Below are 115,195 nucleotides of genomic sequence, written 5' to 3'. Positions count from 1 at the left end.
TCTCCGGCCTATCACCCTCACCTTGACCTCCTTCCACCTATCGCATTCCCAACGCCCCTCCCCCTCAAGTCCCTCCTCCCTATCTTTTATCTTAGCCTGCTGGACACACATTCCTCATTCCTGAAGAAGGGCTTATGCCCGAAACGTCGATTCTCCTGTTCCTTGGATGCTTGCCTGACCTGCTGCGCTTTTCCAGCAACACATTTTCAGCTCTGATCTCCAGCATCTGCCGTCCTCACTTTCTCCTCGAGGCTGGTATAATGACAGTATCTGGATGGGGACGTGAATAGGAAGGGTTTAGGGGGATATGCGCCAAGTGCTGGCAAATGGGACTAGGTCAGATCAGGAAACTTGGACAGTGTGGATATGTTGGTCTGAAGGGTCTGTTTTTTTTTTGTTTTTTTTAATTTTTTTTCTGAAGGGTCTGTTTCTGTGCTGTATGAACCAGCAGTGTCGTTGACTGGAATATTGGGGGCGGGTTGGGGGGGGGGGGGGGGCAACAATTGCTGGCCTACTCAGCGACACCCAAAACGTACAAAACTGAAGTGGCGCCAGGCCATTCAGCCGGTCAAACCACCTCTGCTGTGCATTGAGATCATGGTTCACATTTGGCCAAACAGAGACGTATCTCGCCCAGATTTAAAATGAACGACTGATCCGGAGTGTGTATGAGAATTCCAACTCTGTGTGCAGGGATGTGTTTCCTAACATCGCCCCGGAACAGTCCAGCATGGGTCCTCAGACCCGAGCCCCCTCTTCCAATCCCCAACCAGTGAAATGGGAGCTGGAGGGGAAGTGACAGAGATAGGGAGGGGGTGTAGGGGGCTGGAGGGGGAGTGACAGAGATAGGGAGGGGGTGTAGGGGGCTGGAGGGGGAGTGACAGAGATAGGGAGGGGGTGTAGGGGGCTGGAGGGGGAGTGAAAGAGATAGGGAGGGGGTGTAGGGAGCTGGAGGGGGTGACAGAGATAGGGAGGGGGTGTAGGGGGCTGGAGGGGGTGACAGAGATAGGGAGGGGGTGTAGGGGGCTGGAGGGGGTGACAGAGATAGGGAGGGGGTGTAGGGGACTGGAGGGGGAGTGAAAGAGATAGGGACGGGGTGTAAGGGGCTGGACGGGAGTGACACAGATAGGGAGGGGGTGTAGGGACTGGAGGGGGTGAAAGAGATAGGGAGGGGGGGAGGGGGCTGGAGGGGGAGTGACAGAGATAGGGAGGGGGTGTAGGGGGCTGGAGGGGGAGTGACAGAGATAGGGAGGGGGTGTAGGGAGCTGGAGGGGGTGACAGAGATAGGGAGGGGGTGTAGGGGGCTGGAGGGGGTGACAGAGATAGGGAGAGGGTGTAGGGGGCTGGAGGGGAGTGACAGAGATAGGGAGGGGGTGTAGGGGCTGGAGGAGGTGACAGAGATAGGGAGGGGGCTTGGGGGTGGAGGGGGAGTGACAGAGATAGGGAGGGGGTGTAGGGGCTGGAGGGGGAGTGACAGAGATTGGGAGGGGGCGTAGGGCGCTGGAGGGGGAGGGACAGAGATAGGGAGGGGGTGTAGGGGCTGGAGGGGGAGTGACAGAGATAGGGAGGGGGTGTAGGGGCTGGAGGGGGAGTGACAGAGATAGGGAGGGGGTGTAGGGGGCTGGCGGGGGAGTGACAGAGATAGGGAGGGGGTGTAAGGGGCTGGAGGGGAGTGACAGAGATAGGGAGGGGGTGTAGGGGGCTGGCGGGGGAGTGACAGAGATAGGGAGGGGGTGTAAGGGGCTGGAGGGGGGAGTGAAAGAGATAGGGACGGGGTGTAGGGACTGGAGGGGAGTGACAGAGATAGGGAGGGAATGGAGGGGGCTGGAGGGGAGTGACACAGATAGGGAGGGGTGTAGGGACTGGAGGGGGTGAAAGAGATAGGGAGGGGGTGGAGGGGCTAGAGGAGGTGACAGAGATAGGGAGAGGGTGTAGGGGCTGGAGGGGAGTGACAGAGATAGGGAGGGGGTGTAAGGGGCTGGAGGGGGGAGTGAAAGAGATAGGGAGGGGTGTAGGGACTGGAGGGGGTGAAAGAGATAGGGAGGGGGTGGAGGGGCTAGAGGAGGTGACAGAGATAGGGAGGAAGTGTTGGGGGCTGGAGGGGGTGACAGAGATAGGGAGGGGGTGTAGGGGACTGGAGGGAAGGGTGACAGAAGTGGGGGAGCAAACTGGTAACGATGCTGGATACTACTCCAGGAGTCCAGGCCCGATCTGCAGATGAGACCTGTCGGAATCCCACCATGGCCTCTGGGTGGAGCTTAAATCCGACGAATAAAATCTGGAATCGGAGGCTGGACTCTGGGAACGGTGACCACGACCACTAAGTGGATGAAATGTCTCCATGGTGAGGGGAGTGGGGTCACTCAGGGAGTTAGGCCCCTCCCCTTACCTCGGGCCGGGCCTACACATGACCCCCGACCCCTGTCAACTCTTAACTGGCCTCGATTTGGTGCAAGTGAGATTCGGGTGGGTGGAGATGGGGGGGCATGAGGTGAATTTGTTGCCAGGGCTGACCACACCCCCAAAGGAGCAGTTAGGAGTGAGCGATGGGCAAGTTGGCAGAGCAGTGGCCGGGGGACTGGTCAGGCTTGAGGCCTAGTTGGTTGGCGTGGCTTTTTTTCAGCTGTGTGTTGGCGTTCCCGCCCACAGGCATCGTGGTGTACGGCCTAGCAAGGTGCTGCTCCTCTGCTGTCGACCCTTTCGGGCCCCGCAGGGAGGAGGTGGAGATCCACCTGCGCTTCGTGACTGACTCCATCCATCTCTACGTCCTGTTTGTCGTCAACCTTGTGGTCCTATCCACCTACCTCCCTCAGGAAGGGCTCAAACTCGTCCCGCTGCTGACCGCCTTCTTCGCTCTGGCCAGGTCAGTCTCCCTTGGTGATTACCCCCCCCCCCCACCCCCCCCCACCCCTTTCCCTTGCGCCACCTCCACCCACTGAACCTCCAAGTGGCTTACAATGTCTCACAATCCCACCAGGGAAGGTGTAGAGGAAGCTTTACTCTGTATCTAACTCCGTGCTGTCCCTGTCCTAGGAGTGTTTGATGGGGGACAGTGTAGAGGGAGCTTTACTCTGTATCTAACCCCATGCTGTCCCTGTCCTGGGAGTGTTTGATGGGGGACAGTGTAGAGAAAGCTTTACTCTGTATCTAACCCCGTGCTGTGCCTGTCCTGGGAGTGTGTGATGGAGGGGCCAGTGTAGAGGGAACTTTACTCTGTATCTAACTCTGTGTTGTCCCTGTCTTGGGAGTGTTTGATGGGGGGACAGTGTAGAGAAAGCTTTACTCTGTATCTAACCCTGTGCTGTCCCTGTCCTGGAGTGTTGGATGGGGGGACAGTGTAGAGAAAGCTTTACTCTGTATCTAACCCCGTGCTGTCCCTGTCCTGGGAGTGTTGGATGGGGGGACAGTGTAGAGGGAGCTTTACTCTGTATCTAACCCTGTGCTGTCCCTGTCCTGGAGTGTTGGATGGGGGGACAGTGTAGAGAAAGCTTTACTCTGTATCTAACCCCGTGCTGTGCCTGTCCTGGGAGTGTGTGATGGAGGGGCCAGTGTAGAGGGAACTTTACTCTGTATCTAACTCTGTGTTGTCCCTGTCTTGGGAGTGTTTGATGGGGGGACAGTGTAGAGAAAGCTTTACTCTGTATCTAACCCTGTGCTGTCCCTGTCCTGGAGTGTTGGATGGGGGGACAGTGTAGAGAAAGCTTTACTCTGTATCTAACCCCGTGCTGTCCCTGTCCTGGGAGTGTTGGATGGGGGGACAGTGTAGAGGGAGCTTTACTCTGTATCTAACCCTGTGCTGTCCCTGTCCTGGAGTGTTGGATGGGGGGACAGTGTAGAGAAAGCTTTACTCTGTATCTAACCCCGTGCTGTCCCTGTCCTGGGAGTGTTGGATGGGGGGACAGTGTAGAGGGAGCTTTACTCTGTATCTAACCCCGTGCTGTCCTGTCCCTGTCCCTGGGAGTGTGTGATGGGGGGACAGTGTAGAGAAAGCTTTACTCTGTATCTAACGCCGTGCTGTCCCTGTCCTGGGAGTGTTGGATGGGGGGACAGTGTAGAGGGAGCTTTACTCTGTATCTAACCCCGTGCTGTCCTGTCCCTGTCCCTGGGAGTGTGTGATGGGGGGACAGTGTAGAGGGAGCTTTAATCTGTATCTAATCCCGTGCCATCCCTCCCCTGGGAGTGTGTGATGGGGGTTTCATGTCGAGAGAGATTTACTCTGTCTATATCCCCCTGTCCCTCGGAGCGTTTGAGGGGGGTATGTGTAGAGAGAGGTTTACTCTGTCTCAAAAGCCCTGTATATGAGAATGTTTGATGGGTGGGAGAACAATATAGAATGAGCTTCCCTCTGTCTCTAACCCTGTGCTGTCCCTGTCCTGGGAGTGTTTGATGGGGGACAGTGTAGAGAAAGCTTTACTCTATATCTAACCCCGCGCTGTCCCTGTCCTGGGAGTGTTTGATGGGGGATAGTGTAGAAGGAACTTTACTCTGGATCTAACCTTGTGCTGTCCCTGTCCAGGGAGTGTTTGATGGGGGGACAGTGTAGAGGGAGCTTTACTCTGTATCTAACCTTAAGCTGTCCTTGCCTTGGGAGTATTTGATGGGGGGACAGTGTAGAGGGAGCTTTACTCTGTATCTAACCCCGTGCTGTCCCTATCTTGGGAGTGTTTGATGTGGGGACAATGTAGAGAGAGCTTTACTCAGTATCTAACCCTGTGATGGCCCTGTTGAGGGAGTGATGGGATTAGGTGAAATGTGTGATTCTGTGCCAGAATGAGGTATTAATCCCCCTACCCCTCTCCCTGTCTCTGTCTGTCTTGTCCCCTCCGTTCTCAGGCTGATTTACTGGCTGACGTTCGCCATTAGCAGCACATTCCGTGGATTCGGATACGGCCTGACCTTCTTCCCCATCCTGGGTCTCGTGGTGGTGAATCTGTGCTACATGTTTGTCCTGGCACCGGACAAACTCTTCGCTACGTCCCCCGGCGAGCTGGAAGAGAAGGATGTTGGCTCCAGGCCTCGCCAGAGGTTCTGGGGCTGAGGAGTAGGCCCGAGGCTCAGAGAAATGGACTCCTGTCGCCACGGTTACCGGCTTGCACTCACTCTGTCCTGCCCCATTCCTGACCTTCACTTTTGTAAAGAGATCTCCCTCGGTCCCCTCAGCATTCCCTGTCCTCCGTGTGAATATTAATTAATTTATAATCGTTTCTTGTTTGCTGCTGGGCCTAGGATTGGGCCCACGCAGACATTGTGGTGATTAAATCGAGTTGTGGTACCAAATCTCCGTGTGTTTATTAAACCTCCCCCCTCACCAAGGCATCCGACTCACCCCGGTTACTAGGGGAAGGCTGAAGTGCATTTGGGTAGCGGCTTTCCGTATCAAGGCAATCCTGCACAGTGGGTGCAGGAACACAGGAAGCTGCTAAGGATATCACGGTGGGAGCTGCTTCACTCAGTGCTCGGTAAAACAAGAAGGGATGAATGTTCATCAGCATGCTCACACTCCCTGGTATCCCTCATCGCCAACCTTCTGACAGTGTCCCCTCCCTCAGCACTGACTCTCCAACATTGCCTGCTCCCTTGTCGCTGACAATCCGAGAGTGCAGCATTCCCTTAGCGCTGGCTCTCTGACAGTGCCCACTCTCTCAGCACTGACCCCCTAACAGCACCCGCTCCCTCAGCCCTGACCCTCTGACAGCACCTGCTCTCTCAGCACTGACCCTCCGACAGTGCAGTGCTCCCTCAGTGCTGACCCTCTGACAGTATGGTGCTCCCTCAATACTGACCCTCTGAGGGTGCCCGCTACCTCAGTGCTGACCCTCCGACAGTGCGGTGCTCGCTCAGTGCTCATCCTCCAACACTGCCCACTCCCTCAGCACAGACCTTCTGACAGTGCGGTGCTCCCGCAGTACTGACCCACCAACAGTGCGGCGCTCCCTCAGTCCTGACCCTCTGAGAGTGCCCACTCCCTCAGCGCTGACCCTCCGACAGTGCCCACTCCCTCAGCACTGACTCTCTGACAGTGTCCACTCCCGCGGTGCTTACCCTCTGACTATGTGGTGCTCCCTCAGCGCTGACCCTCTGACAATGTAGTGCTCCCTCAGCACTGACCCTCTGAGAGTGCCACTCCCTCAGCACTGACCCTCCAACAGTGCACACACCCTCAGCGCTGACCCTTCGACAGTGTGGTGCTCCCTCAGTACTGACCCACCACCAGTGCGGCGCTCCCTCAATGCTGCAATGCTGACCCTCTGACAGTACTCACTCCCTCAGCACTGACCCTCTGACAGTGTGGTGCTCCCTCAGCCCTGACCCTCCAACAGTACCCACTCCCTCAGCACTGACCCTCCTACAGTGCCCCAATCCCTCAGCACTGACCTTCGCTCTCAGCACTAACCCTCTGACAGTGCCCACTCCCTCAGCACTGACCCTCTGATAGTGCCTGCTCCCTCAGCACTGACCCTCTGGCAGTATAGTGCTCCCTCAGTGCTGACCCTCTGAGAGTGCCCGCTCCCTCAGCACTGACCCTCTGACAGTGCCCACTCCCTCAGCACTGACCCTCTGACAGTGCCCACTCCCTCAGCTCTGACCCACCAACAGTGCCTGCTCCCTCAGCACTGACCCTCTGACAATGTGGTGCTCCCTCAGCACTGACCCTCCGACAGTGCCCATTCCCGCAGCGCTGATCCTCTGACAATGTGGTGCTCCCTCAGCACTGACCCTCTGACAGTGTGGTGCTCCCTCAGCACTAACCCTCTGAGAGTGCCCACTCCCTAAGCACTGACCCTCCGACAGTACCCACTCCCTCAGCACTGACCCTCTGACAGTGTGGTGCTCCCTCAGCCCTGACCCTCTGACAGTGTGGTGCTCCCTCAGTACTGACCCTCTGACAATGTAGTGCTCCCTCAGCACTGACCCTCTGAGAGTGCCCACTCCCTCAGCACTGACCCTCCGACAGTACCCACTCCCTCAGCACTGACCCTCTGACAGTGTGGTGCTCCCTCAGCACTGACTCTCTAACAGTACCCACTCCCTCAGCGGTGACCCTCCGACAGTGCCCCAATCCCTCAGCGCTGACCCTCCGGCAGTGTCCGCTCTCAGCACTGACTCCCTGACAGTGCCCACTCCCTCAGTGCTGACCCTCTGGCAGTGTGGTGCTCCCTCGGTGCTGACTTTCTGATAGTGCACACTCCCTCAGCGCTGACCCAACAACAGTGCCCACTCCCTCAGCGCTGACCCTCCAACAGTGCCCATTCCCGCAGCGCTGACCCTCTGACAATGTGGTGCTCCCTCAGCGCTGACCCTCTGACAGTGTGGTGCTCCCTCAGCGCTGACCCTCTGACAGTGCCCACTTCCTCAGCGCTGACCCTCTGACAATGTGGTGCTCCCTCAGCACTGACCCTCTGACAGTGTGGTGCTCCCTCAGTACTGACCCTCAGAGTGCCCACTCCCTCAATGCTGACCCTCTGACAGTACCCACTCCCTCAGCACTGACCCTCCGACAGTGCCCGCTCCCTCAGCACTGACCCTCTGACAGTACCCACTACCTCAGCACTGACCCTCCGACAGTACCCACTACCTCAGCACTGACCCTCCGACAGTACCCATTCCCTCAGCACTGACCCTCCGACAGTGCCCGCTCCCTCAGCACTGACCCTCTGACAGTACCCACTACCTCAGCACTGACCCTCCGACAGTACCACACTCCCTCAGCACTGACCCTCTGACAGTGCCCGCTCCCTCAGCACTGACCCTCTGACAGTGCCCGCTCCCTCAGAACTGACCCTATGACAGTGCCCACTCCCTCAGAACTGACCCTCTGACAGTGTAGTGCTCCCTCAGCACTGACCCTCTGATAAGCGCTGAGGAAGTGTGCACTGACCCTCCAACAATGCCCACTCCCTCAGCACTGACCCTCCGACAGTGCCTGCTCCCTCAGCACTGACCCTCCGACAGTGCCCATTCCCGCAGCGCTGACCCTCCGACAGTACCACACTCCCTCAGCACTGACCCTCTGACAGTACCCACTCCCTCAGCGCTGACCCTCTGACTGTGCCCCACTCCCTCAGCGCTGACCCTCCGACAGTACCACACTCCCTCAGCACTGACCCTCTGACAGTGCCCGCTCCCTCAGCACTGACCCTCTGACAGTGCCCACTCCCTCAGAACTGACCCTCTGACAGTGTGGTGCTCCCTCAGCACTGACCCTCTGATAAGCGCTGAGGAAGTGTGCACTGACCCTCCAACAATGCCCACTCCCTCAGCACTGACCCTCCGACAGTGCCTGCTCCCTCAGCGCTGACCCTCTGACAATGTGGTGCTCCCTCAGCACTGACCCTCCAACAGTGCCCATTCCCGCAACACTGACCCTCTGACAATGTGGTGCTCCCTCAGTACTGACCCTCCAACAGTGCCCATTCCCGCAACACTGACCCTCTGACAATGTGGTGCTCCCTCAGCACTGACCCTTTGAGAGTGTCCACTCGCTCAGCACTGACCCTCCGACAGTGCCCACTCCCTCAGTACTGATCCTCTGACAGTGCCCGCTCCCGCAACACTGACCCTCTGACAGTGTGGTGCTCCCTCAGCGCTGACCCTCCAACAGTGCCCACTCCCTCAGCACTGACCGTCTGACAGTGCCTGCTCCCTCAGTGCTGACCCTTTGACAGTGCCCACCCCCTCAGCACTGACCCTCTGACAGTGTGGTGCTCCCTCAGCACTGACCCCCTCCCCAACACTTCAAGAATTTCCAATACGAGGCGGTGAAGGTGAGAATGTGCCAAGTGTCTTAGACCGTGTGTGTGTGTTTGTGTGTGGGCAAGGTGCCCTAGTCACTCCCAGCCAGCAACAGCAGTACCAGACTGAAGACAGGGGCGGAGCGGGACGTGGGGCTGGGCTGAGATTCAGGAGCTGGGGAGGGTAAGTTCCCAGCCTTTGCCTCCGTCAAGGGGGGGAGGAGGAGGAGGAGGAGGAGGAGGAGGGGACAGCCCGGGAGCAAGGCGGAGCGAGAGGGAATGGCAGGCTCCGAGCGGATGCAAACCCGGAGGAAACAGTGCATTTTCAGGCTGGCCTTCCAGCACTGCCCCCTGAGAAAACTCACCAGGAAAGTACGAGGGAACAACACCTACAGTAAGTCAAAACATTGCCGGGGCTGCAACCCCTCCTCCTCCTCCTCTGAAACTGAAGGCAGGGGTTTTGGAGTTTCAGTGTTGATCAATTTCACTTCCTGCTGCACAAATCACAAACTTCTGCTGCAGTTGTTCCAACTGGAAATGGTTCTGCGCTGGTGTTCCTGACACATTTCTGTCTTGTTTTCCTGCCGCCTTTAAGGGAGTGAGAATCTCTGTTTCGGGAAGCAACGTTAATCAGCAGGAACCCCCCCACCCCCCACCCCCCACCCCCCAACCCCCCCACGGCCGGTGTGAATCGGGGGCTGGTGACGTTGACCTTGCCCCCCCCACTCGATCACCCCCCCTCGCTCACCCCCTCCACCGCCTCCCTGCCTCCATCACCCCCTACACACCCTCTGTCACCCCCTCCACCGCCCCCACGTCTCTGTCACCCCCTCCCTGCCTCTGCCACTCCCTCCACCCCACACCCCTTCCCTGCCTCCGCCACCCCCTCCCCCTACACTCCCACCCTGCCTCCGCCATCAACTCCAGCCCCCTACACCCCTTCCCTAACTCCGTCACCCCCTACAGCCCCCTCCACCCCCCCTCCCCTCCCCTCCACCCCCCTCCTAACTCCTTCACACCCTCCAGCCCCCTACACCCCCCTCATAACTCCGTCACCCCCTCCACCCCGTCCCTCCCCCCCAGTCCCTCCACCCCTCCCCAACTCCGTCGCCCCGTCCAGCCCCCTCCAGCCCCCTCCACCCCCTACACCCCCTACCCGACTCCGTCGCCCCCTCCAGCCCCCTACATCCCCTCCCCGACTCCGTCACCCCCTCCAGCCCCCTCCACCCCCTCCCTATGTCCGTCACCCCCTCCAGCCCCCTCCACCCCCTCCAGCCCCCCACACCCCTTCCCTATCTCCGTCACCCCCTCCAGCCCCCTACACCCCTTCCCTATCTCCGTCACCCCCTCCAGCCCCCTACACCCCCTCCCTATCTCCGTCACCCCCTCCAGCCCCCTACACCCCTTCCCTATCTCCGTCACCCCCTCCAGCCCCCTACACCCCTTCCCTATCTCCGTCACCCCCTCCAGCCCCCTACACCCCCTCCCTATCTCCGTCACCCCCTCCAGCCCCCTACACCCCCTCCCTATCTCCGTCACCCCCTCCAGCCCCCTACACCCCCTCCCTATCTCCGTCACCCCCTCCAGCCCCCTACACCCCCTCCCTATCTCCGTCACCCCCTCCAGCCCCCTACACCCCCTCCCTATCTCCGTCACCCCCTCCAGCCCCCTACACCCCCTCCCTATCTCCGTCACCCCCTCCAGCCCCCTACACCCCCTCCCTATCTCCGTCACCCCCTCCAGCCCCCTACACCCCCTCCCTATCTCCGTCACCCCCTCCAGCCCCCTACACCCCCTCCCTATCTCCGTCACCCCCTCCAGCCCCCTACACCCCCTCCCTATCTCCGTCACCCCCTCCAGCCCCCTACACCCCCTCCCTATCTCCGTCACCCCCTCCAGCCCCCTACACCCCCTCCCTATCTCCGTCACCCCCTCCAGCCCCCTACACCCCCTCCCTATCTCCGTCACCCCCTCCAGCCCCCTACACCCCCTCCCTATCTCCGTCACCCCCTCCAGCCCCCTACACCCCCTCCCTATCTCCGTCACCCCCTCCAGCCCCCTACACCCCCTCCCTATCTCCGTCACCCCCTCCAGCCCCCTACACCCCCTCCCTATCTCCGTCACCCCCTCCAGCCCCCTACACCCCCTCCCTATCTCCGTCACCCCCTCCAGCCCCCTACACCCCCTCCCTATCTCCGTCACCCCCTCCAGCCCCCTACACCCCCTCCCTATCTCCGTCACCCCCTCCAGCCCCCTACACCCCCTCCCTATCTCCGTCACCCCCTCCAGCCCCCTACACCCCCTCCCTATCTCCGTCACCCCCTCCAGCCCCCTACACCCCCTCCCTATCTCCGTCACCCCCTCCAGCCCCCTACACCCCCTCCCTATCTCCGTCACCCCCTCCAGCCCCCTACACCCCCTCCCTATCTCCGTCACCCCCTCCAGCCCCCTACACCCCCTCCCTATCTCCGTCACCCCCTCCAGCCCCCTACACCCCCTCCCTATCTCCGTCACCCCCTCCAGTCCCCTACACCCCCTCCCTATCTCCGTCACCCCCTCCAGCCCCCTACACCCCCTCCCTATCTCCGTCACCCCCTCCAGCCCCCTACGTCCCCTCCAGCCCCCTACGTCCCCTCCCTTTCTCCGTCACCCCCTCCAGCCCCTACACCCCCTCCCTGTCTCTGTCACCCTCCGCCAGCCCCGACACCCCCTCCCTATCTCTGTCACCCCCTCCAGCTCCCCTACACCCCCTCCAGCCCCCTAAACCCCCTCCCTATCTCTGTCACCCCCTCCAGCCCCCTACACCCCCTCCACCCCCTCCATCCCCTCCCTATCTCTGTCACCCCCTCCAGCCTCCTACACCTCCTCCCTATCTGTCACCCCCTCCAGCCTCCTACACCCCCTCCCTATCTGTCACCACCCTCCAGCCCCTACACCCCCTCCCTATCTGTCACCACCCTCCAGCCCCTACACCCCCTCCCTATCTGTCACCACCCTCCAGCCCCTACACCCCCTCCCTATCTGTCACCACCCTCCAGCCCCTACACCCCCTCCCTATCTGTCACCACCCTCCAGCCCCTACACCCCCTCCCTATCTGTCACCACCCTCCAGCCCCTACACCCCCTCCCTATCTCTGTCACCCCCTCCAGCCCCCTACACCCCTCCCTATCCCTGTCACCTCCTCCAGCCTCCTACACCCCCTCCCTATCCCTGTCACCTCCTCCAGCCTCCTACACCCCCTCCCTATCCCTGTCACCCCCCCAGCCCCCTACACCCCCTCCCTATCCCAGTCACCCCCTCAGAGATCTTTGCTCCCCTCCAATCCTGGCCTCTCCAGCATTCCCCGATTCCTGTGGCTCCTCCGATGACAGCCATACTGCCTCAGATCGGAGGAATCCCTTCACAAATCTCCTTCTCTCCCTCTATCTCTCTCTCTCATCCGCTCCCCCCCCCTCCCCCACTCTCTCCTGTCCCTCTCACTCACCTAGACTGCACGTCCCTGGGCACTATGGGTAATTCGGACCATAAGACACAGGAGCAGAAATTAGGCCATTCAGCCCATCGAGCCCGCTCCGCCATCCAATCACAGCTGAAAAGTTTCTTAACCCCATTCTCCCACACTCTCCCTGTGACCCTGGATCTCCTTGATAGTCAAGAACCTATTTAACTCCGTCTTAAATATACTCAATGACCAGGCCTCTACAACCTGCTGTGGTAATGAATTCTATAGATTCCCCACTCTCTGGCTGAAGAAGTTTCTCCTTATCTCTGTTATAGAGTCATAGAAATGTACAGCACGGAAACAGACCCTTCAGTCCAACCCGTCCATACCGACCACGTATCTCCACCCAATCTAGTCCCACCTACCAGCACCCGGCCCATATCCCTCCAAACCCTTCCTATTCATATACCCATCCAAATGTCTCTTAAATGTTGCAATTGTACCAGCCTCCACCACATCCTCTGGCAGCTCATTCCATACACGTACCACCCTCTGTGTGAAAAAGTTGCCCTTTAGGTCTCTTTTCCCTCACCCTAAACCATCTAGTTCTGGACTCCCCCACCCCAGGGAAAAGACTTTGCCTATTTACCCTATCTATGCCCCTCATAATTTTGTAAACCTCTATAAGGTCACCCCTCAGCCTCCAATGTTCCAGGGAAAACAGCCCCAGCCTGTTCAGCCTCTCCCTGTAGCTCAAATCCTCCAATCCTGGCAACATCCTTGTAAATCTTTTCTGAACCCTTTCAAGTTTCACAACATCTTTCCAATAGGAAGGAGACCAGAATTGCAAGCAATATTCCAATAGTGGCCTAACCAATGTCCTGTACAGCCGCAACATAACCTCCCAACTCCTGTACTCAATACTCTGACCAATAAAGGAAAGCATACCAAACGCTGCCTTCCCTATCCTATCCAACTGTGACTCCACTTTCAATGTCATCAACCCAAGTTAGCTAAAACGTGATTGAAGGATTTAGACAGTTACTTGTGCAACACAAACCTCTCATCCTTATATTGGCTAGAATGTGATTCTAGGAGAAAGTGAGGACTGCAGATGCTGGAGATCAGAGCTGAAAAATGTGTTGCTGGAAAAGCGCAGCAGGTCAGGCAGCATCCAAGGAGCAGGAGAAGGGCTTATGCCCGAAACGGCGATTATAATGTGATTCTAGTCCCGTTAGTGGAAATGATGCTGCTATTACGCGATTTTCCTTTCAACGAGGGAACGAAACTATCGTGTTATATCAGAACAGGCTGCACACAAAATATAGAATTCCGTCTCTCAAAATTACAGCCAGTCTCCGGAATGTTCTGTGCCTTCTCCCATTGTCAGGAACGCCCTTTTTTTGGGTCATTGGCATCGTTATTATGTGGATGGTGTTTTCTCTGACTGACAGAGTCAAATTCTCTCTCTCTCTGGGTTGGGGTCCAACTTCCCCCTTCTTTTATACACATGACGACATTTCAGTTTTTCCTCACAACAGGATTGGACCTATCTTGTCAAAACCATCAGATTTAAATTTAAGAGGTGGTTGGTATGTAAGTACCTGATCCAAATTGATTGGCTAAAGTCAAAAACATGTTAAGTTTCTTAAAACTGGAGCTAACCGTATGGATTTCCGATACAAAACGTTTCATTTCGGGCTCTGTGTGTACTTGCAAACTCAAGCTGCTGCTCATAGACATCCATTTTAATCTCTCAGCCCAGGGGACAAAAAAAAAAAGCACACGATCTTTTAAAGAGACCACACGCTGCTTCCACCCCCTCCCTCAGCATTTTACAGACGCCAAATTCCTGTCTCCCAATCTACACTGCCTCTTCCCCACCTTCATAACTGTAGTCATGATTTGGAGATGCTGGTGTTGGACTGGGGGTGGACAAAGTTAAAAATCACCCAACACCCAGGTTATAGTCCAACAGGTTTAATTGGAAGCACACTAGCTTTCGGAGCGATGCTCCTTCCTCAGGTCACTCCGAAAGCTAGTGTGCTTCCAATTAAACCTGTTGGACTATAACCTGGTGTTGTGTGATTTTTAACTTTACAACTGTAGCACTGGTTGTATTTTCGCTGCTTATTCTCAATCTACGTTCGAAACTCTTTGGCTGCTGATTGCGTGGGTGTGTACATTGACGATCGGACAATGTTCAGTTATTTCGGTGACTCCTCAGACACAGAAGCAGCTCACATCTAAGTCCAGCAAGACATGGACAATATCCAGGCTTGGGCTGACGAGTAATATTTGCCCCACCCAAACACCAGGGAATAACCATCTCCAACAAGGGAGAATCTAACCTATCAACATCCAGGGAGGTCACCATTGAGAAAGAGTGGGGGAGAGAAAGAGAGGAGGGAAGAGAGAAAGAGGGAGGGGGAGAAACAGCGCGAGACGGAGAGCGGGGTAAAGAGAAAGAGAAAGAGAGAGAAAGACAGCAAGAGAGAGAGAGAGAGAAAAAGAGGGCAGATCTATTCAATACCAACCACTATTGGTTGGTTTCCCATCAATAAACTATCCTGAGGGTTAACATTGCCCAGAAACTGACCTGGACCCAGCCACATAAACCCAATGGTTGCAAGAGCAGGTCAGAGGCTGGGAATCCTGCCGAGAGTAACTCCTGACTCCCATTCCCTCACATTCCTAACTGCTGCCTTGTTGATGGTGGGACAGGCTTTGGGGAATTGGGAAGAGGGAGGAATTAATTCACTTCCAATTCTGTTTCTCCAAAGGCTTTTAGAGACCTGCTGCCCATTTGTTTATAGCAGGAGATTTTTATCTGGACTCATCATCTGTTTGTCCTTCCTGCAACCTCTGGCCGCTAGCGTCCCCTCCTTCTGTCAAAGATTTCACCTTTGGGTGAAAGTAATCCTTATTTTCTGATTTCCTTCTGTATCCAACACATTCAAAATGCTCTTTCCATGGTTTGGCCTCATTTGGCTTGAGAAACTCCTGTTTTCCTGTATTACAGGCGTTACATAAATGTAAGTTTTGATGGTTGTGGCACCTACTGTTTGATAGACCGGTCACAGCACCACCCTGCTGGTGGGAGGTTATCATAGCAGCGTGACGTTTGCATTCAGAATTCTGCATGCAGAGACCTGTCACAGCGCCACTGTGCTGGTCGGAGTTCGTCATAGCTGCGTGACATGTTTACATACAAAATTTGCATGCAGCGACCTGTCACAGTGCCACCCTGCTGGTGGGAGGTCATCATAGCAGCGTAACATTTACACTAAAAATAACTGCATGTGGAGACCTGTCACAGCACCAGTTTCCTGGTAGGAGGTCACCATGACAAGTTAAAAATCCCAGATTTGCCTTCCGAGACCTGTCACAGCACCGCCCTGCTGGTGGGAGGTCAGCATGACAAGTTAAAAATCCTAGACTTGCCTTCAGAAACCTGTCACAGCGCCACCAGCCTCTTGGCAGGTCACCATGACAAGTTAAAAATCCCAACTGTGCCTTCAGACACTCGTCACAGCACCACCCTGCTGGTGGGAGGTCAGCATGGCAGCGTGACGTTTACATTTCAGATCTGCACTGGGAATATCGTGAACGAAACCAGGCGAGACGATTGTCGTGTTCGCCTCCATTTTGTCTCCCCTCCTCCGGTAACTGACTGCCGGCTTCTCTCCCCGTTTCCCCAGACATCCCGCCGGAGCCATCGGAACGTCCCCACGACCCCTGGCAGTCGTTTGCCACAGTCACCGGGAGCCTACCGCCCTGCGGGAGCAGCGTGCTTCCCCAGGCCTCAATCCAGACGCTGGCCCAGGGCCCCGTGGCTCCAGCGTTCCCCCCTCCACCACCAAATCGAGGCGGAGATGAACAGGGAGCCCCAGCCTATGGAGTATGGGTGAGTTACAAACCAGGATTTTCAGTCAGTGATGGTTGCAACTCCCACCTTTTCAAGATCCACAAAACTCAGAAGAGGTGGACAGAGATTTGTTTCTACTTGGGGGGACAGGTCTAGCAGGGGGCTGTTCATTTAAAGACAGTCACGAACAATTCCACTCAGGAATTGAGGAGAAACATCTTCTCCCGGGGAGTGAGAATGATTAGATTACTTACAGGGTGGAAACAGGCCCTTCGGCCCTACAAGTCCACACCGACCCTCCTAACAGCAACCCACCCAGACCTATTCCCCTACGTTTGCCCCTTCACCCAACACCACGGGCAATTTAGCCTGGCCGATTCACCTAACCTGCGCATTTTGGGAGGAAACCGGAGCACCCAGAGGAAACCCACACAGACACGGGGAGAATGTGCAAACTCCCCACAGACAGACAGTCGCCTGAGGCGGGAACTGAACCCGGGTCTCTGGCGCTGTGAGGCAACAGTGCCAACCCCTGTGCTGCCCAACTCTCTCCCACAGGGGAGTGGGGGAGTGAGAATGGGGGACTCGCTCCCGTGCAGAGTCAAGGGCACATTGCATGGATTAGAGAGGGGGATTGACTGAGCTGGGGATGGGATTTCTTCCAGCACAATGGTGGTGTCCCTCCCTCAGAGCCAGATTCAAGTCCCATTTGCTCTGTAACATCTCTGACCGGGTCGATCGGCCGGGGGAGGTGGGTGGGTGGGTGTGGGGTGTGGAAAGCATCTGCTTTTCACTTGACAGAGTGAGGCTTCTCTTCCTCTCTGACACTGTTCTGCCCTTCCTACCCCCCCCCTCCATTTTACAGATACAGACGTCGACCCTGAGACAGGGGAGCGAGCGTAACCCGCGACAATCAAGCAGTAAAGGGGGAAGCTATTTTCAGTTCCGGTGGCCATGATGACAGGAGGAGTTAGCAACACTAGCAAACTAACTACAAACGGCCTCTCGCTCCCTCTTTTCACGTCTCGTTCCTTAAGCTGCTGCTCATTTACTGTGTAAATATAAAGATCTATCCCACGGTTTCCACCCACACAAAAAGAAAATACAGCCTGTGTCCACTCAGGCCTGGGCAACCATATTGCACTGCCCATGTGCCGTTGCTAGGACAGCCAAGACGACCTGGGCTCGGATCTGAACCACAAGGATGTCAGTGTTGACATTTCCAGCGTCCTATCCTTATGTAGATGTACTTTCATCTTTCTAAAGCTTTCTGCTGAAAAGGAAAATCCCTTTTCTTTCTCCTTGGAAGATGTGGTTATCATAGCAATAACTCCCAGGTCACTAGGCCTGGAGCCACGAGGAAGTTAGGCCCAACTGTTTTTAAGTCTGTTCTAAACACAACAACCAGACGTGCTCTTTCATATAATCTAACAAATTTCTTTCATCAAATCATCTGTGGTATTTTTTCAATCTATTAACTACCAGCAGTAAATTTTTGGTGTTTTCCAATTAATTACTTTATATTGCTATTAAGGTCCCATCACCTTATTTTTTGTAATTCCATCATATTTTGAAAACTTTAACTTTTTCTAATCAAGCTGTTGAGATGTTATTTGGTTGGGGGGGATGTGAACTCAGGCCCCTCAATCTAGGGGCAGGGACATTACCACTGTGCCACAGGAGTGCCCCCCCTCCCTACAGTATTTAAAGTTTTTTTTGTGTTAGCTACATTAGGCATGCTTCCTTGATTTTTGTTTTTAAAAAACCTAACACGTTCAGAGATGCTATTAAACATTTCCATAGCAGTGTGGTTCTTCAAGCCGGACCTCCTGGTCCAGAGGAGGAGGCACTACCACTAGACAAGAGGGCCCTTTTATAATATTTCCTTTTCTTCCTACTCAACCTCTTCAGAAACATTGTTACACAGCTCTGGAGCAGGTGGGACTTGAACCGAGATCTCCCGTCCCCAAGGCAGGGACATTGCACCACAAGAGGACCCTTGTTTTTTTTAATTTAACCTATTTTTTCGAAAATCAACCTCTTCAGTAACGTTGGGCTCGATTTCTCCCTTCCGCCCTCAGCTCGACGAGTCGACCGAACACCGTCCCCCCGCCCGCTAGTCACGCACAATGCAGGCCTCGGGCTGGAGGCCTGGACAGCTTGGCAGTTACCTCCAAAATCACCCCACCCCCAACCTCTGATGTACCAACGTCAAAGCTTTGAACATCCAGGACCAGAAGGCCTCAAGGGGGTCAATTCCACGTGAATCCGGGTCCCAGAAAGAGCGGTGAGGTATTGGAAAGACAGGGCGGGGTGGGGGGGGGGGGGGGGGGGTGGTGTCTAGTCGCCAATAGCATGCCCCCACCCCTTTACCTTGGCAGCTAACAGGACAACATGGTCACAACTAGGGGGGCAAAAAAAAAAATCAACATTCCCATTACTCTGCATCTCAACTCATCTCTGGGGAGGGTGGAGGGGGTAGGTGGTGGTGGGTGGGTTTTTTTTGCTTCAAAAAAGGTCAGTCATAGGGGAGGGGGCAGATTTCAAGGTTAACTCCCCTCCTTAGGATTAACATAAAAGGGGAACCGAGACTCCCTGGGGCACAGTTTAAGCAGTTCTGCTCCACCCCCCCGAACATTTCTAAGCCAGATTGTTATTACATATATAATAGTTTTTGAAACAAATTGTATGCAGGGTGTTACATTTGTATTTTGCTAAAAGGTAATAAAATGCTCAGAACACAAACAGCTCCTTCTCCTGAGCAGGGTGTGGCTCATTTTTAATGGGAGGGGCTATTTGGCTGCATGAGGCCTCACCGGGTTTTGGCGGGGGGGGGGGGGGGGGGGGGGGGGGCGCGCCAACACCCGCTCTGGGCTCAGGCCTGAACCAGGGGGACCAGCCTTACCTTCCCCGAATTAGGCGCGACATGAAAGGACCCAATTTGGAAGCAAAAATTTACACCCCCCCCTCCCCCAGCAGCCAATAAAGACCCTTCAAATCAACACCGCAATTTTTAATTTTAAATAAAAAAAAAGATCTTGCCAGCTGGTTTCCCCTCTAAGATCTTGCTTGCTGTTCTCGTCTCTTTTTGCGTTTTGGGATCTTGCTGTGCACAGCGGTGCCCCACCGCGGAGAGATTCCCGACCACACCTTCCCGTGCGCCGAGGATTGGAACAAAAACGAGGGAACGTGGAATGCACGAGTGACCGAGGGCTCCAAAATGTTTTAATTGTTCAAAATAAAATCCCATGGCTCCAGAAGGGGAAACGCCAAGCCACCCCGATGCTGTACGGTCCGACCCCCAGCTCCATTTTTATTCGCTCACGTGTCGTTTATAGCCGGGGTCTACTTGGGAGGGCTTCGGCCTGGGACTCAAACCCCACACGACACGAGGGTTCAAATCCCATCACTGAGACTTCCTTCAGAAACTAAATCTCAGGCTGTTCTCCAGCCCTACTCCCTGGGCAGGGACAGCACAGAGTAAAGCTTCATCTACACTGTCTTTCCCCTTTCCCCCCCTCCCCCCACATCAAACACTCCCAGGGAAAGGGACAGCACAAGGTTAGATACAGAGTAAAGCTCCCTCGACACTGTCCCCCTGATCAAACACTCCCAGGGACAGCGCGGGGTTAGATACAGAGTAAAGCTCCCTCTGTACTGTCCTCCCCATCAAACACTCCCAAGGACAGGGACAGCACAGGGTGAGGGACAGAGTAAAGTGGGACACTGTACCCACCCAGCCCCCCCCCCCACCACACTCCCAGGACAGGGACAGTGAGCACAGGGTTAGATATGAGTAAAGCTCCCTCTACACTCAGTGGAGCAGCCACAGTAAAGCAGTAACAGTTTAAACATTGTAAAAATGAGGTAAAAATGTCTGCAGGGTACATCCTGCAGTTTCAATGCACCTCCTGGACTATGGATGGACTGGAGGAGGTAGGAGACTGGTCAATGCAGAAGGTGGTGCAGTCTGTCAGGTTCCAGGGAGCCTAGTTGACGGGCTGGTAGAGAGTGGTGGTTCGTCTCCGGTGTATGATACAGACCGTCACTCCACCCAGCAACAGCAGCAAGACAGGCAACCCCAAGGCTACAGTCATGATCACTATCACCAGGACAGAGAACCGCTCCTGGGGAGGCTCCCCGTGTCCAATCAGAGCCGACCTGGGGGGATGGACAGAGGGTCAGAGGTTAAACATGAACACACAGAAGGGGCCATGAGACCCTGCCCACCGACACAGTGCCCGACCCCAAGGGACACGGCGCACGGGTCGGAGATACACGTCACCCAGCCCAGAGGCACCCCGAACCCAGCCTGGCAGCACCCCACAGCTCCCTCCTGACGGTGCCAGAACGCGGCCCAGATTTCGAGCCCTCCGTTTGAGCGGGTTCCCCTCAGGCCCCTTCCCTCCATCGCTCCCCTCGGCCCAGCTCACCAGCGGATGTGCCTCCCAGGTTCATAGAGCCCCCTGTCTGGCCCGCCAAAGGAGATGTTCATGGCTGCCAGGCGGGGTCCCCCGGGCAGCGGGGCACCGTAGAAGGCGTAGGCAAGGCTGAAGGCCGGCAGGCTGTGGTTGCGGCCCGGCTGCAGGCCGTACTGGCGGGCGGGCACCGAGTTGGCCAGCGAGGGATGCTGGGAAGTGTAGGCCACTGGCTTCCATTGGAGGAAGCTGGCAATCGTACTCCCATTCTCGCCCAGCGCTACCAGCTGATCCATCTGGGCAGGGGTAGGAGAAAAACAACAAGAGGTTAGAGTTTGCTAACCATGGTACAGCGAGAGCGAGAGCGATGAATCTACCATGCCTGCCTCTATCACTGCTGGCAATGCGTTCCACCCTCTGTGTGAGGTACTTGCTGCGTGTATCCCCCTTAAACTTTCCACCTCTCACCTTGAAAGCGTGACCTCTCGTTATTGAATCCTTTACCCTGGGAAAAAGCTGGTCTCTATCCACCCCTGCCTATACCCTTCATGATTTTGCAACCCTCAATCTCCTTTTCTCTAATGAAAACAATCCTAACCTACTCGCTCTCTCTTCACAGCGAGCACCTTCCATACCAGGCAACACCCTCGGAAATCTTCTCTGCCCCCTCTCCAAAGCGTCCACATCCTTTTGGTAATGTGGCACCCAGACCCAGACCCAGACACGTCAGAAAACCAGGAGGAGGGGGTGCCCTCCAATGATCTCATTGCGAGGGGGTTGGAGGGTTGTTCTGCTACAGGGGGCATTACGGTTTGGCTGCGGAGGCTGAGGGGGGGGGGGGGGGGGAGGGGGGGGGAGGGGGGGGAGGATCACCTGGAAGATGCTGGGGGTGTACTCATCGTCAATGCTGTGGTGCAGTCTGAGCTCAGGACGGGCCCCCAGGCCCTCCAGGGTGAACAGCTCCAGGGCGAAGCGAGAGTGGTTCCCCCGGGGGGCCACCCCGTCGATGAGGAACTCCAGCCGCGAGCTGTTGGCCGTGTGCAGGAGGCGCGGTAACTCCATGTCCCGGCCTGTGTCCTCAAAGGCCGCTATCTGGGAACAACAACCAAACAAACAGCCAATCAACATGGAGCCCTGTCTCTGCTCGACATACTCCCAGGACAACATTAGATACAGAATCAAGCTCCCTCTACACTGCTCACCCCGAACTCTCCCAGAGACAGTGACAGCATGGGGTTAGTTACAGGATAAAGCTCCCTCGACACTGCCCCCCCCCCCCAATCAAACACTCCCAGCGACAGGGACAGCACAGGGTTAGATACAGAGTAAAGCTTCCTCTACACTGTCCCCCCCATCAAACACTCCCAGGGACAGGGACAGCACGGGGTTAGATACAGAGTAAAGCTTCCTCTACACTGCCCCCCCATCAAACACTCCCAGGGACAGGGACAGCACAGGGTTAGATACAGAGTAAAGCTTCCTCTACACTGCTTCCCTCATCAAACACTCCCAGGACAGTGAGAAATACAGAGTCAAGCTCCCTCTATACTGCTCAACCCAAACTCTCCCAGAGACAGAGACAGCACAGGGTTAGATACAGAGTCAAGAAAGGCAGTGTTTTACCCCCCCCACCCCCCCTCCACCCACTCCCCGGGAACATGCTGGACAGAGCGGGTGGCGGGGAAGGTGCAGGGGACAAGTCAGAAGAGAAGCAGCCGGCCCGCGCACGTACCCGGAAGGTGAAGCTCCCATTGCCGAACAGCTGGTCGCTGGCGTTGCGGCCGCAGAGCTGGGCAGTCAGGCGGCGGGGGTCCAGGGTGGCATTGACATTGTCCCAAGAAAGCTCCTCCAGCTGGTACGCTGGGTAGAAGCTGCTTGCCGGCACCCGAGAGATATCGGCCACGTTGCCCGCGTCATCGTACTCTAACACCTGCGGAGGCAAACAGCCAGAAATCAAACCGGGGGTCCAACGGTGGGCTGTCTGATCGCTGATGGGGGGGCCCCTGCTGAACCAAACGCACTACCACCCCCAAGTATCCCACACCTGCCCCCCTGTGCAAAGTCTTGGTGCCTGGTGATATGGACCAGGCCCGACCCCCCACCCACCCCACCAAAGTGCTTGGGGCCAGTGCACTTCATGAAGGAACAGAGAATGTGGCGTCTGTTTCGCTGACACAGGGTTGGCAGGAAGGTGGGGGCTGGGGTGGCCAATGAGGGCAGGGGCACAGCTAAAAATGGAACACGAGGAAAGTCACCCAGACCCCGGGGTGGGAATGGAAGGGAACAGGGAGGAAGAGAGCGATCCAGACTTGGGAGGACACCACCCCCCCTTACTGTCCAGGTGGGGGCAGCAATGCGGCCATGGGGGTCTGGAGCCACCTGTTGGCACAGACTGGGCATGGGTGGCAGATTGAGGAAGAGATAGGGAGAGGGTGTAGGGGTTGACGGAGATAGGGAGGTGGTGTAGGGGGCTGGAGGAGGTGACAGAGATTGGGGGGCGGGAGGGCTGTAGAGAACAGTATGCGTCTGCGTTGGAACTGGTTTGGAAAGCAGGGTACAAGAGTGCGTCAATAATTTCCTTGAACTGCTTGTTCGGCAGCGTCACTGGTAGCAACTGGCTCCCCCCCCCCCACAAACCCCAGTCAGAGGCCCCGAGGTCAGGCACAGCCCAGTCTGCCAACACAGCCCCTGATAACTGAGCAAACACTCACCAAGGCTTCTACCTTATCGACTTGACTAAACAAGGCCATTCAAAGCTGCCTTCTCTGACCATTGGACTGTTCTGGGAACCCTCTCCCGGGGTATCCTGCCCTGGGTGACGCTAAGCTGCAGTGGCTATACAAATGCAGCACTCCCGATTAGCCTAGGGGCCCCACACTACTTTGCCCTATATTCATTTGTGGGACACGGGCATGGCTGGCTGGGCCCAGTATTGTATTGCCCACCTTGAGAACGCGAGGGGGTGAGCTGTCTTTTTGCATCACTGCAGTTTACCCGCAGTGGGGTGACCCACAATGCCCCTCAGGGAGGGAGCCTGGCTGCAGTGGGTCTTGGAGATGGTACACACTGCTGTGACTGAGCATCGGTGAAGGGGGGAGCAGGGATGTCTGCGGATGTGGTGCCAATCAATGGGGGGGGGGGGGGGGCGGCTGCTTTGTTTCGGATGGTGTCGAGCTTCTAGACTTTTATTGGCGCTGTGCCCCACCCCCAGCCAGGGCAAGTGGCCAATTTCCTTATGCCCCTGACTTGTGCCTCTTCAATAGTGGGACAGACATGGGGGTTGGGCAAGGGGGGGGGGGCCGCGGTGGGGTGAGCGACTTACTACAGGATTCCCAGTCTCCGAACTGCTCTGGTGCCAGTGTTTATATTGGCTGGGGCCAGTTCAGTTTCTGATCAACAGTAATTCCCCAGGATATTGATAGTGGGAGAGGGGGAAATGAGTGATGGTAACACCATTGAACGTCAAGGGGACAATGGTTAGATTTGCTAAACAACATGGTTGCAAATTTGCAGCTAAGAAAACATTGTGCCTAACAGCTACCTCACTCTGTACAAAACAGAGAACTAGATATTGCGGTATTGAAGAATCTGACAGACCTTGTTCAGGTACCTGAGTGTAACCTTTTACCTCAGAGTCCTCGCACAGCACCATGCCTTGAGTGATCAGAGGTAAGACTGACCACGAGACCTTTGACATACAAGTGCTATTGAGGCTCAGTTGGGGAGGTAGTGACCCTGGCGGTGTTATCGCTGGACTGTTAACCCAGCTCACCCTCTGGGGTTCAATTCCCGCCATGGCCAATGTTGGAATTTGAATTCAACAGAAAATGCAGAATTAAGAGTCTAAGGATGACCATTGTTGGGGGAAAACCCATTTGCTTCATTAATGTCCTTTAGGGCCTTACCTGGTCAGGCCCTAGATGACTCCAGACCCAAAGCAATATGGTTGTCTACAGGGAGAACTAGCCATTTGGAGACAGAACTGGCTCAAAGGTAGAAGACAGAGGGTGGTGGTGGAGGGTTGTTTTTCAGACTGGAGGTCTGTGACCAGTGGAGCGCCACAAGGATCGGTGCTGGGTCCACTACTTTTCCTCATTTGTATAAATGATTTGGATGCGAGCATAAGAGGTACAGTTAGTAAGTTTGTAGATGACACTAAAATTGGAGGTGTAGTGGACAGTGAAGAGGGTTACCTCAGATTACAACAGGATCTGGACCAGATGGGCCAATGGGCCGAGAAGTGACAGATGGAGTTTAATTCAGATAAATGAGAGGTGCTTCATTTTGGGAAAGCAAATCTTAGCAGGACTTATACACTTCATGGTAAGGTCCTAGGAAGTCTTGCTGAACAAAGAGACCTTGGAGTGCAGGTTCATAGCTCCTTGAAAGTGGAGTTGCAGGTAGATAGGATAGTGAAGGTGGTGTTTGGAATGATTTCCTTTATTGGTCAGAGTATTGAGTACAGGAGTTGGGAGGTCATGTTGCGGCTGTACAGGACATTGGTTAGTCCACTGTTGGAATATTGTGTGCAATTCTGGTCTCCTTCCTATCGGAAAGATGTTGTGAAACTTGAAAGGGTTCAGAGAAGATTTACAAGGATGTTGCCAGGGTCGGAGGATTTGAGCTACAGAGGGAGGCTGAACAGGATGGGCCTGTTTTCCCTGGAGCGTCGGAGGATGAGGGGTGACCTTATAGAGGTTTACAAAATCATGAGGGGCATGGATAGGGTAAATAGGCAAAGTCTTTCCCCCAGGATGGTGGAGAACTAGAGGGACATAGGTTTAGGGTGAGAGGGGAAAGATATAAAAGAGACCTAAGGGGCAACTTTTTCCACACAGAGGATGGTACGTGTATGGAATGAGCTGCCAGAGGAAGTGGTGGAGGCTGGTACAATTGCAACATTTAAGAGGCATTTGGATGGGTATATGAATAGGAAGGGTTTGGAGGGATATGGACCGGGTGCTGGCAGGTGGGACTAGATTAGGTGGGGATATCTGGTTGGCATGGACGGGTTGGACCGAAGGGTCTGTTTCCATGCTGTAGATCTCTATGACTCTTAACTGCCCTGTGGGGTAATTAGGGTTTGGGCAATAAATGATGGGTCCAGGCAGTGACACTCCCTCCCCACCCCAGGCACAGAGGTGAGGGGAGGGAGATAACACTAAACGGTCGCTGCGGTTTCACACCAGACAGGACTGCATTTGCGTGGCGACCCAGTAACCCACCCGGGAGAAAATGACAGCGGCAGAGTGGACGACAGCCTCGGCTGGCTCGACATGCACAGCGTTGGAGGGGTCCCGCTGCTCCAGGCGAGTCCAGTTGATGTGCAGGGAGCTGTTGGGGCTGCTGGTGTAGACCAGCAGGACGGTGGGTGCCCCCAGGGTGCTCCACAGGTAGTGGATGGTGTCGCTGGATCCGACCGCCCGCACGTGCAGGACATTGGGAGAGGGCTCAACCCGTCGGGTACTTCGTCCTGGATTATACTCGAAGGAAACCTGAGGGGAAGAGAGAGACAAGGAAGGGGGCGGGGGGGGGTGGGGGGAAAGAGAGGAAGAGACAAGGAAGGGGGGAGACAGAGAGACACACACACACACACGAAAAAAAAGAGACCAATATTATCACCAACAGATTCCAACGCGTCTGCAACCAGAGTTTGGAGACTGCCATCGGTGCCAATTCCCTTCACCCGTCTCTAATTGGCACATGGGCAAGGTCCCACCCTGAATATGGGCATCCCTTCACAGACCCACTAAGGCAGGAGTTAGTACATTATTCCAAAGTTTACCAGGAGAGAGGGGAATCAGATCAGCCAGGATCATGCTCACATACTTGAGGGGCTTCAACAAAACAAAAAATTCATTCAATCGAAGGTGGAAGTGGCGACCGCCCGTCCCTAATTGCCCCAAGGGGCAGTTAAGAGTCAACCACATTGCTGCTGGTCTGGAGTTCACGTGTAGACTAGACCAGGTAAGGATGGCAGTTCCCTTCCCTAAAGGACATCAGGGAACCGGATGGGTTTTTCCCCGACACGGATTCACGGCCAGTAAGCTTCCAATCCCGGATTTCCGATCCCTCGGCCGTGGCCGGATTCAAATCCAGGTCCCCAGAATGTTACCTGGATCTCGGGTTCAACAGTCCAGTGATAAGACCACCAGGCCTTTGGGGGTGGGGGGGGGGGGGCGGGCACGGTGGCTCAATGGTTAGCACCACTGCCTCTCAGCGCCAGGGACCCAGGTTCAGTTCCAGCCTCGGACAAACGTCTGTATGGAGTTTGCACATCCTTCCCCCACGTACACGAGGGTTTCCTCCCACAACCTAAAAATGTGCAGGGTGGGAAGTGGGCCCGTAGAGTCCAGAGATATGCAGGTTAGGGTGGATCGGCCATGGGAAGTGGGCCCGTAGTAATCAGGGAGGTGTAGGAGAGGTGCATTAGTCAGGGGTAAATGTAGGGGGAATGGGTCTGGGTGGGTTACTCTTTGAAGGGTTGGCATGGGCTTGTTGGGCCCAAAGTCCTGTTTCCACACCGTAGGGAATCTATATTAAAAAACCATTGACTCCCTTTAGGAGTCTACTCACTCTTTTGGCTTCATCTCTTCACATTCGACCCAGAGAGTCAACCTGGAGCAACCAGAAGGGGGTAGCGTTGGGGTGGCAGTAGAGACGTGCCTGGGTAATCAGAGGGCAAGTGGGTGTGTTGGCAGAGATGTCCCTGCGGAATACCGTGATCCAATTCCACCCCCCCCCCCATTTCCCAGACCACTCAGCCCGGGCGCCCCGTGCTGTTTCCCTTCAGACCACCCCTTCCCACCATCGGTCCAATTCCCCACCCCGTTCCTTATAAATTGGCAAGAGGCTGCCCAACTCATCCATCACACCATACAGTCAGCACCCACCAGACCCATTTCACCACAGGAGGGTGACCTTTGACAATTAGCATGGCCAATCCACCCTAACCTACACATCCCTGGGCACTGTGGGACAATTTAGCACAGCCAATCCACCCTAACCTGCACACCCTTGGGCACTACAGGACAATTTAGCACGGCCAATCCACCCTAACCTGCACATGTTTGGACTGTGGGAGGAAACCCACGCAGACACGGGGAGAATGTGCAAACTCCACACAGACGATCTGCCCAAGGCTGGAATCGAACCTGGGTCCCTGGTGCTGAGGGGGCAGCAGTGCTAACCACTGAGCCACCGTGCCACCAATTAGGAATGGGGCAAGAACAGTCCAATAAATAATACCCATGAAAGAATACATTAAAAAGTCAATAACGCCTTCAGTGGGAATCCAGTCACTCTCCCCTCAGTTCCCTTACCCCCCTCCCCCCCCCCCCCCACTCCACCCCAAACTTAATATCACAACAGAACACCAAATGAGCTGTATACCTTGTACCCTGCACAACTGGAGAGAGAGGAGTAAGATTTAAAAGGGATATAAGGGTCAACTTTTTTCACACAGAAGGTGGTGCATGTGTGGAGTGAGCTTCAAGAGCTGGTGGAGAAGGCTGGTACAATTACAACATTTGGAAGGCATCTGGATGGGGACATGGAATAGAGGGATATGGGCCAAGCGCTGGCAAATGGGACTACACGGATTTGGGGTATCTGGCCAGCATGGGTGAATTGGACCGAAAGGTCTGTTTCCACATTGCTTGACGCTATCACTTACACATTACATGTATATACACACACACACAGTTCCAACTAATGACTACTGGCAGACTCCCATTAAAACCAAGCCCTCTTATTAGATTAGATTAGTGTGGAAACAGGCCCTGCGGCCCAACAAATCCACACTGACCCGCCGAAGTGTAACCCACCCAGACGCCTACATTTACCCCTTCACCTAACACTACGGGCAATTTAGTATGTCCAATTCACCTAACCTGCACATTTTTGGACTGTGGGAGGAAACCCACGCAGACACAGGGGGAAGAATGTGCAAACTCCACATTCAGTTCGCCTGAGGCAGGAATTGAACCCAGGTCTCAGGTGCTGTGAAGCAGCAGTGCTAACCACTGTGCCAATCTCACTCACAAGAGGGGTCACCAACCTTGCAGGGGAAACAAACCAGGTAGCAGCCAAGAAGGGGGCACCCATCAGCCAAGTGACACTGAGTCTGACCCTTCACCCAGGTGGGTGGGTGAGGGGGGGGGGGGGGTGGAAAGAGAGATGAAAAAGTTAAAAACGAGGGAACACAGCTTGTTGGAAAGCCACAGGTAGGGGGGGGGGGGGGGGGGGAGAAGACAGAAAAGTGAGGAGTTGCAGCAGCAGACAAGGGGCTAGCAGAGGCGCCGCGGGCCGAACGTCCTCCTCGCCTGAGCAGGGAAACTTCCAGCCCCTCCCAACAAGACATACAAAAAAAAACCAGAAGTTCAAGAGATGAGAGGATGCCCTTTAATTCACAGGAAGGAGTCAATGTGAAACCAAGAGGAGATGAGGGTGGGAGAGTTAACAGGCAAAGAAATACTGCGAGGTTAAATAAAAAAAAAACCTCTGCTTTCAGCTCACCGGGATCCCCAAAGCCCCCCTCCCCAGGCTCCCCACCTTTACCTTTCTGTGGGAGTCGGACCTGGAGCCCCTCACCAGTTCCGGGAAGACTGTAACAAACCAACAAAGTAGCAATGAAACTGACACATCCATGTCTGTCCCATTCAGATCAGCTGACCGCGATCAGCTGACTCCCCCTCTTAAAGGCGCAGGCCGCCCGCCCTCTTAAAGGCATACGCTCCCGCCATCTCCTCTTAAAGGCGCAGGCACCCAAACTGAGGCCAGAAAAGTAGCAGAGATCTGAACAATAAACTGCGCTAGCCACCGCCGCCTGGCTTCGATTCCCCCCTCGGGCGACTGTCTGTGTGGAGTTGACACACTCTTCCCCCGTGTCTGCGTGGGTTTCCTCTGGGTGCTCCGGTTTCCTCCCACAGTCCAAAGATGTGCAGGTCAGGGTGGATTGGCCGTGGTAAACTGCCCCATCATTTGCGATTTTTTTTGAGAAGGTTTGCTTTAGGTTACATTACTTAACAGTGTGGAAACAGGCCCTTCGGCCCAGCAAGTCCACACCGACCCTCCGAAGCACAACCCACCCAGTTACGTTTACCTCTTCACCTAACACTACGGGCAATTTAGCACGGCCGATTCACCTAACTGCACATTTTTGGACTGTGGGAGGAAACCAGAGCACCCGGAGGAAACCCACGCAGACACGGGGAGAATGTGCAAACTTCACACAGAGAGTCGCCTGAGGCGGGAATTGAACCCGGGTCTCTGGTGCTGTGAGGCAGCACTGTGCCATTTTAATAGAGTGATGCGTACTTAGAGTCATAGTCATAGAGATGTATAGCATGGAAACAGACCCTTTGGTCCAACCTGTCCACACCGACCAGATATCCCAACCCAATCTAGTCCCACCTGCCAGCACCCGGCCCATATCCCTCCAAACCCTTCCTATTCATATACCCATCCAGATGCCTCTTAAATGTTGCAATTGTACCAGCCTCCACCACTTCCTCTGGCAGCTCATTCCATACACGCACCACCCTCTGTGTGAAAAAGTTGCCCTTAGGTCTCTTTTATATCTTTCCCCTCTCACCCTAAATCTATGCCCTCTAGTTCTGGATTCCCTGACCCCAGGGAAAAGACTTTGCCTATTTACCCTATCTATGCCCCTCATAATTTTGTAAACCTCTATAAGGTCACCCTCAGCCTCTGACGCTCCAGGGAAAACAGCCCCAGCCTGTTCAGCCTCTCCCTGTAGCTCAAATCCTCCCACCCTGGCAACATCCTTGTAAATCTTTTCTGAACCCTTTCAAGTTTCACAACATCTTTCCGATAGGAAGGAGACCAGAATTGCACGCAATATTCCAACAGTGGCCTAACCAATGTCCTGTACAGCTGCACCATGACCTCCCAACTCCTGTACTCAATACTCTGACCAATAAAGGAAAGCATACCAAACGCCATCTTCCCTGTCCTATCTACCTACCTCAATTTCTTGTCAGATGTGGGAGGTTAAAGAGAGTTTAAGGGTTACTGCGGATTATATCTGCTGTAAATGCTGTTGGCTGCGAATCTTATCAGATCGAGTGGTTCGGTTGGAGAGACAGATAGAAGCGATGAGGAATTTGCAACAGCAACACTATGTGATGGATGGCAGTTGTAGGAAGGGGGGAATGTCTCAGATACAGTCACATAGATGGGTTAACTCCAGAAAGGGTAAGAGAGGTAGGCACCGAGTGCAGGAGCTTTCTGTGGCTATACGCATTTCAAACAGGTATGCTGTTTTGGAAAATGTAGGGGGTGATGGATTCTCAGGGGAACGTAGCACAAACAGCCAAGTTTCTGGTATTCAGACTGGTTCTAATGCAACGAGGGGTACATCAGCCTCCAAGAGATCAATTGTGTTAGGGGATTCTCTCATCTGAGGTACAGACGTTTCTGTGGCAAGCAGCGAAAAAGTTTGTTTCCCTGGTGCCAGGATCAAGGATGTCTCAGAGAGGGTGCAGAATGTTCTCACGGGGGAGAGGGGCCAGTAAGAGATCATTGTCCACATTGGAACCAACAACACAGGAAGGGAAAATGTCGAGATTCTGAAGGGAGATGACAGAGAGTTAGGCAGGAATTTAAAAAGGAGGTCCTCAAGGGTAGTAATATCTGGATTATTCCTGGTGCTATGAGTTAGTGAGGGCAGGAATAGGAGGATAGAGCAGATGAATGCATGGCTGAGGAGCTGGTGTATAGGAGAAGGATTCACATTTTTCGATCATTGGAATCTCTTTTGGGGTAGAAGTGACCTGTACAAGAAGGACAGATTGCACCTAAATTGGAAGGGGACTAATATACTGGCAGGGAAATTTGATAGAGCTGCTTGGGAGGATTTAAACTAGTAAGGTGGGGGGATGGGACCCAGGGAGATAGTGAGGAAAGAGATCAATCTGAGACTGGTACAGATGAGAACAGAAGTGAGTCAAACAGTCAGGGCAGGCAGGGACAAAGTCGGACTAATAAATTACACTGCATTTATTTCACTGCAAGGGGCCTAACAGGGAAGGCAGGTGAACTCAGAGCATGGTTAGGAACATGGGACTGGGATATCATAGCAATTACAGAAACATGGCTCAGGGATGGGCAGGACTGGCAGCTTAATGTTCCAGGATACAAATGCTACAGGAAGGATAGAAAGGGAGGCAAGAGAGGAGGGGGATTGGCATTTTTGATAAGGGATAGCATTACAGCTGTGCTGAGGGAGGATATTCCCGGAAATACATCCAGGGAAGTTATTTGGGTGGAACTGAGAAATAAGAAAGGGATTGTATTATAGACCCCCCATTAGTCAGAGGGAAATTGAGAAACAAAGGAGATCTCAACATCAGTAAGAATAATAGGGTGGTTATGGTAGACTGTCAAGGGTTTAGATGGAGAGGAATTCGTTAAATGTGTACAAGACAAGTTTTTGATTCAGTACGTGGATGTACCTACTAGAGAAGATGCAAAACTTGACCTACTCTTAGGAAACAAGACAGGGCAGGTGACTGAGGTGTCAGTGGGGGAGCACTTTGGGGCCAGCGACCATAATTCTATTAGATTTAAAATCGTGATGGAAAAGGACTAAAAGGTGAAGTTTTAAATATGAGAAAGGCCAATTTTGATGGTATTAGGCAAGAACTTTCAAAAGCTGATTGGAGGCAGATGTTCGCAGGTAAAGGGACGGCTGGAAAATGGGAAGCCTTCAGAAATGAGATAACCAGAATCCAGAGAAAGTATATTCCTGTCAGGGTGAAAGGGAAGGCTGGTAGGTATAGGGAATGTTGGATGACTAAAGAAATTGAGGGTTTGGTTAAGAAAAAGAAGGAAGCATATGTCAGGTATAGACAGATTGAGTGAATCCTGAGAAGAGTATAAAGGAAGTAGGAGTATACTTAAGAGGGAAATCAGGAGGGCAAAAAGGGGACATGAGATAGCTTTGGCAAATAGAGTTAAGGAGAATCCAAAGAGTTTTTACAAATACATTAAGGACAAAAGGGTTACTAGGGAGAGAATAGGGCCCCTCAAAGATCAGCAAGGTGGCCTTTGTATGGAGCCGCAGAAAATGGGGGAGGATACTAAATGAGTATTTCGCATCAGTATTTACTTTGGAAAAAGATATGGAAGATATAGACTGTAGGGAAATAGATGGTGACATCTTGTGAAATGTCCAGATTACAGAGGAGGAAGTGCTGGATGCTGGGAAGCTAGAGAAGTGATTGCTGGGCCTCTTGCTGAGATATTTGTATCATCGATAGTCACAGATGAGCTGCCAGAAGACTGGAAGTTGGCTAATGTGGTGCCACTGTTTAAGAAAGGTGGTAAAGACATGCCAGGGAACTATAGACCAGTGAGCCTGACCTTGGTGGTGGGCAAGTTGTTGGAGGGAATCCTATGGACAGGATGTACATGTATTTGGAAAGGCAAGGACTTATTACTGATAATCAACATGGCTTTGTGCGTGGGAAATCATGTCTCACAAACTTGATTGAGTTTTTTTGGGATGTAACAAAGAAGATTGATGAGGGCAGAGCGGTAGTTGTGAGCTATATGGACTTCAGTAAGGCGTTTGACAAGGTTCCCCATGGGAGACTGATTAGCAAGGTTAGATCTCATGGAATACAGGGTAACTAGAAATTTGGATACAGAACTGGCTCAAAGGTAGAAGACAGAGGGTGGTGGTGGAGGGTTGTTTATCAGACTGGAGGCTTGTGACCAGTGGAGTGCCACAAGGATCGGTGCTGGGTCCTCTACTTTTTGGCATTTACATAAATGATTTGGATGTGAAGATAAAAGGTATAGTTAGTAAGTTTGCAGATGACACCAAAATTGGAGGTGTAGTGGACAGCGAAGAGGGTTATCTCAGATTACAACAGGATCTGGACCAGATGGGCCAATGGGCTGAGAAGTGGCAGATGGTGTTTAATTCAGGTAAATGCGAGGTGCTGCATTTTGGGAAAGCAAATCTTAGCAGGACTTATACACTTAATGGTAAGGTCCTAGGGAGTGTCGCTGAACAAAGAGACCTTGGAGTGCAGGTTCATAGCTCCTTGAAAGTGGAGTCGCAGGTCGATAGGATAGTGAAGAAGGCGTTTGGTATGCTTTCCTTTGTTGGTCAGAGTGTTGAGTACAGGAGTTGGGAGGTCATGTTGCGGCTGTACAGGACATTGGTTAGGCCACTGTTGGAATATTGCGTGCAATTCTGGTCTCCTTCCTATCGGAAAGATGATGTGAAACTTGAAAGGGTTCAGAAAAGATTTACAAAGATGTTGCCAGGGTTGGAGGATTTGAGCTCTAGGGAGAGGCTGAACAGGCCGGGGCTGTTTTCCTTGGAGCGTCAGAGGCTGAGGGTGACCTTATGGAGATTTATAAAATTATGAGGGGGCATGGATAGGGTAAATAGGCAAAGTCTTTTCCCTGGGGTGGAGGAGTCCAGAACTAGAGGGCATAGGTTTAAGGTGAGAGGGGAAAGATATAAAAGAGACCTAAGGGGCAACATTTTCACACAGAGGGTGGTACTTGTATGGAATGAGCTGCCAGAGGATGTGGTGGAGGCTGGTACAGTTGCAACATTTAAAAGGCATTTGGATGGGTATATGAATAGGAAGGGTTTGGAGGGATATGGGCCGGGTGCTGGAAGGTGGGACTAGATTGGGCTGGGATATCTGGTCGGCATGGACAGGTTGGACCGAAGGGTTCTGTTTTCATGCTATACATCTCTATGACTCTATCTCAGGTTAAGGTTGCAAGTTTGCTCACTGAACTGGAAGGTTTGTTATCAAATGTTTCGTCACCACGCTGGGTAACATCATCAGTGAGCCTCTGGTGAAGCGCTGGTGTTCTGTCCCCTTTTCTATTTATGTGTCTTGGTCTGTTACAGTGGGTGATATCATTTCCGGTTCTTTTTCTCATTGGTTGGTAAACGAGGTCCAAATTGTTCCGGTCTGAATGCCAGGCCTCTAGGAATCCCCGTTCATGGCTCTGTTTCGCCTGTCCTAGGATGGATTTGCTGTCCCAGTTAAAAAGGTGTCCTTCTCCGGTTGTGTCTTTTGGTGGCTAGTTGGTGTTCGTGTATCCTGGTGGCTAGTTTCTTGCCTGTCTGTCCCATATAGGAAGGAGACCAGAATTGCACTGTCAGAATATTGCATGCAATTCTGGTCTCCTTCCTCTTGGAAGGGTGTTGTGAAACTTGAAAGGATTTGTAAGGAAGTTGCCAGGGTTGGAGGATTTGAGCTACAGGGAGAGGCTTAATAGGCTGGGACTGTTTTCCCTGGAGCGTCGAAGGCTAATCTTATAGAGGTTTACAAAATTATGAGGGGCATGGATAGGGTAAATAGGCAAAATCTTTTCCCTGGGGTGGGGGAGTCCAGAACTAGAGGGCATAGGTTTAGGGTGAGAGGGGAAAGATATAAAAGAGACCTAAGGGGCAACCTTTTCACACAGAGGGTGGTACATGTATGGAATGAGTTGCCAGAGGAAGTGGTGGAGGCTGGTACAATTGCAACATTTAAGAGGCATTTGGATGGGTCTATGAATAGGAAGGGTTTGGGGGGATATGGGCCGGGTGCTGGCAGGTGGGACTAGATTGGGTTGGGATATCTGGTCAGCATGGACGGGTTAGACCGAAGGGTCTATTTCCGTGCTGTACATCTCTATGACTCTATGTTACAGTCCTTGCAGGGTATTTTGTAAATGACATTCGATTTGCCGGTTGTTGGTATAGGGTCCTTTAGGTTCATCAATAGCTGTTTGAGTGTGTTGGTAGCTTTGTGAGCTACCATGATGCCAAGGGGTCGGAGTAGTCTTACCAATACACTGAAACAGCTACTGATGAACCTTAAGGATCCTATACCAACATGAATATCATTTACAGAATACCCTGCAAGAACTGTAACAAACACTACATTGGACAGACAGGCAGAAAACTAGCCACCACCAACAAGCGAGACAGAACACCAGCGATTCACTGATGGTGTCACCCAGCATGGTGATGAAACGTCTGATAACAAAGTTACCAGCTCAGCGAGCAAACTTACAAGCTGTACAGGCTACGCGGGTTAGCTATGGGAAATGCAGGGTTACCGGGATGGGTTGCTGAGCCCAGGTGGGATGTTCTTCAGAAGGCCAGTATGGTCTCAATGGGCCGTACGGCCACTTTACGTACTGCAGGGATTCTACGAGTTTGGATCTGACGAGACTATTTTTACAAGGATGTTGCCAGGATTGGAGGATTTCAGCTATAGGGAGAGACTGAACAGGCTGGGGCTGGCACGTCGGAGGCAGAGGGCTGACCTTCTAGAAGTTTAAAAAATTATGAGGGGCATGGATAGGGTAAATAGACAAAGTCTGGGGTCGGGGAGTCCAGAACTAGGTTTAGGGTGAGAGGGGAAAGATATAAAATAGACCTAAGGGGCAACTTTTTCACACAAAGGGTGGTACGTGTATGCAATGAGCTGCAAGAAGAAGTGGTGGAGGCTGGTACAATTGCAATATTTAAAAGGTATTTGGATGGGTATATGAATAGGAAGGGTTTGGAGGGAAATGGGCCGGGTGCTGGCAGGTGGGACTAGATTGGGTTGGGATATCTGGTCGGCATGGACGGGTTGGACCGAAGGGTCTGTTTCCATGCTGTACATCTCTGTGACTCTATTCCTGTGGGAGGTTGAGATGTCAGTCTGAGATGTCACTCCTGATCTACAAATTAGGGAACGGTGCGGGGGGAGGGGGGTAGGTTTGACAGGACATGGGGGCATAGAAGCAATGTCGCTGCGCTGATGACCCAGATGGTTTGAATCCCAAATACAGCAGGTGGTACTCTTCAGGGAAGGAAATCTGCCATCTTTATGGAGTCTGGCCTACATGCGACTTCAGACCCACAGGAATATTGCTGATCCCATTGCACTCTGAAATAGCCCAAGTAAAACTCGCAATTCAAGGGGAAAATAGGGATGGGCAGTAAATCCTCCTGCGCTCTGTTTAAACTAAGGCTATAATGAGGTGATGGGTGACCTGGCAGACCCTAGTGACTGATTGCTGAGCAAGTTGATGACACCTTCCATCAGTTTACTGACGATCGAGAGTATACCGGTGGGGCGGCAATCGGTGCTCATTGCGGACAGGACGTACTTGGGCAACCTTCCATATTGTCAGATAGACATCGGTGTTGTAGCTGCACAGGAACAACTTGCCTGGGGGACACAGCTAGTTCTGGAGTTTTACTATTATCAGAATGTTGTCAAGATATCTACTAGTTTTTGCACTATACGTTATCTAGAGTCGTTCCTTGATATTCCGGAATGATAGGGATTGGCTAATGAATGGTTTTTACGATGTTAGGTGTCTCACGAGTGAAGATGGATCGCCACTCACATTTCTGGCTTAAGCTGGGCACAAATATTTCAGCCTTGACTTTTACACTGATGTGCTAAGCTCCATCATTGAGGATAGAAACATTCATTGAACCTCTATCTCGCCTGTTAGTTTCTGAACTGTCCAACACGATGACACAACAAACAGTGAGACAACGTATCGTACCCCTGATAACAAGGAAAAGACAAACACATAACCTCAACCCCAAGGAGAGGGAAGCACTAAAAGCACTAAGAAACGATAAGAACATAATCACACTACAAGCAGACAAAGGCAGAATGACGGTCATCCTGGACAAAGCAGAGTACATCCAAAAAGCGCAACAACTACTTGCAGATACCAACACCTACCAAAAGGGGGAGTTTGACCCCACCCCACAGCTCACCAATAGGGTAAACAATATACTGAGGAATCTACAAGAAAACGGACAGATAACCAGGTTTGACCTACAGAGAATGAAACCTGAAAGCAACAACACCCCCAGATTCTATGGACTACCTAAAGTGCACAGACCAGACATCCCACTCAGACTCATAGTATCACTACCAGGGACACCATCACACAAACTGGCTAAAGAACTACAGCAGAAACTGAAACATCTGATCAGCGGATCCAGACACTCTGTACAATCGACACAGGAATTCTTGGACATCATCAGAAATATACACATAGACAAGGAAGGAACTATGGTCTCAATCGATGTAACGGCACTGTTCACCTCTATCGACAAAACCCTAGCCAGAGAAACAATAGCCAACCTGCTGAACATACAGAACAGACAACAGGACGGTGAACCTATCAACAAAGACGGCATACTCAAACTAGTGGACCTGTGCCTCACAACACACTTCATATTCAACAACCAAATATATGAACAAATCAACGGCACACCCATGGGCTCACCCATCCCTGGACTCATAGCAGAAGCGGTAATGCAAAGGTTAGAACAAACAGTCTTACCGCAAATTCAACCCAAACTCTGGGTCAGATATGTGGGTGATACCTTTGTAATCATTAAAAACACAGAAATAGAGAACACACACCAGATCATCAATGCCACACTCACAGGAATCCAATTCATTAGAGAGGAAGAAAAGGACAACCAACTCCCATTCCTAGATGTGATGGTACAGAGAACACCTAACAGAGAATTCATCACAAAGGTATACAGGAAAGCCACACACACAGACCAAGTCCATGCAACACAAATCCCCAGCTCGGCGAACAGAACCACAGTAACGAGCACCCGAGCTACAAATCTTCTCCCAAACTGTGATGTATATATAACTGGATAAGCCAAGATGGGCGGTATGGTGGCTCAGTGGTTAGCACTGCTGCCTCACAGCACTAGGTTCAATTCCAGCCTCAGGTGACTGTGCGTGGAGTTTGCACATTCTCCCCGTGTCTGCGTGGGTCTCCTCTGGGTGCTCTAGTTTCCTCCCACAATCCAAAGATGTGCAGGCCAGGTGAATTGGCCATGCTAAATTGCCCATGGTGCTAGGTGTATTTGTCAGAGGGAAATGGGTCTGGGTGGGTTACTCTTCAGAGGGTTGGTGTGGACATGTTGGGCCAAAGGGCCGGTTTCCACACTGTAGGGAATCTAATCTAAAAAAAGACTGGAGAGCTTTGATTGTTAGTTGTGAGACTGCTTAGCCCTGTCCATCGCGTGATGCTTTCACACCTTTGGTATACAACTTGCCCTGTTTTGTAGCTTCACTAGCTTGACACTTCATTGTCACGTATGCCCAGTGCCACTCAACATGCCCATATGCACTCTTCGCTGAGCCCATTGCTTGATGGGAATGACAGAATGGGAAGAGATGTGCTACAGGTCCCAGCTAGCTCCCCAGCACAGAGAAACAAGAGTTTGTTTCAGGTCAATGATCCCTCATCAGAACTGGGTAAAGTTTGGCGTGTGAGAGGCTTTGAGTAAGGGTGGGTGCAAGAAGGGCGAACAACACTTAGGATAGTGTGAAAGTCAGGGATTAACCAGAGATGGTCTTACAGAGCTAAAGGGTGCATCAGCACATATTTTGTTTCTTCCCCTATAATGGGTGACTTACCAGCTGAAATTTTCAAAACAAAATAATGAACGTGTGAAAAGGCAAACAGGAATAGAATATTTTTTTGTCTGAACATCACTGAACTCAGCTTTGCTCACAACTTGGTTAAGCCGAGTTCAGTCATGCAACTGTTGCTTTTATGGGACAGGCCTGTTGTTCAACAGGAATGCAACAGAGAAAACGCACGCTGAGATCTCAGGCAAGGAGAGGGCTCCACAGAGTTGAATTTCTCATTCACTCGTGAAAATCACTTGTGAAGAATGACAACTTAAGTACCGTTGAAATTATAGACAGCTGTAGAATTGTGCCAGGGTAGTCCCGTTGAGATCTTATATTATTACTGAGCTTATTCAACAAAGCCCTTGTCATACCCAGCATTGATCTGTGAATGTTAGTAATTCCATTCAGAGACTGTTCAACGCAGGTTTTACATGCAGCTTTGGTGACTGCAAACGGGAATGTTTCAGTTCGCAGCCACAATTGAACCATTCTTCACACCGTCAACACCTGTACCTCTGCTACAGCGAGAACACACATTAGGTGGTCACATGGAATTTTTAAGCCTCAACTCCTGCGGAAGCAAAGCCCCAGCACAAACAGCAACTCAGTGCAGTTACAACCGTGCGATTGTAAAACCAGGAGTTAGCGGGAGACCGGGAAACTACATTACACTGGTGCCATAAACTCCCATTCCCCTCCTCACCCCCTCCCCTTGTGCATTTACTGGTGAGTGTTCACTCACCTGTCTGGAGATCCCACTCCACTGCCATGGAGTATTTGAGGCTCACCAGCCAGGCTGTGCTGACATACCACCAACCAGGAGAGTCCTTGAAAAGCACATGTACCAGAGTAAAACAGAGATGGAGAGAATGGAATAAAAAGTGCTAAAGAAACAGAAACCAGCAACTTTCCAACATTGGAGCCATCTTTATTGAATGCTGACCCTTGAAATGAAAACAAACGCTGCTCTTGATCAGACATCCAAAACACGGTAACAGTAATTTTATTCACTACCCCCCACTACCCAACCAACGCCCACTGACTGAGGTGAACCTTGCTGTCTTTTCCCTTCTTTAAACAATAAATATTTCCAGAGTCTGTGGTTGCGAGGGGGCTGCCCATCCCAAGTGGTTAAGGGTGTCGAGGAGGCTGTTGTTCATCATGGTGGTCCTTCGTGCTGCAGTGCTGCCTTCTGTTTCAGCCCTGTCTGGGTTTAATTGTATGAGGCATCTCCATCTCCTCCACGACTATCTTCCTTCTTGCTCTTGTGACCGGACACTATGTCATCAATGCGCAGGAGCAAGATGGCGGTCTGTGAGAAACAAACACACACTGGAATGATCTACACACAACAGACTGCACATCAGTACCTGGGGAGCACATACCGAGGGAATGGCTTACACAAAGAAGCACCTTTTCATTGCATTAATCACAACCCCTGTCCTCAGCACTCAGCTGAGACTCACCTCCACTGATGTTTTGAAGGTCTGTGATTTGACGGTCAGAGGTTCCCAGATGCCAAGCTCCTTCATGTCCATTAAGGCCCCGGTCTCTCCGTTGACTCCCCAGCTCTGACAGCCCTCCTGTGTGTGTTTTGCCTGGTGAAGAGGACACATCGGTCACCATTTAGATCAAACGGGTGCAACAGCCTCGACTCTAAATGAGTCAGATGTAAATGCAATGTTTCAGAGGCATTTACAGACAAGGAATAGGGGACATGGATGATGTGCAGGTAGATGGGATTAGTTTAGAATGGCATCATGGTTAGCACAAATGCGGAAGGCCAGAAGGTCTGTTCCTGTGCTGTACTGTTCTGTGTTTAGAAGGGAATTTGTCCACTTTGGTCAACAGAACACAAAACCCAAAATGTACGTATGGCGAGATTGCAGAACTCACTGGTGCAGAAGCGATTAGGTACACTAATCATATAAAGTTAACCTCCAGGCGCTGCAAGTGTTTAAAAAGAGAAATTAATCTCAGCGGTTATCAGAAATGGATGGGAATATAAAGGTTGGGGAGTTTTACTGAAGCTACACATGGCCTTGGTGAGACCACATTTAGAGCACTAGGTGAAAGTAAGGATCGCAGATGCTGGAGATCAAAGTCGAAAAGTGTGATGCTGGAAAACTCTTGGATGCTACCGGACCCGCTATGCTTTTCCAGCGCCGCTCTGTGTACAGTTTAGTTCTCCTTATTTGGAAAAAATAGGTAATTACTTTTTTAAAAAATTCTGAGAACGATCACGTTACAGATTCCTGGGGTGAAGGGAAAGTTGGAACAAGTTAGGCTGATACCCATTTGAATTCAGAAGAATGAGGGGCGATCTTGTTGAAAATCCTGAGGAGATTGGTTGGGGTGGATATCAGGAAGCTAATTTGTAGGGGAGACTCAGAGTATTGGACATAACTTAAGAATTAAAATTGTTTATTTTTAAGACAGAGGTAAGGAGAATCTTTCTTTTTTAAGGGTCATTAGAACACCAGCCTTCTCGAACTTCTGGGAAAGAAAGTTCAACATTTAAACTTAATCAACGCAGCATTAGACAAGTTCTTAACAGACAAATGAGTTGAGGTGGACGGGAGTGCAGTATCTACCATAGAACCTTTCAACCAGAATATTACAGTCAACAGGAGTTGGGAGGTCATGTTGTGGCTGTACAGGACATTGGTTAGACCACTGTTGGAATACTGCACGCAATTCTGGTCTCCTTCCTTTCGGAAAGATGTTGTGAAACCTGAAAGAGTTCAGAAAAGATTTACAAGGATGTTGCCAGGGTTGGAGGGTTTGAGCTATAGGGAGAGGTTGAATAGGCTGGGGCTGTCTTCCCTGGAGCGTCGGAGGCTGAGGGGTGACTTTCTAAAGGTTTACAAAATCATGAGGGCCATGGACAGGGTAAATAGACAAGGTCTTTCCGCTGGGGTAGGGTGAGAGAGGAAAAGATACAAAAGGAACCTATGGGGCCACTTTTTCACTTTTGGTGAATGTATGGAATGAGCTGCCAGAGGAAGTGGTGGAGGCTGGTACAATGACAGCATTTAAAAGGCATCTGGATGGGTATATGAATAGGAAGGGTTTGGAGGGATATGGGCCAAGTGCTGGCAGGTGGGACTAGATTAGGTTGGGATATCTGGTCAGCATGGATGAGCTGGACCGAAGGGTCTGTTTCCGTACTGTACATCCCTATAGCTCTATGACTCCTGTTTGGGCAACAGACTGAGTCAAATCAGAAGGGACTCTCCCAAAAATCTGTGAGCGGGATAAGCAAGGAGAAGGTGGGATAAATCCTTTTAATCCTAGAGATGGCTGCAGAGCAGGGTGATCTGAGACTGGAATGGAGTTAACCCCCTAACTTCACAAAGACAAAGCAGTTCTGCAGAACAGTCACAGATTCTTCCCACTCCGTGCCAAAACTCCTGCAGGTGAGAAACAGATTGGCAAAAGGTTTCAGTAATAGATGGGTTGAGTACAGGATGGGAAGGCAGGTTGCTTCCCAGAGCTGTGAATATGCTGTAGCTTCAGAAGGAAGGATAGGGACAGAAAGCTCAGCTCAAAGTTGAGTAAGGAGGGAGTGTGCCCAAACATTCAGTAACCAGGAAGACCAAATCACTGGCAGAACGGTGGCACACTGGTTAGCACTGCTGCCTCACAGTGGCAGAGACCCGGGTTCAATTCCCGCCTCAGGCAACTGTCTGTGTGGAGTTTGCACATTCTCCCCATGTCTGCACCCGGGTTTCCTCCCACAGTCCAAACATGTGCAGGTTAGGTGAATTGGCCGTGCTAAATTGTCCCATAGTGTTAGGTGAAGGAGTAAATGTAGGGGAATGGGTCTGGGTGGGTTGCTCTTCGGAGGGTCAGTGTGGACTTGCTGGGCCGAAGAGCCTGTTTCCACTCTGTAAGTAATCTAATTATCACAGATGATGAACTGATAGGGTCCAGTGTGGAAAAGCAGCATGCCTTACCCGCAGGGAGGTCAGTAAACGGATGGTGCTAGCTCCACAGTTCTGAATTAGCGTCCTGGGGATGACCTCAAGGGCGTTAGCCACTGCACGGTATGGCCACTGCTCGACTCCAGTCATGGTCTTGGATTTCTCAGTTAGGGCATGCGCTATGGCCATTTCCACCGCTCCACCCCCTGGCACCAGGTGTGGGTCCAGTAAGATGTTACGAGTCACCTGCATGGCATCCTGCAAGTTACGCTCCACTTCCTAAAACAAGAGAATGGAATCTCAATCTCTCTCCCAAATCAGTTCACAGCCAGTCCAGCAAAACTTAAATAAGCAGCTTGACATTCTGATCGATTTTTAAAATTTGTCCACAGCATTGGCACCTCAGTGTAGCCTCCTCCAGCCCCTACAAACCCCTCAATCCTTAACCTCTGGTAATCCTTGTGTTGCTTCCATCGCTGTGTAGATCATCTTCCTTCAATTCTGACCGCTTATGAACACTTCCCACCCCAATTCCTCCAGCCCTCCACAGTAGACTGCAGGAAGGGGAGCATGTGCCTGCACACACAAGTGAACACATGTCACTGTTTAAAATGTCAACTCCAGCTTTGCAGTTGTGCAACAGTAATGGATTCTTCCAGCTGCCCTAAACTTGGAAACATTGGAGCTGCACCCTCCTTCCCAACAAAGAAAGCAGCCAATTTCGGATATGGATTTGAATTTTAAACCCCTCTCAAATATTCTAATGAAAACCTTTGATCTCACCCAGCCTACACTTACCGCCAAGATCTCTTTGCTGGCTCCTCGCAGGAGGATGGTGCAAGCTTTGGGTTCTTTGCATTCGGTGATGAAAGCAAAATATTCATCGCCAATCTTCTTGACCTCAAACAGCCCAGCACCGGTTCCAATATCCTCATCCCTCAGCTCGTCAGTCCGGCTAACAACCCGAGCACCACACGCCCTGCAAACAACATGTGTAGATTCAGAGAAGACTTTCCACTTGCTCCAAGTGCTTCAGGAATAACATTAATATTTTCACATTTGAAATGGGACTTAAAGAGAGACCAGTTCCAGAAACACATTCCACACTGTATACAGCAAATCCTTATCCAGCAAAACCCTGCCACACAGTTTCCCACTGGAAGATAGCTCACTGTACCTGGCAATTCGGTTGCTGTCACTTTTCCTGATGCGACGGATGGCAGTGACATTTGCCTTCATGAGGTAATGGAGGGCCAGGTCTGAGAGAGGAGAAAGCAAATATTAAGCTGTCATAGCATGCCACAAAATAATCTAACCTTCAAAATGCAGCCAGTGAAGCTGCCTAGATTGAACTCGTAATGAATTGTTTCAAGACCGAGCCTATAGATTCTTATATCAGGCTTGTCTCTTCAGCATAAGCATATAGGCACCATCTTTCAATGTGATTGCAGACCAAGTGCACAACGTTTATATAGCAGCGCCAGGCACAGACAGGAACAGGGATGGTGGCAGTGCCCTAACGTCACTAGCTGTGCAGTACTGTGGGAATACAGATTCAAATTCTTCCATGGCAGCTGGCAGAATTTAAGCTTAATTATAAATTTGGAATTGAAAGTCAATCTCAGTGATGGGGGCCCTGGTCGTTGATATCCTTGAGGAAAAGGCATCTACTGCCCTTACCCAGTGTGGTCTACATGTGAGACTAGACCCACAGGAATGTGCCTTAACTGCCCATAAGATGTAGGAACAGAAGTAGGCCATTCAGTCAGTTGCCACCATTCAACGAGATCACAACTAATCTGATCGATCACTTTCCTGTCTATTCCCCATAACCCTCAATTCCTTTCCTGATTAAAAATCTCTCTATCTCAGCCTTGAGACCCAGCCTTGACAGCTCTCTGCGGGAAATAATTCCAGATCCACTAACCCCAGAGAGGAAAAAAATGCTCCTCATCACCTGTCTTGAATGGACAGCTCCTTACTCTGAGATAATGCACTTTGATCTAGACAAGGGGGAAGCAACTTCTCCACATCTGCCCTGTCAAGCCTCTCTAAAAATCTTTCTGCTTCAATGAAGTCTCCTCTCATTCTCCTAACCTCAATGAGTACAGCTCCACCTACTCACCCCTACCTGAGAAAATCCCTTCATACCAGGAGTCAATCTAATGTACCACCTCTGAACTGGCCATATATCTTTGCCTACATAAGGGGACCAGAAGAATTCACAGTATGGCAGTTGTGGTCTGACCAGACCCTCGTATAGTTTAAGAAGGACCTCGCTACTTACATACTCCATTCATTTAAGCAATATTTTCCATTCCTTCTGCCAAAGTGCATAAGTCAATACTTTCCAATATTCTATTCCATCTGCCACATTGTAGTCCCCTCATTTAACATGTCTATATCCCCCTGTAGACTCTGTCATCCTCACTAACTGCCTTCTGCCCCTGCTGCATTTTGAAATGGCCCAAAAGGCACTCAGTTCAAGACCAATTGAGGACAAAATATAATGCCAACACACTCATCACATGAAAGAATGAAGAAAATAGTTAATTGCATTTTAGCATGTGGAAACATGGGCTGGGAGAATTTTCACCTAAAATAGCACTGCAACAGAGAGCTGTAGACTGAAGGCTAAACAACATCAGTTAGATGCTTTTCATCTCGCTAGCTTGCCCCCGATGATACAGCATATAATTTACCACAACCTTTTGGAACAAAATAGATACATGGCCTGGTGGAGGCAACTAATATTTGCCACATTCACCCACCATGAAACTGGGGCCACGCAGCCAACAGATTGTAGTTAGGTCACAGAGTAAGCCAGGAAGGGTAGAAGTGGTTCTAGCCTTTAATACTCATTGCAAAGATGAAGCAATGTGCACCAGAACTGGGGGTAACTCGTCACAGGGGTACTCAGCTTGGCTCAATTGATCATAAATACCGCACAATCAAGCAAATACCACTCCTGCACCTTTCCTCTATACAATACCTGAGAGGAACAAGCCTGCCCATTTTTCAAGGACTCTGATTCTAAGAGTGATATGGCGGCTGCCTCCACTTAGTAGTCTACCCGAACTGAACAGGTCCTCCTGTGTCTTGGTGCACAGTACCTGAGATACCCTTCTCAGTGAAGATTAGGTTGGGTTTGAGGCGGATAACATCCTCACAAATCTGCTGGATGTACTCTTCCTCCATCTGCAGGATACGGGTGAAGTCCTCCTCACGTGTGATCTCGATATCAGTCTGGAACAACACGTCAACTATTCAGAGCTCAAGCAAAATTTGCAATCAATCGTTTCAAATACTCAACGTTCAGGATATGTATAGGAGGGAATGCGCCATGTCACTGGGAGATACTCCCTTGATAAGATGCTGGAGAGGTTGATCAGATCACTAACGTAGTTAGTGAGTCAACACACTGAGGACAAGGTCTCATCAGTAACCCCTCTCCAGTACGGTATAAGGATCATCAATCAGCAATCCCCTCCCCTTCCCTAGCTGGGCAAGGGTAATATCAAGCTTAGCCATGATGCCTTGAATGAACATCCATTGTCTTAGGTTTGCGAGTGATAAAGTTTCGCTTGGGTTAAAGATACCTGTCAGGGCACCAATGGCAGATGACCCATCAAATGACATTACTCGCTGACTGGTGCTCCCTCCCACCACTGCTGTACTAAACACTCAAGAACAGTCAAAGGCAAATGAAAACAGAAGCCTCGAACCTGGCTCTCTCCTTTCTTGTACTCCAACGAGCAGTCCAACAGCATGATGCGAGGGTTCTTGATATGCCTGCGCATCCGTGGGTGGGTCACGTCTTTGTTCACCATCACGCCCCGTAGCACACTGGATTCATGAATGAAACCACCGGGAATCTGTCAATGCGGAGAAATGGGTTACACAGTTTGCATGAACAAAGCGCCTGAACAATCCGCTTCTGCTCACTGTTCTGGAACCCAGATGCATGCAGTAAATGCACAATCGACTGAATTGTCAGTGACATTAATGACACATGAACGCTCTTCCCCACTTCCAGACAGTGTAGAAGCAGTTCTCCACTTGAAATATAAAAAGTCATCCCAATGAAAATACTTCTAATACTCGATTAGTCAATCTCAGTGAAGTTAAGGGCATCACAACCAGGGAGAGGAAAAGTGAGAGGAGGATCCCACTGTCTAGTGACACCGACTGGTAGTGACACGAATCTGGTTACCAGATGAGGACAGAGTTGGCTGTGATGCGCCCCATGGTTAATTAGGGTACACTACTTACCTTCTCCACCTTGGCATACTTCTTGATATCAATCTCCTTGCGGCCGTTTTCTTCCATCTCCACTGTCTTCACAGCATCAAGCGCAATGTTACAGGCCAGGTCAATCTGGAGATTGTTCACCTTTGTGTTAATGGCACTTTTGATAATTTTCAGCATCATTTCACGGTCATTGACATCGACAGGAGTACTGTGAAAACATAGTGATGCAGGTGACAGATTTTCAAACAGTTGGTGAATGTCACAGAATATAAAACTATTCTGATCAGTACTAGCCAGAGATATTTTTCAGAAGAACACTACAGTGGCTCAGCGGTTAGCACTACTGCCCCACAGCATCAGGGAACCAGGTTTGGTTCCACCCTCGGGCAACAGGTGAGAGGGGAAAAGATATAGATTGAGATTACTTACACCGAGTCTGAAGAACAACACACCCAGACCCATTCCCATACATTTACCCCTTACCTAACACTATGGGACAATTTAGCACGGCCAATTCACCTAACCTGCACATTTTTGGACTGTGGGAGGAAACCGGAGCACCCAGAGGAAACCCACGCAGACACGGGGAGAATGTGCAAACTCCACACAGACAGTTGCCCGAAGTGGGAATTGAACCCGGTGGGGGCAACTTTTTCACACAGAGGGTGGTACATGTATGGAATGAGCTGCCAAAGGATGTGGTGGAGGCTGGTACAATTGCAACATTTAAAAGGCATTTGGATGGGCATATGAATAGGAAGGGTTTGGAGGGACATGGGCCGGGTACTGGCAGATGGGACTAGATTGGGTTGGTCCGAAGGGTCTGTTTCCATGCTGTACATCTCTACGACTCTATGAGCATGACTGTGTGGAGTTTGCACATTCTCCCAGTGCCTATGTGGGTTTCCTCTGGGTGCTCTGGTTTCCTCCCACAGTCCAAAGATGTGCAATTTAGGTGGATTGGCCTTGAGAAATGCAAGATTACAAGGATAGGATAGGGTAGGGTATGGGTGGGATGTCTTCGGAGGGTTGGCGTGGACTCAATAAGCTGAATGGTCCACTTCTACACTGTAGGGATTCTATGAAACATTTGAGCTTGCTTTGCATATTTGAACAGGGATTTGCCTTAGGCATTCCAGGCATTTACCCAAAATATCTTGGCCAACATTTCTGCATTCTATAAAACAATAAGACAAATTCTTTGTTCCTTTTATAGTACAGATGTTCTGGAAGACCTTGGGCATCGGTTACGGTAGTTTACAGCTCATAACCCTTCAAAAATGCAATGCATTGGTGTGAAGTGCTTTTTTGGCAACACAAAAATGTGTCCCATTTCGAGACTGTATGGGTGAACAAGAAACAGAGATACCGTACCTGATCTCCTTGAGGGTAGTGAGCATGTCTTCAAGTGCCTGGTGGTAAGCGCCAATGATGACAGATGGGTGCATCTGCTGCTCCAGGTACTGCTCGGCAACTGACATCATCTCTCCAGCTAAAAGAAACCAAGTTGTCTGAAGACAGAACCAAACAGCCATGCATTCCCCCATCCACTCACTCAACTGGGAACTTAACATCCTCTTGTGCCAACGACAATCCAGTTGCATTTCACAGTACTGGTAAGGTAGGAGGCTGTTCACAGATAGGGATGCTATCAAGGGGCCTGATGATTTTTCTGCATCTTTCCAATTTTGAAGCATCAAGACTTCACTATGTGAACCCATTAGAACACTGTGCCTTCTGAGACGAGGGTAGAGCTGCGGGGGGAGTCGCGGTAGTGGAGAGGCACTGCAATTTTAGTGAAGGCCTCAACCCACTGGCAATTAAGGGAAGTCATTTCCAAATGTAGTATAGTAAGCATAGTCATTTTATTGAGTAAAGGAATTACGATCAAAAACGATGCATGAGGACTCAGGCAGCTCTGCACGTTTGAAGGTTTCCACCAGGAACGCAATTCAAACCCAGTTACCACCAGAAAATAAATCTGATTTGCTCCATTGGCTAATCTGCTTCTTCCCACCAACTGCTACTAAAACCTCCACCCACTCACTTTCTTTAATTCAAGAATTCTCAAGGAAAGGTTTACTGGAAGTTTTGAACAAATCTGGACAGTCAGAAAACGTTGAACAACAAGTGAAATTCTTACATACCGAGGATGATGACAGAGGTGGTCCCATCACCAACTTCTTCGTCCTGGGTGCGGCTGATCTCAATCATGGACTTTGCTGCTGGATGCTGCACCTGGATCTGGGAGATTGAAGGGAAAGCCTGAGTCGGAGGAAGGAATCTGAGGATGTTTTGCTGTCACTGCTCAGTCAGGATTAAGGAATCAAGAGTTGTAAGGTCACTTCTTACAGTTCAGGCTGACAGTTCTCAACTCAACACCGATGGAACTTGGGACCCTCAGAGTTTTGTATTTCATGCCCAAGGTCAAGACTATTGAAGCTCTTCACTATAGCATGATGCACACAAGTCAATTCAGTCAGTCATGCCTGCGCCAACTCATTGAAAGATCTAACCAACTTGACCTACATCCTTCCCAACAACCCTGCAATTCTTTTCAAGCATTTATTCAATTCCTCCTTTTGAAAGTTTCAATCGAACTTGCTTCTGTCACCCTTTCAGACAGTTCCAGATCACAGCAAGTAGCTGTGTGAAAACATTCTCCTGCCCTCCGGGACGTTAGTGAAAATTATCTTAACTTGCTACACAACTAGTACGACCAATTAGTTGAATCTATTGAAACCTCTTTACAGTAGGACTTCAGTAAGGCGTTCGACAAGGTTCCCCATGGGAGACTGATTAGCACGGTTAGATCACATGGAATACAGGGAGAACTAGCCATTTGGATACAGAACTGGCTCAAAGGTAGAAGACAAAGGGTGGGGGTGGAGGGTTGTTTTTCAGACTGGAGGCCTGTGACCGGTGGAGTGCCACAAGGATCGGTGCTGGGTCCTCTACTTTTTGTCATTTACATAAATTATTTGGATGCGAGCATAAGAGATACTGTTAGTAAGTTTGCAGACGACACCAAAATTGGAGATGGAGTGGACAGCAAAGAGGGTTACCTCAGATTACAACAGTATCTTGACCAGTTGGGCCAATGGGCTGAGAAGTGGCAGATGGAGTCTAATTCAGATAAATGCAAGGTGCTCCATTTTGGGAAAGCAAATCTTAGCAGGACTTATACACTTAATGGTAAGGCCCTAGGGAGTGTTGCTGAACAAAGAGATCTTGGAGTGCAGGTTCATAGCTCCTTGAAAGTGGAGTCGCAGGTAGATAGGATAGTGAAGAAGGTGTTTGGTATGCTTTCCTTTATTGGTCAGAGTACTGAGTACAGGAGTTGGGAGGTCATGTTGCGACTGTACAGGACATTGGTTAGGCCATTGTTGGAGTATTGTGTGCAATTCTGGTCTCCTTCCTATTGGAGAGATATTGTGAAACTTGAAAGGATTCAGAAAAGATTTACAAGGATGTTGCCAGGGTTGGAGGATCTGAGCTACAGGGAGAGGCTGAACAGGCTGGGGCTGTTTTCCCTGGACCGTCGGAGGCTGAGGGTGACCTTATAGAGGTTTACAAAATTATGAGAGTCATGGGTAGGATTAATAGGCAAAGTCTTTTCCCTGGGGTTGGGGAGTCCAGAACTCGAGGGCATAGGTTTAGGGTGAGAGGGGAAAGATATAAAAGAAACCTACGGGGCAACTTTTTCACGCAGCGGGTGGTACTTGTATGGAATGAGCTGCCAGAGGATGTGGTGGAGGCTGGTACAATTGCAACATTTTAGAGGCATCTGGATGGGTATATGAATAGGAAGGGTTTGGAGGGATATGGGCTGGGTGCTGGCAGATGGGACTAGATTGGGTTGGGATATCTGGTTGGCATGGACGGGTTGGACCGAAGGGTCTGTTTCCATGCTGTACATCTCTATGTCTCTATAATAGTGAACTAGACAACATGGGTCTGTCGGATGGGAGTTTTACAGACAGGTCCACAGTTTTAAATAAATGCTCTTGTACATCTGTGTGTGGCACAAAGACCTCAATTCAGTGTGCCATGGCTCCATGGTCAGAAATTCAAATCAAACAAATCAGCAAATGAGAGATATAATCATGACAGCTAGAAAGCTGTCACTTATGCCAAACACATTCATGTTAAGGGGGACATAGTGAGAAGCAGCACACCCAGATACCTAATGCTCGCACAGGTTAAGGTCAGAAGTCACATGACACCAAGTCATAGTCGAATAGGTTTACTTGAAATCACAAACCTTCTGAAAGCTTGGTGTTTTCAAATAAACCTGTTGGGACTATAACCTGGTGTTGTGTGACTTCTGACACTGTCCACCTCAATTCAACACCAGCACCGCCACATCACACAGGTTCAACAACACCTACCTCTCGCAAAATGGCATTCCCGTCGTTTGTCATGACAATGCCACCCATGGGATCCAACAGCATCTGTTTTTTTTTTGGATGGGAAACAGGATGGGAAGAATAAATTACATCACATTAACTTCAACGCAGCACAATAGAATGAGCTCCTGTTGCTTAATACATGCAGATCAAGGGGGCATATTTTTAAGGCGAGAGGAAAGAGATTTTAAAAAGGGGCGATCTTTTTTTCGCACGTGGAATCAACTGCCAGAGAAAGTGATGATGTGGGTACAGTTACAGTTTAAAAGAACATTTGGATAAGTTCATGAATAGGAAAGGTTGAGGCTACAGGTGGGACTAGTTTAGTTAGGGAATATGGTCCACATGGACTAGTTGGACCAGAGGATCTGTTCCGTGGTGTATGACTGTAAGTCTTCCCTCGTTGATTTAAGTTATTCCTCCACTCTTTTAAGGACGGGAGCAGCAGCTGTGGCTGACAGTGTGCTATAAGAACATCAGTCACTATCAATCGCTGCACACATGACTCCAAGCGAGCTGCTTGACTACATACAGATTTCAGTGACTAGTTCCACCCAGCCCATTTATAATTAACCCAACACTGAGCTGTTCCAAAATAATCTATTGCATGTTACAACTTGGGTCAGCACGGTAGCTCAGTGGTTAGCACTGGTGCCTCACAGTGCCAGCGACCCAGGTTTGTTTCCAGCCTTGGGTGACTGTCTGTGTGGAGTTTGCACGTTCCCCCCGTGTCTGCGTGGGTTTCCTCTGGATGCTCCTTTTCGACTGTGGGAGAAAACTGATGTGCAGGTAGTCAGAGGTAAATACAGGGTAGGGGAATGGATGGGTTACTCTTCACAGGCTTGGTGTGGACTTATTGGGCCGGAGGGCCTGTTTCTACATTGTAGGGATTCTAATTCTAATTCTGTCTAGGTAGGTTGCTGCAAAACCAGAGTCTAATGCATCAAGTGTTACTTTCTGTACCTTCATCATTGCTCTTGGTCCCAAACATGTTCGAATAACATCTGCGATTGTCTGAAAAACATAACCACAAAACGATTAGGTGTCGATAACAGGGCTTTTGACCTATACTGAGCAATATTTTTGGAGCTCCTTCACTTTACTTGGAATACAACCTCAAGTTGACTTAGTGGTTCCTGGATAGTATTGACCTGTTGGCTTGGATGGTGAGTACTGGAGGCTAGTCAAAGGCACAAGAATGAAGACCAAAGCTACTACGAAAATCCTTCTGGTTCCCGGTTCAGGGCCCTACTTTGACCCTAAAGTGCCTTGAGTCCATTTGTTTTGGACTGCACAAAGGTCTCAATCCCCACACTGACTCCAGAAAAGGCATGACCACCACATGAGGCCCAGAAAAAGATCCTGATCTCATTGAATTTCACAAAGGGACAATCTGAAGCACTAGATGACTTCAAAAAAAAAACAATCCTGAGATCCAATTTGGATCAAGAATAAAATGGTCCTCAGCTCCCTGTAGATCAAATAAAACTTCCACAACCCCATTTTCATCAGGAGAGGCCCCATTTAGACACAATACCTACCCACCAAGAGCCAAAGAGAAAGATCCTGAGCCCCATTTAGACCCAACAAAAAGGCCCCAGATCTCCATCAAGAGCCAAATGAAGGACCTAAGCCCCTTTGAACCCAATAAAAGGCCCCCAAGCTCCATTCCAACTCTGTAAAAACATCCGTCAGCACCGTCAACATCCAACAGAACAAACTAACCTCCTTCAGACCTAATAAAAGCCCCTAAGCCCCATCAAGAGTCCAACAAATACCCCTGAGCCCCTTTAGATCCAATAATTTACCTTAAGTCCTATCTGGACCCAATAAAATGCCTCCGATCTCTACCTGGACCCAATAAAATGCCCCGATCTCTACCTGGACCCAATAAAATGCCCTGATCTCTACCTGGACCCAATAAAATGCCCGTGATCTCTATGTGGACAAAATAAAATGCCCGTGATCTCTACGTGGACAAAATAAAATGCCCATGATCTCTACGTGGACCCAATAAAAAGCCCTGATCTCTACGTGGATCCAATAAAATGCTCATGATCTCTACGTGGACCCAATAAAATGCCCCTGATCTCTACGTGGACCCAATAAAAAGCCCTGATCTCTACGTGGATCCAATAAAATGCCCATGATCTCTACGTGGACCCAATAAAAAGCCCATGATCTCTACGTGGACCCAATAAAAAGCCCATGATCTCTACGTGGACCCAATAAAAAGCCCATGATCTCTACGTGGACCCAATAAAAAGCCCATGATCTCTACGTGGACCCAATAAAAAGCCCATGATCTCTACGTGGACCCAATAAAAAGCCCATGATCTCTACGTGGACCCAATAAAAAGCCCATGATCTCTACGTGGACCCAATAAAAAGCCCATGATCTCTACGTGGACCCAATAAAAAGCCCATGATCTCTACGTGGACCCAATAAAAAGCCCATGATCTCTACGTGGACCCAATAAAAAGCCCATGATCTCTACGTGGACCCAATAAAAAGCCCATGATCTCTACGTGGACCCAATAAAAAGCCCATGATCTCTACGTGGACCCAATAAAAAGCCCATGATCTCTACGTGGACCCAATAAAAAGCCCATGATCTCTACGTGGACCCAATAAAAAGCCCATGATCTCTATGTGGATCCAATAAAAAGCCCATGATCTCTACGTGGATCCAATAAAATGCTCATGATCTCTACGTGGACCCAATAAAATGCCCATGATCTCTACGTGGACCCAATAAAATGCCCATGATCTCTACGTGGACCCAATAAAATGCCCATGATCTCTACGTGGACCCAATAAAAAGCCCTGATCTCTACGTGGATCCAATAAAAAGCCCATGATCTCTACGTGGACCCAATAAAAAGCCCATGATCTCTACGTGGACCCAATAAAAAGCCCATGATCTCTACGTGGACCCAATAAAAAGCCCATGATCTCTACGTGGACCCAATAAAATACCCATGATCTCTACGTGGACCCAATAAAAAGCCCATGATCTCTACGTGGACCCAATAAAAAGCCAATGATTAGATTAGATTAGATTACTTACAGTGTGGAAACAGGCCCTTCGGCCCAACAAGTCCACACCACCCCGCCGAAGCGTAACCCACCCATACCCCTACACCTACATTTACCCCTTACCTAACACTACGGGCAATTTAGCATGGCCAATTCACCTGGCCTGCACATCTTTGGACTGTGGGAGGAAACCGGAGCACCCGGAGGAAACCCACGCAGACACGGGGAGAACGTGCAAACGCCACACAGTCCCGAGGCCTGATCTCTACATGGATCCAATAAAATACCCATGATCTCTACGTGGACCCAATAAAAAGCCCTGATCTCTATGTGGATCCAATAAAATGCCCATGATCTCTACGTGGACCCAATAAAAAGCCCTGATCTCTACGTGGACCCAATAAAAAGCCCTGATCTCTATGTGGACCCAATAAAATGCCCCTGATCTCTATGTGGATCCAATAAAAAGCCCTGATCTCTATGTGGATCCAATAAAAAGCCCTGATCTCTATGTGGATCCAATAAAAAGCCCATGATCTCTACGTGGACCCAATAAAAAGCCCATGATCTCTACGTGGACCCAATAAAAAGCCCTGATCTCTACGTGGATCCAATAAAATGCCCATGATCTCTACGTGGATCCAATAAAATGCCCATGATCTCTACGTGGACCCAATAAAAAGCCCTGATCTCTACGTGGATCCAATAAAAAGCCCATGATCTCTACGTGGACCCAATAAAAAGCCCATGATCTCTACGTGGACCCAATAAAAAGCCCTGATCTCTACGTGGATCCAATAAAATGCCCATGATCTCTACGTGGATCCAATAAAATGCCCATGATCTCTACGTGGATCCAATAAAATGCCCATGATCTCTATGTGGATCCAATAAAATGCCCATGATCTCTATGTGGATCCAATAAAAAGCCCACGATCTCTATGTGGATCCAATAAAAAGCCCACGATCTCTATGTGGATCCAATAAAATGACTCTAAGCTTCATCAAGAGCCAATGAAAAGGCATTGAGCCCCCATCAAGAGCCAGTGAAAGATCTTAAGCCCCTTTAGACCCAATAAAAGGTCTTGAGCTCCATGTGAACCCGACAAAATAAGGCTCCTGGAGCCCCATCGAGGGGGAAGGGAAGGTCCTGAGGCCCCTTCAGACCCAGCCGCCACGCTCCGCCCGATCCCCCAACACGAGCAGGAGCCGGTGCTGCTGTGAGGGCCCGCCCCCCCCCCCGGCTGCAGGAGAGGCCGAGGCCGAGGCCTAGGCCTAGGCCCGGGGTGCAGCCTCGGCGCTCGAGTAGGCGGCGTGGCCGGGCTTCTCCTCACCTTGGCCGCGTTGATGTTGCCCTGTTGGACTTTACGGCCGGACTCCCGCTTCACATTCTGACCTGGGCGGGGGAATAAAAAGAGAGAAAATATAATTTTCTTAAAAATTAAAAACAGATCGCGGAGACGGGAATTATTCATATAAATTTAATAAAAAGTCACCGAATGAATGATTTGAGACACTCACTTAAGACCAGCACTTGCCGCCCCAGCATTTTTATCTTTCTTTCTCTTTTTCTGGAAGCTTCTGCTGCCTCACACCAGTCCCTCGCAACCAAACCTGATGCCGCTGCCGTTCCCGTTCCCTCAGCACGGTTGACAGCCAATCGCCGACCCGCGTCCGCCAGTCCCGTCCAATCGCGGGAGGGCAAGGGTGGGACTTCCGTCTCCGTCAGCGGCGGCAGGCGAGTTAGGGTGCACCCGGCTCCTCGTGCGTGACCGTTAGGGTCCGCTCGCGCGGGAGGGGGAAGGGGGAAGGGGGCGGGGCGCTGGGCGCTGAAGGGGCGGGGCGAGGCGATGACGGGTTGGGTGAGGGGAGGGAAGGGAAGCAGCAGGGGGTGGCACTGGGGGGTGGGGAGGAGGGATGGAAACGGCGGAAGGGCCAGATTGGCAGGAGGCGGGGTTAAAGTGGCAGGGGAGGGGCCAGATTGACAGGATTAAAGTGGCAGGGGAGGGGCGAGAATGGCAGGGATAAGGGTTAGTTTGGCAGGGGAGGGGCCAGAGTGGCAGGGGTTGGGGTTAAAGTGTCAGGGGAGTGGCCAGATTGGCAGAGGTGGGGTTAGAATGGCAGGGATAAGGGTTAGTATGGCAGGGGATGGGCCAGACTGGCAGGGGGTAAGGCCAGATTGGCAAGGGGTGGGCTTAGGGTGGCAGGGGTGGGGTTAAAGTGGCAGGTGAGGGGCCAGATTGACAGGGTTTGGGGTAAGTGTGGCAGGAGGTGGGGTTAGAGTGGCAGAGGGTGGGGTTAAAGTGGCAGGGGAGGGACCAGATTGGCAGAGGTGGAGTTAATATGGCAAGGGGTGGGGTTAAAGAGTTCAGGGAGGGGCCAGATTGACAGGGCTGGAGTTAGTAGGGCAGGGGTGGGGTTTAAATTGTTGGGTGGGCCCAGATTGGCAGGGGGTGGGGTTAGTGTGGCAATGGCGGGGCCAGAGTGGTAAAGGGTAGGGTTAAAGTGGCAGCAGATGAGGTTAGTGTGGGGCCAGATTGGCAGAGGAAGGGCCAGATTGACAGGGGGTGGGGTTAGTGTGGCAGGGGTGGGGCCAGAGTTGAAATACAGCAGGGGCCAGTAGAAATAGGGTGAGGGTGGAGTGCATTGGATCATTGTGGCACGGGCTGGGGTTAGAGTGGCAGGAGGTGTGGCCAGGAGGGAGGGTGTAGGGCCGGAATGGGTAGGGTGGTGTCATGGGGACAACAAAAAGCTGCAGATGCTGGAATCCCAAGGTAGACAAACAGGAGGCTGGAAGTACACAGCAAGCCAGGCAGCATCAGGAGGTAGAGAAGTGGACATTTCAGATGATGTATTGTCCCTCCAATTTGCGGTCTGATTTGTGGCAATGGAGGAGGCCAAAGATGGTCATGTCAAGAGAGTGGGAAGGGGAATTAAAATGAGCAGTACGTTGGCTGTGGAGATGGTTGGGGTGATAGGTGATGATAAGGGAGACCCTGTCTTTATTCCATGGGGGGGGGGTGATTAGAGCAGCAGTGCGGGGAATGGAGGAGGTGTGCTGGAGGGCTGTCTGGATAACAGAGGTGAGAGGAAAGCACGTTGTTCAAAATAGGTGAACATTTGGCACAAGTGGGAGTGGAACGTCTCCTTGTCTGAGCAGGAGAATTGGGAGAACGGGATGGAGATTTGCAGGATGCTGGGTGTGAGGAGTAGTCCAGGTAGTCATGGGAGCCTGTGGGTTTATAGCAAACGTCCGCCTGGAGACTTTCGCCGAAGATGGAAATGGAGAGGTCAAGTGAATTTGAGAACGGGGGTGGAAGGTCTGTCATAGTGAGCGACCAGAGAAGGGAAGAGGGGCCAGAGAATGGAGGGGCAGAGCCAAGGTGAGAGGGGGTGGGGCCATTGATGGAGAGGGGCGTGGCCAAAGTGGGAGGAGTTAGAGGGATGGGGGAGTGGAGATGGGGACAGGGGAGGAAAGGGAAGAGAGGGGAGAGGAGGGGAAGTGGTGAGGTGTGAGGTCATGCACCTTGGTAAGGAGAATTGAAGCATGGACTATTCTCTAAATGGGAGAAAATTCAGAAATCTGAAGTGCAAAGAGACTTGGGAGTTCCAGTCCAGGATTCTGTCAAGGTAAACTTGCAGGTTGAGTCAGTAGGCAAATGCAATGGTGGCACTTATTTTAAGAATATTTGAACCTAAAAGCAGGGATGTACTTCTGAGGCTTTATGTGGGACCACATTTGGAGTATAGTGCGCAGTTTTGGGCTCCATATCTCAGGAAGGGTAGACTGGCTTTAGAACGTGTTCACGAGAATGGTCCCGGGAATGACAAGTTTAACATATAAGGAACGCTTGAGGACTCTGGATTTATACTCGATGGAGTTTAGACGGATGAGGGGGGGAATCTAATTGAAACATACAGAATACTGAATGGCCTGGATGGAGCGAATGTTGGGAAGATGTTTCCAATGGTAGGAGAGACTAGGACCCAAGGCCACAGCCTTAGAGTAAAGGGAAGCCCTTTTAGAATGAAGATAAGGAGGAATTTCTTCAGCCAGAGGGTGGGGAATCTATGGAATTCAGTGCCACAGAAGGCTGTGGAGGCCTGGTCATTGAGGATATTGAAGACGGAGATAGATAGGTTCTTGAGTATCAAGGAGATCAATGGCTATGGGAAAGAGTGGGAGAATGGGGTTGAGAAACTTATCAGCCGTGATTTGAATGGCGGAGCGGGCTCGATGGGCTGAATGGCCTAATTTCTGCTCCTGTGTCTTGTGAGGGGAGTGGGGGAAGGGGAGGAGGGGGGGAAGGGGAAAGTGGAGGCAGGTGGGATGAAGGGTGAATGGGGAGACATTAGAGGTAAGGGGGAGGGAGAAGGTGTGGATAGGGCAGGGGGACTGGGAGGGAGAAGGGAGGGAGAAGGGAGGGGAAGATCCTGAGTTGGAGAGGGTGAACTCCTCAGCAAACCATCAATCAAGCAGGCACTGAGGCTAAATTTGACAATGCAGATCTTGCTTAGCACAGCGCTTATGAACTGTGTTTCAAGGTATTTTATTCAACCTGTTCAGACCTTTGGAGCAGGCGGGAATTAAAACCTAGGTCTCCTGGCTCAGACGTAGGAACACTACCCACTGCACCACAAGAATCTGCCAGGTTGTGCAGGAATTAATTTCCAACCAAATGGGCTTAGAGAGGTTATTACACACCTCTGGAGCAGGGGGATCCTGAACTCAGGCGTTCTGGATCAGAGGTAGGAACACTACCCACAAGGAGGAGGTTCAGAAAGGATTTTTAGTCAACCTGTCTGGTTTAGGGTGAGAGGGGAAAGATCTAAAACGGACCTAAGGGGCAGCTTTTTCACGCAGAGGGTGGTACGGGTATGGAACGAGTTGCCAGAGGAAGTGGTGGAGGCTGGTACAATGACAGCATTTAAAATGCATCTGGATGGGTATGTGAGTAGGAAGGGTTTAGAGGGATATGGGCCGGGTGCTGGCAGGTGGGACTAGATTGGGTTGGAATATCTGGTCGGCATGGACAGGTTGGACCGAAGGGTCTATTTCTGTGCTGTACATCTCAATGACTCTGTTACTTACACACTTCTGGTGCAGATGCAGCTTGAACCTGGGGCCCTTGGGGTCAGAGGTACAGACATCATTGCCTAGTTGTTCAGCATACTCGATCAATGCTCTCCACCTGTACAGATTTAAGCTGAATACAATTAGCAAACCATCAACAGGACTGTTGCTTAATTCTATTCACATCAATGTTTGATAGAATCCTTGCAGTGTAGAAACAGGCCCTTCGGCCCAACAAAGCCACACTGGCCCTCCAAAGGGTAACCCACCCAGACCCATTCCCCTACCCTATTACTGTACATTTACCCCTGACTAATGCACCTAATTTACACATCCCTGAACACTGGGCAATTTAGCATGGCCAATTCACCTAACCTAGGCGAAAGTGAGGACTGCAGATGCTGGAGATTAGACTCGAGAGTGTGGTGCTGGAAAAGCACAGCAGGTCAGGCAGCATCAGAGGAGCAGGAAAATTGACGTTTCGGGCAAAAGCCCTTCATCAGGAATTCACCTAACCTACACTTCGTTGGATTGTGGGAGGAAACTGGAGCACCCGGAGGAAACCCACGCAGACACGCGGAGAACACGCAAACTCCACACAATCAGCCAAGGCTGGAATCGAGCCCGGGTCCCTGGTGCTGTGAGGCAGCAGTGCTAACCACTGAGCCAACCTGCCAACAACCTGAGTCCAAAAGTGTACTAGCTTCTCCTGCTCCTCGGATATTGCCTGACCTGCTGTGTTTTCCCAGCAATACACTCTCGATATTAGTTTGGGGGGGGCCACCTCACCAAAACTTTAAAACCTGGAGACTCTGTAGAGTGATTCAGTGTGGCTTCCTCATAAATAAAGAGTTCAACATAGTCAAGAGGAAGGAGAGTGAGTAGCAATGATCACCCAGCTCAGAGGACAGATATACGCACAAGAGAAGCCCTGATATTCTGGATTCTGCTCTCAGGAGACACACACATCAGGGCACTCCATTCTTGCACAAGGGATTGTACCCACTCTAAGTGTCCACCCCAATAAAGAGGTGCAGAGGTAGACCACTCAGCCCGTTGAGTCTGTTCTGCTCTGCCATTCAACGAGATCAGGATTTACACAGTTAATGGTAGGGCTCTGGGAAGTGTTCTTGAATGGAGGGACCAATGAATGTGTGCTCACAGTTCTTTGACAGCAGCTTTGCAGGTAGACAGGGTGGTGAAGAAAGCATTTGGTACGCTTGCTTTTATTGGTCAGAACATTTGAGTATAGGAGATGGGAGGTCATTAGCGAATTTTGAGAAGATTTGTAGCTCAGGTTGAGGTTCTGGAGGTAGGTTTGCTCTCTGAGCTGGAAGGTTCATTTTCAGACGTTTCGTCACCATACTAGGTAACATCTTCAGTAAGCCTCTGGGCAAAGCATTGCTGATGATGCCTGCTTTCTATTTATATGTTTGGGTTGGTGATGTCATTTCCTGTGGTGTCATGTTGCAGCGATACAGGACATCGTTTGGGACTCTATTGGAAGACTGCATTCAATTCTGGTCTCCCTGCTATCGGAAGAATGTTGTTAAACCTGAAAGGGTGCAGAAAATAATTTCCAAGGATATCGTTGCGGGATTGGAGGGTCTGATTATAAGGAGAGGCTGAGTAGGCTGGGGCTATTTTCTGTGGAGCATTGGAGGTTAAGGGGTGACTTTGTAGAGGTTTATAAAATCATGAGAGGCAGGAATAGGATGATTTTCCCCAGGGTAGGAGACTCCAAAACTAGAGGGCATAGGTTTAAGGTAAGAGGAGAAAGATTTAAAAGGCACCTAAGGAGTAACTTTTTCACACAAAGGGTGGTGCTTGTGTGGAATAAGCTGCCAGATGAAGTGGTAGAGGCAGGTACAATGACAACATTTAAAAGACATTTATACAGGTACACGAATAGAAAAGATATAGAAGGCTGTGGACCAATTGCAGGAAAATAGGAATAGATTAGATTACTTACAGTGTGGGAACAGGCCCTTCGGCCCAACAAGTCCACACCACCCCGCCGAAGCGCAACCCACCCATACCCCTACATCTACCCCTTACCTAACACTACGGGCAATTTAGCATGGCCAATTCATCTTTGGACTGTGGGAGGAAATCCACGCAGACACAGGGAGAATGTGCAAACTCCACACAGTCAGTTGCCTGAGGCGGGAATTGAACCCAGGTCTCTGGCACTGTGAGGCAGCAGTGCTAACCACTGTGCCACCCAAAGTTAGTTAAGTTTTGTATACCTGGGCAGCATGGACGTGTTGGACCAAAGGGTCTGTTTGTGTGCTGTATGACCCTGTGGCTGAGCTGATCATTTTCAAATCCCCTTTCCTACCTTTTCCCCCCAACACTTGATTCCCTTACAAATTAGAAATTTATCTCAATACTGAATATTCTTAAAGACACAGCCTTGACAGCTGTCTGTGTTAAAGCATTCCATAGAGACTATAACCGGGCTGGGAAGGGTCTTTGATTACGTTGGCTGCTTGTCAATAGCAGGGGGACGTGCAGTCAATGGGAGGGATGCTGGTTTCTGTGATGGATTGGGCTACGTTCACGACTCTCTCTAATTTCTTGCAGTCCTGGGCAGAGCAGTTGCTGTACTGAGCTGTGATACAGCCAAATAGAACGCTTTCTGTGGTGCATCTATATTTAAAAAAAAATTGATGGACCTCAATGTCGAATTTCCTTAGCCTCCTGAGGAAGTAGAAGCGTCGGTGTGCTTCCTTGACTGTAGACGAAAAGTGTGGCACTGGAAAAGCGCAGCATGTCATGCAGTATCCCAGGAGCAGGAAAATCGACGTTTAAGTCCTTCATCGGGAACATTCCCGAAACATCAATTCTCCTGCTCCTCGGATGTTGCCTTACCCACTGTGCATTTCCAGCATCACACTTCTCAACTTTGATCTCCAGCAGCTGCAGTCCTAACTTTCTCCTTTCTTGACAAGTGTAGATGTGGATGGACTGGGACAGATTGTTTGGTGATATCTACTGCTAGGAACCTGAAGCTCTCCACACACCTTCCACCTCCGCACCGCAGACGGGGGACGTGCCTTCCTCTCCACTTCCTGAAGTCAATGATCAGATCCTACGTTTTGCCGACATCGAGGGAGAGATTCTTGTCCCTACGCCAGGCGGCTGAGCTGTCTACCACTTTCCCACGCTCTGTCTCGCCCGACGTTTGAGATCCGACCCACTACCGTGTGGGTCGTCAGCAAATTTTGTCAATGGCGTTGGACTTGAATTCGGCCTAGCACAGTCATGAGTGTATAAGATAAGGGACTGTGAAATGCCAATTAAATCACTGACCTTCTGAAGGAGTGTCACTGGATTGGCAACGTTAAAAATCACATGACACCAGGTTATAGTCCAACAGCTTTAATTGGAAGCACTAGCTTTCAGAGCGCCACTCCTTCATCACACCCACCTAATGAAGGAGCAGCCGCTCCAAAAAGCTAGTGCTTCAATTAAAGCTGTTGGACTATAACCTGATGTCGCGTGATTTTGAAATTTGCACACCCCAGTCCAACACTGGCATCTCCAAGCTATGGACTGGCAACCGTCACCGCTTTCTGCTGCAAGACCTGCTGAGCTTTTCCAGCTGTTTCTGTTTCAAATCTCAGTCCTGCCTCTATCAATGAGCTGCAGTATTGGACGGGCATGAGGATAGAAGAATGCAGCAAGCCAGGCAGCTCCCATGGAGCTGTCAACCAAGGTTCAGTCCCGCCTCTAGCCTGAAACTGCCGATCAAAATCCTGACACTGAGCTGTCAATCAAGGTTCAGCCCCGCCTTTTATCCTTGAGCTGCCAATCAATATTCAGTACCGCCTCCATCTAGGTGCTGCCAATCCAAGCCCCTTCCCTGTGCTGTCAATCAATAGTCAGTCCCGCCTCCAACCCGGTGTTGCCAATCAAAACCACTTTCCTGAGCTGTCAATCAATAGTCAGTCCCGCCTCCATGCCGGTGCTGTCATGACACTGAGCTGTCAATCAAGGTTCACCGCCCCCTTTATCCCGGAACTATCAATAAAAGCCCTATCGCGGCGCTGTCAATCAATATTCAGCACCGCCACTATCCCGGTGCTGTCAATCAAAGTTCCTTCCCTGAACTGTCAATCAACATTTAGTCCCGTCTCTATCCTGGAGCTGCCAATCCAGGCCCTGTCAATCAACGTTGGGCCCCGCCTCTTTCAGTTGGCGGTCTGCTTCACGGCCTCAAGACGTGGCGCCGTGGATGTCAATCATGTGGCCAGCCCCCGCCCCTCTTTGTGGCGTCACTCCGCCCTCCTCCTCCTACGAGTGGCAGCGTGTGGCGCCTTCCAATTGGCCGTCCCGCGCCCCGCACCTGATCGGCCTCGCCTGAATGCATGTCGGGGAATGTAGTCCTTCCTGTTGCGCTCCTATTGCATTCGAGCTACGGAAGTACTGGGCACGGCGGAACTACAGCCCCCGAAGGGCACCGCGCGCCGGAGCGGAGCTCGGCCAGGGAAGGGGTGGGCGAGCGCATGCGCGGTCTCAGTCGCCTGACCGCGGAGTTGAAGAGGTAAGAGAGGGAGTGGGGCCGATGGTGGTTCAAGTGATTCCCTTATTCCCAATGCCCCCCGACCTGAACTGGCCGTTGTGGGGAGGGGGAGTATTGGATTTCTCTTTTTAAACCAGTTCTCTGGAAAGCCATGGCGATATATAACGTGGCGTGGAATGGGGGTGAAGGGTCAGGGGTCAAAGGGCCATATCTACCCCATTAAGGGCTAATATCAACCCCCCCTCCCCCAAGGGGCAATACCTATAGCATCAATGATCTGACCTCCCAGTCAAGTGTCAATGATCAGACCCCCCTCAAGTCTCAATGATCTGACCCCCCCTCAAGTGTCAATGATCTGACCCCCCTCAAGTCTCAATGATCTGACCCCCCCCCCTCAAGTGTCAATGATCTGACCCCCCTCAATCTCAATGATCTGACCCCCCCCTCAAGTCTCAATGCTCCGATCCCCCATGTCTCAATGATCTGACACACTCCTTCAAGTCTCAATGCTCTGACCCCTCTCAAGTCTCAGTGATCTGACCTCCTTCAAGTCTCAATGCTCTGACCCCCCCCTCAAGTGTCAATGATCTGATCCCCCCCAAGTCTCAATGATCTGACCCCCCTCAAGTCTCAATGCTCTGACCCCCCCAAGTCTCAGTGTTCTGACCTCCTTCAAGTCTCAATAATCTGACCCCCCTCAAATCTCAATGATCTGACCCCCCTCAAATCTCAATGATCTGACCCCCTCAAGTGTCAATGATCTGACCTCCTCAAGTCTCAATGATCTGACCCCCTCAAGTCTCAATGCTCTGACCCCCCAAGTCTCAGTGATCTGACCTCCTTCAAGTCTCAGTGATCTGACCCCCTTCAAGTCTCAATGCTCTGATCCCCCTCAAGTCTCAATGCTCTGATCCCCCTCAAGTCTCAATGCTCTGACCCTCATTTCAAGTCTCAATGATCTGACTCCCTCTTCAAGCCTCAATGATCTGACCCCCCCCAAGCCTCAATGATCTGACCCCCTCAAGTCTCAATGCTCTTGACACCCCCCCAAGTCTCAATGATCTGCCAGCACCGCCCGCAGAGCTCAAACACCTGCCCCCAACCTTCAGTGATCTGCTGCCCCCCCCCCCCCCCCCACCCCCAAGGTTTCCTTTGCCCCTGAAGGCAGGCACTGGGGAGAGACAATGCAGTCTGGATGCTAAAACTCCAAACCGGAGGTGACAGGTACATGGGACATTTGTGGGGGTTTTAGGTTGGTGTGTGTGCCTTACACATTAGCATCGAGAGGTTTCCTGCTGACTTACGTGTGACTTGTTATTTCTGATTTTCTTTTTAAACACCACAGATGAGGTTGCTGCTGGTCTGGGTGTGTCTGGGCTTCTTCATAGCTGCCAGTGGTGATGAAGGTGCAAGGCTTTTGGCCTCTAAGTCCCTCCTGAATAAATATGCTGTGGAGGGTCGCGACCTCACTCTGCAATACAACATCTACAATGTTGGCACCAGGTAAAAGAGAGTGGGTACTGACGGATCGGGTACTGTGGGAGGGTCAACGCCAAGGGCACTGTCAGAGGGTCAGTGCCAAGGGAGTGAGCACTATTGGAGTTTCAGCACTGAGGGAGCGGACACTGTGGGAGGGTTAGTGCTGAGGGAGCAGACACTTCAGGAGAGTCAGCGCTGAGGGAGCAGGCACTGTGGGAGGGTCAGTGCTGATGGAATGGGCACTGCCAGAGGGTCAGCGCTGACGGAGCGCGCACTGTCAGAGGGTCAGTGCTGACGGAGTAGGCACTGTCGGAGGGTCAGCACTGACGGAGTGGGCACTGTTGGAGGGGTCAGTGCTGAGGGAGCAGGCACTGTTGGAGGGTCAGCGCTGAGGCAGCGGGCACTGTTGGAGGGTTAGCGCTGAGGGAGTGGGCACTGTTGGAAGATCAGCACTGAGGGAGCGGGCACTGTGGGAGGATCAGCGCTGATGGAGGGGGCCCTGTTGGAGGGTCAGCGCTGCACTGTCTTCGGGTCTCTGGAATCCTACCCAATATTTATTGATCAAAAGAGGGGAATTGGTCAGACCCCGATTGTGAGATCTTGCTGTGCATTATGGTGACCAGATTTCAAACAAACAACATTGCTGTGGTGCCAGTGGGACATTCAGAAAGGCAGTGGGGAAATGTCAGCCTTTAGCTTCCAACTGCTGCTCGCTGCCTGGGTCAGGGTCGCAGTGTGTCGAATGACCACGTGGCTGGAGGACTTTCTCGAGGTTTGGGGCAGGAGGTTGGCTTTTGTCTTCTGTATTTCTTTTCTGTTATTCCTTCGGGTTGATCCTATCGAATGTATCTGTTCCCCCTTAGTGCTGCGTTAGACGTGGAGCTCAGCGATGATTCTTTCCCACCGGAGGACTTTGGAATCGTGTCGGGAATGTTGACTGTGAAATGGGACCGGATCGCTCCGTATCCTTTGTTGAAATCAATCCGTAGCTTGCTCCGTCCTATCCGGGCGTGTGTCCGGACTCTCTCGAGAAAGAGTTGGAGAATTCTTCCTGAGTGCCCTGTCCCTGGTTGTTTTCCCCTTAGTGACATTTCTGACAAAGGAATGTTCACCCGTTGAAAATACCCCAGTCTGTCTCATTGGCTCTGTGGTTCTAGAGTCGTACAGCACGGAAATAGACCCTTTGGTCTAACCAGTCCATCAGTCCACCTGCCTGGTCCTGGCCCATGGTCCCTCCAATCCTTTCCTATTCACGAACTTATCCAAATGTCTTTTAAATGTTGTCACTGTACCCACATCCACCACTTCCTCAGGAAGTTCATTCCACTCTCTGTGTAAGAGAATAAATGCCTTTTGTTCTTTTATAAAATCTTTCTCCTGTACCCTTTTAAAAAAAAAAGAGTTCCCCTAATTTTGAAATCCCTAAGGAAAAGACACCTGCTATTCACCTTATCTATGATTTTATAAACCTCTACAAGGCCACCCCTCAACCTCCTAACACACACCGGTGAAAAATTCCCAGCCTCTCCTTATATTTCACACCTACCATTCCCGGCAACTTCCTAGCAAATCCTTTCTGAACCCTCTCCAGTTTAATAATCTCCATCCTGTAACAGGGCGACCAGAACTGGACACAGTTCTCCAGACGAGGCCTCACCAATGTCCTGTACAACCCCAACATGGCGCCCCCCCCAATTCCTGTACTCAAAGGTCTGAGCAATGGAGGCAACGGTGATAAATGCCTTCTTATTTGTATGTGATGTAAACTTTAAAGAATTATGTACCTTAGCGAGTTATGATAAGATTTCTAGCTCAGGTTGAGGTTTTGGGTGTCCGTTTCAAAGCTTTCCGCTCAGCGAGCAAACTTACATCCAATGATGAACCTGAACTCCTGGGTCTCTCTGTTCTACAACACTACCTAAGGCCTGACATTTAATTATATGACCACAGCAGGTCAGGCAGCAACCGAAGAGCAGGAGAATCGACGTTTCGGGCAAAAGCACTTCATCAGGAGCTTTTGCCCGAAACGTCAATTCTCCGGCTCCTCGGACGCTGCCTGACCTGCTGTGCTTTTCCAGCGCCTCGACTCTAATCTGCAGTTCTCACTTTCGCCTATTTAAGTTGCTTGTTTTACCAAAGTGCAATACCTCGTATTTATCCGAATTAATCTCCACCTCCTTAGCCCGTTGAGCCAGTTGTTCAAGATCCCTTTGTAAGCTTAGATAACCCCTTTTACTGTCGACCATACCATCAATGACGACGTTTAAAAGACATCTGGATGGATACATGAATAGGAAAGGTTTGGAGGGACATGGCTGGGAGCAGGACTGGTTTGGTTTATGGACTGGATGGACCAAAGGGTCTGTTTTCGTGCTATATGACAAACAAAGGTGGACCCCCTCCCCCCAGCACCAATCCCTGTGGAACACTGCTGGTCACAAGCCTCCAGTCTGAAAAGTGACCCTCCACCACTGCTCCGTCTCTGGCAAACCTCCAGTTACACCCCTTTTCCTTCCTGAAGCGGGGCTGATGCCCGAAACGTCGATTCTCCTGCTCCTTTGGTGCTGCCTGACCTGCTGCGCTTTTCCAGCAACACATTTTTAAAAGCTCTTGCCTCCCGGTCCAACCCATTCAGGGCCCCGCTGGGGGGGGGCGCGGTTTGGGCCGATATTCAGCATCGCCGTCATTTTTTTCAAACGTGATGTTAAAGCCAAGAAACCCCCCCCCCCTATATTGGCCCTCCCCCACCCGGTCTTGGAGGGGGTGGGGTTTGGGTAAACAGGTGACACCTGAAGGAAGGAGGAGGTGATCATGGGTGGGGGGGGGGGGGGCTGTTATTTGTCACACAAATGACATCAGTTTGAAAAGATCCGGGGGGTGGGGTTGGGAGGCTATCAGCACCTGCTTGTGGGATCTTGCTGTGCACAAATGAGACCTTAATGGGCAACAGCCCGTTTTGGGGTGGCGTGGAAGGAGACATTTGAAGCTATTGGAGCTGTTAATTACGACTGCGCGCGTACGTGTGTGTGGGCGCCTCTCTCTCTCTGTCTCTCGTGTATGTATATCTCCTTAACCCATTCCCTCCCCCCCCACCCCTCACAGAGCCAGCAACGTCACCCACACGGTGGTGCTCCGCCCCCTCAAAGCCGGTTACTTCAACTTCACCTCTGCAACCATCTCCTACCTCGCCCAGGAAGGTGGCCAAGTGGTGGTGAGTGTCGCAGTCCGTGGCTGCGTAGAGTCAAGAGGGACCCTGTTCCGTTAGCCAGACGGTGGCTGGACCAGTTCTGGACTCCGCGCTGTGCGGGGACGGGCGAGGGTGAGCGATTGGCACTGTACCCACGAAGGAGGATACATCCAAATTCAGGGGGGCTTTAGGAACGAGTCGAATCAGAAAGGGGCCTCTCTTTACTCCCCTGTGTGATAATTGTGTCCAGGAGTTGTATCGTGGGCATGGAGTCATACAGCACAGACTCTTTGGTCCAAGCCGACCAGATATCCTAAATTAATCTAGTCCCATTTAGAGTCATAGAGATGTACAGCACAGAAACAGACCCTTCAGTCCAACCCGACCAGATATCCTGAGGGGCGGCACAGTAGCTCAGTGGTTAGCACTGCTGCCTCACAGCGCCAGGGACCCGGGTTCAATTCCCACCTCGGGGCAACTGTCAGTGTGGAGTTTGCACATTCTCGCCGTGTCTGTGTGGGTTTCCTCCCACAGTCCCAAGATATGCACGTCAGGTCATAGAGATGTACAGAACAGAAACAGACCCTTCGGTCCAACCTGATAACGTCGACCAGATAACGTCCCACCTGCCAGCACCCGGCCCATATCCCTCCAAACCCTTCCTATTCATTTACCCATCCAAATGCCTTTTAAATGTTGTAATTGTACCAGCCTCCACCACATCCTCTGGCAGCTCATTCCATACACGTACCACCCTCTGTGTGAAAAAGTTGCCCCTTAGGTCTCTTTTATATCTTTCCCCTCTCACCCTAAACCTATGCCCTCTAGTTCTGGACTCCCCGATCCCAGGGAAAAGACTTTGTCTATTTATCCTATCCATGCCCCTCATAATTTTGTAAACCTCTATAAGGTCACCCCTCAGCCTCTGACACTCCAGGGAAAACAGCCCCAGCCTGTTCAGCCTCTCCCTGTAGCTCAAATCCACCAACCCTGGCAACATCCTTGTAAATCTTTTCTGAACCCTTTCAAGTTTCACAACATCTTTCCGATAGGAAGGGGACCAGAATTACACGCAATATTCCAACAGTGGCCTAACCAATGTCCTGTACAGCCGCAACATGACCCTCCCAACTCCTGTACTCAATACTCTGACCAATAAAGGAAAGCATACCAAACGCTGCCTTCACTATCCTATCTACCTGCAACTCCACTTTCAAGGAGCTATGAACCTGCCCTCCAAGGTCTCTTTGTTCAGCAACACTCCCTAGGACCTTACCATGAAGTGTATAAGAGTTGAAAAATGTGGTGCTGGAAAAACTCAGCAGGCCAGGCAGCATCCGAGGAGCAGGAAAATCAACGTTTCGGGCATAAGCCCTTCTTCAGGAATGAGGCTGGTGTGCCAAGCGGGCTGGGATAAAGGGTAGAGGGGATGGGCGCTGGGAATACGATAGGTGGAAGGAGGGGAGGGTGAGGGTGATAGGCCGGAGAGGGGGTGGGGGCGGAGAGGTCGGGAAGAAAATTGCAGGTCGGGAAGAAAATTGCAGGTCAAGAGGGCGGTGCTGAATCCAGGGGTTGGGACTGAGATAAGGTGGGGGAAGGGGAAATGAGAAAGCTGGAGAAATCTACATTCATCCCGTGTGTTTGGAGGGTTCCTAGGCGGAAGATGAGGCGCTCTTCCTCCAGGCGTCATGTGGTCAGGGTCTGGCGATGGAGGAGGCCAAGGACCTGCATGTCCTTGGCGGAGTGGGAGGGGGAGTTAAAGTGTTGAGCCACGGGGTGGTTGGGTTGGTTGGTGCGGGTGTCCCAGAGGTGTTCCCTGAAACGTTCCACAAGTAGGCAGCCTGTCTCCCCAATGTAGAGGAGACCACATCGGGTGCAGCGGATGCAGTAAATGATGTGTGTGGAGGTGCAGGTGAATTTGCGACGATATGGAAGGATCCCTTGGGGCCTTGGAGGGAGGTGAGGGGGGAGGTGTGGGCGCAAGTTTTGCATTTCTTGCGGTTGTAGGGGAAGGTGCCGGGAGTGGAGGTTGGGGGTTGGTGGGGGGTGTGGACCTGATGAGGGAGTCGCGGAGGGAGTGGTCTTTTCGGAACGCTGATAGGGGTGGGGAGGGAAATATATCCCTGGTGGTGGGGTCTGTTTGGAGGTGGCGGAAATGACGAAGGATGATACGATGTATCCGGAGGTTGGTGGGGTGGGAAAGTGAGGATCAGTGGGGTTCTGTCCTGGTGGCGATTGGAGGGACGGGGTTCAAGGGCGGAGGAGCAGGAAGTGGAGGAGAGCATTGTCAACCATCTCGGAGGGGAAATTGCGGTCTTTGAAGAAGGAGACCATTTGGGTTGTTCGGTATTGGTTGTTAAGTGTATAAGTCCTGCTAAGATTTGCTTTCCCAAAATGGAGCACCTCGCATTTATCTGAATTAAACTCCATCTGCCACTTCTCAGCCCATTGGCCCATCTGGTCCAGATCCTGTTGTAATCTGAGGTAACCCTCTTCACTGTCCACTACACCTCCAATTTTGGGGTCATCTGCAAACTTACTAACTGTACCTCTTATGCTCGCATCCAAATCATTTATTTAAATGACAAAAAGTAGAGGACCCAGCACCGATCCTTGTGGCACTCCACTGGTCACAGGCCTCCAGTCTGAAAAACAACCCTCCACCACCACCCTCTGTCTTCTACCTTTGAGCCAGTTCTGTATCCAAATGGCTAGTTCTCCCTGTATTCCGTGAGATCTAACCTTGCTAATCAGTCTCCCATGGGGAACCTGTACAGCACAGAAACACAGACCCTTCGGCCCAACCCGTCCATGCCGACCAAATATCTTCAATTAACCTAGTCCCATTTAGAGTCATAGAGATGTACAGCAGAGAAACAGACCCTTCAGCCCAACCCGTCCAAACTAAACCCGTCCCATTCACTTGTGTTTGGTCGATATCCCTTCAAACCCTTCACGTACCAAAACAGATCTCTTTTTTTTAATTGTTGTAACCGTGGCCCCATCCACCACTTCCTCTGGTAGTTCATTCCACACAGGAGCTACCCTCTGCTCGAAAGGGCAGAATGGTCTCTGTTAGTTTCATCCCTCTGCTGTGTCTGGAAACTCCCACCAGCGAATGCCTCATGTCTGCTCGCGACATGTCCCCAGGCTGTTGACCAGGCTTTGTGTGTTTTCACTTTCCAAGGTGGGTTACTCGAGTGCACCAGGACAGGGCGGAATCCTGGCTCAGAGAGAATTTGATCGGCGGTTCTCCCCCCATTACGTGAGTATCTGCCTTTCTCGTTAGTCCTCCCCTCCCCCACCTCTTGGATGTGGTCAAACTTTGTTGCAGGGGTGGGTTCTCCCTCTCCCTATACCCCCCCCCCCTTACTCCTTTCCCCTCTCCCCTCTTTTATTAACCCCACCACACTCATTCTTCTTTCTCTCTCTCGAATTCTCTCTCTCTCTCCCCCTCCCATACAACCCTTCCCCATCCGCTATCTCTCTTTTCTCTCTTCCCTCCTCTCTGTCCTCTCTCCCCTCATCTCTCTCTCCTCTCTCCATCTCTCTCTTTCCGTCTCTGTATCTCTGTCTCCCCCCTCTGTATCTCTCTCCTATCAGTGGGTGTGTGTGTCTCTCTCTCTCTCACACTCATTGTCTCTCTCTCTCTCTTTCTCTCCCCTCTGTGTGTCTCTCTCCCTCGCCCCTCTGTATCCCTCTCTCTCCCTCTCCCCTCTGTGTCCCTCTCTCTCCCTCTCCCCTCTGTGTCCCTCCGGTCTGAGTCTCTCCCCTCTGTGTCCCCCTCTCTCCCATCTCCCCTCTGTGTGTCTCTCTCCCTCTGTGTGTCCCTCTCTCTCCCTCTCCCCTCTGTGTGTCTCTCTCCCTCTCCCCTCTGTGTGTCCCTCTCTCTCCCTCTCCCCTCTGTGTGTCTCTCTCCCTCACCCCTCTGTGTCCCTCTCTCTCTCTCACCCCTCTGTGTCCCTCTCTCTCCCCTCTGTGTCCCTCTCTCTCCCTCTTCCCTCTGTGTCCCTCCCGTCTGAGTCTCTCCCCTCTGTGTGTGTCTCTATCTCCCCCTGTGTCTCTCTCTCTCTCTCTCTCCCCTCTCCCCTCTCCCCTCTGTGTGCCTCTCTCCCCTCTCCCCTCTGTGTCCCTCTCTCTCCCCTCTCCCTCTGTGCGTCTCTCTCCCTCTCCAGTCTGTGTCCCTCTCTCTCCCATCTCCCCTCTCTGTGTCTCTCTCCCTCTCCCTTCTGTGTCCCTCTCTCTCCCCACTCCCCTCTGTGCGTCTCTCTCCCTGTCCCCTCTGTGTCCCTCCCGTCTGAGTCTCTCCCCTCTGTGTGTCTCTCTCCCTCTCCCCTCTGTGTGTGTGTCTCTCTCTCTCTCCCTCTCCCCTCTGTGTCCCTCTCTCTCCCCTCTCCCCTCTGTGTCCCTCTCTCTCCCCTCTGTGTCCCTCTCTCTCCCTCTTCCCTCTGTGTCCCTCCCGTCTGAGTCTCTCCCCTCTGTGTGTGTCTCTATCTCCCCCTGTGTCTCTCTCTCTCTCTCTCTCCCCTCTCCCCTCTCCCCTCTGTGTCCCTCTCTCTCCCTCTCCCCTCTGTGTCCCTCCCGTCTGAGTCTCTCCCCTCTGTGTGTCTCTCTCCCTCTCCCCTCTGTGTGTGTGTCTCTCTCTCTCTCTCCCCCTCCCCTCTGTGTCCCTCTCTCTCCCCTCTCCCCTCTGTGTCCCTCCCTCTCCCCTCTGTGTCCCTCTCTCTCCCTCTCCCCTCTGTGTCCCTCTCTCTCCCTCTCCCCTCTGTGTGTCTCTCTCCCTCTGTGTGTCTCTCTCCCTCTGGGTGTCCCTCTCCCTCTGTGTGTCCCTCTCTCTCCCTCTCCCCTCTGTGTGTCTCTCTCCCTCACCCCTCTGTGTCCCTCTCTCTCCCTCTCCCCTCTGTGTGTCTCTCTCCCTCACCCTTCTGTGTCCCTCTATCTCCCTCTCCCCTCTGTGTCCCTCTCTCTCCCTCTCCCCTCTGTATGTCCCTCTCCCTCTGTGTGTCCCTCTCTCTCCCTCTCCCCTCTGTGTCCCTCTCTCTCCCTCACCCCTCTGTGTCCCTCTCTCTCCCTCACCCCTCTGTGTCCCTCTATCTCCCATCTCCCCTCTGTGTGTCTCTCTCCCTCTCCCCTCTGTGTGTGTGTCTCTCTCTCACCCCTCTCCCCTCTGTGTGTGTGTCTCTCTCTCTCTCCCCCCTCTCCCCTCTCTGTGTCTCTCTCTCTCTCTCCCCTCTCTGTGTCTCTCTCCCTCTCCCCTCTGTGTGTGTGTCTCTCTCTCTCCCCTCTCCCCTCTCTGTGTCTCTCTCCCTCTCCCCTCTGTGTGTCTCTCTCTCTCCCCACTCCCCTCTGTGTGTCTCTCTCCCTCTCCCCTCTGTGTCCCTCTCTCTCCCATCTCCTCTCTGTGTGTCTCTCTCCCTCCCCCCTCTGTGTGTCTCTCTCTCTCTCCCCTCTCCCCTCTGTGTGTCTCTCTCCCTCCCCCCTCTGTGTCCCTCTCTCTCCCTCTCCCCTCTGTGTCTCTCTCTCTCTCTCTCTCTCTCTCCCTCTCCCCTCTGTGTCTCTCTCTCTCCCTCTCCCCTCTGTGTCTCTCTCTCTCTCCCTCTCCCTCTCCCCTCTGTGTGTCTCTCTCCCTCTCCCCTCTGTGTCCCTTTCTCTCCCTCATCCCTCTGTGTCCCTCCCGTCTGAGTCTCTCCCCTGTGTGTGTGTGTCTCTATCTCCCCTCTGTGTCCCCCTCTCTGCCATCTCCCCTCTGTGTGTCTCTCTCCCCTCTCCCCTCTGTGTCCCCCTCTCTCCCATCTCCCCTCTTTGTGTCTCTCTCTCTCCCCTCTCCCCTTTGTGTCCCTCTGTGGGTGTGTGTGTGTCTCTCTCTCTCTCATACTCACTGTCCCTCTCTCTCCCTCTCCCCTCTGTGTCCCTCCCGCCTGAGTCTCTCCCCTCTCTGTGTCTCTCTCCCTCTCCCCTCTGTGTCCCTCTCTCTCCCCTCTCCCCTCTGTGTGTCTCTCTCCCTCTCCCCTCTGTGTGTCTCTCTCCCTCTCCCCTCTGTGTGTCTCTCTCCCTCTCCCCTCTGTGTCTCTCTCTCCCTCACCCCTCTGTGTCCCTACCACCCGAGTCTCTCCCCTCCGCCTGTCGCTCTCATTCTCTTCTCTCCTTCTCTCTCCCCTCTCTTCTCTTTCCCATGTTCTCCACACACAGACACACACACACATTCTTGTCTCTCTCTTCCGTGCACACACTCCAAGTCGGAGATGGGAGGTTGTAGATGAGAGGGTCCCACTGCAGCCTGTAATCTTAGCTGCAAACCGAGAGGGTACCATGTTGTCAGGGGTGAGACCGTCCTGCAGACACCCTTTCAAATGCCCAGCTCTGTCCAGAGGGTATTTGAGGAGATTGGGGGTTTATCAGAGATCAGGGCAGTTTCCCCAGTGTCTGATCGCTGCTTCCTCCTTCAAACTGATTCTGCCGTTTCTGTTCGGGAGGAGAGAAACAACATTTAAAATTCCCGAAATTGGGAGATTTACACTCTGAAACGTGGGATCTAGGTCCAGAGCACTGACTTCATGTTCTGATCACAGACCAGTCACCAAAATGTGTTTGGGTCTTGCTATGATTTAATGTTTTTTAAACTAGACAGAAGGTGAGTTCTGAGGAACTTTGAGAATAAAGTCGACAGCATGGTGGCTCAGCAGTTAGCACGGCTCTGGTTTCCTCCCACAATCCAAAAATGTGCAGGTCAGGTGGATTGGCTGTGCTAAATTGTCCCATAGTGTCCAGGAATGTGAAGGTTAGGGTGGATTGGCCATGCTAAATTGTCCCATAGTGCCCAGGGATGTGCAGGTTAGGGTGGATTGGCCATGCTAAATTGTCCCATAGTGCCCAGGGATGTGCAGGTTAGGGTGGATTGGCCATGGGAAATTGTCCCATAGTGCCCAGGGATGTGCAGGTTAGGGTGGATTGGCCATGGGAAATTGTCCCATAGTGCCCAGGGATGTGCAGGTTAGGGTGGATTGGCCATGGGAAATTGTCCCATAGTGCCCTGGGATGTGCAGGTTAGGGTGGATTGGCCATGGGAAATTGTCCCATAGTGCCCCAGGGATGTGCAGGTTAGGGTGGATTGGCCGTGGGGAATTGTCCGATAGTGCCCAGGGATGTGCAGGTTAGGGTGGGTTGGCCATGGGAAATTGCCCCCTCGTGCCCAGGGACGTGTGGGCGAGGGTGGGTTAGGCATTGGGAAATGCAGAGTGAAAGGGATAGTATAGGGGGAGGGATGTTTTTCAAAGGGTTAGTGCAGACCCGATGGGTCGAATGGCCTGCTTTCACACCATAGGGATTCCACGATGTTCGGGCAGGGGCACAATCAACACCCCGTAGTGTTTTATTCCTGGATTCCGCCATTGAAGTGTCCCCTTGTGTTGTTCCGGCAGTTGGACTGGGCAGCCTTTGGGGTCATGACCCTGCCTTCCATCGGAATTCCCCTGTTGCTGTGGTACTCGAGCAAGCGGAAATACGACACGGCCAAAACGAAAAAGAACTGAGCTTCGGGCACGGCAATCAGGAAAGCGTCATCTCTCTCCCCTCCTCCTCGGTCATTGGGACCACGATGATTTCAGTCCACCACCAATCCGCTTTGTGGAGGGGGTGGGGAGGAGGGGGGGCTGTTAATTAATTTATGCTACAGATTGTAATTTAAATTGGTGTCCCCGCCTGACCAGCCCGGTCGTCTGAGCCTTGGCCCTTCCATAATCTGTTTGTACTCGATCCTAAAGTGATTCCCCCCCCCCACCCCACTTTGTACCTTCTGTTGGATTCATAAACCTCTCGATCTCAACAGGGAATTACCAGTGTCAACATATCACGCTGCAATTACGGCCTCCCAACACTGGCGGGGCTGTGACGCCTTAGGCTGGTGTCTCCCAGCTTTGGATCCACACTTGCAGAGATCCCCATCTCGACCTCCCAAATGGTAAATCTCAGGGGGCCAACAATTTATATTGCAATTCTGTCCTGTCCTGCAAGAGAGAATTAGCGCCGGGTAAATTGTTGCCCCCTTTGAAACTTGGCATTCTTGTAGCTCATTAGGACAGTCGTGCAAGAATCCACAAATTTGGACTGCGTTAATTCTCCCTTTGAAATTTGGTATTCTTGCAGCTCATCAGGACAGAATTGCAAGAATGTCAAAATCTCAAAGGGGTCAATTTATACGGTGCTAATTCTCTCGCAGCCTTCTCAATTTCATCAGGCCAGAATTGCAAGAATAACACATTACAAAGGGAGCAACAGGAGGCTTACTGTTTTTCAATCAGTATAAATTGTTGTTCCCTTTGGCATTCTTGCGTCTGTCCTGATGAGAGCAAGATGAAAAGCTTGATCAGCGCATCACGTTATGTTGCGCCAGTACCCCTAGTTATGTTCCACTAAATGACCATTTGTAAAAAATAAGAGCGTCTTCCCAAACAATGAGGGGGTTTGGAGAGTAACAGATCACTTGGTCTTATCCGTTGCTAGAAGCTGATAGGTAATTTCTCGGTTGTTAAATCATTGTGCCCCCTCCACCTCCCTGTTAGTGCGACAGGTTTGTACGGACTTTTACACGTGGAGAGAAGGGTTTATTTTTAATAAACAAAACCTGAAACTGAAACGGCCTTTGCGTCTTGTTTTGGAAATCATTTCCCAAAAGCTGGAAGTCTGCCCTGACTGTTGGAAACACAGCAGCCTCTGGAGACAAGGAAGAGTGTTGACCAACTTTCGTCAGGAAAGGGTTAAGGGGATCAAAGGTGAGTGTGGGTTCTGCAGGTCGCTAAATGGAAAGGGGAAAACAAAATGCAGGGAGGTTATACCGAAAATGTCCAAATCTTTAGCAGAGTAGGCTGTTCCGTGACAGAAATTATGCCGATGCACCAGACAGAAGAGATTTACCAGGATGTGGCCAGGTGGAAATGCAGCCGTGATGGAGTTAAAAATCACGCCACACCAGGTTATAATCCAACAGGTTTAATTGGAAGCACTAGCTTTCGGAGCGCTGCTCCTTCATCAGGTGGTTGTGGACTACATAATTGTAAGACACAATTTATAGCAAAAGTTTACAGTGTGATGTAATTGAAATTATACATTGGAAAATACCTCGATTGTTTTAAGTTTCTCATCTGTTAGAATGACCATGTCAGTTTCGCTCCTTTAATATGTAAATCGCAAAACTTTGTTTTAAAATTTACATTCTCAGGTTAACTCTAACAATTGGTGTCAGCCCAGATGAGATGTTGAAGGTGTTAGCCCCCTGTGTTCCCTGTCTGTGCCATAATGTTTAGACCGATTCTGATCTAAAAAAAAATGAATTCACAGAGTCTTACTTGGATTCTTGCAAGTTTTTGAGCAAAGTACAATGTAACTCTGCAAGGACAAATTCCCCCCACAAACGTACATGTGTATGTGTGCATGTGGGTTTGTGTGTCTCTGGGGTAAGGGGTTGTGAGTGTCTGAGAGAGAATGTATATGTGTGTGAGTGTAAAGGGTCTAAGTCTGTGAGAGGATGCACGTGGGAGGGAGTGTGTGTGTGTCGGAGGGTTTGTGCATGTGTATAGTGCAATGGTGATCACCTGTAATGTGACATGAACCCAAGGTCCTGGTTGAGGCCCTCCCTGTGGGTATGGAACTTAGCTATCAGCCTCTGCTCGACCACTTTTCTCTGCTGCCTGTCCCGAAGTCCACCTTGGAGGATGGTCACCCGAAGGTCTGAGGTCAAACATCCTTGACCACTGAAGTGTTGCCCAACTGGGAGGGAACCCTCCTGTCTGTTGATTGTTGTGCGGTGCCCATTCTTCCCTTGTCGTAGCCTTTGCTCGGTTTCCCCAATGTCCCATGCCTCCGGGCATCCTTGCCTGCAACGTATAAGATAGACAATGTTGGCTGAGTCACATGGGTACCTGCCACGTACATGGTGGGAGGTGTCCCCACCTGTAATGGCGGTATCCATGTCCACATTCTGACACGTCTTGCAGCGCCTACCGTGACAGGGTTGTATGGAGTTGTCCTGAGAGCAGGAGGTTTGCTACGAACAATGATCTGTTTGAGGTTTGGTGGTTGTTTGAAGGTGAGAATTGGAGGGGTGGGGAAGGTCTTGGCGAGGTGCTTATCCTCAGTGATAACGTGTTACAGATCACGAAGAACATGACGTAACTTTTCAGCTCCTGGGAAATACTGAACAACGAAGGGTACCCTGTCGGTTGCAGCACGGGTCTGTCTCCTGAGGGGGTCATTACGGGTTCCTTGCTGTGGCACGTCGGAACTGTTGGTCGATGATTTGGGCATCGTACCCCGTTCTTATGAGGGCATCCCTCAGTACTTCCAGGTGCCCGTCACGTTCCTCATCTGAGCAGATCCGGTGTACGCATAGGGCTTGTCCATAGGGAATGGCTGTTTTAGAGTCATAGAGATGTACAGCGTGGAAACAGACCCTTCGGTCCAACCTGTCCATGCTGACCAGATATCCCAACCCAATCTAATCCCACCCGCCAGCACTTGGCCCATATCCCTCCAAACCCTTCCTATTTATATACACATCCAAATGCCTCTTAAATATTGTAATTGTACCAGCCTCCACCACATCCTCTGGCAGCTCATTCCATACACGTACCACCCTCTGTGTGAAAACATTGCCCCTTAGGTCTCTTTTATGTCTTTCCCCTCTCGCCCTAAACCTATGCCCTCTAGTTCTGGACTCCCCGTCCCCAGGGAAAAGACTTTGTCTATTTATCCTATCCATGCCCCTCATGATTTTGTAAACCTCTATAAGGTCACCCCTCAGCCTCCGACGCTCCAGGGAAAACAGCCCCAGCCTGTTCAGCCTCTCCCTGTAGCTCAGATCCTCCAACCCTGGCAACATCCTTGTAAATCTTTTCTGAACCCTTTCAAGTTTCACATCATCTTTCCGATAGGAGGGAGACCAGAATTGCACGCAATATTCCAACAGTGGCCTAACCAATGTCCTGTACAGCCGCAACATGACCTCCCCAACTCCTGTACTCAATACTCTGACCAATAAAGGAAAGCATACCAAACGCCTTCTTCACTGTCCTATCGACCTGTGACTCCACTTTCAAGGAGCTATGAACCTGCACTCCAAGGTCTCTTTGTTCAGCAACACTCCCTAGGACCTTACCATTTAGTGTATAAGTCCTGCTAAGATTTGCTTTCCCAAAATGCAGCCCCTCGTATTTATCTGAATTAAACTCCATCTGCCAGTTCTCAGCCTTTTTAATATGTTTTGGGTGGAAGCTGGAGAAGTGTAGCATTGTGAGGTTGTCTGTGGGTTTGCTGTAGAGTGTGGTGCTGAGGTGTCTGTCCTTGATGGAGATGCATGTGTCTAAGAATGAGACAGATAGTCCATGGTGAGTTTGATGGTGGGATGAAACTTGTTAATATCACTGTCGTTTTATCAGTGACCCCTCGCCATGGGTCCAGAGGAAGAAAATGTCGTCAATGTACCTGGTGTATAATGAGGTCCTGCATAGAGAAGAAGTCTTGTTCGAACCTGTGCATGAAGATGATGGCATGTTAGGTGCAAATTTGGTCCCCATGGCTGTTCCATGTGTCAGGATGAAGAACTCATTGTCGAAGGTGAAGACGTTGTGCTCGAGGATAAAGTGGATGAGTTGTAGGATGGCGTTTGGAGACTGGCAGCTGTTGGTGTTGAGTACTGAGGCTGTTGCCGCGATGCCATCCTTGTGGGGGGTGCTGGTGTAGAGTGCGGAAACGTCCATTGTGACGAGGAATGTTCCCGGTTCGACTCGTCCATGAGTTTCTGTAAGAAATCCGTAGTGTCGCGACAGAAGTTGGGGATCCTCTGGACAATGGGTTTCAAGATGTCTTCGACTTAGTCAGAGAGGTTCTCACACAGGGTCCCGACACGATGGGACGTCCCGGTGTGTTGGCTTTGTGTACCTTTGGAAGGCAGTAGAAGTTGCCTACATCAGACGTACGTGGCACGAGAGCGCGTAGGGAACTCTGAAGGACTGGATCCAAAGTCCTGATCAATGTGTTTAGTTCACGGGTGTGCTCTTTGGTCGGATCAGCTGGTAGTTGCCTGTAGTGTTCCTGGTTGTTCGGTTGTCGGTCCACTTCCTTGGAGTAATCTGTTCTATTCTGAACGACAATGGCTCCTCCTTTACCTGCTGGTTTGATGACAACGTTGTGATTGGTTCTGAGAGCCTGGATGGTCTTGCGTTGTGAACGGGTGATGTTCTGCTCTCCCTTGTGGGTACGGCTGACGAACCTGGCATTTATATATTTCCTGGCGGTTTGAGCACGCAGGGCCGCGGCCCTCCGGTGGGCTCCAAGTTGACACCTTCTTCGGTTGCTCCTCTACACATCCCTGTGATGACTGTTCCAGTTCATCAGTGGGATCCCTGCTGGCACCTTGAAAGAATTCCCGGAGTCTCATTCGTCTGATGAACTCCTCCGTGTCTGCTGCAAGAACCAAGGGGTCCATTTTGGTGGTGGGGCAAAAAAATTGAGACCCCTGCTCACAACTTCAATCTCTTCCAGTGGCAGGGTGTGGTCCGATAAGTTGACCATCGACTTCCCCACAGTGATAATGTTATTCACTGTGGTGCCAGGGTGGGCTTCGCTACTACTGGTGAGAATGCCGAGTTTCTCCAGTTGGTTTGCATGTACGTGGTGTGGTTTTGTCACTTTGTCTGTTTGGCAATGTCCCGTAATTGTACTGCTGTATCCTGAGCACAGGCTGAGAGTGTGGACTCCATCGGAACTTCCAGGTTGTGGCACCAGCTGTAGAGTCAGCGCACGAGGTGATCGAGGAGTTTGCGCGAGGTGCGGTGGCGACGTTTCTCTGCGTAGTCTGTGTTATCCAAGGCCCTGAAGGAGCCTTCCACATCCATCAAAGTTTTACCTGCACATCCACTAATATCATTGATTGTATCCGTTGCTCCCCGATGCGGTCTCCTCTACATTGGGGAGACTGGGCGCCTCCGAGCAGAGCGCTTTAGGGAACATCTCCGGGACACCCGCACCAATCAACCAAACCGCCCCGTGGCCCAACATTTCAACTCCCCCTCCCACTCTGCCGAGGACATGGAGGTCCTGGGCCTCCTTCGCCGCCGCTCCCTCACCACCAGACACCTGGAGGAAGAACGCCTCATCTTCCGCCTCGGAACACTTCAACCCCAGGGCATCAATGTGGACTTCAACAGTTTCCTCATTTCCCCTTCCCCCACCTCACCCTAGTTCCAAACTTCCAGCTCAGTAACTGTCCCCATGACTTGTCCGGACTTGTCCGACCTGCCTATCTCCTTTTCCACCTATCCACTCCACCCTCTCCTCCCTGACCTATCACCTTCATCCCCTCCCCCACTCACCCATTGTACTCTATGCTACTCTCTCCCCACCCCCACCCTCCTCTAGCTTATCTCTCCACTCTTCAGACTCACTGCCTTTATTCCTGATGAAGGGCTTTTGCCCGAAACGTCGATTTCGAAGCCTCTTGGATGCTGCCTGAACTGCTGTGATCTTCCAGCACCACTAATCCAGAATGTGTTGTAGGTCAACTTGAGTGGGTTCACGATCCGTAATCCTTTAGGGATGTTTCCTGTTTGCCTGCATTTCTGAAGCAACTTGATGTCTGTGTCGATATTCTTGGAGATCCTCTCCACTTTTAAGTCGGCAGTTAATGGTGTCGATAGTCGTCATGATTTGGAGATGCCAGTGTTGGACTGGGGTGTAGAAAGTTGAAAATCACACAACACCAGGTTATAGTCCAACAGGTTTAATTGGAAGCACTAGTTTTCGGAGCGTCGCTCCTTCATCAGGTGGTTGTGGAGGACACAATTGTAAAGCACAGAATTTATAGCAAAAGTTTAGTGTGATGAAACTGAATTTATACATTGATTGTCCGTTGAGTCTTTCATCTGTTAGAATGACCCCGATAGTTTCACTTCTTCCATATGTAAATCACAAAACTTTTTTTAAAAAGTTACATTCTCAGGTTAACTCTAACAGTTGGTGTCAGCCATATAATGTGTTGAAGGTGTTTGCCCCCTGTTAAATCACTTTTTAGGTTAGAATCAGTCTAAACATTATGGCACAGTCAACAGCACACAGGGGGCTAACACCTTCAACACATTATCTGGGCATCAATTGTTACAGTTAACCTGAGAATATGACTTTTTTTAGGAGAAAGTGAGGATTGCAGATGCTGGAGATCAGAGCTGGAAAATGTGTTCCTGGAAAAGCAACCTGTCCCCCCCTCTCACCCAGTCCAACCTCTCACCCTCACAACGTGCAGCCCTCCACTCCCTCTGCTCCAACCCCAACCTCACTATCAAACCGGCAGACAAGGGAGGCACACCCTTGTGGTAGGTTGGCGCACCGATCTTTACACCAGCTAAACGCCAGCTTGCGGACACCTCCTCCTACTGCCCCCTTGACCATGACCCCACCTCCCCCCACCAAACCATCATCTCCCAGACCATCCATAACCTCATCACCTCAGGGGATCACCCAACCACCTCCTCCAACCTCATAGTCCCACAACCCCACACCGCCCGTTTCTACCTCCTGCCCAAAATCCACAAACCTGACTGCCCCGGCCGACCCATTGTCTCAGCCTGCTCCTGCCCCACCGAACTCATCTCTGCATACCTCGACACGGTCCTGTCCCCCTTAGTCCAAGAACTCCCCACCTACGTTCGGGACACCACCCACGCCCTCCACCTCCTCCATGATTTTCGCTTCCCTGGTCCACAACGCCTTATCTTCACCATGGACATCCGGTCCCTATACACCTCCATCCCCATCACGAAGGACTCAAAGCCCTCTGCTTCTTCCTTTCCCACCGAACCAACCAGTACCCTTCCACTGACACCCTCCTTCGACCGACTGAACTGGTCCTCACTCTTCTCTTTCCAATCCTCCCACTCCCTCCAAACCAAAGGAGTAGCCATGGGCACCCACATGGGCCCCAGCTATGCCTGCCTCTTCGTAGGATATGTGGAACAGTCCATCTTCCACAGCTACACTGGCACCCCCCCCCCCCACCTTTTCCTCCACTACATCGATGACTGTATCGGCGCTGCCTCGTGCTCCCACGAGGAGGTTGAACAGTTCATCCACTTTACTAACACCTTCCACCCCGACCTCAAATTTACCTGGACCGTCTCAGACTCCTCCCTGCCCTTCCTAGACCTCTCCATTTCTATCTTGGGCGACCGGCTCAACGCGGACATTTACTATTAACCAACCGACTCCCACACCTACCTAGACTACACCTCCTCCCACCCTGCCCCCTGTAAAAACGCCATCCCACATTCCCAATTCCTTCGCTTCCGCCGCATCTGCTCCCAGGAGAACTAATTCCAATACCAAACAACCCAGATGCCTCCTTCTTCAAAGACCTCAATTTTCCCCAGACATAGTCGATGATGCTCTCCACCACATCTCTTCCACTTCCAGCTCCTCCGCCCTTGAGCCCCGACCCTCCAATCGCCACTAGGACAGAACCCCACTGGTCCTCACCTCCCACCCCACCAACCTCTTGATATATCATATCATCCTTCGTCATTTCCGCCACCTCCAAACGGACCCCACCACCAGGGATATATTTCCCTCCCCACCCCTATCAGCATTCCAGAAAGACCACTCCCTCCGCGACTCCCTTGTCAGGTCCACACCCCCCACCAACCCAACCTCCACTCCCGGCATCTTCCCCTGCAACTGCAAGAAATGCAAAACTTGCGCCCACACCTCCCCCCTCACTTCCCTCCAAGGCCCCAAGGGATCCTTCCATATCCATCAGAAATTCACCTGCACCTCCACACACATCATTTACTGCATCCGCTGCACCCGATGTGGCCTCCTCTATATTGGGGAGACAGGCTGCCTACTTGTGGAACGTTTCAGGGAACACCTCTGGGACACCCGCACCAACCAACCCAACCGCCCCGTGGCGGAACACTTTAACTCCCCCCTCCCACTCTGCCAATGACATGCAGGTCCTTGGCCTCCTCCATCGCCAGACCCTGGCAACACGACGCCTGGAGGAAGAGCGCCTCACCTTCCACCTAGGAACCCTCCAACCACAGGGGATGAATGCAGATTTCTCCAGCTTCCTCATTTCCCCTCCCCCCCACCTTATCTCAGTCCCAACCCTCGATCTCAGCACCGCCTTCTTGACCTGCAATCTTCTTCCTGACCTCTCTGCCCCCTCCCCCTCTCCGGCCTATCACCCTCACCTTAACCTCCTTCCACCTATCGCATTCCCAACGCCCCCTCTGCCAAGTCCCTCCTCCCTACCTTTTATCTCAGCCCGCTTGGTACACCCTCCTCACTCCTGAAGAAGGGCTTATGCCCGAAACATCGATTCTCCTGCTCCTTGGATGCTGCCTGACCTGCTGCGCTTTTCCAGCAATACATTTTTCAATGTAACTTTTTTAAAAAGGTTTTGTGATTTACATCTGAAAGAAGTGAAACTATCAGGGTCATTCCAATAGATGAGAGACTTAACAAACAATCGAGGTATTTTCCAATGTATAATTTCAGCTACATCACACTGTAAACTTTTGCTGTAAATTCTGTGTCTTACAATTGTGTGCTCCACAATCACCTGATGAAGGAGCAGCGCTCCGAAAGCTAGTGCTTCCAATTAAACCTGTTGGACTATAACCTGGTGTGGTGTGATTTTTAACTTTGTACACCCCACTCCAACACTGGCATCTCCTCACCATAGCTATGATGGAGGATTGGAGAAGGGGGGAGTTCTGGGGTTGTAGGAGGCCAGGGGAGATTTGAGGGCGGTATGCATGATTTTGTGGAACCCTGGACGGCGGGTGAGATATCAGTCATTTGGGAGATGTTGGGGGTGGGCATGGATTTCAAGTGAAAACGTTTGAGGGGAGAGGAGGATTTCAGTTTTCACCCAGAGGTCAAAGATTGAAGAGGTTCCGTTGAAAAGGGCCAGAGGACGGGATGAGCAGATTTTGTTCCCTTCTCCCAGCGAGTTGTTGTGACCTGGGAGCGGATTCAACAAGAACTTCCAAAAGGTGGGAATCAGAAGGGGAACGTTCACGGGGAAAGGTGGGGTCAAGGAGCAATGGGTGGGGTTGTGGGTCAGAACGGCGTGGAAACAGACCCTTCAGCCCAACTTTGTCCGTGCTGACCACGTTTCCCAAACTGAACCTGTACCACTTACCAGCATTTGGCCCATGTCCCCTCGAAACCTTTCCTATCCAGGTATCTATTCAGATATCTTTTAAATGTCGTAACTTTATCTGTACTCACCACTTCCTCGGGAAGTTCATTCCCCACGCAAACCACCCTCTGTGTGAAAAGATTGACCACATTCTCTCTCTCTCTCTGTTTCTCTGTTCCCCTCTCCGCCCTGCCCCCCCCCCCATCCCTTTTAAATCTTTCTCCTCTCCTCCTCTCACCTTAAACATATGCCCTTAGTTTTGAACTCCCCCACCCTAGGGAAAAGGCTGTTGCTATTCACCTTATCTGTGCCCCCCCGCTCATGATTTTATAAACCTCTATAAGCTTCAACCTCCTACACTCCAGGGAAAAAAATCCCAACCCTCTCCTTATAAGTCAAATCCTCCATTTCTGGCAATATCCTGGTAAATCCCTTCTGAACCTTCTCCTTCCTATAAAAGGGCACCCAAAACAGCACCCAGTACCCAGTAAAGGTCTCACCAACATATCGTATAACCTCAACGTCCCAACGCCTCTACTCAAAACTCTGAGCCATGAAGGCAAGCGTGCTAAACACCTTCTTCACCATCCAGTCTACCTGCAACACAAACTTTCAAAGAATTATGTACCTGAACCCCTCTGTTCTACAACATTACCCGAGGAGAAAGTGAGGACTTGCAGATGCTGGAGACCAGAGTTGAAAAATGTGGTGCTGGAAAAACACAGCAGGCCAGGCAGCATCCGAGGAGCAGGAGAATCGACATTTCGGGCATAAACCCTTCTTCAGGAAGTTTATGAAATGTCGATTCTCCTGCTCCTCGGACGTTGCCTGTCCTGCTGTGTTTTTCCAGCACCACATTTTTCAACATTACCCAAAGCCCTATCGTTAATTGTATAAGTCCTGTTTGTTTTACCAAAATGCAACACCTCGCATTTATCCAAATTAAACTCCATCTGCCACTCCTCAGCCCATTGACCCAATTGACCAAGATCAGTCAGATAACCTTCTTCACTGTCCACTATTCCATCAATTTTGGTGTTGTCTGCAAACTTACTAACCGTTGCCTCCTATATTCACATCCAAATCATTTATATAAATGACAAAGAACTTTGCATCCAGCACCAAACCTGAAACCATGGCTGGTCACAGGCCTCCAGTTCAAAAAAACAACCCTCCACCCCCTGTCTCCTGCCGTTAAGCCAATTTTGTATCCAAGTGGCAAGCTCGCCCTGAATCCCATGTGATTTAACTTTACTAATGACTCTACCATTGTCAAAGGCTTCACTAAAGTCCGTGTGAACAATATCGATGGCTCTGCCCTCATCAATCTTTTTGGTTATATCCTCAAATAACTCAAATCAAGTTTGTGAGACATGATTTCCCTCACACAAAGCCTCACTGACTATCCCTCATCAGTCCTTGCCTCTCCAAATCAATGTAGATTCTAGCTTTCACAATCCCCTCCAGCAACTTACCCTCCAATGATGTAAGACTAACAAATCTACAGTTTCCAGGGTTTCCTTAAAAGTTTTTCTTAAATCAAGGCACAACATCATAGTTCTGGTCACCGCATTACGGGAAGGGTGTGGAAGCTTTGGCATGGGTTCCGAGGAGATTTACCAGGATGTGGCCTGGTCTGGAGGGAAGGTCTTACGAGGAAAGGCTGAGGGACTTGAGGCTGTTTTCATTGGAGAGAAGAAGGTTGAGAGGTGACTTAATAGAGAGATACCAAGATAATCAGAGGGTTAGATAGGGCGGACAGGGAGAGCCTTTTTCCTCAGATGATGACGGCTAGCACGAGGGGACATTGCTTTAAATTGAGGGGTGATAGATATAGGACAGATGGCAGGGTAGTTTCCTTACTCAGAGCTGTAGGGGCGTAGAACGGCCTGCCTGGAACAGGAGTAGGCTCGCTGATGTTAAGGGCATTGGACATACATATGGATAATAATGGAACAGTGTAGGTTAGATGGGCATCAGATTAATTTCACAGGCCGACGCAACATCGAGGGCCAAAGGGCCTGTACTGCGCTGTAACATTCTATACTCTATATTCATCACCCTCCCTTCCTCAGGCACCTCAGCTGTAGCGACGGATGATGCAAGTATCTCTGCTAGGAGCCCCAGTTATTGATACAGGCTCTTCGGCCCAACGTATCCATGCCGACCAGGCTCCTAAACTGAGCTAGTCCCATTTGCCTGTGTTTGTCCCATGTCCTTCTCAACCCTTTCTATTCATGTATCATCCAGATGCCTTTTAAATGTTGTCATTGTACCAGCCTCCACCACTTCCTCTGGCAGCTCGTTCCATACACGTACCACCCTCTGTAGCCCCTTAGGTCCTGTTTAACTCGTTCCCCTCTCACCTTAAACCTATGCCCCTCTAGTTCTGGACTCCCTCATTTCCCAGGGAAGAGACTTTGTCTACTTATCCTATCCATGCCCCTTTATGATTTTATAAACCTCTACATGGTCACCCCTCAGCCTCCGACGCTCCAAGGAAAACAGTTCCAAGCCTATCCAGCCTCTCCTTCACTACTCAAACCTTCCAGTCTCAGTAACATCCTTGTAAATCTTTTTCTGTACCCTTTCCAGTTTAATAACATCCTTCCTACAGCAAGGTGACCAGAGTTATACGCAGTATTCCGAAAGTGGCATTACCAATGTATTGGACAGCTGTAACATCACATCCCAATACTGTACTCAATAATCTCTCCATAAACCTCAAGCTGTAGATCAGTTGTTAGTTTTAAATCTGAGATCAATCTGTTTTTGTTAAGCTAAGGTATTGAGGGATATGGAGTTAGGCCATAGATCAGACAGTCTCATTGAAAGGTAGAACAGCACAGAGGGGCTGAATGGCCTTGTGTTCTTTCTATCTTCACCAATGGCTCTGTCATATTAATGCCATGGCCCATATACCTTAATAGACCCACCTCCCCACATCAGCTATAACCGCCTTTCCATAACTATAGTATGAAGACTATATTTAATCCTCATTAATCTACATTTCCCTATATCATAGCATACCATGCTTAACACTCATTAATTTACTTACCACGATATCATTATATTAATCCCCATATTCCAGCTTCTGGCAACTGTCTGTGTGGAGTTTGCACATCCTCCCCGTGTCTGCGTGGGTTTCCTCCAGGTGCTCCGGTTTCCTCCCACAATCCAAAGATGTGCAGGTCAGGATGAATTGGCCATGCTAAGTTGCCCATAGTGTTAGGTGCATTAGTCAGAGGGAAATGGGTCTGGGTGGGTTACTCTTCAGAGGGTCGGTGTGGACTGGTCGGGCCGAAGGGCCTGTTTCCACGCTGTAGGGAATCTAAATAACATTACCTAAGTAACAAGACTAAAATTGGGCTCTTGAAGACAGAAACAGGGGAATATACTACGGGGAATAAAGAAATGGCAGAAGAATTGAATTGGTACTTCAGATCTGTGTTCACTGGGGAAGACACAAGCAATCTCCCTGAGGTAACAGTGGCTGAAGGACCTGAACTTAAGGGAATTTTTATTTGCCAGGAATTGGTGTTGGAGAGACTGTTAGGTCTGAAGGTTGATAAGTCCCCAGGGCCTGATGGTCTACATCCCAGGGTACTGAAGGAGGTGGCTCGGGAAATCGTGGATGCGTTGGTGATTATTTTCCAGTGTTCGATAGATTCGGGATCAGTTCCTGCAGATTGGAGGGTGGCTAATGTTGTACCACTTTTTAAGAAAGGTGGGAGAGAGAAAGCAGAAAATTATAGACCAGTTAATCTGACCTCAGTGGTGGGAAAGATGCTGGAATCTATTATAAAGGATGAAATTATGACACATCTGGATAGTAGTAACAGGATAGGTCAGAGTCAGCATGGATTTATGAAGGGAAAATCATGCTTGACTAATCTTCTGGAATTTTTCGAGGATGTAACTCTGAAGATGGACGAGGGAGATCCAGTAGATGGAGTGTACCTGGACTTTCAGAAAGCTTTTGATAAAGTCCCACATAGGAGGTTAGTGAGCAAAATTAGGGCACATAGTATTAGGGGCAAAGTACTAACTTGGATTGAAAGTTGGTTGGCTGATAGGAAGCAAAGAGTAGTGATAAACGGCTCCATTTTGGAATGGCAAGCAGTGACCAGTGGGGTACCGCAGGGATTAGTGCTGGGACCGCAGCTTTTACAATATATGTTAATGATATAGAGGATGGGATTAGTAATAACATTAGCAAATTTGCTGATGATACTAAGCTGGGTGGCAGGGTGAAATGTGAGGAGGATGTTAGGAGATTACAGGGTGACCTGGACAGGTTAGGTGAGTGGTCAGGTGCATGGCAGATGTAGTTTAATGTGGATAAATGTATGGTTATCCACTTTGGTGGCAAGAATAGGAAGGCAGATTACTATCTCAATGGAATCAATTTAGGTAAAGGGGCAGTACAGAGAGATCTGGGTGTTCTTGTACACCAGTCAATGAAGGTAAGCATGCAGGTACAGCAGGTAGTGAAGAAGGCTAATAGCATGCTGGTCTTCATAACAAGAGGGATTGAGTATAGAAGCAAGAGGTTCTTCTGCAGCCCTGGTGAGACCACACCTGGAATACTGTGTGCAGTTCTGGTCTCCAAATTTGAGGAAAGATATTCTGGCTATTGAGGGAGTGCAGCGTAGGTTCACGAGGTCAATTCCTGGAATGGCGGGACTACCTTACGCTGAAAGACTGGAGTGACTGGGCTTGTATACCCTTGAGTTTAGAAGACTGAGAGGGGATCTGATTGAGACATATAAGATTATTAAAGGTTTGGACACTCTGGAGGCAGGAAACATATTTCCGCTGATGGGTGAATGCCGAACCAGAGGACACAGCTTAAAAATACGGGGTAGACCATTTAGGACAGAGATGAGGAGAAACGTCTTCACCCAAAGAGTGGTGGCTGTGTGGAATGCTCTGACCCAGAGGGCAGTGGAGGCCCAGTCTCTGGATTCATTTAAGAAAGAGTTGGACAGAGCTCTCAAGGATAGTGGAATCAAAGGTTATGGAGATAAGGCAGGAACAGGATACTGATTAAGGATGATCAGCCATGATCATATTGAATGGAGGTGCAGGCTCGAAGGGCAGAATGGCCTACTCCTGCACCTATTGTCTATTGTCTGTTGTCTATTGTCTATTCTAGTCACACTTATAGGAAGGACATTATCAAGCTGGAGAGGGTTCAGAAGTTTACCAGGATGTTGCTGGGAATGGAAGGTTTGAGTTATAAAGAAAGGCAGGAACTCCTTTCACTGGAGAGTTGAAGGTAGAGAGACAAGATTATAGAAGTTTATTAAACCAAGAGGGGTATAAATAGAATTAATGGTAGGTGTCTTTTCCCTTGGGTGGGGGCTTTCAAAACTGGGGGGGTCATATTTTTAAGGCGAGAGGAGAGAGATTTTAAAAGGACATAGTTAAAAATCACACAAAACCAGGTTATAGTCCAACAGTCATGATTTGGAGATGCCGGTGTTGGACTGGGGTGGACAAAGTTAAAAATCACCCAACACCAGGTTATAATCTAACAGGTTCAATTGGAAGCACTAGCTTTCGGAGTGACGCTCCTTCATCAGTGTGCTTCGAATTAAACCTGTTGGACTTTAACCTGGTGTTGTGCGTGATTTTTTAACTTTGTACAACATCTCTAAATCTTAAAAAGGTGGTTCGCGTGTGGAATGAACTTCCCGAGGAAGTGGTGGATGTGGGGACACTGAGAATCAGTTTAAATCTCAATCCTCTGGGAATAGTTTCTGCCCTTTCTACTGCGTCCAGCTGCCTTATGCTGTTAAAACCCTCCTATTTGCCTTCCACTCAATTTCTCACAAGAAATCAAAATGAATGCAAATCATTTTCTCAGGGTGAAAGCACTGCAAACTTGGGCAAGATGTTAGCAGAAACGAATTACTGAATAATGCAGTCATTATTTCAAAATCAGCTCCAGCGATCTTTAAAATATGCGGAGACGTTTGCAAATCCACGATTGCAAAGCTTTGAGCAGGTCTGGGTTAACGAAAAGAAGACAGCGAATTGCTAAACGAACGAACGCACGTTGTCTTTCACCAACCCGGAAGCTGAGACACCAGGCAGTGCGCCTCCTACTGCTCAGACTCTGGAACTGCACCCCCCCCCCCCCCCTCCGCCCACCACGTCCAGCCACACTCCTCGACAAAATCACACCTCGCAGACATTTTTAAAATTGCAACCCGTTCGCGATTAAACGATTGCACCTGTCGGAGGCGATTGCAAAAGGTTTTAAGGCGTCATTGGTGAAAGAAAAAAAATAAACTTGGAGGGAAACAAAAAAAACACACTGCGATGGCCGGGAATCGAACCCGGGTCAACTGCTTGGAAGGCAGCTATGCTCACCACTATACCACCATCGCCTTGTTACTTAGAGGTGCCAGGGCCTCTGATAGAGCTTAAACAGTGTCACGTGGCGTTTACTGTGCAATGTTTTCAATGTATCCATTTTCTGTATCCAACCCTTCAATTGTGACATCATCTCTGCGCCAGGACTGCAATACTCCCCGCTTGCTTTGAGCTATCAGTAAAATGTTTAATATGAAACACCTCCAAATTAATAAATGACTATTTATATGCAACATATTACTATTGCAAATATTGAGAAGGTACATTTAAAAATTAATAAATTACTTTATTTACATGCAAATTATCATTATTGTAAATATTAAGAATGCCCCTCCAAATGAATAAATCACTATTTATATGCAAAATACTACAATTGCAACTATTAAGAATGCACATTTAAAAATTAATAGCTCACTTCATTTACATGCAAGAGCTCTCTTGTAAATATTAAGTATACCTCCAAATTATTGAATTGCTTCATTTATATGGAAAATATAACTGTAAATATTAAAAATGAATATCCAAATTATTAAATCACTTTGTTTACTTTCAAAATATTGCAGTTTTGAAGAACACACATCTCCAAATTAATAAATCACTTCATTTATATGCAAAACATTAAGATTGCAAATATTAAGAATGCACATCTCCAAATTAATAAATCACTTCATTTGCATGTAACATGTTACTGTTGTAAATATTAAGAATCCATGCCTCCAAACTAATATAACTCATTTGCATGTAGCATTTTACGATTGTAAATACTATTGTATATGCAAAATATTATTGTTGAAAACAAATAATACACTCCAAATCAAAAAGTCACTTCATTTACATACAAAATATTCCCAAAGCAAATATTAAGAGTGCACACCTCCAAAGTATTAAATCACTTCATTTATATGACATGTTACTGCTGCAAATATTAAAAATGCAGATTTAACAATTAATAAATCACTTCATTTACTTGCAAAATATTACTATTCCAAATATTAAGAATGTATACCTCCAAATTAATAAATCACTTCATTTATAGGCAAAATATTATTGTTGAAAACATAAATTATACACTCCAAATCAATAAATCACTTCATTTACATGCAAAATATTACTATTCCAAATATTAAGAATGTATACCTCCAAATTAATAAATCACTTCATTTATAGGCAAAATATTATTGTTGAAAATATAAGGAATGCGCATCTCCGAATCAATAAAATGCTTCATCTAATGGAAAGTATTACCAAAGCAAATATTAAGAATGCACACCTCCAAATTAATAAGTCACTTCATTTCTATGAAACATATTACTTTTGCAAATATCAAGAATGCACATTTAAAAAGTGATAAATGGACTTTATTTACATGCAAAATATCATTATTGTAAATATTAAAAATGCCCTTCCAAATTAATAAATCACTTCACTTACATGTAGAACATAGTGACTGTAAATATTAAGAATGAATATTAAAATTAATAAAACACTTCATTTACATGCAAAATATTATTGTAAATATTAAGGATGCACATCTCCAAAATTAATAAATCACCTCTTTTATATAGAAAATGTAATGACTGTAAATATTGAAAATGAGTATACAAATTAATAAATCACTTCATCTACATGCAAGATATCATTATGGTAAATATGAAGCACACCTCCAAATTATTATATGGAAAAATTAACTACTGTAAATATTAAGAATGAATATCCAAATTATTAAATCAGTTCATTTATTTGCAAAATATTACTATTGCAAATATGAAAAATACACACCTCCAAATTAATAAATTACGTCATTAACATGGAAAATATAACTTCTGTAAATATTAAGAATGAATATCCAAATTAATAAATCACTTCATTTATGTGCTAAATATTACTATTGCAAATATTATGAGCACACCCCCAAATTGATAAATCATGTCATTTGCACTGAAATTATAACAACTGTAAATATTAAGAAAGAATATCCAAATTAATAAATCACTTCATGTTTATGCAAAATATTCATTTAGAAATTATCAAGAATTCACCACCTCCAGAATAATAAATCACTTTATTTCCATGCAAAATATTACTATTGCGAATATTAAGATCGCACACATCCAAACTAATAAATCACTTAATCTATATTGAAAATATAACTACTACAAATTTTAAGAATGCACACCTCCAAATTATTAAATCACTTAATTACATGGAAACTGTAACTACTGTAAATATTAAGAATGAATATTCTAATTAATAAATCACTATTTATGTGCAATATAATATATTGCACATAAATAGTGATTTATTAATTAGAATATTCATTCTTAATATTTACAGTAGTTACAGTTTCCATGTAATATATTAATATTGCAACTATTAAGAATGCACATTTAAAAATTAATAAATCACTTCATTCACATGTAAAATATCATTATTGTGAATATTAAGAAACACATCTTCATATTATTAAATTGCTTCATTTATATGGAAAAGTTAACTACTGTAAATATTAAGAATGAATATCCAAATTATCAAATCACTTCATTTACTTGCAAAACATTACTATTAGAAATATGAAGAATGCACACCTCCAAATCAATAAATCACTTCATTTACATGGAAAATAAACTTCTGTAACTATTAAGAATGAATATGTAAATCAACAAATCAGTTCATTCACATTGAAAATATAACTACTGTAAATAGTTAAAAATCACACAACACCAGGTTATAGTCCAATAGGTTTATTTGGAAGCACTAACTTTTGGAGCACTGCTCCTTCATCGGGTGGTCGTGGAAAATGAGGAGTATAAGCTTATATTTCATAACTACCTGACGAAGGAGCAGCGCTCCAAAAGTTAGTGCTTCCAAATAAACCTGTTGGACTATAACCTGGTGTTATGTGATTTTTAACTTTGTCTATCCCAGTCCAATACCGGCATCTCCAAGTCATGGCTACTGCAAATTTTAAGACTGACTATACAAATTAATAAATCACTTCATTTACTTGCAAATATGTAGACTACACATCTCCAACTTAATAAATCACTTCATTTATGTGCAGAACATTCTAAGTGCAAATATTAAGAATGCACATTAGCCCCGAATGTGGTAGACAATGGAAAATTGGTGCCTCTGTTTGTGGGCAGGGACATGGAGATGCTGCTGATGGGGTTGAGGTGATGCAGACGCAGGATGTCCTATTCTCCCAGGCCAACAGAGGACACCTTTCTACTGGAACCATGGACCAGGGTTACAATCCAGGCCAGTGCAGTCTCAACCAGCTGAAGGAATGCACGGAACGTAGGAAGAAGATAGAACATTGAACATAGAACAATACAGCGCAGAACAGGCCCTTTGGCCCTCGATGTTGGACTGACCTGTGAACTATTCTCAGCTCGCTCCCCCTACCCTATCCCAAAATCATCCATGTGCTTATCTAAGGATTGTTTAAATCTCCCTAATGTGGCTGAGACCAGGCAACATCCTGGTAAATCTCCTCTGCACATTTTCCAATGCTTCCACATCCTTCCCGAAATATAGCGACCAGAACTGTACACAATATTCCAAGTGTGGCCACACCAGTGTTTTGTATAGTTGCAGCATGATATTGCAGCTCCAGAACTCGATCCCTCTACCAATGAAACCTAACACACTGTTTGCCTTCTGAACAGCACTATCAACCTGGGTGGCAACTTTCAGGGATCTGTGTACATGGACTCCAAGATCCCTCTGCACATCTACACTACCAAGAGTCTTTCCATTGACCCAGTACTCTGCCTTCCTGTTATTCTTCCCAAAGTGCATCACCTCACATTTAGCTGCATTGAACTCCATTTGCCACCTCTCAGCCCAATTCTACAGCTTATCCAAGTCCCCCTGCAACCTGTAACATTCTTCCACACTATCCACTACTCCACTGACTTGAGTGTCGTCTACAAAGTTATTAATCCATCCACCTATGTCTGTGTCTAAGACATTTATAAAAATGACAAACAGCAGTGATCCCAAAACAGATCCTTGTGGCACACCACTAATAACCGGACTCCAGGCTGAATATTTTCCATCAACCACCACTCGCTGCCTTCTTTCAGAAAGCCAGTTTCTAATCCAAACTGCTAAATCACCCTCAATCCCAAGCCTCTGCATTTTCTCCAACAGCCAACCATGTGGAACCTTATCAAAGGCTTTACTGAAGTCCATGTATACCACGTCAACTGCCCTATCCTCATCTACATACTTGGTCACCTTCTCAAAAAAACTCAATGAGGTTTGTGAGACACGACCTGCCCTTGACAAAACCATGTTGACGATCTGAAATCAAATTGTTGCTTGCTCGACCAATGACCTTCATTCTGCCAATGAAAGTGCCACCATCTCTTCATCGATATCTCACACTCACCCGATCTCTGCTACGGTTCCCACCAATTTCCTGCAACGTCTTCCCTACCCACTCTCATCCTCGCTAACATCTGACCCTGACTAACCCTGAATCTCTTCTGCACAGCCTACTCACCCCCTCTGGACATCTCCACACATGCACCAAAAGTAACATCTTTCTCTCCCTCACCCACTATGGGCAGAGTTTCTGGTCTCTGAGCAGCTGACTGACCACATCCAAGCTCCTGTGCTGGCACTTTTTTGCAGTGATTAGTAACTGAAACAGATGTCTCATGAGTCTGCAGATACTCTTTAACATCTGAATATACTTTATTGAACAATAATAGAGTAAAAGGCTCTTAATACAAATGACCAAGAAAAGTTTCATCTGCTCCTCAACACTGCCCTTTTATTTTTAGTCAATCCCAGTGAAATTTCACTCCTTCCTCAACTCTTTAAAGTTTTAGAATAACAGATTGCTCCCTGAGTCTTGCCCTCAGGCTGTAGAGACATTTTCACGATGCTTTTCCAACTCCACAAACATTCCACAATACCTTTCGTGAGAAAGTGCATGAGCCAATTGATCACGTGATGCCAACGCTGAGTCAACTCCTCCACGATACCTAGTGCCAGGGACAAGAATTGTGTAACAGCAAACAGGAATTCACTCCATTTTGAAAGTAAAGGTTGACGATTTGGATGTGAGCATAAGAGATACAGTTAGTAAGTTTGCAGATAACACCAAAATTGGAGGTGTAGTGGACAGCGAAGAGGGTTACCTCAGATTACAACAGGATCTTGACTAGATGGGCCAATGGGTTGAGGAGTGGCAGATGGAGTTTAATTCAGATAAATGCGAGGTGCTGCATTTTGGGAAAGCAAGCTTAGCAGGACTTATACACTTAATGGTAAGGTCCTAGGGAGTTTTGCTGAACAAGGAGACCTTGGAGTGCAGGTTCGTAGCTCATTGAAATTGGAGTCGCAGGTAGATAGGATAGTGAAGGTGGCGTTTGGTATGCTTTCTTTTATTGGTCAGAGTATTGAGTACAGGAGTTGGGAGGTCATGTTGCGATTGTACAGGACATTGGTTAGGCCACTGTTGGAATATTGCGGGCAATTCTGGCCTCCTTCCTATCAGAAAGATGCTGTGAAACTTGAAAGGGTTCAGAAAAGATTTACAAGGATGATGCCAGGGTTGGAGGATTTGAGCTATAGGGAGAGGCTTAATAGGCTGGGGCTGTTTTCCCTGGAGTGTCGGGGGCTGAGGGGTGACCTTATAGAGGTTTACAAAATTATGAGGGGCATGGTTAGGGTAAATAAAGTATTTTCCCTGGGGTCGGGGAGTCCAGAACTAGAGGGGCATAGGTTTAGGGTGATAAGGGAAAGATATAAAAGAGACCTAAGGGGCATGGATAGGGTAAATAGGCAAAGTCTTTTCCCTGGGGTGGGGGAGTGCAGAGCTAGAGGGCTTAAGGTGAGAGGGGAAAGAGACCTATGGGGCAACTTTTTCACACAGAGGATGGTGCGTGTATGGAACGTTCTGCCAGACGAAGTGGTGGAGGCTGGTACAATTGCAACATTTAAAAGACATTTGGATGGGTATATGAATAGGAAGGGTTTGGAGGGATATGGGCCGGGTGCTGGCAGGTGGGACTAGATTGGGTTGGGATATCTGGTTGGCATGGACGGGTTGGACCGAGGGGTCTGTTTCCATGCTGTACATCTCTATGACTCTATGACTCTAATTCACCAATCGCATGACAGACAAATCGCACTTAATAAACGCGGGTTATACCAGAACTACCCGTCCATCAGATCCAACACCAAGCTCATTGTTTACAGAGATGTGGTGGCTCCCACCCTCCTATATGGCTCTGAGACGTGGGCTATCTACAGCAGGGACCTCATGGTGCAGGGGCAGTCCCTGCGTGTGCGAGATCCTGCTGATCCACTGGGAGGACAGGCACACCAACACCAGTGCCCCTCGACCAGGCCAACATCCCCAGCTTCGAGACACTGACTCCCTCTTCGATGGGCTGGGCGTGTCGTCCCCATGACCCACACGAAACTCCCCAAGCAGGGTGCTCTATTCCCAGTTCCGAAAAGGCAGGCGGACAGAGGAAGCGCTTCAGGGGTACACCTCAAGGCCTCACTCGGGGGGGGGAAGTGCGGCGCTCCCCACTGGGAATCACTGGCCCGAGACTGTCCGAAGTGGAGGAGGACCATCTGGGAAAATGTTGAGCACCTCGAGACTGGCCGTCGGGAGAAAAAAGGACAACAACAGCGAAAGCAGCGCATGCCACACCAATAGGGCAACTATTGCAAATATTACTCACCCCTTCCCATGAACACCTTCTGCCCCAAGTGTAACAGAGCCTATGGTAGCCCCAACAGTTTGTACAGCCACCTACAGACTCACCCTGAGAGTGGAAAAGAGTCATCCCATCTCTGAGAGACCTCAGACGATGATGAGTAACTTGTGCAAGCCAAACTTATCATAATTTCTTGTAATAAATGAACACTTGCAATTATAGTCTGCATGTAAACTAAGAGCTTAATTAAGTTGGAGGTGTGTATTTTTAAGAGCTGCATTTATGTGCAAACTTGGAGCTAAATATTATTAAAATATTGTCATCTCACCGCAAGAGGGAATAAGCATGATAGCACTAAATAGTCGTAATATACAGAATCCATTTAGAGTCATAGAGTTGTACAGCATGGAAACAAATCCAAATTAATCTAGTCCCATGTGCCAGCATTTGGCCCATATGCCTCTAAACTCTTCCAATTCATACACCCATCCAGGTGCCTTTTAAATGTTGTAATCGTACCAGCCTCCACCACTTCCTCTGGCAACTCCTTCCACACCATACTCTGTGTGAAAACGTTGTCCCTTTGGTTCCTTTTAAATCTCACCCTAAACCTATGCCATTTAGTTTTGGACTCCACCCACCCCAGGAGAAAAGACCCTGTCCATGCCCCCCCCTCCTTCATGTTTTTATAAACATCCATAAGGTCATGCCTTCAGCCCCAAGGAATATAGCCCCAGCCTATTCGTCCTCTCCCTATAGTTCAAACAGTAATAAACCAGAAAGAAAATGCTTCTGGGAGTAGTGTTTGGTTCCCTAACAGTACTTACCTCTAGAGACAAAGAAGAATTCGGGAGATAATGAGAACATGTTAAAAATAAGGCAGTACATTACTCATAGGTGATGCTCATTTTAATATTGATTGGGAAGGATTCATAAGATTGCATTCAGAACATTTCCTTTGAATATTTCATTGTGGATCCAACCAGGGTTCAGGCTTTTTAACAATGCTACCCTACCATCTATTATCTTTCGAAAAGTCACCTACCCCTCAATGTTTAGTTCTGAGCTTCCATCTTCTCGTCTGGATGGCACCTAGTGCTACAGACGTCGGCACTGGGGCCACACCATGTACCATAAATATTAACGATCTGTTTGACAAAAATTAATTTATTTTATAGCCAAGTCTGAAGATTTTCTAAAAACAGATGGGAAGCTAATTAGTGAGTAGTCTCCACTAGGAATATAGGCAGGTAAAGCGAGGGGACAAAAACGTGGCAAAGGTGAGCTTATGAGCTTTGATGGTAATCTTAATGATGAAAGTGTAAAGAGGGAGAGAACAGGGCCACTTACACCATGATAAGGCATGGTGGCTCAATGGTTAGCACGGCTGCCTCACAGCGGCAGGGAGCTGGGTGACTGTCTTCTTGGAACTTCCACAGTCTTTCCTGTGTCTGTGCGGGTATCCTCCCACAGTCCAAAGGAATACAGGTTAGGATGGATAGGCCATGTTAAATTGTCCCATAGTGCCCCGGGATGTGCAGGTTAGGGTGGATTGGCCATGTTAAATTGTCCCGTAGTGCCCAGTGATGTGCAGGTTAGGGTGGATAGGCCATGTTTAGTTGTCCCATAGTGTCCAGGGACGTGCAGGTTAGGGTGGATTGGCCATGTTAAATTGTCCCGTAGTGCCCAGGGATGTGCAGGTTAGGGTGGATAGGCCATGTTTAGTTGTCCCATAGTGTCCAGGGATGTGCAGGTTAGGGTGGATCATGCTTAATTGTCCCATAGTTCCCAGGGATGTGCAGGTTAGGGTGGATAGGCCATGCTTAATCGTCCCATAGTGTCCAGGGATGTGCAGGTTGGGGTGGATAGGCCATGCTTAATTGTCCCATAGTGCTCAGGGATGTGCAGGTTAGGGTGGATAGGCCATGCTTAATTGTCCCATAGTGTCCAGGGATGTGCAGGTTGGGGTGGATTGGCCATGTTAAATTGTCCCGTAGTGCCCAGGGATGTGCAGGTTAGGGTGGATAGGCCATGTTTAGTTGTCCCATAGTGTCCAGGGATGTGCAGGTTAGGGTGGATCATGCTTAATTGTCCCATAGTTCCCAGGGATGTGCAGGTTAGGGTGGATAGGCCATGCTTAATCGTCCCATAGTGTCCAGGGATGTGCAGGTTGGGGTGGATAGGCCATGCTTAATTGTCCCATAGTGCTCAGGGATGTGCAGGTTAGGGTGGATAGGCCATGCTTAATTGTCCCATAGTGTCCAGGGATGTGCAGGTTGGGGTGGATAGGCCATGCTTAATCGTCCCACAGAGCCCAGGGATGTGTAGATTCGGAAGGATTGGCCATGCTAAATTGCTGCATAGTATCTAGTGATAAGCAGGTTAGGGTGGATTGGCCATGCTAAATTGTCCCATAATGTCCAGGGATGTGCAGGTTAGGGTGGATTGGCCATGCTAAATTGTCCCATAGTGCTCAGGGATGTGCAGGTTAGGGTGGATTGGCCATGCTAAATTGTCACATAGTGTCCAGGGATGTGCAGGTTAGGGTGGATTGGCCACGCTAAATTGTCCCATAATGTCCAGGAATAAGAGTCATACAGTCATAGAGATGTACGGCATGGAAACAGACCCTTCGGTCCAACCTGTCCAAGCCAACCAGATATTCCAACCCAATCTAGTCCCATCTGCCAGCACCTTGCCCATATCCCTCCAAACCCTTCCTATTCATATACCCAGCCAAATGCCTTTTATATGTTGCAATTGTACCAGCCTCCACCATATCCTCTGGCAGCACATTCCATACACGCACCACCCCCTGCGTGAAAAAGTTGCCCCTTAGATCTCTTTTATATCTTTCCCCTCTCATCCTAAACCTATGCCCTCTACTTCTGGACTCCCTGACCCCAGGGAAAAGACTTTGTCTATTTATCCTATCCATACCCCTCATAATTTTGTAAACCTCTATGAGGTCACCCCTCAGCCTCCGACGCTCCAGGGAAAACAGCCCCAGCCTGTTCAGCCTCTCCCTATAGTTCAAATCCTCCAACCCTGGCAACATCCTTGTAAATCTTTTCTGAACCCTTTCAAGTCTCACAACATCTTTCCGATAGGAAGGAGACCAGAATTGCACGCAATATTCCAACAGTGACCTAACCAATGTCCTGTACAGCCATAACATGACCTCCGAACTCCTGTACTCAATACTCTGACCAATAAAGGAAAGCATACCAAACGCCTTCTTCACTGTCCTATCGACCTGTGACTCCACTTTCAAGGAGCTATGAACCTGCACTCCAAGGTCTCTTTGTTCAGCAACACTCCCTAGGACCTTACCATTAAGTGTATAAGTCCTGATAAGATTTGCTTTCCCAAAATGCAGCACCTCGCATTTATCTGAATTAAACTCCATCTGCCACTTCTCAGCCCATTGGCCCATTGGTCCAGATACTATTGTAATCTGAGGTAACCCTATTCAGTGTCCACTACACCTCCAATTTTGGTGTCATCTGCAAACTTACTAACTGTACCTCTTATGCTCACATTCAAATCATTTATGTAAATAGCAAAAAGTAGAGGACCCACCATCGATCCTTGTGGCACTCAACTGGTCACAGGCCTCCAGTCTGAAAAACAACCCTCCACCACCACCCTCTGTCTTCTACCTTTGAGCCAGTTCTGTATCCAAATTTCTAGTTACCCTGTATTCCATGAGATCTAACCTTGCTAATCAGTCTCCCATGGGGAACCTTGTCGAACGCCTTACTGAAGTCCATATAGATCACATCTAATGCTCTGCCCTCATCAATCTTCTTTGTTACTTCTTCAAAACACTGAAAATAGTTTGTGAGACATGATTTCCCACACACAAAGCCATGTTGACTATCTCTAATCAGTCCTTGCCTTTCCAAATATATGTACATCCTGTCCCTCCAACAACTTGCCCACCACCGAGGTCAGGCTCACTGGTCTATAGTTCCCTGGCTTGTCTTTACTGCCCTTCTTAAACAGTGGCACCACATTTGCCAACCTCCAGTTTTCCGGCACCTCACCTGTGACTATCGATGATACAAATATCTCAGCAAGAGGCCCAGCAATCACTTCTCTAGCTTCCCACAGAGTTCTCAGGTACACCTGATCAGGCCCTGGGGATTTATCCACCTTTAACCGTTTCAAGACAACCAGCACTTCCTCCTCTGTAATCTGGACATTTTGCAAGATGTCACCATCTATTTCCCTATATTAGGGTGGATTGGCCATGCTAAGTTGTCCCGTAGTGTCCAGGGATGTGCAGGTTAGCATGGATTGTCCATGCCAAATTGTCCCTACGGGGCAATTGAGCACAGCGAATCAATCCTTACCCCCACATTCCCGGACACTATAGTATGGCCAATCCACCCTAATCCACACATCCGTGGACACCATGGGAGAATTTAGTATGGCAAATCTACTTTAACCTGCATATCCCTGGATGCTACGGGACAATTTAGCATGGCCAATCCACCCTAACCTGCACATCCCTGGACACTACGGGACAATTTAGAAAGGCCAATCCACCCTAACCTGCACATCCCTGGACACTACGGGACAATTTAGCATGGCCAATCCACCCTAACCTGCACATCCCTGGACATTACAGGACAACTTAGCATGACCAATCCACGCTAACCTGCACATCCCTGGATACTATGAGACAATTTAGTATGGCCAATCCCCGCTAAGCTGCACAGCCTTGGGATCTATGGGCAATTCCAGTCTAACCTGCACGCCTTTGGACTTTGGGAGGAAAGTGGAGCACCCAAAGGAAACCCATGCAGACATGGGACGAAAACATGCAAACTCCACACAGACAGTCACCTGAGAGTGGAATCGAACCCAGGTCATTGGCACCATGAGGCAGTGGTACTAACCACTGAGCCAAAGCTGCAGCCAGCAGAACTGGATGGGGGATGAAGGGTTATGGGGAGGAAGCAGGAGTGTGGGGTTGAGAAATAAGTCAGCCATGATCGAATGGCAGACTCAATGGGCCAAATGGCCTATATCTTACGGTTTTCAGGTCTCTTGCAATTCCACCCCCTCCCCCCCACCCCACCTCCCACTCTTGCTGAAACCTCCCTCTCCCAGACAGACAGGGGATCTGCTAATTCGATACAACCAATACCAAGAGAGTGAGGTGGAGCTAAGATTGTTAGCCTTTGCATGTGTGTGTGTGACTGTCTGTGGAAAGTGGAGGCTATTTTTCCTGTTGACTTCAACACCCACAGAACAGGGAAGAAATCACAGCGACAGCTACCACAGTAGCAAGGGGGAAACCAAGGCACTGTTTACTGAGACAAGGAACTGACGGCGACCCTCTCAACACAAACCGGGTGGGTAATGCATGTTTATTTTCTACTGAAATAAAAATAAGAAGCGGGAATCTCATCAGGAATTTTAGAATTGGCTCGTAGAGTGTAAATATTCCTAATTAGGTGAGTCTCCTCATATCATTCAATCTATCAGAGGTTGGTGCTTTAATTATATATTCTTTCCCATTTTACTTTTATAAAGGTTCCCTTTCTTATTTCATTGTTTTGTTTCATTAGCAATGAGATGAAATGAAAAGGTTCCAGCTAATTCTTGCGATTATTGCAGTTTCTCACGTTCCAGTCAAATGGATATGCTAAACCCCGGTACACCTCTGTCTCTCTCTCTCTTTGGCTGTGGCCGAATCACTTCATTAGTTTTGCAAGTAAGGTTCTGATGGAATTGGACCTGTTCCAAGAGGAACGGGCAGACGGCTCGGCTGGACAAGAGTTTGGGAATTTTAAACTCCCATAAAGCTGGCGCAGAAGGACAGCAGGGTCTGGGCTGGAGGAAGGAGGCATCAGCCTGTGCTTTTATCCTCATGTCCCTTTGCACAACCCTCCCCACCTCCCGCAGCGTTATATGTTAAGGAGTGGGCTCTGCCAGAGGGTCAGCACTAAGGGAGTGGGCACTGTCTGAGGGTCAGTGCTGAGGGAGTGGGCACTGTCTTGAGGGTCAGTGCTGAGGGAGCAGACACTGTCGGAGGGTCAGTGCTGAGGGAGCGGGCGCTGTCTGAGGGTCAGTGCTGAGGAAGCAGGCACTGTCGGAGGGTCTGTGCTGAGGGAGCAGGCACTGTTGGAGGGTCAGCACTGAGGGAGCGGGCACTGTCGGAGGGTCTGTGCTGAGGGAGCAGGCAATGTTGGAGGGTCAGTGCTGAGGGAGCGGGCGCTGTCTGAGGGTCAGTGCTGAGGAAGCAGGCACTGTCGGAGGGTCTGTGCTGAGGGAGCAGGCACTGTTGGAGGGTCAGCACTGAGGGAGCGGGCACTGTCGGAGGGTCTGTGCTGAGGGAGCAGGCAATGTTGGAGGGTCTGTGCTGAGGGAGCAGGCACTGTTGGAGGGTCAGTGCTGAGGGAGCGGGTGCTGTCTGAGGGTCAGTGCTGAGGAAGCAGGCACTGTTGGAGGGTCAGCACTGAGGGAGCAGGCACTGTCTGAGGGTCGGTGCTGAGGGAGTGGGCACTGTCAGAGGATCAGTGCTGAGGGACTGGGCACGGTCGGATGCAGTGGGTAGACAGGGTGGTGAAGAAGGTGTTTGCACACTTGACTTTATTGCATTGATTACAGGCATTGGGATGTCATGTTGTGGCTGCACAGGACATTGGTGAGTCCCCTTTTGGAATACTGTGTAAGTGTAGCAATTGTAACAATGTCAGCTGGCTGGACCTCATAGAATGTGAGTTCCCTGATTGGGGCTGTTAGCCTGGTCCAATCAGGGAGCCCCGGCTGACAGATATAGACAGGCGTGTCAGAGGTTCTGTTCACTCTGAGAGCCGGCTCTGAGGGAGCTGGATCACTGTCACGTACTCTCCACATGTAAATCAAAGGTGACGGGATACTGGCCTCTGTGAAAATATTTCAGTGTGTAATTCTGGTCTCCTGAAATAGGAAGGATACTATTCAATTGGAAAGGGTGCAGAAAAGATCTACCAGGATGTTCCTGGGAGTGGGGTTTGAGTTGAGACTGGGACATTTTTCACTGGAGCGTAGGAAGTCGAGAGGTGACTGTAGAGGTTTATAAAGTCATGAGGGGCTTATGTAAGGTGAATAGCAAAGGTATTTTACCTGGGTTGGGGGTGTCCAAAATCAGAGGGCATAGGTTGAAGAGAAGAGGGGTAAGATTAAAAAGGGATCTGAGAGGTCACTTTTTCACCCAGAGAGTGGTGCATGTATAGAATGAGCTGCCCAAAGAAGTGGTAGATGCAGGTACAATAAGAATATTTGAAATACATTTGGATAAGTACGTGATAGGATTATACTCTGCAGAGTAACCCATTCCCCTACCCTACATTTATCCCTAATGCACCTAACACTATGGGCAATTTAGCATGGCCAATTCACCTGACCTGCAGATCTTTGTGACTGTGGGAGGAAACAGGAGCACCCGGAGGAAATCCACACAGACATGGGGAGAATGTGCAAACTTCACACAGAGATGGGAATCAAACCCAAGTCCCTGGCGCTGTGAGGCAGCAGTGCTAACCACTGAGCCATTGTGCCGCTCTAGGTTTTGACTTCCTCATCAGGAATCTGTCTAACTCTACCTTTAAAGATACTCAATGGTCTGAGAATTCCACAGACTCACAAGAGAAGGAAACTCTCTCTCCAACTCTCTCACTTTCAAACTGTGTCCCTCATTCTAGACTCTAATCACACAGAGTGATTATCTCCTCACAGCATACATGCAGAACTAGTAAAAATCCTCACTTCCATACTGCATTCCCTTTGCAATAAGTTGACCTGCCTTCTTAATCCTTGGGGTGCCTGCCCACAGAAGCAATCACTTCCATCTATGGACCTGACACATTTTGCGTGGCTTTGCTAATTTGGATTTGCAGGTTTTCTGCTCTCTCTTTCTTTTCCAATAGGAGTGTGTTTCTGGTTCAGAATAACGAAGATAGGGGCATTTAATAACCACTGGCAGGACACAGCCTGTAGGATCTCTCCACTCACTGTTGTAAATGTACAAAACATAACAGCCTGTGTATGCACAGTGAGATCCCACAAGCAGCGAGTGACCTGGGCTTACTGGGCTTAGTCTTAGTCATGTTGGATGCAAGATAAAGATTGTCTTGGGATACCTGCCCTGGGAGGGGGCAGGAGGAGGAGGAGAAGATGGCAATGGGGGCCAGTGATTTACCATCCCAATGTAACGAGTCACCTCAGCTATTTCAAGAACCAGACAGTTATTTGGAAGGGTATTATGGAGAGTTTGTGCAATGGGAACTATTGCTTCTCTTTTGTTATTGATTAAATTAGATCAGATTCCCTAGAGTGGAAACAGGCCATTTGGCCCAACAAGTCCACACCGACCCTCCAAACAGTAACCCACCCACTCCCTCTGACTGATGCAGATAACAGTATGGACAATTTAGCATGGCCGATCCACCTGACCTGCACATCTTTGGAATATGGGAGGAAACCCACACAGACACGGGGAGAATGTGCAAACTCCACACAGACAGCCGCCCGAGGCTGAAATCGAACCTGGATCCCTGGTGCTATGAGGCTGCAATACTAACCACTGAGCCACCGTGCCACCCTATTCTAAATCTAATCTAACATCCTATCCCTCTGAAGACAGCTTACTGAAGGTCCCCTCACATGTAGTATGAAATAGTCCCAGTCTATCCAGTCTCCATACCCAGCAACATCCTGGTACGTAAATCCTCTTCTGAACCTCCTTCAGTTTAATAATACCCTTCCTATAACACAGCGATCAGAATTGTATACTGTCATGCAAAAGAGGCTTCACCAATGTCCTTTACAACCTCAACATGCATTCAAACAGCACAGAAACAGACCCTTCGGTCCAAACAATCTATGCTGTGCATAATCTCAAACTAAACTGGCCCCACCTGCCTACACTTGGCCCATATCCCTCCAAACCTTTCCTATTCATGCACTTATCCAAATGTCTTTTAAATGTTGTAATTGTACCCAACATCCACCACTTCAGGACGATTGTCCCATAAACAGCCCACTCCCTGTGTAAAATATTTTCCCTTCACCTTTTGAAATCTCTTCTCTGCTCACCTTGAAAGATATCCCCATGCCTTTGATAAGGTGCTGTACAGGAGGCTGCTGAGTAAGATAAAAGGGCCCATAGTGTTAGATGCAAGGTGCTAGCACGGTTAGAAGGTTGGCTGTCTGGCAGAAAGCAGAGAGTGGGGATAAAATGGTCTTTCTCAGCATGGTAGCCAGTGACAAGGTGTTCCACAAGCATTGGGACCACAACTTTTCACTTTATACATTAAAGATCTAGATGAGGGCTACATTTGCAGGAGATACAAAGATAGGCAGAGGGACAGGTAGTACTGAAGAGGTGGAGAGGCTGCAGAAGGATTTGGACAGGCTAGAAGAGTGGACAAAGTGGTAGATGGAGTACAACGTGGGAAAGTGCGAGGTCATGCACCTTGGTAAGAAGAATTGAAGCATGGAGTATTTTCTAAATAGGGAGAAAATTCAGAAATCTGAAGTGCGAAGAGACTTGGGAGTTCTAGTCCAGGATTCTCTCAAGGTACACTTGCAGGTTGAGTCAGTAGTTAGGAAGGCGAATGCAATGGTGCCACTGATTTTGAAAGGACTTGAATATAAAAGCAGGGATGTACTTATGGGACTCTGTAACGCTCTGATCAGGCCACATTTGTGTACAGTTTTGTTGCCCCACCTCTCAGGAAGGATGTACCAGCCCTGGAGAGTGTTCAGAGGAGGTTCGTGAGTATGATCCCAGGAATGAAAAGCTTAACATATGAGAAACACTTGAAGACTCTGGGTCTATACTTGATAGACTTTAGAAGGATGAGGAGGGATCTAATTGAAACATGTAGAATACTGAATGACCTGGAAAAGAGTGGATATTGCTAAGATGTTTCTTTTGCTAGGAGAGATTAGGACCCATGGGCACAGCCTCAGTGTAAAGGGAGGACCTTTTAGAATGGAGATAAGGAGAAACTTCTTTAGCCAGGGAGTGGTGAATCTACAGAATTCATTGCCACAGAAGGCGGTGGAGGCCAGGTCATTGAGTATACTTAAGATGGAGATGGATAGATTGTCAAGGTAATCAAGGGCTATGGGGCAAAAGCAGGAGAATGGGATTGAGAAATGTTTCAGCCATGATTGAATGGCAGAGCAGACTCGATGGGCTGAATGGCCTAATTACTGCTCCCATATCTCACGGAGTAATGGAAATCCCCACCCTAGGGAAAACACACCTATCATTCACCTTACTTATACCCCTCATGATTTTATAAACCACCTACACACCGATGAAAAGAATCCCAGCGTCTCCCTGTAAGTCAAACCTTCCACACCTGGCAACATCCTGGTAAATCTCTTCCGAATCTTCTCTTCTGAATATCCTTCCTGTAGCAGGACAACCAGAACTTGACAGACAGATGGTATGTTAACTTTTATTGGTACAGGGATTGCGTTTCAGAGCCATGAGGTTATGCTGCAGCTGTACAAAACTCTGGTGTGGCCGTACTTGGTTGTGCTCGTGCGGTCTGGCCCACGGGGATGGATTGCTGCCCCCTGAAATGATACTACACTCGGTTCAAGGGGCAGCTAGGTATGGGGAACATATCAATGATTTTGTGGAGAGGGAGCGGAGAACTCGCTTTGAAAAGGGAGAGAGCAAGGAGGTGGTGGGGCAAACCAGACAGTTCCTCCCGAAGAGCTGGCAGGGGACTGATGGGAATGGCCTCCTCCATTCTTGCAAAATTCCATGCCCGCCTGGCATAATGACACAGGCATTCATCAGAGGTCTGAGCAGATGATCCAACGTGAGGAAAACTAATGGCATGCTGGCTTTCATATCAAGGGGACTGGAGTATAGGAGCAGGGATGTCTTGCTGCAGTTATACAGGGCCTAGGTGAGACCACATCTTGAGTACTGTGTGCAGTTTTGGTCTCCTAGTCTGAGAAAGTACATGCTTACTATTGAGGGAGTCCAGCAAAAGTTCACGGGGGATGGCAGGACTGACGTATGAGGAACAACGGGATCGACTGGGCTTGTACTCGCTGGAATTTAGAAGAATTGGGGGGGTGGGGTATCACAGAGAAGCAAATATAATCCAGATGGGCCTGGATAGGCTAAACGTGGGAAGCATGTTCCCGATGTTGGGGGAAGTCCAGAACTGGAGGCCACAGTCTAATAAGAGGTACGCCATTCAGGACTGAGATGAGGAAGAATTTCTTCAGTCTGAGAGGTGCCAACCTATGAAATTCTCTCCCACAGAAAGCTGTTGGGGCCAGTCTGTTAAGATATATTCAAGAGGAAGCTGGACACGGCCCTTGTGGCATAAAGGATCAGCGGGTATGGAGAAAAAGCCAGAGTGGGAGACTGAATTTGCATGATCAGCCATGATCACATTGAATAGTGGTGCAAGCTCAAAAGGACCAAATGGCACCACTCTGGCTCCTATTTTCTTGCGATCATGAAAAAGGCATGGCTTCACAGAGCAGAATTACAGGCAGTCGCAAGGCCCTGATTCGGTCATAAGCACTTCATGGGGACAGGTACGTTCGGATAAAAATCACCAAGAGACTTTAATTTGCTTCAATTTTCTTGCAGATGCTTGGAAGCTGACCAGAACACAGATTTGGATGGTTGCCTGGCAATAAGCCCAAAAGGGATCAGCATGACCCAAGATCTTCTGAGTACTACTCTACCCATGTCAGCTGCCAGTACAAGCTTCACCAATGCAACCCTGGAGCAGAAGACCACCCTAGTCTTAGTTGTCTTCCTCTTCGCCTTCCTGGGCCTTCTCATCGTCCGTTGCTTCCGGATCTTGTTGGACCCCTACCAAAGCATGTCATCCTCGACGTGGACAAACTACATGGAGAAAGAGGCACTGGACTACAGAATGGCATGAAATTAGACAGGCCTGAGGGAGAGGACTCGTCGTAGTAGACTGCCTTCAACAACCTTCTTCCTCAGCAGGACACTACCGTTGAATTGCAGAGCCAACCTACCCACCAGATTCCACCCAATCACAGGTCCAACTTAATACCAGTGTAACAAACAGAGGGCTTTCCCAGTTGGCTAACACAGCGGTCAAATTTGAAAGCAATTTTAATTGGAAGCCAAGAGCGATTGAACACTGTCCCACACAATGCTCAAGGCAACAGGAGACAGATGGGACTTGCAGGTCAAAGACATTTGTGCCATTGAAGGTGGCAGATCGACAATTGGGGCAGTGGTGTAGAGAACAAAACGGGCATCCGAGAACAAAGATACAAGACTGGCAAGCCGGTGGGGCACTCGAGACAAAGCGGTGATTTCCAATCTGATGTGACAGTAATGCTGGAAATCTGAAAAACGAGGAGCACAAGTTACTGCTTTTCCACACTTGTTGCGAGAATGTAACAACATTTCCGAGACGAGCTATGCATTTGCTTGTTTGTTGTGGTTGCCTCTTCAATGTTTCAGAAATAAATCTTTCTGCTCCAAACACTTTTAAAAAAAAAAGTTAATTAAGTGGCATAGCACCAACTTTTCTCTTGTCACAATCTTTCCTCTTCTCTTTCCCCCCATTGTGGAACATTCCATTTATGTTAGCTTGTAGGCAATGTCTGGCTTTTAAAGATATCACAACTAAACCTTTAACTTGGCTGTTAGAGCTTTGGGTAGTGTTGTAGAATAGAGGGGCCTAGGGGGTTCAGACACATAATTCTTTGAAGTTTGCACCACATATAGAAAGGTTGGTTATAAAGGTATTTAGCACATTTGCCCTCATTGCTCAGTCCTTTGAGTTTAGGAGTTGGGGCATCATATTGACACTGGTGAGGCCCCTTCTGGAATGCTTGGTCCAGTTCTGCTCACCCTATTATAGGAAGGATATTATTAAGCTGGAGAGGGGTCAGAAGAAATTTACCAGGATGTTGTCAGGTATGAAAGGTTTGACTTAAGACAGGCTGCAATTTTTTCATTGGAGCGCAGGAGGTTGAGGGGTGATTTTAGGGATTTATTAAATCATTAGGGTATATATAGGGTTAATGGTAAGTACCTTTCTCCCAAGGATGGGAGATTTCAAGACAAGGGGGCATATCTTTAAGGTGAGAGGAAAGAGATTTAAAAAAGGAATGGAGAGGAAAATTATTTTGCATGTAGAATGAACTTCCAGAGGAAGTGGTGAATGTGGGCACAATTACAACATTTAAAAAACATTTGGATGAGTATATGAATAGGAAAGACTTGGAGGGATATGGGCCAGGAACTGGCGGGGTTGCAGGGAACTATAGTTGGCATGGACTGTTTTCGACTGAAGGGTCTGTTTCTGTGCTGTATGACTATGACTTTTGAGGCGTTTTTCAAATAAGGCGTTAAACAAAGACCTCCAACCAACCATTTCAGGCGGGTGTAAAAGATTCAGTGTGCATTTGGGTGTGCTAGAACCAATATTTATTCCTTAACTAATGTCACTAAAAGAAACTAATTTAGTCTGTGTCAAATTGAAACCTTTGGGAACTTGTTGTGGGTAAATTGGCAGCCATATTTTCTGCATTAAAAATACAGGAAGGCAACATTAACTATTCACCCATGGATTGCCAAAGCTAAGTAATCAGATGATATCTAGGAACAAATTGTCTCTGACTATCTCCAAGCAGAGTTGACAAATCCTAGGCCAGGTTCCCAGGTCAAGGAGAGAAAGTGGGACAGAGTCAGGGGGTCAGTGAGTTCATGCTTAGACCGTGCTCCCGCTCTGTTGATACCCTATGCAGAGTAGAGCAGTTAGAACTGAAGGTCCCCTCATGGGCCTTCTCCTCAGCTAAACATTAGACAGTGGAGGTGGCAGTGGTAGCAAACAGTCCACCACTCCCTTCACAGTTACATTCGTACATGGCCTCTAAGGACAGGGAGCGTGTGGTGTCCACCAACTCAGTGGAGTCCTTTACTGACTGGTGGGCACTGCGAGGGCTGGGGCTCTCCATCAATGCCAGATAATGTGATTTTGATTTGATTTTGCCAAGTTACCGTTCCAGTCCTGTTAAGTTTCCATTGGATGATTTGTTTCTGATACAGTGCCTCATTGGAAGCTCTCTAACCTGATTGCTTAGGAGAGCGGAGAGATGCTTTGATCAGTTGTTGGGAATGAGTCACACTGTGCAATGTGAGAAGGCTGCACATTTGAGTGAATCTTGCACATTTTAAATACAATTAAATCACAGACATTTACAGCAGGATGCCCTCCAGGCGCGACGGTTGGAAGGGTTACCTGATCATTGTTCGTTTTTGACCCAAGTAGAGATGCCACTATGTGCCAAGCACTTGCAGAAGTGTAGCTCAACAAGATTACATCCAACTCCTGAAGGGTTTTTTTTTTAAAAAAAAGTACGCATGTCTAACAAAGCAATTGTTTTTCTGCATTTTATTAGCAAAGGTCTGCCCTTAATAATGGTACAAAAATGTATATACAAGATTTATTTAACAATCTGTATCACTTTGTACAGGTTCTAAAAAGAACGCAGCTAGTTCTAACGGAATCCTGTACACAAGATAATTACAGTACATTGTACTAAAGGCGCACCAGATACAACTTGAGGCTTCCCCAAACCGGTCACCAATGATCTTGTTTTTGGAACAAAAAAAAAGGTCACCAACACTAAACTCAAATTTTCCAATTTATAAACAAAAGCCAAGTTGCAAGTTTTGGGGTGATAATAGTAACAGTAATTAAGAACAGTATTGAGTAAAGCAGGATGAATGATGCAAGACAATTAATCTAGACACACAATCACAGGACAAATCTGCTACTTGAGCTGCCAACACTGGCTGCTGGGGTGGATTGGGGTTAATATGAGGAAAAAAAGGAAGAGGCAGCGGAGAGAATGCTTTGTTCCTTGCATTTTCCTCCCCTGGGATTAGGGCATTTCAATTCACTGATCTGTTACTTGAATTTTAAAAACAAAACACTTTTGCTCAGCACAGGGGAATTACAAAACTTTTGATCTATAGGAGACGTGAGAAAAAGGTTAACAGAGACAGAAATTACTGGAGAAACTCAGGAGATCTGACAGCATCTGTGGAGAAAGAAAGTACAGTGAACGTTTGGAGTCCAGCAAACGTTTCAAGTTCTTGGGCAGCATGGTGGCTCAGTAGTTAGCACTGCTGTCTCTCAAATGCCAGGGGACCTGGGTTCAATTCTACCTTCGGTCGACTGCCGGTGTGCAGTTTACACATTTTCCCCTTGTCCAGGTGCTCTGGTTTCCTCCCACAGTCCAAAGATGCGCGGGTTAGGCGGATTGGCCATGCTAAAGTTCCCACGGCGTCCACGAATGTGTAGGCAGATAGGTCATGGGAAATGCGGGGTGGGATGGGTCTGGGAAGGACGTTGGTGTGGACTTCATGAGCCAAATGGCCTGCTCCCATATGGTAGGGATTCTACTCTACTTTCTCTGCACAGATGCTGCCAGACCAGAATTTCTCCAGCGATTTCTGTTTTTGTTTCAGATTGTCAACAAGGCGAAAATGTTACTTATGTGGTAACAGATGGAGAAAAAGTGGGATGGATAAGCCTGCATGGGACACAAATGACTTTGCGAAACTGGTTCCAATCCTCTTGCACAACCTCAAAGTTCCCTGCTACCCACACGGGACACTCTAGTTCAGTAGACTAGACTGTAATAAAGGAAAATAGAACTGGGTGGCAACACATTGAAGCTTCCCCGTACAGCAGGTCCACCCCAACCCCCTCTCTTCCTCAACCCAACCTCTGCCACTGCAATTAAAAACTGAAATTTCCAAGTGTCAAACATGATTGCAGTTAGATTGTTAGAGATGTCAGTCAGGTACACTCCCACTCTGCTCTTCTACAGCACATCGTCCCCGGTTATCAGCTCACTCTCAATTTCCTCAAAACCCCTCATTGGCCACTCTCTAACGTGACCCTACCCTGACCCTTACCCCTTCCCCTTCCCTTTCTTATAGGATGCTGCACCTCCTAACCTGGTACCAGGGCAGTGAGCAAATTGATGACGACAATGGCATTCTCCAAGGGAAGAACAAAAATAGTGGTGTACACCTGCTTTACTGACTTTGTCCCACATTATGCCAAGCT

General features: G+C 49.5%; 4 protein-coding genes and 1 non-coding gene across 5 annotated transcripts; 2 read left to right on the top strand and 3 right to left on the bottom strand.

Moving 5' to 3' along the window:
* The first annotated feature begins 2,404 nt into the window (after nt 1-2,404).
* On the top strand, nt 2,405-5,277 carry LOC140453832 (transmembrane protein 79-like). Its single transcript, XM_072548715.1, has 2 exons — nt 2,405-2,863; nt 4,834-5,277. Exons 1-2 carry the CDS (start codon nt 2,547-2,549, stop codon nt 5,036-5,038), a joined length of 522 nt encoding a protein of 173 aa, XP_072404816.1. The 5' UTR covers nt 2,405-2,546; the 3' UTR covers nt 5,039-5,277.
* Nucleotides 5,278-19,785: 14,508 nt separating this feature from the next.
* On the bottom strand, nt 19,786-29,140 carry glmp (glycosylated lysosomal membrane protein). Its single transcript, XM_072548951.1, has 6 exons — nt 29,021-29,140; nt 25,687-25,956; nt 22,194-22,391; nt 21,335-21,553; nt 20,477-20,757; nt 19,786-20,204 (listed from the first exon to the last, which is right to left on the bottom strand). The coding sequence occupies exons 1-6, from the start codon at nt 29,108-29,110 to the stop codon at nt 20,033-20,035; spliced, it is 1,230 nt and encodes a 409-aa protein (XP_072405052.1). The 5' UTR covers nt 29,111-29,140; the 3' UTR covers nt 19,786-20,032.
* Nucleotides 29,141-39,826: 10,686 nt separating this feature from the next.
* Nucleotides 39,827-56,239, bottom strand: cct3 (chaperonin containing TCP1, subunit 3 (gamma)). The gene is made up of 14 exons (XM_072548950.1): nt 56,067-56,239; nt 55,880-55,941; nt 52,469-52,519; nt 51,488-51,550; nt 49,244-49,340; nt 48,471-48,588; nt 47,118-47,304; nt 46,571-46,720; nt 45,959-46,091; nt 44,023-44,104; nt 43,644-43,824; nt 42,879-43,124; nt 40,386-40,517; nt 39,827-40,231 (listed from the first exon to the last, which is right to left on the bottom strand). The coding sequence occupies exons 1-14, from the start codon at nt 56,092-56,094 to the stop codon at nt 40,133-40,135; spliced, it is 1,629 nt and encodes a 542-aa protein (XP_072405051.1). The 5' UTR covers nt 56,095-56,239; the 3' UTR covers nt 39,827-40,132.
* Nucleotides 56,240-63,973: 7,734 nt separating this feature from the next.
* Nucleotides 63,974-77,445, top strand: ssr2 (signal sequence receptor, beta). The gene is made up of 6 exons (XM_072548949.1): nt 63,974-64,168; nt 65,493-65,650; nt 66,490-66,588; nt 68,729-68,837; nt 72,001-72,078; nt 76,232-77,445. Exons 1-6 carry the CDS (start codon nt 63,989-63,991, stop codon nt 76,340-76,342), a joined length of 735 nt encoding a protein of 244 aa, XP_072405050.1. The 5' UTR covers nt 63,974-63,988; the 3' UTR covers nt 76,343-77,445.
* A 14,885-nt stretch (nt 77,446-92,330) lies between these two features.
* Nucleotides 92,331-92,402, bottom strand: trnag-ucc (transfer RNA glycine (anticodon UCC)). The gene has a single exon. It is a non-coding gene; the product is annotated as a tRNA-Gly (tRNA).
* Between the last annotated feature and the right edge of the window lie 22,793 nt (nt 92,403-115,195).

This window comes from Chiloscyllium punctatum, chromosome 28, assembly GCF_047496795.1.
Source record: "Chiloscyllium punctatum isolate Juve2018m chromosome 28, sChiPun1.3, whole genome shotgun sequence".
NCBI lineage: Eukaryota > Metazoa > Chordata > Chondrichthyes > Orectolobiformes > Hemiscylliidae > Chiloscyllium > Chiloscyllium punctatum.
The sequence above is the reverse complement of the archived record's forward strand: the minus strand, read 5'-3'. Positions and strand labels throughout refer to the sequence as shown.

Bases quoted from the DNA above. Each gene is read 5' to 3' on its own strand.
- LOC140453832 (XM_072548715.1), top strand. From the start codon at position 2,547: ATGGGCAAGTTGGCAGAGCAGTGGCCGGGGGACTGGTCAGGCTTGAGG. The intron at 2,864-4,833 runs GTCAGTCTCCCT...CTCCGTTCTCAG, and splicing joins GCCTTCTTCGCTCTGGCCAG to GCTGATTTACTGGCTGACGT.
- glmp (XM_072548951.1), bottom strand. From the start codon at position 29,110: ATGGATGTGTCAGTTTCATTGCTACTTTGTTGGTTTGTTACAGTCTTC. The intron at 20,758-21,334 runs GTGATCCTCCCC...ACCCCTGCCCAG, and splicing joins ACACCCCCAGCATCTTCCAG to ATGGATCAGCTGGTAGCGCT. The intron at 20,205-20,476 runs GTGAGCTGGGCC...CCATCCCCCCAG, and splicing joins CCTGGGAGGCACATCCGCTG to GTCGGCTCTGATTGGACACG.
- cct3 (XM_072548950.1), bottom strand. From the start codon at position 56,094: ATGCTGGGGCGGCAAGTGCTGGTCTTAA. The intron at 40,518-42,878 runs GTAAGGCATGCT...CCTCTTCACCAG, and splicing joins GTTTACTGACCTCCCTGCGG to GCAAAACACACACAGGAGGG. The intron at 40,232-40,385 runs GTGAGTCTCAGC...TGTTTCTCACAG, and splicing joins CCTTCAAAACATCAGTGGAG to ACCGCCATCTTGCTCCTGCG.
- ssr2 (XM_072548949.1), top strand. From the start codon at position 63,989: ATGCATGTCGGGGAATGTAGTCCTTCCTGTTGCGCTCCTATTGCATTC. The intron at 64,169-65,492 runs GTAAGAGAGGGA...TAAACACCACAG, and splicing joins CTGACCGCGGAGTTGAAGAG to ATGAGGTTGCTGCTGGTCTG. The intron at 72,079-76,231 runs GTGAGTATCTGC...TTGTTCCGGCAG, and splicing joins GGCGGTTCTCCCCCCATTAC to TTGGACTGGGCAGCCTTTGG.